Genomic DNA, 144179 nt, shown 5'->3' with positions numbered 1-144179 from the left:
AGATGGCATAGGATGCTACGTAGCCCAAGTCTCGGAGACGACGGACGAACACGGCAGCTTGTATACTCGGCGGTTACTAGGGGCTGTACACGCCTCGCCGCGCTAAAGAGAACTGTCCGCCATAGTCCGGTATTTAACGAGGAATCGACCAATCGCTGTCTACACACGTGATGCCCATGGGTTCGCAACTGCGGCCGTTGCCGGGTATAGTTCGTACTGCCAACTCATACAGCTGACGAGGCAGGCCGGGGTGGCCGTGCGGTTCTAGGCGCTACAGTCTGGAACCGTGCGACCGCTACGGTTGCAGGTTCGCATCCTGCCTCGGGCATGGATGTGTGTGATGTCCTTAGGTTAGTTAGGTTTAAGTGGTTCTAAGTCCTAGGGGACTGATGACCTCAGCAGTTAAGTCCCATAGTGCTCAGAGCCATTTGAACCATTTTAACAGCTGACGACTGTTTCAAGCGCGGCTTATCGATCGTGGTGTGGTACTCTCTGAAGTCGTGAGTACCGTCACCGCAGTGTGTATAATTGAGTTCTCTGTTTTTTTGAATTTTCTACTCTTCATTTTCTTTCGGTGGTCCGTATATTTTTCTCAGTGTTTTATTATCAGTTTTGGTTTGATGATAGTCTGATATATTCTTATTCGTGCCTGCCTGGATCTTACGGTATGTGTAGCTCGTAGACGAGTTCCTCCGGCTTGAATTCTCGTTACCATCTCTTGTTCGTTGATTGATGTTGACACAGACGTATGTGGTTCAAATGGCCCCTAGAACTTAGAACTACTTAAAAGTAACTAACCTAAGGACATCACACACATCCATGCCCGAGGCAGGATTCGAACCTGCGATCGAAGTGGTCACGCGGCTCCAGACTGAAGCGCCTAGAACCGCACGGCCACACCGGCCGGTTCAGACGTACGTGAATATGTCTGTCTTCATATTGTTAGTTTTCTTATTGTTAGATGGTTTGATCCTAACTGAGCTCTTCTTTCTATTACCATGAACTATTTTTACTGAACCATTATTTTTACTTTCGTTTATACTTAGCTCTACTTTCTTAGCTTGTTCCATCAGTGCCGTTCCCATTTTCTCCAGGTCTACCACATTCTTTACTATCACCGCAATATAATCCACGAAAACCAGAACATTTATCTTTTCTCTATAGTCACACTTGCACATTCTGGTGTTACTCTCCTCAGGGCATTTTTCAGTGCCAAATTGAAAAGAGTTGGTGGTATAATATCTCTATTTCTCACTCCTGTTTTTGCCTCAACTGTTTCTGAGAATTCTCGGTGTACTACACTTTGATTCCATGACGCACGTTTTAGTTAGCGGTATCCCACACATTGTCATTATCCTCCACATCTCCTCTCTCACTGTGCTGCCATAGGCGTTTTTGAAGTCCATATACAAGCTGAAGGATTACTGATTCTGCTCCGTATTCTTACCTACTATTTGTCTTAGTGTGAACATTTGGTCAGTTGTTGACTTAAAAAAATGGTTCAAATGGTTCTGAGCACTATGGGACTTAAGGGGAGTTGGAATGCCCTATCTCGCCAATGTTAAATTTGCTAACTTTGTGTACCTTTTTCTTTGGAACTATTATCTTCAGAACTTTGAAATTCTGGCAGAGGTTTTCAGCATATATTGTGAGCCCACTGAACTAGAACCAATGTTTTCTTTTTGTTGGTATAGTATTTATGAATTTTTTACCATTAAGCCATTTTTTATTGGAAAAAGTATAACATAAACTTCCCTAGTTCAGAGAATAAGCCAGTTCTTGTCATGATTCTAGTTCAGTGGCCTCTTTGAACTGTTTTGCAGCATTTCTGAAAATTTGAATGTTGTTGGTTGAGTGGTTTATGAGATAAAGGTACATGTAACACTAAAAATGTCAAATGCCAGAAAATGCGATTAAAGTAATTTATTATGAAAATTCACAAATACCTTTTATTCTATTATCAAAAGTGTCCAGCAGAGTAATCAGGGTCATCTTCTAGTTCTTCTTCTTCACCTAGAAGCTTTCTTCTCCTTGCTGCCCTTGCTTTTTTTGTATTAAATTCAGCTGCATACTGAGCCTTCCTTACTCGCACGCTGTCCAGAAGCTGAAGACCTCTGATGGTGTTGATACCAGGAGCAATGCCGAGCCTTGCCATGACCTTTAGCCTACCCATATGACCATCATTGAATGAAATAACAGCATCACTGACTCCCCATTTCAATGTTTTTATCCCAACAAATACATTCTTAGGTACACGAGTCCAAATGAGGTTGTTGAACGACTCGTTTTGATTCTGGGTACAACCATGAAGACATTTTCGCAGAAGATCAGGATGCCCCAAGTCTCTATATATTGGTTTAATTACTTCCATAACAGCCAATGGAATATAATTTTTATGGTGATAAGGATCCCCAGTAGCTTGAGATTTTCTATAATTGCACCATGACTGAGGACCATCTGGACAAGCAAAATGTTGAGGATTATCATCAGTTGATGATCGATGTAAATATGTGGCCCATACAGCTTGTCTCATTTCCTGCAAATTATTTGCATTATTTCTTATTGCCATACCATAGTATTGTTGTAATTCATTTATAATTTTATCTGACAGGCGACCTCTAATGGTTTTACCATCTGACAAAATTTTGTCCTTCAGATTCTGTTTCAGTTTCCTTAGACGAGTGCCCATTCGTTTCTGAACATGACCGACACATTCTAGTTTAGTTATTGTCTTATTGACATATGGCATGGATTCTGTAACACTTTTGTATGCCTTGGAGTCCCCATCTCCAAGGAATTTTGTGTAAAATACTCCCCGTTCTTTTTCTGATCTGCTAAACATTTTCACAGCAGCGGCAGCCTCCATGCCTCCACTCGTACCTTCATAATTCTTGCTACATATGTGAGCTGCTTCTTTCTTACCAGATGCACAATGGTAACAATGTTTAGTGAGCACTTCATAGTCCAAAACTTTACCGCTGTCCACACTAGTAACAGTAGCAACAGCATTTTTGGATGTGTGACCCCTTTTCTGCCAGGTTCCATCAAAAGCAACAGGGATATCTGGGTTTCCTTCATTTATATATTTTGCTTCACTGGCAGCAGCTTTCATTGATAAATCTGCTACAGACTGAACAGCATCTCCTATCACTTCAGTGTAATTGTCAATTTTAGCAGGTGGAGGTGGAAGATTCATTATGGCACAAAATGTTTGAGCAGCAGTATGTCCTTTACCAATTGCTCTCATTGCATACATTAGCCTGATATTACTCTCAAACAAATTGCTACTGCATGTTTTAGAGCTCCAAAAACAGGTCTCATTTTCACAACTGGCACAAACTATAGCAATTTTGCAGGAAAGTCCTATAGAGTTTGTTATGTTCATATCAAAAGAACCTCCACAAAGATTACAACACAAACATTTCTTCATAAACTCAGTAAAAACAGGAAAGTCGACTAAAACATATTGTTCATTAGAAGCTTCATCTGTAATTTCACTTGCACAGTTTGATAACTTCTTTTTTGATGCACTGGTGGGCGTGTCTCCTTCACACATCTCAGCTGTACAAACGTCAGAACTTTCACCAGCATCAACAGGTGCTGAAGCAGAATCACTTGAACAAACGTTATTTGTAAATCTATTACCGCGAAACTTTCGCTTTTTAAATAATGATGCACTCCTAGGCATCGTAGAAACTACGCACTCACCACTGAAAGTCAAAACAAGACAGATAACAAACTCCAAATGAGCGACAAACTAAACTCGAGGCTCAAAACAAACACTCACAGATCAAAAACTGAACAATAAACACAGCTAGTCGTAAAAACAATGGTACCTATGGAAGGATCAAAGATTCTACAACTGAAGAGTGAAATCCACAGCCTTCTATATGTAATGTTTTCGGAAATGCGAAGATTTAAATGTGTACAAATCACAAGATGGGTAACTTTGCTGGGCGCACATGTAATTTTGAAAAATTAAATAAAAATACTTCCAATTGGAATTTCTTAACAAATTTTGCACCATTTTAAGCAGAAAATTTCAAATTAAGTTATAAGGTTAAAAACTGAAAATGTGAATTTTTTCCATTTTCCGGCATTCCAACTCCCCTTAACATCTGTGGTCATCAGTCCCCTAGACTTAGAACTACTTAAACCTAAGGACATCACACACATCCATGCCCGAGGCAGGATTCGAACCTGCGACCGTAGTGGTCGCGCGGTTCCGGACTGAAGCGCCTAGAGCCGCTCGGCCACCGTGGCCGGCTTGTTGACTTACCATCTCTGAACTTCGCATGTGCTGTGTCTAATATTTCTTCAGCGTATGAGTTGAGCCTGTTCGGTACAATCATTTATGTTATTTTACAGCACTATAGAGATCCCTCTATAGTTCTGTGCCAACCGGCTGGTCCCGGCGGAGGTTCGAGTCGTCCCTCGGGCATGGGTGTGTGTTTGTCCTTAGGATAATTTAGGCTAAGTAGTGTGTAAGCTTAGGGACTGATGACCTTAGCAGTTAAGTCCCATAAGATTTCAAACACATTTTTGTCTCCCTTCTAGTATATGGGACATACAGTAGCAGTTTTTCATTCCTCCGGCATTCCGTCTTTCCTCCACACCTCTTTTGTCAGTTCGGCTAAACATTCACATATCCTGTCTCCCCATTGTTTGACGAGCTCTAACGATATCTTGTCTATGCTTGGGGCCTTCCCATTTTTCAGTCTTTTTTGTTGTCTCCTCCACCTCCATCAGAGTTGGTTCTTCGACTAATGGTTGTACATTCTGGTTGTTTTCTGCCCTGTTTTCGTTGTCGTGGGTGTCTACTGGGTTGTTCAGCAGTTCTCTGAAGAATCTCCTCCAGTTCTCTAGATTCCCTTCATTTGTAGTGATCAGTTTTCCATTCTTATCCTTCATTATTACAGGCTTTGCCCTGTACTTCTCTGTACAGCTTCTCATTGCTCTGTAAAACTGTTTACTATTGTTCTGGCTATAGTCCCCCTCTGTCTTCTCTACCTGTTTGCTTATGAATGATTTTTTCTCTTGCTTGGTTGTTCATTTGTGTCGTGACTGTTCTGCATTTTATCTGGTTTTCATATCTGTTATTGGTCACCATGACCTATCTTTCTGTCTTCCTAACCTAAACTACATGTTTCATTGAACCATGGTCTGCGCTTGATGTTGCTATAATTGTTATCTCCTAGTAGTTCCTGTGTTGTCTTCCTTATAACTATTGTTATTTTGTTCCATTTTGTATTGATCTCTTCACAAACTTTCGATTGCTTTCCTTCTCTGATTCTGTGGATATATTTCTAAGTTTAATTTTAAACTGTTTATTCACCTCCTCTTCTGTTAGCCCACTCACATCTACTGTATGGGTTCTTTTGCCGCTGTTACTCTTACTTGGTTCTTTTGGTAACGATTGTTCCATCTTTATTACCACAAAATGAAGGTCTGATCCTACCTCAGCGCCTCTCATTGTCGTAATATCTGTTATTGCCTTTTTATGTTTTCTTTCTGTCAGCACATGGTCTATTTGGTTCCTAGTAAGCCGATCTGGTGATGTCCTTGTTGATTTATGTATGCCCTTATGGGGATATGATATACTGACTATTTTCATGATTCTAACTGAGCCGTGCTGCGGCTCGTGTTGGTGCTGTTTGTAGATTTCCCCCCTCTGTAGCAGGTCAGACGGTATTGTTTAGTTGGCATGGTTGCTGTTGTTTGTCTTCTTCTCGTGTTCACTGACGCCGCTTGGTTTCTCAAGTGTTGCCTGTCCGCTAGTGGCAGCAGTGGCAGTTATCCATATATACACTCCTGGAAATGGAAAAAAGAACACATTGACACCGGTGTGTCAGACCCACCATACTTGCTCCGGACACTGCGAGAGGGCTGTACAAGCAATGATCACATGCACGGCACAGCGGACACACCAGGAACCGCGGTGTTGGCCGTCGAATGGCGCTAGCTGCGCAGCATTTGTGCACCGCCGCCGTCAGTGTCAGCCAGTTTACCGTGGCATACGGAGCTCCATCGCAGTCTTTAACACTGGTAGCATGCCGCGACAGTGTGGACGTGAACCGTATGTGCAGTTGACGGACTTTGAGCGAGGGCGCATAGTGGGCATGCGGGAGGCCGAGTGGACGTACCGCCGAATTGCTCAACACGTGGGGCGTGAGGTCTCCACAGTACATCGATGTTGTCGCCAGTGGTCGGCGGAAGGTGCACGTGGCCGTCGACCTGGGACCGGACCGCAGCGACGCACGGATGCACGCCAAGACCGTAGGATCCTACGCAGTGCCGTAGGGGACCGCACCGCCACTTCCCAGCAAATTAGGGACACTGTTGCTCCTGGGGTATCGGTGAGGACCATTCGCAACCGTCTCCATGAAGCTGGGCTACGGTCCCGCACACCGTTAGGCCGTCTTCCGCTCACGCCCCAACATCGTGCAGCCCGCCTCCAGTGGTGTCGCGACAGGCGTGAATGGAGGGACGAATGGAGACGTGTCGTCTTCAGCGATGAGAGTCGCTTCTGCCTTGGTGCCAATGATGGTCGTATGCGTGTTTGGCGCCGTGCAGGTGAGCGCCACAATCAGGACTGCATACGACCGAGGCACACAGGGCCAACACCCGGCATCATGGTGTGGGGAGCGATCTCCTACACTGGCCGTACACCACTGGTGATCGTCGAGGGGACACTGAATAGTGCACGGTACATCCAAACCGTCATCGAACCCATCGTTCTACCATTCGTAGACCGGCAAGGGAACTTGCTGTTCCAACAGGACAATGCACGTCCGCATGTATCCCGTGCCACCCAACGTGCTCTAGAAGGTGTAAGTCAACTACCCTGGCCAGCAAGATCTCCGGATCTGTCCCCCATTGAGCATGTTTGGGACTGGATGAAGCGTCGTCTCACGCGGTCTGCACGTCCAGCACGAACGCTGGTCCAACTGAGGCGCCAGGTGGAAATGGCATGGCAAGCCGTTCCACAGGACTACATCCAGCATCTCTACGATCGTCTCCATGGGAGAATAGCAGCCTGCATTGCTGCGAAAGGTGGATATACACTGTACTAGTGCCGACATTGTGCATGCTCTGTTGCCTGTGTCTATGTGCCTGTGGTTCTGTCAGTGTGATCATGTGATGTATCTGACCCCAGGAATGTGTCAATAAAGTTACCCCTTCCTGGGACAATGAATTAACGGTGTTCTTATTTCAATTTCCAGGAGTGTAGTATCCGTTGCCGTATCTTTGGAGCGACGTCGTCGTTTTTCCGGGTCGTGTGAGTGGGCAGTTCGGTTCGGGGACTCAGGGGGGATCCAGGTCCGCGCAGTGCGAGAACACACCGGGACCGCTGGCGGCATGCATTGACTGCTAGATGGAAGGGCTGTGGTCACGAGGGTGCACGACCTCGTCGTGAACCAGATCCAGCAAGTTTTAAGATGAGTGCATTTCAGTCCAAGTAGAGTCAGTCACCCGTGTGGGCCCTGTAGGACGAATGTGATGTGACAGATTATCATCGAGCCGTCATGTGCAGTTTGGTAGATCTGTGTACCCCTTAATACTTGAAGACCCTACTGTGTTAAAAGCACTTGGCTCAGTGATTAGACGGTGTGGTTACTCAGCTGTGAATTAATAAAGCATTTAAGAGGTTTGTTTCATTCTGCCAACTGTCATCAGAGTTGTCACAGTGAGTTCAGTGTTCGTTTGTGTGCCTAATGAATTTGATGTCACTCGTTTGGCACTTGGTTTTGGCTCGCTTTGCGATTGTTCCCGCAATCACGTGTGGTTGCTGGTTCTGGTTGGTTACATTTCGGTTTTGCCTCGCACGAAGATCGAGTGGGGTTTTAGTTACTGTTAGTTTGTCTAGTGTTTTGTACTGTGACTTGTTCAGATTTTCGGGTTTGTGGAATCGGACGGAAATCTGGTAGTGGTTCCTTTCTCTTTCTGGGCGCTCTAAACACAGTATTCTGGGGATGTAGTGCAGACCGCCGGTTCCGGCTTTAGCGTATTGTTCAATAGTTGCATTTCTGTTATCGGATGTCAGGTAGCTTCAGCAAGATTATCATTACTCATTCATTAGACTGCCACTAGTCTGAGTCACTATCTTGTGAAGTGAATGCAACTCTTGGCTGCCTATCTCATCGCTTGTGAGAGTGTTTGTTGCAGGACGTTCTCAGAGATCGATTCCTGGAGCACCGTCTGGATCAGTTGCTTGTTTTGAGGTCGATTCCTGGAGCACCGTCTGGATCAGTTGCTTGTTTTTTCAATTAACTTTTGCTATTGTATAGCTATTGTGATAGCGTTACGGAGATGTTTAGCAAACTCAAGTGGCAGACTCTGCAAGAGAGGCGCTCTGCATCGCGGTGTAGCTTGCTCGCCAGGTTTCGAGAGGGTGTGTTTCTGGATGAGGTATCGAATATATTGCTTCCCTCTACTTATACCTCCCGAGGAGATCACGAATGTAAAATTAGAGAGATTCGAGCGCGCACGGAGCCTTTCAGACAGTCGTTCTTCCCGCGAACCATACGCGACTGGAACAGAAAAGGGAGGTAATGACAGTGGCACGTAAAGTGCCCTCCGCCACACACCATTGGGTGGCTTGCGGAGTATAAATGTAGATGTAGATGTAGATGTAGATGTGCTTCTGTCTCCTTGACCGTGGCAGCAGCGGAAATAGAACGTGCGACAGGCCATTGTCATACGCAGTGGGACGAGATTCGAATGCAACGGGTGGACTGCACGGCGCTCTTACCAAAGCAGCATCAGTGTGTAGTGCGCCGGCAGGGGTGGTCGAGCGGTTCTAGGCACTACAGTCTGGAACCGCGCGCCACCGCTACGGTCGCAGGTTCGAATCCTGCCTCGGGCGTGAATGTGTGTGATGTCCTTAGGTTAGTTAGGTTTAAGTAGTTCTAAGGTCTAGGGGACTGATGACCTCAGAAGTTAAGTCCCATAGCGCTCAGAGCCATTTGAACCATTTTTTTTTGTGTAGTGCGTGCCGCCAGCTCAGCGAGAAAAGTGCGGGTGCATGAGATTGCGACGATCGAGTGCAACTGTCGCCGCGCTCCTTCATTCTTACCCATGGGAGTCTAAATGTGATTTAGTATGTGGTGTCTGTTCTTACGAACATATGGTATAAGTTGAGAATTTGGGTCTGCCGGGGGTGTGCTGGGGTAGTGTGCGCAGTTGCCGTGACCACTGTGTCCGGATGGCGTAGTGGTCGGTGAATCTGCCTATTTACCCAGAGACCGAAGTTCGAATCCCAGTACGGAAAAAATTTTCAATTTGCCCCTTGATAAAAATCACTACCAACTGGCAGGTAACGTCTTTAATTCCTTTGTGTCTTAAATGCAGCTGAGTCCAAAGTAATGAACGACAGTACATGCTGAGCAGAGATGGCCGCAACGTCCATGCTAATTCTCATGAGCGATATCAAAACTACTGCAGAGTGGGATGCAGAGCGTGTGTCCATCCATTTTACTGCCTCGCTGGACACATGGCAGGGTGTCTCCATGGAGGCTGTGGCGTTCTTATGTCGTAAATACGGCGCGCACCACCAGGCAGCACCACAGGCGTCGACATGTCCACTCCAGAGAGAGCGTATAGCTCAGCGATTGCTACTCCAAGAAGTTGCAGCGGTGCCGTCGCCTGAGAAGTGGTATGAACCGGCGCCACAGCAGAGTGGGCAGTCCCAAATCAGCTCGACTACCGAGGAGACCGCCTTCTACTTGTGTACTTCGCGCCGCATCGTCTGCTTCTGGTAAGTCCACGCCAGCCCATATTCAGTCAGCATCCTAGTGACAAGAACTGCTGGTAACCCAGCCATAGATTCTGAAATAGTAGTTGAGCTTCAGGATCTGCTGTCTAAGCCGATCTGTGCAAAGTTGAATATTCTTTAATGGAAGAGTGTATTCTTGTCACAAATCATTATCAGTGTTTCTGTTTCTCCTCGTTCTCCTCTCACAGTGTTTCTCTAGGACACTGCAAATAGTTGAGAGTGGTGACAAATAAAATCTCCTTCTGTTGTTACATCAAAAGCACAATACAACAGAGTCTATACTGAAACATCCCACGACTTTTCAGGCGGTAGAGTGGGACAAACTATCCATCTCTTAGGTTGGTTATTTTGTAATGGCGCCTCACGCATAAACCCATGGAAGAAAGGTCTTCCTCTGTGACAGAGTGGCTGTGAAGCCAGTTTCAATGAAATGGCTCTTTTCTTCAACTAATCACGCCATCCTCGTGTGCAACAGTATTCCGACAGCCCGGGGGCAAACGGCAAAGCCACCACCGGTAACAACCCACATCTCCCCCGTCGAAGAAATATAAAGCTGTTCACACAAGTTCCGGTAAGATAGTGACGATCTCATACTTAGACTGCGGAGGCCCTCTGCTCGTAGACTTTCCTCGAGCGTGGAACCACAATCAATGTGCAGCGCTAAGAAGACACTCGACAGAAGTTGCGACGCGCCAGGAAGTCAAAACACCCAGGAATGCTGTCGGACGGAATCATCGTGTTGCACGGTAAAGCCCGTCTTCGCACAGACTATCAGACGAAGGCAACGCTTCAGCGATTTGGTTGGAAAACACTGCAGTACCCTCCGTAAAGCCCAGATGTCTCACCGTGTGATTTTCGCATCTTTGGCGAACTGAAGAAAGATATGAATTAAAGTCGGTTTCAGTCAGACGAGGAAGTACAAGAGTGGGTGCGGTTGTGGATCCGCCAACCGCTGACCACATTTTACGAAACAGGAATCGATCGTCTAGCCTCCCAGTGGGATAAATGTCTTGATGTGTGTGGCGATTACTTTACAGTGGTAGCATTCCATGATCCCATCTTGACTTGTGTTAGGTTTTCATTTAACTGCCTCTTTTATAAACCAAGAAATTCGGAATCCCCGCCAATTCAAAAGGAAACTTAAAAAATAATTACCTCATCAGTTACTGCTACTGCTATTTATCTGATTATTTTCTACGAATGAAAGTTACGTTACTTTTATTCATATGTAGTTACACAACAAATAATAGGGTTTGTAAGGAAGCCTCTCCTTGTATCGTTGTAACTAGTTCCTTCGAAAACTGTCATCATGTAAATATTAAGGTGCCAATATGAGATAAACAATATCCATTTAAAGCAAGTGTGAAAGACGGAGAATTTTTGAAAGGAGCTACACTCCGCTGATTTACTAGCTGTATGTAGCTGGCATAGGCGCAAAAAGTATTAAGAAGTACGGCAATGTTTGTTACTTACTTAGTTAAGTTCATGTTCCATGAAACATTTTGTTCGATTAATCGCAATGGAAAATGGAAATGAGGGTTTGGTGTCATTCATTGGCTGGGAGGTCCCTTACGAGGCAGGGCCGGCCGCCTTGGTGCAGGTCTTATTGCATTCGACGCCACATTGGGCGACCTGCGCGCCGGATGGGGATGAAATGGTGATGATGACAACACAACGCAACACCCAGTCCCTGAGAGGAGAAAATCCCCGACCCAGCCGGGAATCGAACCGGGGCCGGTAGGACGGCAATCTGTCAAGCTGACCACTCAGCTATCGGGGTGGCCATTAATCGTAATGAAGTGGAACGAGTCATTTTACATTCACATCGCCAATTAATTTGCAAGTTAGTAATTCCCACTCACCCACTTTTTCGATCTGTTTTCAAATTTTACTTAGATTACTGTCAGGTATTTTGTATCACTGGGTACGTGATCAAAGATTTTAGTTGCAGCATTGTGCACCCTTTTTGTGGTAAAGACAACCTTCATGTGAAGTGATGAACGTCATTTTTCCTTCTGGTATTGCAATTATTCCATTTGAACTGTTGTGGATCTTAAACAACAAACTTCATGAGGCAATAAATACACTGCGAAGCAGCAGTGAGAATGTCTAACTCTTGAAAAGGATGTGTACAAGAAGGTCGTGGTAGTGTACCACGTATTATTTTTACAGCAGGATTTTGAGCAACGACGACTTTCGTTCTTAAAGATGAATTATCGCTGAAAATCGTTCGATATGGCATTATTGAAATAATATGAACGCCTGAGAATATTGAAGTTTCTACCATATTTATTATTTTCTCATTATGTGTCACATCTACTATTGAAGCAGTACTCCAATGTAGAGAACTGAATATGTTGTGCCTTTTTAAAATTGAGGGTGAGACCATTCGCACAAAACAAGTCATTGGTATGCCAACAGTGGACCTAATACTGAGCCTTGGGGAACCCTGTATGTAATCTCACCCCCCCCCCCCCCCAGTCAGAATTACATTCTTTTGGTGAAAACCAGGTTATCCACTGGTTGGCTATACCATCAAACCCCAAAACTTCAATTTCTCTAGGAGAATAATGTGATCCACACAGTCAAACACCTTAATGGGTATTAGCTTTCTAACAAATAAAAGATGTTATTTTTTTTATTATTTCACTTTCGACATCCCTGAAGGTGTTTTTTCTTGATGGAAACTTTGGAACACAATGAATAAATGTATGAACTGACAGTGCATTCTAACACACGTGTTAGCGGTAGATGGTGTAACTTGGCAGACAGTGGAATGCAGTAAATCGTTCTTTCTCAGCTGTTGTGTTTAGCTTTTATCTCCAGATTTCAAGGATCCGAAAGAAGTAATTTCAAATAATTTACGAGTCTGCTTTCCTATATAATAACTAGCTTTCCATATTCAGATATGATTGTTGTTTACAGCCACTTACTGCTATGATGCATTATAAACCCTTATATCCGAAGTATGCACTGAAGGTAGTTTAATTTTAGACCAGCTATTAATATCTCACAACTGAGAGAATTTTTACTAAAATGAGGATGATTTTTATAGCCATAACCTGAATTGTATATATATGTGAATTCCACACTTCCTAACTTTCACTACATACAAACACAGTAAACACACTTGGCTATAGCCTAGGCACTATTGTACACACTTTCGTACGCATTTTTATTGTTAATGTCTTCCAGTTTGAGTTATTGTACGTCTTTGAGGATCTTTTCTCTCGTGATACATAGAATGAGCATTAAACATAAGTGCATAAATTGCCGTGAAGAACAGACATTTTATATTTATTTTTTCTACGATGCGCAACATGCATGAGCGTTGGGTTTGTGTAAAGAGCAGTGCTTGTCTTAATATAGGAACCACATTCGTTCTCTTTACTTCAAAGTATACGATCTTGAAATTCAGTTCACAATTCGTATTTACATATCTTAAATTTTACTTAGCATAGTTCGCTGACTTCAGCGATTTTAAGATACAGTGTACAGTTGTATAAACTCTTTCAGGAAAATAAATGTCAAGTAATTTTTAACTCTCTATTTCGACGAGTTCCTTTCCAATGTTCCTGTCAGAATGCCACTCACTTCAGACGATTTTGCAGCTTTTTCTATAATGTAAGCTTTGCTTATTCAATTCTCCACCCTACATGTTTCTTAGGGATGCTATGTTCTGAATTGAATTGTGTAGAATGAAAAGGTATGGAGTGTTAATTACAGCAATTTTTCTTCGTTATGGAAAGAATTCCTGAATGTTTTGTATTTTCTTAACAATGACAAATGTTTGACCACGAAGATTTTCTTAAAGAAAAAGAGGTGAAAATAAGGACTCTGAAAGTGCAGATCTCGTTTTTATAAGATATTTTGAATCTAGACTAACTACACTTATGATTTGAATGGTTTTATTCACATATAACATTTGCACAACGAATCATTCAAAAAATATTTACAAAACATACGATACATATATGTCTTTACTCACACAGTAACACCTGCACACAATTTTATACTCTTATTTCACATATTATACACAACAGAAAGTGTTTCACACAGGTTTGTACAATGTCAGTTATAGTCTCCGATACTCAGGACTTTCACAGTTCAGCAGTACAGTACAGTACAGAACATTTTGATTCGTTCTGAAACTGTTGCCAAACCCTACAAATAATATGAATAGGTAATTTGGGCTCAGAAACACAAACATTCAATTGAGCCTTAGTTCTCGCGACAACAAAGCAACAGACAAAGTTATTAAAACTACAGTCAGATCAGTGGTATGGAAAACATTTCACTACTTCTTACATGTCTGGCAAAAACTATTAACAAACAAAACTGCCAACGGCGGCACAGAAGCGAATACAAGTATTAAACGACAGATATTTCTATTAATGTCTGAGATCACCATAAATTGCTACGTAAACATCATAGTTAGAGATCTTCAATTGGCAAATTGTTCACGTGACACATTAGCTTCACATAGGTAAATGTCTTTTAAGTCGCACTGCTTTAGGTAAGGGAAAATAGGTACAAGTTGAAGCAAGTTCCTTAGAATAATTTCTAACAGTTATGTGGACACATAACTGAATGCTTTACATTCTGTACTGTTACATGGCAGAGTATCAGTACATTGCACACTTAAAAATAATTTCTGTGGAGCAGAGCATTTCAGAGATAGGATTACAAAACATTTGAAATAAAACACAGTGGATAGTATACATTTTAATAACCTCCACTGCCGTGGCATGATCAGACACTGACACTGGTTGTGAAAAACTCGTGAAATAACCGTTACACTGTCAGATTTGTAGTTTACACTATGTTGTGTACTTTGAGGAAAGGTCCAATCGCGTGTACGTTTACTTCTCGGTGCTACGATGTATGTTGACAAAGTGTATTGTGTCAAATTTCATTTATCGTGCAAAGTGAAACACAGAATAATGAACATCTCCAGTCAAAAAAAGCATGTAGGTTTACGTCGTAAATTTGTTGCAGCAACGAAAAATAACGTATGTCTATGTGGCTGCATTTCTGAAAATGTCATAGGCAGACGCATATTCATGAAAGGGCAGTGTATTATTTAAAGGAAAGTTCTGGATGAATGATTCATAACAGTCGGAACAAAAGCGCAGCGCCAGTGCCATATGACGTCAAATCAACAGAAAGATTTTCATATTTAGTGTGGCTGTTTAGCAACACTTGCTGTAAATTCAAAACAAAAGAGGGAACAGGGTTACTGCTGTAATTACAATTGTAGTTGATTGTGCTGTAACTAATAATGTCATTATTTATTTCGTTAATAAAGGTTGCTTGCGAACATGAAAAATGTAACAAAGAAAGCTGACAATACGTTAAGAAAGTTTAAGTATATTTTATAATTATTTTCTGATGGCTTGCTTCAGGTTACCGAAAAATGGAGAATCAGAGGAAAGAACATTTACGTGAGGAGAAGTAATATAGCACGAGGTAACAGCCAGGAGAAATTTTACTTGAACACCGTGCAGCAACGCGATGTTGATAAGGAAAGCAAATGGGGCGAAACAGATGTGTGTGAAGCAATGAATAAAAGTTTGTATCGATGTTCTTGAAGAAAAGTATTCCTGCCACCTTGCTTTTCGGAATCATCCCAGAGGAATGATGCTGTAGCACTTTCAGTGAAACTCCAAGTGTGCTGAAGTTAGCTAATGCTCGACTTCAATAGTCCTAACGTCAAGGCAACGTAAAATAGTAAATGACGAGAAAAGTCTTGAAAGCATCACATCATTACGCAGTCAGTTTTACACTACAGTCATTTGCGTTTTGGCTGCTGAGTTCGACAAAGCCGTTAGCGAAATAAGACTGGCAGTACTGCCAAGAAAAAAAAATGCTAAGCAAGCGATGTGTCATAGTAGAAACATAGTCCTTACTTCTAGGCTGTACGCATGTTTTAGTTGGTTTGTTTTACACTTCACCGACTGAGCAATAGACTGAATTCCAACCTCTGCTTCATTTAGTGTGTTAATTCTCCGTAGATTCTGTTCTCCTAGTGAATTTGTTACATTCTGCGAAGCGTGTGACAAGATTGGGAATGAGTGCCCTATTCCTTCGTAAAACCCTCCAGGCGAAAGTTAAACAGCTAGCGATCGAGATGGACTGTAAAACAGATATGCTGATTGCAGTCTGCAACCTGTAAAGATCACCGCGACAGCCAAGACAGTTTCAAATTGCCCATACCGTAAACGTTGACTTCGTTAAAGGTGGAGCAGTAGCTCAATTTAAACAACAACGGTAGACGAAACTGCCCATGGCCATGCGTTCGTCCTCAACTAACTTCCACTCTAATTTTGAATCGGAATACCGAAATAGAATGTTGTTTGTCGTAAGTACCACATTGTCTCGCTCTGTCACACGCTGCTGAACATTAGCGGCGTACAAAGGGACTCAAACATTGAGAAAGGGCAAAAAATAAGAAAATGAGAGAGGCAAACTTGTATTACTGTTATGCGAAACTACATTTCACTTATAGGACAGTTACTTGCAATAATAAGAAAATTAATGGGGTTACGTTATTTGGAGTGTCAACAATTAAGAACGAGAGAGCAATATATTGAAACTTCGTTGTAAAAATGTCGAACAACTAAGTAATTGTTAAATAAATTAACAATGTAGTTGGCTGAGTAACAGAGAAGGTAGAAGTTAAATGTACAGGGTGTTTTCATGATTATAAAAGTTTCCGGGATAATGGAGGAGGATAAGTCCACTAATTGAGCTAAGGGACCCCGGTTCGGAAACTACCGAGACGAAAGTTATAAGCGAAAATCGTTCTGATACCTCTGACGGTGCAATACACGTACGAGTACTGATATTGCTAAAGATTGCAGGGTAGGCAATTTTCAGAGGTGGTAGTACGCAGAAAAACAAGGCAAAAAATCCCTGGTAAACATGAGCTCTAAAATACATACATTAAGAGCTATGGGCACTTCTTCATCTTAGTTTCTGTGAAACACCTTTCTTCTGCTCAACGAGTGCCTATAACACTTAAGGTGTGCGTTTTAGAGCTCGTATTTCTTGGGAATTTTTTTTTCTTGTTTTGGTCCACACTACCTCCTGAAAAATATGGAAATCAAAGGCCTTGCTGTAGAAGAGATTTGTTTCGCAGTATCGGAGGTGAACAAGTGCCCATAGCTCTTAAAGTACGTATTTTAGAGCCCATGTTTAGAGGACTTTTTTTGCTTGTTCTGATCCATACTAACGTCTCTGAAAGTTACCTACCCTACAAGTCTTAGCAACAACAGTACCGGTACATAAATTCCACTGTCAGAGGTGTCATAACGATTTTCACTTATGAGACTCGACTTGGTCGTTACCGGACCAAGGTCCCTTACCTAAAATCGAAACATTTACCATTCCCCATCATCCCTGGAAGTTTGTAAGACCATCACAGAATCACCCTCTATATTATTTAAAAAAGATATGAAACTATTTCTACAGCAACAGACAGGATAGCGAAGTGTTGTCTGTACTCCCACAAGACAATATGCGGTTTAATGCAATCATTACGTAATGGCTGTTTTTACCCCGCGTTTCGCTACGGAACAGATTGGCTGGGCTGGGCAAACTGCAGAACTTGCCACTCCACGGCAGACATTAACATTCAAGGGCCGTTTCCCGGCCGGCTTTGATGAATTGCGCTTACGTTAATCGTCCATCAAGCCATTAAACGATCCTGGGCAGCTAATAGCAGGTACAGGGCGTTCCGGCAGTCGTGCGACTGTCCAGTTGGCCGAGGTACTGCGCGGGATCTCCGTACTCCCAGCTGGCCAACGGAAACACGACGGCACACCCGTTGAAACAAAAGGCTGTGGTGAGTTGCTGCATAGCGCTAGTAATTACTCACCGGATAATCGTGTCTGTGATTAATTAGTCTTGGCTGGACCCCGAAAGAAGGGAGGTTGTTGTCGACAAAGAGGGAGCACTCCGCTTGTTTCACCTACCCCTCCCCCCCCCCCCCCCCAAAAAAAAAACCTCTAACTTACCATAGAGAAACCTGGTATTCAATGGCGTGTATACAAGTGTACTGAACCATTAGCAGTCTCTTATAACAAGTTGTTGAATTTGGCGTTAACCTACTCCCAGTTTGGAAAACAGTGGACAGTATTTTACCCATCTTCAGCAACTATAGTGGTGTGTATCGAAATAATCACCAACCAGTTGCATAACAGAAATTTTATTTCCTTAAATGGTTTCAGGTACTTCAGCGCACTTCTTCAGAAGCGTCTGAAACCGTTTAAGGTAATAAAATTTATTTATGCTGCTGGTTGCTGATTATTTTGATATAGTTAATGGTCAGTCTGAAAACTTGTGATAAATTCTGTGGACGCTCTTGAGTGAGAATGTTAAATCTCTATAATGTATCCAGTCACGCACCCAACTTCCTACACGGAGAGCTCCCTGAAATTTCATACATAGTCAGTCAGTGTAACTTTTTACCAGTCAGAGTATCTCTGTACCAGTTATTAGTCTTGTTTCAGATGGCTACTGCGCCACAAACGTGCATTATTTTGTGCTAAGGGTAACAGTTTTGTTACTTCGGTGATTTCCACGCAGTATTTCAGTTGTCTTTCCACCTTCCAGTAAGCTCTTAGGCTTTTGATGGTTGTTCAGTTGCGTTGGCTGTGGAGAGAGCTTCTGTCGGCAGTGATTTGTGTTGAATAATGCCAGATCGAGAGAAATATCATGATATTTCAAAGTAAACTTGCAATACTGAATTAACACTGATTTTAACTTCTGGTATGATCTAAAACTACCAGAAAATTAGACGTTAGAAAAAATACTGTGTTTTTTTAAGACTTTCTAAAGTTGCCCTAAATGACAGTCTAACTTCGTACCAGCACTAAAATTGAAATTTTACTTTAATGGTGCATGTTAGTACACATTTTCACCTTTCCAAACATCCAGTAACTATAGACGTAAAATGTTACAATGCCTGTCTGATGTGTAATTTATTATGTGTCCAGTATTAACAAAAAATGGAAAAAGTGATAAGTCGCCTCGATTGACTAATTTGTTCAATATGATTTTTACTCCTTAGCATCGAATGAACCAGTTTCAAAATAAAATCCCACCAATGATACACCATGGCACCGGTAAGAGATGCCAAAAAATCTTGGTCGATCTCTCTTTTAATGCAAACTTTTTGATAAACGATGTGTATTAGAACAGCTTTAAGAGAATGACGCATGACTGCGGTGTTTGTGATCCATATTCTACTCTGTCTATTTCGCTATTGATATCGAAGTCCTATAAAAACCACAATACAATATTGACCAAATACGTATTGCAATAACTAAAGTTCATTACAGTTTGACACTTACTGTATATATTTTGTACTGATTTGATACTTCCACAGCTTGACGCAACACAGACTGGCTTGATTTGAAAACTGGGTAAAAAATAAAGCGGCATTCTACAACTGACAGCTGCGAATATTACTGTCGAAATATTTTGTTTCAGCATCTTCAAAATATCGCAAGGTATATGTGAGTCACTTCTAAACACAGACACGACCTGACCCTAAAACTGAACAGGAATTTATGGGAATGGAGCTTGTATCGCGAATTCTATTGATGGAATCTTTTCAGATTATCAGCCGACTCGTAGTTCCGTGTTGTCCTAACGTCTGGACAAGTTACCTATTCGTCATCGTCAGGCGAAGACTTTCCTGAAGATGACGAGCAGAGAAATCGTCGAAACATTGAGATAACACTACGCCACAGGGCTCAGCTGATAATGCGAGAAGATTCCTTGACGAACGGGAATGTTTCTCTCTGAAATATTCTGAAGTAACTGCCCCCTTTTTGCCTCCAAACAAACTATCGACACTGAGAAAATGTCTACAGTGGTTGTCTGGCTACGACGTCAGTCTTAGATGTCAATCTCTTGTCGGGGTCCGAATAGTGGTGCTCCTGAATCAATATTTCATTCTGTACAGAAATTTGTGCGCTTACTAAATTGAATAAGTGCTGGCTAGGATTTGAACCCGGTTTTTTTCCAGCTCATCCATCAGAAAGTTTCATAACGGCGTACACTCTGGCACGAAGCAAAAGATTCATAGTGGAAACGACTCCCTAGGCTGTGGTTTAGCGATTCTCCACCGAGAGCCAGTACAAGGAGCTATGCACGAGAGCTTCTACGCGTTTTCGGGAAGAGGGTTCGGGGCTGGTAGAGCGTACCCATTGTGGTCTTTGATTCGCTCCTGGATGGCTCCGACGACATGAACACTGCCCGGCAAACGCAAGTGAGCAGTTTCAAATCCCGGTCTGGCTAACAGCTGCAGGATTCGGAGGTGCTTCGCTGCTTCAAGCTGGCGTTTCGGTGCCTGAACTAGCAGCCGTCGTCTGGGACAAAAACTGCGGCCAGAGGCCACAGAGAAAGAGTCGGCAGGTGGCGCAGATGCGGCTGCGGGAGGTCGTGTGAAGAGCCGGGACGCTCCACCGAGCAGCTCCGCACCTGTATCGCGCTCCGGTACGCGTTTCGGACACCGCTCCGAACGGCGTCTTCAGGACTACACAGGCGGCCGACGACCGACACAGGGGCTGTGTTGGATCGATCCCACTTTACGCAGCTTCTTGTGAAACTAAATCTGGAACGGTACAACTTCTGCAAGTTAGTAGGCTTTCGCGGCTGGAGTCAATATCCGTAAAATTATTCACTGTGAAATATGCCAACGTTCCAGCCGGTATTGCAAACTGCTTCCATCTTTACACCACTTGCCATAGTGGCTGAAACTGTGGTACATTTTACATGACGCAGTCTCATAATTGAAAACTTATATGTCATGCTGAGACCTAATATGTAACCATTACGAAACTCAGTCCGTCAGCAGGGCGAAGATTCAGGGAATTTTGCCACTCTGACTACATGCGATTCGCAGTAATCAGATGTCTAGATCTGAGGATGACCAGTAGCAATTGTCTAAATCGATCACCCTACTGAAGTGACCTTGACACCATCGTTCTTCATTATCATGTAGTATGAAACCCTGAATAATTTTATGGAGATAGAGCTTCTTATCATCCGTTATGTATTCCAATTCTGTAACTGCGCTGATACCTAAAATTTATCGTTTACTTTGGCATCTCAGTATCTCATTTATTTTTATGAAATGATTGGTTTGGGTCAAAGTTAATCATCTGCAGATCTATGTAGTTACATAATCAACCTGTCATGTCCATTACGAACTAAACTCCAGAATAACGTATTCTCTTCACATGGCTACGACAGGTTGCTTATGCAACTTACATAGGTCTGAAGATCATCAACTTTGATTGAAAAAAGTCGCATCAAGAAAGTAAAGGTGCAACTGAGACGGCAAAACAAACGATATGTTGTAAGCATCACGTGTTCACTTAACATGTTTCCTTCAGAGATGTAGATGGACAAATAGAGTTACCCAAAAGTCAATAATTTAAAACTTCTAAAGAAATTACAAGTTTGTTTGTTTGCTCATCATCCGTAGAGTTACACAAACATTAGTCTTATGAACTTAAACCCCTTTATCTTTCTCCAGTGTAGTTTATTTGCTGCAGACGTATTTCGCTTTTACTGAAGATGCGTTCTGTAAAAGGCAAAACGCGTATGGAGCAAATAAAAAGCTTTGCAGCGAGATAATGGCGTTTAAATTCATAAGAAGATGCTTTAAAAATTGATGTCAGAGAGGGCCCTTCCAGGTTCCGCTCCTACGTCCACTGGTGATAATGGGTATGCATCAAGATACCTGCAAAAATGTCATAATAACCAAATTAGCAACAGAAGTGTGTAATTGGTGGCATCGGTCATACCAGGGAATAGTGATACGCGTTCGTTTCCTTCACGGTCTTGTAGTACCATCAGACGAAATTTTAAACGACATTTCATTGTGTTTCGTCTTTCCACCAGAAGGATGGGAGCAGGAACAGTCGCAACAGGACAGAAGTTGCTTTGTTGGTAATCCGAAAACATTTTGTTGTTGCAATTTGCCGAGATAGACTGCATTCACATAATTTGCCTGCGTGAAAATTATGGCCACTTGTAAAAATGCCTGTAATACACATAATGAACAAATATCACAATTGGCACCTAATGTGTGTTACTTCAGAGAAGGGGTGCTTCATATGGAAGGTTGGGGTTTACACTGCTTTTTGGGATTAAAGGACACGATAACGAGAAGAAATGAAAATAGTACCAATTGAATTCAAAAGAAAACATAGCGTTTAACTACTTTCAGAGAACTTAATAAGGCATTATATTTTAAAATCACTAAAAACTATTGAAAACTTAATGAGATAATAATATCTTTTTTGTAATCACCTGAAAGCAACGTAAGTGGAGAGTGTTGGAATTATATGAATTAATAGAATTCTGTCGGAGGTCTACCAGTGTGTTTTAGAGTTCCTGAACAGTAAACCACTTGACAAGGGTAGAAATCCAAGAACGTTGTATTATTCGCGCTGGTATGTACAGTCTGTTCCCAACTGCCAAACATTGCTGCAGGAAAATCCAAGACCTTACCACGGTATTGCCCTGCTCCCCTGGAGACCTCGTAATACCGATTCATTGTATTAGTCTTACGTGGCTGACTTTATGACATATGTTTTGTAGGGTGGAAAAGCCTTTCTGTACTTTACGCTCTGATTCTCCATATGTGGGTTTTCCTGTTAAATGTTGTAGGTAAAATGAAGTCAGCAAGACATTTAAACTCAATTTCATCCGACAGCTATGTATGCAGACGAGGAAAAATTAATTCTTGGTGGAGAGTTTCCTTATTCTGTGTTTCAGATTAGTACAAAACTAGGTTCATTCGTTCCATTGTTTTCCAATTGCAGATCAAGTGAGCAACAATTGGTCACGTATACTACTTCAAATACGACATCACAGCTATGAAAAGAAAACTGGTCATTTTCAGATTTACAGTTTACTGCAGTGATTCAGTGGTCAATAAAAATGTATCAGTTAACTTAACGTCATTACATTACGTTATGTTAAAATAATTTGGAAAGAAACAGTCGCAGGTTAAGTAGACATGTGACAGCAACAATAATTTATAATGTTAATGCGGGTGCATACTGTTTGACATTCAGCAACATTAAACACTTGTAAGCAATTGTTAGAATAGTCACCAACACTAAATGCAGCAGTATGAAGGAAAATATAGTTAGAAACATGACGTTGCAATTTTGACACACAACTTTTGATATCTGATCCACTTCTCGTGTTGCAACTGGTGACGTATGGTACTGTAACAACCACGAAGCCCTCATTACGATTTGTGCAGTCCAGTTCAAGACAAGAGACTGGCAAAAGCTTTGTCACATTTGAAAATGAGCAAAATATGTTACGACGTTCCACAATTCGCTTACACCTGGACATTATTTAACTCTTTTTTTAGTACACAAGTGATATTTAAGATGTTCAACAGGCATATGCTTGTACGCTTATAGCCTCGATTCTGGTTGAAACACCTGTACACATAGCCTAATGTTGCTGACGCTAGCTGTAGGCAAGAGGCGTGTAACGGAGTAGCTTGACACGGTACAACTCATTAAGAGCTGCAGAATAATTTTAAGTTTATTCTTCTACGAGATCCTTCTGAGACACATTGCACTCCTATAGCTTCACGTCTTCATTACTCGAAGACTAGCTAACTTATTTTCGTGTTTTACTCGACGTAAACCTCTTCTTGCTGTATTTAGTGAAGTTTTCTATTAGGTATTGTAGAGATAAAAAAATTTAGTATTCCAGTTCTAAAGCTTTTTCCGACGTACATGTTCTTCAAAAGATTCGTTTGTTTCGCCGGAGAGTTTCCATTGCTTTGCATGATCAATCAGCTGTGGATGTTTAGTTCAATGCTGGCGAGTGCATGGCTTGGCCATGTCTTGATGACGACGTCAAATGAGGTTGCATTACACAATAAGTTCCACTTCACACTTCTAGCATCTACACAGTCTAAATGAACCATACAATACTGAACATCTACGCTGTTGTGCGTATTTTCGCGAAGATAGAAAACATAGTGATTGCCTTCACCTTTTACGGTCACTGTACACTACACAACATCCCTAATCGCAAAGGCACACCGGGACGAACAGGTTCACGCATTGTTCAGTGACCTCTGTGAGTCACAAAATGTTCAAAGAAAGACAAGAAGAAGGCTCCTCAAATGACTGTTCATTCAGTATGAGGACGACATCAGTTCATCAGGAGAGCGCAGGTAGTGTGCTGGAGGTCGTTGGTGGTTGGTGAACAGTGGACCATCTGTACGAAATCCAGATGGCTCATCAGTCACAATGATGGAGGCAACAACCAGTGTCTGGCAGGGTTGGTGGGCCAACAGGTGGTTTGGAGCCCCACCATACGATGATCTCTTTGTCACTTGAGATACTGGGACACTCACCATAAGATGATCTCTTTGTCACTTGAGATACTGGGTCACGGATGGCACAGGCAAGTTTGTAGGGCAAATAGGTGCTGTTGGAGGCCAACCATGAGAGGACCTCTTTGTAGCATTAGACATCGGGTCAAGGATGGCACAGCAAAGTTTGAGATCGTTGATGGCAGCTGGACATCATCCAATGAAAATTGTAGAGATGTCTAGATGGTACTATCCAGCTTGAGGTCGTCGATGGCGGCTGGACGTCGTCCAGCACCTGAGGAAGATGCTGGGGACGGGACTGTCAGTAGAGATCTCCTGAGGACTGGAGTCTGAGCCGCGGCGATCACAGCGAAGGCGGGCGCACCTCGACCAGAGGGAGTCTGGGCTGGTGGTCGAGTAGGTGCTGGCGCAGGCCCAGCACGAGCGGGTCGTGCGCCGCGAAGCTCTCCTCCTCGACCAGGAAGCGCAGCGCCTCGCGCATGCAGTCGGTGTAGCCTGCCAGCAGCAGCGCCTCCTCGAAGCCCGCGGCGGACGCATCGGCCGCCGCCAGCGTGTGCGACGCCACCTCGCGGCCCTCCTCGCTGTCTGAGTCGCTGTCGGAGTCGCTGCAGCCGCCGTCGCCGCCGCTGCTGCTGCTGATGCTGCTGGTGCTCAGGCTGATCGCCATCGCGTCGCTGCCCGTCGTGCTCGAGACCACGTCCTCGTCCTCGTCGATGTCATCGGGGAGTCCGTGGGACAGCAAGGACGCTATCCTGTCTGCGACATCTGCCAACACGTAGAGTAGCACAATGGTAAGGAGAGATATTTCACAGGTGCGGGTGCAGGTAGTCAGACTTCGAAGTGTAAGACCTACACTACTGGCCATTAACATTGCTACACCAAAAAGAAGTGCACTAGATAAACGGGTATTCATTGGACGAACATATTGTACTTGAACTGACATGTGATTACATTTTCACGCAATTTGGGTTCATAGATCCTGAGAAATCAGTACCCAGAACAACCACCTCTGGCCGTAATAACGGCCTTGATACGCCTGGACATTGAGTCAAACAGAGCTTGGATGCCGTGTACAGGTACAGCTGCCCATGCAGCTTCAACGCAATACCACAGTTCATCAAGAGTAGTGACTGGCGTATTATGACGAGCCACTTGCTCGGCCACTAATGACCAGACGTTTTCAATTGGTGAGAGATCTGGAGAATTTGCTGGCCAGGTCAGCAGTCGAACATTTTCTGTATCCAGAAAGGCCCGTACAGGACCTGCAACATGCGGTCGTGCATTAGCCTGCTGAAATGTAGGGTTTCACAGGGATCGAATGAAGGATAGAGCCACGGGTTGTAACACATCTGAAATGTAACGTCCACTGTTCAAAGTCCCGTCAATGCGAACCAGAGATGAACGAGACGTGTAACCAGTGGCACCCCATACCATCACGCCGGGTGATACGCCAGTATGGCGATGACGAATACAAGCTTCCAATTTGCGTTCACCGCGATGTCGCCAAACACGGATGCGACCATCATGATGCTGTAAACAGAACCCGGATTCATCCGAAAAAATTACTTTTTGCCATTCGTGCGCCCGGGTTCGTCGTTGAATACACAATCGCTGGCGCTCGTGTCTGTGATGCAGCGTCAGTGTAACCGCAGCCATGGTCTCCGAGCTGATAGTCCATGCTGCTGCAAACGTCGTCGAACTGTTCGTGCAGATGGTTGTTGTCTTGCAAACGTCCCCATCTGTAAACTCAGGGATCGAGACGTGGCTGCACGATCCGTTACAGCCATGCGGGTAAGATGTCTGTCATCTCGACTGCCACTGATACGAGGCCGTTGGGATCCAGCACGGCGTTCCGTATTACCGTCCTGAACCCACCGATTCCATATTCTGCTAACAGTCATTGAATCTCGGCCAACGCGAGCAGCAATGTCGCGATACGATAAACCGCAATCGCGATAGGCTACAATCCGACCTTTATCAAAGTCGGAAACGTGATGGTACTCATTTCTCCTCCTTTCACGAGGCATCACAACAACGTTTCACCGGGCAACGCCGGTCAATTGCTGTTTGTGTATGAGAAATCGGTTGTAAACTTTGGTCATGTTAGCACGTTGTAGGTGTCGCCACCGGCGCCAACCTTGTGTGAATGCTCTGAAAAGCTAATCATTTGTATATCACAGCATCTTCTTCCTGTCGGTTAAATTTCGCGTCTGTAGCACGTCATCTTCGTGGTGTAGCAATTTTAATGGCCAGTAGTGTATTACAGCGCACTGCAAAGCTTAAGGCAGAGATACACTGAAGCGCCACAGAAAGTGGTACAGGCATGCGTATTCAAATACAGAGATATGTAAACAGGCAGAATACGGCGCTGCGCTCGGCATCGTCTCTGTACAACAACAAGTGTCTGGCGCAGTTGTTAGATCGGTTACTGCTCCTAAAATGGCATGTCATCAAGATTTAAGTGAGTTTATAGTCGGCGCCCGAGTGATAGGACACAGCATCTTCGAAGCAGCGATGAAGTGGAGATTTTCCCGTACGAGTGTACCAGGAATATCAGGAATCCGGTGAAACATCAAATCTCCGTCATCGCCGCTGCCGGGAAAATATCCTGCAAGAACGGCACCAACAACTACTGAAGGATCGTTCAACCTGACAGAAATGCAACCCTACTGCAACTTTCTGCAGATTTCAATGCTGGGCCATCAACAAGTGTCAGCGTGCGAACCATTCAACGAAACATCATCGATATAGGCTTTCGGAAGTGGAGGCCCACTTGTTTACCCTTGATGACTGTACGACGCAAAGCTTTACGCCTTGCATGGGCCCGTCAACACTGACATTGGACTGTTGATGACTGGAAACATGTTGCCTGGTCGAACGAGTCTCGTTTCAAATTGTTTTGTCATGTACGGATATGGAGACAACCTCTTGAGTCCATGGATCCTGTATGTCAGTAGGGGACTGCTCAAGCTGGTGGAGACTCTATAATGGTGTGGGGCATCTGCATTTGGAGCGATATGGGACCCCTGATAGGTCCAGATACGACTCTGACATGTTACACGCACGTAAGCATCCTGTCTGATCACCTGCAACTATTCATGTCCATTGTGCATTCCGCTGGACTTAGGCAATTTCAGCAGGGCAGTGCGACACCCCACACGTCCAGAATTTCTGCAGAGTGGCTTCAGGAACATTCTTCTGGTTTTAAACACTTTCGCTGGCCACCAAACTCCCCAGACATGACCATTATTGAGTACATCTAGGATCCCTTGCAACGTGCTGTTCAGAAGAGGTCTCCACCCCCACGTACTCTTACGGATTCACTGTGTCAATTCCCTCCAGCACTACTTCAGACATTAGTCGAGTCCACGCCACGTCGTGTTGCGGCGCTTCTGCGTGCTCAGTGGAGCCCTACACGATATTAGGCAGGTGTACCAATTGCTTTGGCTCTTCGGTGTACGTAAAATAAAATAACATATTTAACAACTCGTTGGGAATGAATTAAAATGTGGGAGCACCTGTCGTGCACAATAAGCTAGACGTTACATGGTATGAGGTCAGCGTGCCTGTAGCGCCAGATAGGACTGGACGCACAACGCGAGGCTATGAAGGAACGGGAAAAGACAGTCTGTGTCAATTAGCGAGCAGTTACGCTGCACTGCGCTTGTGTTCTTCAATATAACAGCCTAAAAATCAGCCGAAATAGCAGGTTCCAGTATCGGCCGAGAATACGGTTTTAATGTGTCACGAAGTTTCATTTTGATGTAACTTTTCATCGCATTTGGGCACAATTCAACGTCGAAAAACGGTCTCGCAATAACACACCACGCCAAACAGTCCTTTAGCAAAGTGAGCAGTTTTTTTTTTTTTTGTCCGACTGTTCCTACTGGCAGTCACTGTGCATATAACTTAAAGATTCCATCAACATGAACGAATTACTTCAGTGACTGGTAAGCACCTTTACACGATGCATGGGAACGATCTAAAAACTATGGCGCATACATACCTTTAACTCCACACGTAGCAAGCGTTTTCCAACTCTATACATTCACTGACTATGAATGCTGCCCTTCTTACTGAACAATCCCGTTACATTACAATAGGGACTTAGCCGCTCAATGGTGCCATATTTGGAGCAATTAATAACATTCATCTGCATCAAAGGCGAGATAAGTACGCGTCGAGTGCTACCAGGAGATTAATGGCAGTGGACCGAGATGGTAATGGGTTTCCGAACTGGTTTACAGCTCGTGGCGGTACGTCATTCATTTGTTTCGTCCAGCGACGTTCTGCGCGCCCGAGCTTAACGCTCTGGTCCCTCCTTTTACGGTCTCCGTGAACGACGCTGCTCACAAATAACTCTCGTCATGTGCTGCTGCTGTTGTCATTTTACACGCTACCTACCAGAACAGCCGAAGAGCGCGCAACTATTCGTCAATATGTAATGAGGTGTCACACTGCAAACAAATGGTCCGCACCTAAAACGTGTGTCCGCCCAGCATGCGCCGTGCCATTACAAAAGCTCCTATTTTCCGTCGGTGTTATTAAATGAGCCGCCATCTTTCACTCGTGGTTGCCTGTTGCTGATCAGATATTTTACATACAGGTTCGCTATTGCTGCTCTAAGTCTTCATCATTTGCCCCATAAAGAAAACACCAACGCTATACATCTAGTAATTCGTACAAGATTAGCTGTAATTAGGGGAAAAATGACTATAGATGTTGGGAAGATTTATGTCTGGCAAATGCGCATTCATTATTAGGCTCTCAATTACTCGTTCCTCGTTGATTTTATTAATGTTTAAGACCCTGTAGAAGGTCAGGTCATTCTAGTGGGCGGAATGGCCGAGTTTCTACAAGAATTGCAGACGGTATAAGCTCTTGAAAGGTTGAAGGATGCACCTCAGAGACAAAAAGGCGAAGTAGGTCTTCCATTCCCCAAAGATTCGGCGCCGTGCTTCAGTGTTTATGGTCGATGTACACTCAGGCTCATAAATTAAGGATAATGCTGATACATGGTGAAACAACGCTCTTGTGGGCGGTTTGCAGGTTTAAATCACCTCGGGGTATAACCATGCGGTGGATTTGACCTGCGGTCGTCGCATGGAGGCGCTGGCAGCAGTCCACATATGCAGAGGTGTGTTGGTGCATGTCGGAGTACGGTGCAGCGAGTAAGTGTGCAGACGTTACCAGTCGTGCTAATGGTGACTGTGTGCTGAAAATGGCTCAAAGAACACATATTGATGACGTTATGAGAGGTAGAATACTAGGGCGACTGGAGGCTGGGCAAACACAGCAGGTCGTAGCACGGGCCCTCCGTGTGCCACAAAGTGTGATCTCAAGATTATGGCAACGATTCCAGCAGACAGGAAACGTGTCCAGGCGCTACAGTAAGGGACGTCCACTGTTACAACACCACAATAAGGCCGATATCTCATCATCAGTGCCCTCAGACGGCCACGGAGTACTGCAGGTGGCCTTTCTCGGGACCTTACCGGAGCCACTGGAACAGTTGTCTCCAGACACACAGACTACAGACGACTGAATAGACATGGTTTATTCGTCCGGAGACCTGCAAGGTGCATTCCACTGACCCCTGGTCACAGGAGAGCCCGTAAAGCCTGTTGTCAAGAGCACAGTACATGGTCATTGGAACAGTGGTCCCAGGTTATAACCACGGACGAGTTCAGGTATAGTCTGAACAGTGATTCTCGCTGGGTTTTCATGTGGCGTGGACCAGGAACCAGATACCAACCCCTTAATGTCCTTGAAAGGGACCTATATGGAGGTCGTGGTTTGATGGTGTGGGGTGGGATTATGATTGGTGCACGTATACCCCTGCATGTCTTCGACAGAGGAACTTTAACAGGTCAGGTGTATCGAGACGTCATTTTGCACCAGTATGTCCGCCTTTTCAGGGGTGCAGTTGGTCCCACCTTTCTCCTGGTGGATGATAACGCACGGCCCCACCGAGCTGCCGTCGTGGAGGAGTACCTTAAAACAGAAGATATCATGCGAATGGAGTGGCCTGCCTGTTCTCCAGACCTAAACCCAATCGAGCACGTCTGGGATGCTCTCGGTCGACGTATCGCTGCCGTCTTCAAACCCCTAAGACACTTCAGGAGCTCAGACAGGCACTGGTGGAAGAATGGGAGGCTATACCCCGGCAGCTGCTCGACTACCTGATCCAGAGTATGCCAACCCGTTGTGCGGCTTGTGTACATGTGCGTGGTGTTCATATCCCATATTGATGTCAGGGTACATGCGCAGGAAACAGTGGCGTTTTGTAGCACGTGTTTCCGGACGGTTTTCTCTACTTATCACCAATAGTGTGGACTTACAGATCTGTGTCGTGTGTGTTCCCTATGTGCATATGCTATTAGCGCCAGTTTTGTGAAGTGCCACGTTGTGTGGCACCACATTCTGCAATTATCCCTAATTTATGAGCGTGAGTGTATTTAGCGACTGCGTAAGGCTGCTAACGAATTGGATTACAAACTCGTATTGGCTCCTTAAAATATTTCATCCCTCCACTCTCGAGTGCTATACTCAAAGTGTAACGAGTCACGGAATATGTGCGAAATTTACATTGCTGTGCAAACCTTAAGGACGAAATTAACTTTCGAATGATACGTCCCTGCTAGCAACATACCTCGATTAAACTTTGACCATACATATTAAAATAACTTTTGCAATATAGGACAGAAGATAAATGAAAGAAATACGCAATGAGACGAACAGAATGATACTTTCATGCAAAGGTGATAATTACACTGGAATCCCCGTGATTCGTGATGGTCCCCGGAACATTACAAATGTGGGACATAGGATATGCGTTCAACATCGACGGTCGAGCATGCTCTGCAACTTCCTCCGATGCTGACCACGATGTAAGTAAAGAGTTGTCAATCGCCAGCGTGGTTAACAATTGCTAGATGGTCGTTGGTACAGGTGGAAGTGTTGGAATACGTCTTGCAATTCACGCCAAACGTTCCCCATAGCATTCAGGTCGAGGGAATTGGCAGGCCAGTCTATTCGCCGAATATCCTCTCGTTCGAAGAGTTCCTCCATCTGCGGAGTTCGACGCGGTCGCGCATTATCGTCTACAAATATCAATCCAGGGCCGAATGCATCCCTAAGGAGTCGCACATGCTGAAGGAATACAGTATCACACTAAAGTTGACCAGTGAGCCTTCCATGTTCAAATACTTGGTGGTCAATATCCCCCCCCCCCCCCCCCCATGCAACATTATGCTGTTATGCCATAGCCGGCCGCGGTGGTCTCGCGGTTCTAGGCGCGCAGTCCGGAACCGTGCGACTGCTACGGTCGCAGGTTCGAATCCTGCCTCGGGCATGGACGTGTGTGATGTCCTTAGGTTAGTTAGGTTTAAGTAGTTCTAAGTTCTAGGGGACTAATGACCACAGCAGTTGAGTCCCATAGTGCTCAGAGCCAGTTGTTATGCCATAACACCTCGACCACCGAAACAATTATATTCGACAATGCTGGACGCAGCCTCATATGGCGAGAGGTGGGAACACGTGTTGCACCCAGGAACATCGTCGAACACTATCATTTCACATGCTGATTTACGTTCGTCTCGCCGGCCGCGGTGGTCTAGCGGTTATAGGCGCTGCAGTTCGGAACCGCGGGACTGCTACGGTCGCAGGTTCGAATCCTGCCTCGGGCATGGATGTGTGTGATGTCCTTAGGTTAGTTAGGTTTAAGTAATTCTAAGTTCTAGGGGACTGATGACCTACGATGTTAAGTCCCATAGTGCTCAGAGCCATTTGAACGTTCGTCTCCTTGTGTAGTTCTTTAGCTACCTTCTGTGCTATACTGTACCAGTTCTTTTTATGTGTGGTGGAAGTTTCACCGAGCCGTTCCACATAATGCAAAAGGTACTTTCGTCCTTACGTTTTGCACACCAGTGTATACAGTTAATGAGTTTATGAGATCTTATATCCACTTGGAAACTTGTGTGTTGGACATGAATAGAGGCTTAAGAAAATTTAACATACTTTATGCACACTGTGCCGCAGCGGTAACAGCGGTTCCCATCAGATCATCGAAGTTAAGCGCTGTCGAGCTTGGCTAGCACTTGGATGGGTGACTGTCCGGATCTAGCGATCGCCGTTGGCAAGCGGGCTGCGTTTAGCTATTGTGAGGCCAACTGAGGAGCCACTTGATTGAGAAGTAGCGGCTCCGGTCACGAAAACTGACAAGGGTCGGGAGAGCGGTGTGCTAACCCCTCCAGATCCGCATCCAGTGACGACTAAGAGCAGAGGATGGCACGGCGGCCGGTCAGTGCCGTTGGGCTTTCAAGGCCTGTTCGGACCGTCGTCTAAACAAGTCACGCGATGTCCTGTACAAAAAGTTCTTCCTTTAGCAACGCTGAATTGAACAATTCCAGATATCATGGTAATATAATGTCGCCGAAGATAGCATCGGCCGCGAGCATGACGACCTCTGGCCGGGTGAACACGATACGTAACACTACTGAATTCTATTCAAGTGTTTGCGATACACAGAACACTCCATATCTGAAGCCGTACGCTGCGCTGCACCAGCAGTTTCGAAAGGACCTCAAATCGCTGAAAACGATCGCCACCAAATGTCAATGGGTGAGAACCTATTGATGACAGCGGTCAGCGTTGTCAGCACAACGACCAGTGAGCAGCCATATTTTGTAGAACCTCACCACGTTTGGCAATGGTCACTTCGTGTCACGAGGCGTGGAGTGAAGAAATACCGCTTTTCGATGCAATATCAGCTTTCAGTTATGTTAGCCTTTGACCAGATAGTGCAGCTCATCGAAGGCTTTGGTGTCAACTTTGATGCAACTTATATACAAATTTATATATATTTTGCTCTTTCCTTGTGGTGCACTTTGATGCAACTTATATACAAATTTATATATATTTTGCTCTTTCCTTGTGGTGCACTGAGCACAGTAGGGTATAGGTTTCGTTGAGGGAGGCATAGGGTCAAGCGCCTCCTCCCCCCCCCCCTCCCCCCGCGGCACTTCCATCCCTCAGATTTCCACATATCTTCAAGTGAACCTCAGTTGGTTTAGTGAATGAACCTCCAGCCACAAATTTAAAAATAATAATAATTATTATCATTAATATTAATTCGTGTGGCTCAACAGCCTGTTGCTAGTCTCTCAGTTGGAACCACGTGTTGTTTCAGCCGTATCTTGACATAATGAAGAGGTGAACGCTGAAATATTTCGTGGTACGGCCTGGATTCGATCCGGAGAACTTTCGGTTTCTAATCACGTATTTCACTGCGGGACCACCAAGTCCTAAACAGTCTATTTCTGCTTATCTTACTATTGCACAGACGTGAAAATTAATAAAACTAACAAATCAAACAATATTTGGAGAGAAAAAAAATATTTAATGCAGGAAAGCTGTAAACACTATTTTCAGAACTTGCATTCTTCGGATTCCTTTGACTCTTTTATTTATTAGTTAATGAGGAAATAAATAAGAACTGCACTTATTAACAACAACAATTGCCATTTCGGGTAAGTTTTTTTGTAGCAAATGTATTGAGTATTTAGTAAGCTGACACTTGGGATAAGAATAACTATAGAGTGATTGTGTTAATAAATTTGGCGACCGTGTCAGGATACTGAAGATTGCGTTCATCTCTTAACGAATACTGTGCATGAGTGGCACACACTACCCCAAACAGAGGTGCTACTCGCAGGCTTGGACGTGTACTGTTTACAACGCTAGCAAGGTACCACCAAGCAAGTGTGCTTCCTACATCTACAGTTCCCAGACCTGATCGTCCCAGTTCGATGCATCTCTTTCCAAAGCCGTTACCCGGCGGTCGCTTCCAAACAGGAGGGCGTTTAAGACAATGCGACCGTGACTCGGCGCCTGTTGGTCGACACGATCTGCCTGGCGCGAGAAGACAGCCGGCCTTCAGATACGCATCGGGAAGCCGCTCCGGAGTACCGCGTTGAATCGGGAGGGACGAGGGGTCAGGCTCCATTACCGGGTCGAGTCAACACGTCCCTTTTTTTCGCGCAGCGCGCCGCCTCTGCCGGTTTACTTACCGAGGCGCGGGACGTGAGCCGAGCGCCTCGGACGGACCATTACTCTGCCCGCCCGTGTGGAACATCTCCCGACAAGTGGCCGTCTCCCATTAGCTGCCTGACCCTCCCTGGCGCGTGATATCTGCCAACCGTGACCGCGGCGAACAGTAAACGCTCGGTCCGTAGCGCCAGACCTTAGTGGAACGAATGGAAACCATACCCTTAGACTACTTACGGACATTCGACAGCATTAATATAGGTAATTATCTTGAAGTGTCTGGAAATAACGGTAGGTGAGGATAGAGAGATTAGTTACCGTTCTGTATCGGCACTGGCCCGAGGCGAATGAGAGCTAGTGCTGAAGAGATTATCCAACTGCCTTCTACATCAATCTGCCACTTAACTGAGCACGCTTATGCTGCCTGTTGCTCCTTGACATACGCCTATACCCTGTTCAAAACTAGGACTGACAGCGACGAAGGAAGTAGTGGGATGAGGGCCGTGGGAGAGGCACGTCACGCATTCACCAAGATGTATGGTTACCATGACCATCAACACTTTCCAAACCTTCACTCCACAGCAATACAACATTTCCAGCATGTTTTAAGCGTCAGTTTCAAGCAACTTGCTGCCCTTCAGCTGTATCTACATACGTAGCCCATGACCCACCATACGGTGCATGTGAGACAGTACTTTGTGCCACTTCTTGTCATTCCCTTTCCCGTTCCATTTGCAAACAAGGAAAAATCAGCTGTCTATATGCTTACGCACGTATAAAAGCAAACACCAGCTGCAAATATGAATTAGAAAATGCCTTCACTCACAAATTTTAGTGTTTTATTAAATACACGAAGCATTTCACAACCTGTGGGTCCGTCATCCTCCTTCCCAACTGGATCTTCATATTTTTCCAGTATTACTAGCTGGTGCAGTTTACTGAAATTTCCTTTCCCCAGAACATCTATTTTGTACCCCTAAAAATTTTTATAACTGCCGCTGTCGTTATCATTACCATTATTATTATTATTATTACTATTAGTGGCAGCAGAAGTAGTAGTAGAAGTACTTTATTAGTTCATAGTCAGTATTATTTATTCACATTGCCACTTCAGACACGCAGTTCATTTTAATACTATTTGTCATATTAAAATCGTTATTTATTAGGAAACTGTGATGTAAAAAATGTACTGTATGTTTGAAATCCTGGTCCGATGTAAGAGGCAGCGTGATGCCCCTAATCAGATCGGGCAAAATAAACAAATAAAAATAAAATTCGCGAAGGAAACCGGGAAGAGGAAAAAAACTGTGCTGCCAGAAGCATGCTCCTTCACACACCATAAAGGGGCTTGAGGTGTGTCGTTTTAGATCACCACTTCGAGGGGACGTTAAACGTTAACCTTCCTTCCTTCTTTCAATCTCCATGCGAGAGTAATTTTCTGCTGACCACCGTATCCTCTGCGAACGCGTCGAGACTGCAACGGAAGTTGGCCGGCAGGTAGTTAATATTCATTTGTTGCAGATGATGCGGAGCAGTTCCTCAGGGGCGCGCGACGCCCCTGCCGGGAGCACAGTGGAACCTGCGTGCAGACGCGGGGGAACTTCGCAACGGCCTTGTTCCCACCGCACCGGACAGCCCTGGACGTCTGCGGAGGGGTCTGGAGAAGGGGCTGGAGGCCAGCCGCACCCGTGGGAATTCCGGCGGACCGCGCCTCTGCAGTCGCATCGCAACCGCGACCGTCACCGGAAGTGACCCTTGACTGCACGCAAAGAGTCCGTCTTGGGGGAGGTGAGACGCTCGCAGGGAAAGCGTGGAGTTTCGCACTGCGTGCGTAAAACGGAGTCGGTAGGCCATGGAAATCTGATACAGCAGCGCCCCCTCCCCCCCCCCTACCCACCACCCTTCTCCCCAGAGCTATCCTTTCACGCGATGAGGACCTGCCAAGGCCAAACTGGGGGTTGGGAGAGCTGCAGACCGGATGGCAGAGCGCAAGACTCTGCAACCGACCAGGTAGCTCCGTAGGGGAGGGGGGGGGGAGGCGGCATTCAGTCAATGTCTCGCTAACTATTGCATCTGTGGCACCTGATGCGACCTGTCGCTCAGTGGCGGACAATACTGGATGCCAATAAAAGCCGCCAAGGGTCTCACGTTCACCAGTCTCGTCTCGGTTATTCCACTGTGTTCTACTCTCCTGCTGAACACAAAGACACTGGGAATGAAGTATAGAACTTAATGCAACAGTGCCGGTGGGTAAGGGGGGGGGGGGGGGAGACGGTTTTGTATTGTTCCCAGATAAATTATCCCAGGCTCTTCGTCAATGCCCAAAGTAGAAAGCTGGTGGGCCTTACAACTGCACATCAATTCTTGACATTTCAGTGTCAACGTTCTTAGCGCGTCACCAGTGGAGACTGAAGAATGTGACATATTTTTAATACATCAGACTATTTGCAGCAGGAGAGGCAGTGGCACAACTGCAACTATACGGACACGCCTGAACAGCTCGGTTGATAAAAGTGTTGCTCTCAAAAACTTAAGTTGCAGGTTTTAGGTTCGAGATTCGAATGCTGGCGTGGCACAGAGCTGTAATCTGCCAGGAAGTGTTTATAAAGTTTAATGTAATTTTACGAATTCTGATGAAGCTCTACATAGTTTTTATGACACTGCCTCCTCCGAGGACCAAATAGTTTCGTTTTCATTTGTTACGTAGAAGTGTTTTGGCAACATGAGCCACCTTCAATGGGTCCCACTTCATTCCTTCAAGTGCATCATAATAAAGCAAAATCCATATAAGGTACCACATACGAACTGATGCATGAAATTCAAATGCGAATTTCTAACATGACATCCTGAAAGCCACGGATCAAGACTTTGAAGTGGATGCAGTATTTGTTGACTTCTGAAAAGGACGTCAATTAGTACCACACATAGGCTCATTATCGAAACCACGATCGTATGGTGTATCTACCGAACTTTGAGACTGTATTGAGGATTTCGTGGTAGGGAGAACGCAGCATCAAAAGATTTAGAGTAGCTTCGGGAATGCCCCAGGGAACTGTACTGGGACCTTTGCTGTTCATGTACTATATTAATTACCTTGAAGACAATTTTTTCATTCTTTCTTTCTTTTTCTTTTTAAGTCATCAGTCTTCAAACTGGTTTGATGCAGCCAGCCACGAATTCCTCTCCTGCGCCAACCTTTCCATCTCAGAGTAGCACTCGCAACCTACTTCCTCTATAATTTGCTGCATGTATTCCAATCTCTGTTTTCCTCTATAGCTTCCTCTAATACTACAGGAGTTATTCCGCAATAACAGATGTCCAACCATCCTGACCCTTCTTGTTGTAATTTTTTCTCACATATTCCTTTCCTAAACGATTCTCTGGAGAATCTCCTCATTCCTCACCTTATTAGTCCACCTAATTTTCAACATTCTTCTGTAGCAGCATGTCGTAAATGTTACGATTCCCTTATTTTCCGCTTTTCCCACAGTCCATGTTTCATTACCATGCAGTGCTGTGCTCTAAACGTACGTTCTCACAAACTTCTTCCTCAAACAAATGTCTATGTTTGATGCTAGTAGACTTCTCTTAGCCACTACTTATAATGAAGAAATGTCTGGAAATAGTTGCACAAATATTCAGTCGAATCCTGACAAGATTTCACACTGGTGTAAAGATTGGACTGAGCGAGGTGGCCCAGTGGCTAACACACTGGACCCGCATTCGAGAGAACGACGGTTAAAAGCCGCGCCCAGTCATCCTGATTTAGGTTTTCCGTGATTTCCCTAAATCGCTTCAGAAAAATACCGGGGTGGCTCCTCTGAAAGAGCACGGCCGACTTTCTTCCCCATCCTACCCTGATGCGGATGACCTCGCTGTTTGGCCCCATCCCCCAGCTCAACCAGCCAAGCAAACATTGGCAGTTCGTTTCAAATGTTCACGAATGTGTACTTGTAAACTTATATGTCTTTCAGTATTTCTTTACAATAAGTAAAAGGTGTAAACGACGACTGTTTACTCCATAGCAAAGTGATGTAGTGTAAGTCGAGACAAACAAGGACACCCGGAGGCCTATCAACCCGGGCAACAACTTCGAATTGGTGTATGCGCGCCACGCGATATTTTGAATGTTCTCTCGCTCTCTTGGACCATCGGTTTAGTCTGCTGTTTCATTGCCGTAATTAACTTCGACTTCCCCATCAGGGTATATATATATATCGCGTCAGTGGCCAGTGTAACTGGGTACGCAGATTATCTGAAAACTTAGATGTCATTACTCTAACCATCAACTTCCACTACAGCCTGAAGATGGCGCATTGAAGCGCCAAACTGGTTGCAACAAAATAAATAAAATCATAAAGACGGCTGTAGGAGTTTTATTTTCTCACAACAGTAAACGGCCGTCGTCCCAAAGACCTCATGTCAAAACGATGGACGTACAAAAAGTAATTACGTTAACATTTCGAGCTAAACTCAACTCTTACGAGCACCGCATTTTCGCAGTAAGAAAGCCAGACAAATAAAACCATTTGTTAATTTTATGCTGTTAAAATTGGTAATGTTTTGAGTCTAAAAGTAGACAAACGTCAATTTTTACTTTTTGTTAGTGCAAGAACAAATGATTTTTAATATTCAAGGACGATTTCAGCGAAAATCTCGTAAGCGCGAGGGTGTTGTAATTTGGGTGGCTTTTCTAGGCCAATTTCGGGCTGTTTCCTGGATTGACAGAGCACAACTGTCCTGTTTCAATTTGTTCTTCTCGATTTCCCCTGCATCATCGTTTACGCCGTATATCTACAAAACGATGGTTGTTTACGCTGTAGCACAGTGATGCAGGGGAAATGTGTGTGTATGTGTGTGTGTGTGTGTGTGTGTGTGTGTGTGTGTGAAAATAATATTGGCCCTAGAACTGATCCCTGAGGGACTGTCAATATTTTTGTCTCTGTTTTTCATTCCGTTTCCGTCCCTCCCACTTAACTGTAGCTGAGAAGTTCGCTGTCAACCGAGCGTTAAAGCCCACAGAGAGGAGAGTGTTTAACGTAAAACCGAAAGCAGTAGGTTGTAATAATATTCATGGCCCTTAATTTATGCCTCTTTTTCAGCATCTTTTTTTTGTGTCTTGTGCTGACACGGTTAGTTTTTCGCGGCGCAGTACATTATTAGCATCGAGGGTGCAGAGGGGGTGGGAGAGCAGCGGCTGAAACAAGTTTGCGACAACAAAGGGCGCGGGCCGTGGATGTGGAGCAGCAGCAGCAGCAGCGAGCAGGGTGAGGGTCGCGCACCGCAGTACCTGCCCGGCCTGGGAGAGGCCTGATTACCGCAGTCTCAGGCCAGGGGCCCGGGGACCGAGCTCTCGCGCGCTGTGTCTGCCGCGGCGTGGCGTGGCCGTTGGGCGGCGCATCTCGCCAGGACAAAAACGAAAGGAAGAAAAAAAAACTGGTACAAAAAAGAGTGCAGAAAGGCGGATCTGCAGCACGGCTGATGGACTGCGTGTCCTGCGTGTGGAAAAGAGACCGAGAATTAGGGATGGGAAAAACCGACCGGTTAAAACCGATACCGGTATTTTAGTTATGAATAACCGATGTTTTTAGGTACTTGTTTGTCTCAGTTATAACAAGTATTTTTTTTTTACAAATATCCGAATAAAGAACCGAAATATCACTGCCATCATAGCAACAGTGTTAAAATTTTTTGTGTTTCAATAATTTTTTTTAAGATAAGTGTAATTTTTATTCATAAAATTTACATTCGTTTGAAAGACGGAAAATGGGAAAAGCGAACCGGCTGTGATGGCCGAGCGGTTCTAGGCACTTCAGTCTGGAACCGCGCGACTGCTACGGTCGCACTTTCGAATCCAGCCTCGGACATGGATGTGTGTGATTTCCTTAGGTTAGTTAGGTTTAAGTAGTTCTAAGTTCTGATGACCTCAGAAGTTAAGTCCCATAGTGCTCAGAGCCATTTGAACCATTATGCTGCCCACCCAAAGTACTTCCTGCTCATGGAATATAAGTGTCTGTCAGTCTGTCGTAAAGTTACCTTCACGTCTACCACAAACTGTAATTAGGAGGCAATAATGCAATGGATGTTCTCTAAGACAGGAATGACATGCAGAAACCGACGAAAGCAGCGGAACATTGATAATGGGGTAGCTCAGGTATAAAATACGGCTTGCGAAAAGCGGTGAAGGATTCATAATTTTCAACATGACAGAGAAAAGCCCAATTACATTCTCAATGTCTCGCCAACTTCGCTATAAATCTGTGAATTGTTTACCTTCAGCAGTAATTTTTTTTTCTCCCTATGGCGATATTTGTTCGCCGTTACCTGTAAGCAAGGAGGCGTCTACCCCACTCCGAGTTCCCATGCAAATTCTGTTGTGTCCCGGACACAGCGGTGGCGGCTGTTTCACATGTGTTGTCCCGAGTAATAGCTCCCTATTAGCATCTAAAGTGGCGAACAGCCACATTTGGAAGAGTAATTTTCCTCCACATCTGCGTAATCGGCAAATATCTTTCGCCACACAGCAAGTGCCAAATAACATAATGAAATATGCGTACATCCCGGAAATACGTGCATTGCCGTTTTGCTGTGTTTGAAGGACACTCCCTCGTGAGGCATACAGCCATACACATAAGAAATTAGTAAACTTACTTGGCCATAAGCGTAACTGCACCATGTTGTTATACTTTCCCTAATTATTGGTTTGTCAGAGTGAAACCGGGGTAAGGATGACACGTACAAAAAGAATTTGAAAAGACGAATTAAAGAAGTTGCCGTAGAAAGAAATGATGTCCAGCCAACGTGCTGGAGTCACGCCCCTGAGAGGTGCTCTGCGAGACACCATAGTTTCATATATTTGAACTACGGACGGCGATACAATTCCCAGAAAAAGAAAATCGGACGAGAACACGTATTCTAAATATGTACACGTTTTACGGACGTACTAACTATGGATGACATCATGAAATGATCCAGCTACGGCACACATAAATTACGAAGCTATCCAAATTTATCAAATATTCACTAATGAATATGCAGGTTAACAAGAGTTGTTTTTGATCTGTCAGTGGTAAAATTAGTCTCTTCTGTTACTCTCGCTTTGGTGTAATGATGAGCAACTTCCGAATTTGCGCTTCTGATCTACCTTCAAGAACAATTAAAACGCAATAAAGGAAATTCCTGTTTTATATTAGAAACGATGAATTACAAGCTAACCTTAATGTTAAATATTTATGTCATTTAAAGAATTAGTCTACACCAAAATATTTTCTCGATTAATATTTTCGAGACTGTTGTCAACTCGCGTCACATCGCGAAAACCTGACAAAATTGAACACCAGGACAGCTACTATATTCTGCCAAGCTCGTATAGCAAGGTTCATGGTTATTTAACGCAAAAACATAACACGACACGCAGTTAACACATGTAGACTAATCATTAATGAAATCTGTTGACAGAACAAAACATAAGAAATCGTAGTCGCTATGCATGTTTTATCTTTGTTTGCGTAGCTGTCTTCCGCAGTTACTCACTACTGCGGTGAAAATCAAGCCGTCCGTTTTTCCTTGACAGTCATCCGACAACTTCAAGTTTTTTTTCTAAAGTATGTTCGTTGATAGTGTAGAATATACAACGTGCGAAAAATTGAACTGGCCCGAAAAATATATCACGCACCTTAAGACAAGCATGACATATTTTTCGTGCCAGTTTTACAGGAGGTGGACAAAATATGGGAAGACCACAAACACAACACAAGGCTGGTGAAGGCGGACAGTCATCACGCACTTATCTCTCAGCACGAAGGCTCAGTAATATTGAGATCTGGTGATTACGGCGGACAGACTAGATGTGACAATTCGTCCTCACAAACAAGTCCCAGACGACGGGAGCTATGGCAACTGAGGCCCTAGCGTCTTGAAGAGGCGACATAACCCTTAGCAGTCATGCTATTTTGCAGAGCGCACATGGAATAGCACGCTGTGGCTGCTCAAATAATCACCGAACACCCGCCATGTTTCACTCTGGGGACGTAAACTCGGCCAGAAGTTGGACACAGTGTGCAACAAGACTCACGGGGGCAACATGACACTCTCCCATTCCAGAATGAGATTTTCACTCTGCAGCGGAGTGTGCGCTGATATGAAACTTCCTGGCAGATTAAAACTGTGTGCCCGACCGAGACTCGAACTCGGGACCTTTGCCTTTCGCGGGCAAGTGCTCTACCAACTGAGCTACCGAAGCACGACTGTGGGGACCGGGCGTGAGTCGTGCTTCGGTAGCTCAGTTGGTAGAGCACTTGCCCGCGAAAGGCAAAGGTCCCGAGTTCGAGTCTCGGTCGGGCACACAGTTGTAATCTGCCAGGAAGTTTCATATCAGCGCACACTCCGCTGCAGAGTGAAAATCTCATTCTGGAAACATCCCCCAGACTGTGGCTAAGCCATGTCTCCGCAATATCCTTTCTTTCAGGAGTGCTAGTTCTGCAAGGTTCGCAGGAGAGCTTCTGTAAAGTTTGGAGGGTAGGAGACGAGATACTGGCAGAAGTAAAACTGTGGGGACCGGGCGTGAGTCGTGCTTCGGTAGCTCAGTTGGTAGAACACTTGCCCGCGAAAGGCAAAGGTCCCGAGTTCGAGTCTCGGTCGGGCACGCAGTTGTAATCTGCCAGGAAGTTTCATATCAGCGCACACTCCGCTGCAGAGTGAAATTCTCGTTCTGGAAACATCCCCCAGGCTGTGGCTAAGCCATGTCTCCGCAATATCCTTTCTTTCAGGAGTGCTAGTTCTGCAAGGTTCGCAGGAGAGCTTCTGTAAAGTTTGGAAGCTAGGAGACGAGATACTGGCAGAAGTAAAACTGTGGGGACCGGGCGTGAGTCGTGCTTCGGTAGCTCAGTTGGTAGAGCACTTGCCCGCGAAAGGCAAAGGTCCCGAGTTCGAGTCTCGGTCGGGCACACAGTTTTAATCTGCCTGGAAGTTTCACTCTCCCATTGCTCCACAATCCATGTTCTACGGCTTCGGCACCACGTTTTCATGTTATGGGCATTCCATCACTGATGAGTGGTTTTGGAATTCCAGCTTTCTCTGCCATTCCCTGCTTGTGGACCTCTCTGACCTTTTTTGGTCGTGACAGCGTCCGCGAGCGCGACATTCAGTTCTGCAGTGACTCTTGCAGATGTCGTTCTCTTATTTTTCATCAGAATAAACGATCGTCCATAAAGGTCACTGAAAACAAACTTTCGTGCGCCTTGTGACTTAGCGGATGATGTTTTCCACTTTCCCTGTATGCGGTATAAATCTTCGATATTGTGCCCCTTGAAACACCAAACACTTTGGCTACCTTGGTTCCGGAAGCACCTATTATACGGGCACCAACAATTTTCCCCTGTTCGAGTTCACTTAGTTCCAACATAAGGCTCTCACAACTACACAGAACACTGTTCGGATCACGATTGACACTTGCAACGTATTGAGGTTGGTTGGTTGGTTTATTTGTGGGTGGCAGGGGGGGGGGGGGGCGGGAGGAGGGAAGGGGCCAAACAGCGATGTCATAGGTCCTATCGGATTAGAGAAGGATGGGAAGGAAGTCTCGGCCGTGCCCTTTCAGAGGAACCATCCCGGCATTTGCCTGAAGCGATTTAAGGAAATCACGGGAAACCTACATCAGGATGGCCGGGTGCGAGTTTGAACGGACGTCCTGCCGACAGCGAGTCCAGTGTGTTAAAACACTGCGCCATCTTCCTCTGTCGTATTGAGGACAGTGGACAGGGCCGCTCATGGCCAAATACGCAGAACAACCTAAATCTTAGCTAGCGTCTGCATTCATATTCAAGCGTGAATTTCTCGTTGTGTTTGCATGTTTTTGTCCAACCCCTGCATTTGGACCATTCTGTATTTTCAACATACCACAAGAGGCTCTAATGATTTTTATGCTAATAGCGAAACGAAATTAATCGTGGTTTTAATCCTGCTACGCCACTGACGATGCTGTGGTACAAAATTAAGAGCCTTCTGGCCTGCATAGCGTCGTGGCAGCGTTCCTGCCTTGTAAGATGCGAGTCATGCGTTCTGCGCTCGCAGTGGACGTGGCGACGAGTTTTAAATACTGGACTCCCTTTCGGAAGGACGGCGACTGTTATCTTCATACAGCCATCCAGATTTACGTTTCCCTAGTTTCCCTAAATTGCGCCGGCCGCGGTGACCGAGCGGTTCTAGGCGCTTCAGTCTGGAACCGCGCGACCGCTGCGGCCGCAGGATCGAATCCTGCCTCGGGCATGGATGTGTGTGATATCCTTAGGTTAGTCAGGTTTAAGTAGTTATAAGTTCAAGGGGAATATGACCTCCGATGTTAAGTCCCATAGTGCGAAGAGCCACTTGAACCATTTGAACCTAAAGACTGGAAAACTGCTCAAGTCACACTAATACGCAAAAAGGGAAATAGGAGTAATCCTCTGAATTGCAGGCCCATATCGCTAACGCACATTTGCAGTAGGGTTTTGGAACCGTATACTGTGTTCGAACATTATGAGTTACCTCGAAGAAAAAAAAAATATTGACACACAGTCAGTACAGATCAGAAAATATCGTTATTGTGAAACACAACTAGCTCTTTATACTCTTGAAGTAATGAGTGCTATCGACAAATTGATTCGTTATCTCCTGTCAGAAAGGTGACAGTTCGTAGTAGTAGATGGAAAGTCATCGAGAAAACAGAAGTAATATCCGACGTTCCCCAAGAAAGTGTCACAGGCCCTCTATTGTCCCTGATCTATATTAACGACATAGCAGACAATCTGAGTAGCCCTATCAGATTGTTAGCAGATGGTGCTGTCATTTATCGTCTTGTAAAGTCATCAGATGACCTAAACGAATTGCAAAATTATTTAGATTCGATATCTGTATGGTGCGAAAAGTGGCAATTGACCCCGAATAAAGAAAAGTGTGAAGTTATTCACATGAGTACTAGAAGAAATCCACTAAATTTCGAATATGCTATAAGTCACACAAACCTAAAGGTTGTAAATTCTACTAAATACTTAGGGATTACAATTACAAATAATCTGGATTAGAACGATTACATAGTTAGTGTCGTGGGTAGAGCAAATCAAAGACTGCGATTGATTGCCAGAACACTTAGAAGGTGCAACAGGTCTACTAAAGAGAGCGCTTACACCACGCTTGTCCGCCCTATTCTGGAGTATTGCTGTGCGGTGTGAGAACCGCATCAGGTGGGACTGACGGATCACATCGAAAAAGGTCAAAGAATGGCACCTCGTTTTGAATTATCGCGAAACAGGAGAGATAGTGCCACAGACATGATACGTGAATTGGAGAGACAATCATTAAAACAAAGGCGTTTTTCATTGCGACGGTATCTTCTCGCGAAATTTCAATCACCAGTTTTCTCCTCCAATTGCGAAAACATTCTGTTGGCACACACCTACGTAGGGAGAAATGATCATCACGATAAAATAAGAGAAATCAGGGCTCGCACTAAAAAATTTAAGTGCTCGTTTTTTCCGCTTGCCGTTCGAGAGTGGAACGATAAGGAGACAGCTTGAAGGTGGTTCATTGAACCCTCTTCCAGGCACTTTATTATGAATAGTAGAGTGATCGTGTAGATGTAGATGTAAAATTGTGTCATCTTCTGCCGTGAACTTTTACGTATTACGAGAAAAGTTTACCAATGTATCTGGAAGCTACAGTGACATCTCTACTTTCTTACAGACGGCTAGATGTGTCGAAGATCAGACTACGTCATTCCCACGCTCGCGCGCTGGGTCTGGGCAAGTGGCCGACCTCTCGTACGGTCTCGGGTCGGCGACGGCGGGCAGTCACGCTCGGTGACCGCAAGAAGCGGAACGAGTCCTTCTGGGAAGAGGACACACAGGAGCAGCAGCAGCAGCTCCAGGGGCGGGACAGGCGTCTCCGTGCCCCTTTGTGGTTCCGCTCTGCGCTGACGACGCAAACGCACCGCGACGGCGGCCAGAGCAAACAGGCAGATGTCCGCAGCCGGCCGGCTGCAGTGGCGTACCGCCTACAGTGGCGTACCGCCCTGTTCTCTGGTACAGCCAGGTAATCGATCCCTGTTCACAGGTCCGTTGCGAGTACTAGTTTTGAGATCTCGGAAGTTGAGAAACACTGTACTCTGTTTGCACTACTTCCCAAGTAAAGCAAGCAGGTTTTGCAAGTTGCGATGTAACTCTATCCAACTCACCGCACTTTTAAGTAAACCCGAAATCGACTGCGACCAGTCGATCTATTCCAAATGGACTTCGTCAGATGAAAACTGTTTTTTTTTTCATAAAAACCAAAATTCTACATAATAAAAGGTGCTTTTGATGTATCGGGTTGGTGCGTAACTTCGTAGAGTTTTTCCATAAGTTCAACAAATGCACGTAACAGAGACTTTAATCATCAGCAGTATATTCTCCTTCTCTATTTACAACAGTCTGACAACGCTGGGGTAACCTTTCGCTTCCGCGACTGTATAAATCACGTGGTTTCTGGCGAAGAACTCGTCGAGCTATGTTCGGAGCGCATTTTCAGCCGGAAAGGAAATTCCTTGAAAATTGTTCGACAGGGAGCGGAACAGGTGAAAATCTGAGGGCGCGAGATAAGGTGATCAGGGTGGCTGCGGAATAATTTCCCAACCCAACACATGTACATTGTCAGTCTAGCGGAATGCGGGCGGGCGTTATCTTGGAGTAGCATCACTTCAAGCAGTCTTCCTGCTCGCTGTTCTTGGATTTCGTCTGCAAGACGTGCCAGTTGTTGACCTGTAGTAAATAATATATAAGTGATCCGGAAAAATCATGCACACCAAGTCTAAGGATATTAACAAAAAGACACGATCTATTGCTTGAACTAAACATTCACATAATTTTGTAATCATTTACTAAAAATGTTCACATTACCGACTAGATAAAACGGAAACCCACTGATGATGGCACAGCGGTGCTGGAACATGTTTGAGTACTGAGAAGAAACGATGTTTTGCATATCTGGTGGACCTCACATCCTACTATGTTAGCAGTGACGGTTACACCTCGGGGAAGCAATTCGTAGCCGGCCGGAGTGGCTGAGCAGTTCTAGGCGCTTCAGTCTGGAACCGCGCGACCGCAACGGTCGCATGTTCGAATCCTGCCTCAGGCATGGATGTGTGTGATGTCCTTACGTTAGTTAGGTTTAAGTAGTTCTAAGTTCTAGGGGACAGATGGCCTCGGATGTTAAGTCCCATAGTGCTCAGAGCCATTTGAACCACGTACGAGGGCTTTGTGAGAGATGTCGCCAGATGTCATGCAGCCCACATAACATAACTGTCACATGTTTCTTTCTTCACAACAATTCGTGGCCATACTCTGCAGGGCAATTAAGATGCTCCTGTAGCGTTTTCGATGGGAAGTTAATTTTAACGAATAGATGATTCAGCCAAATGGTTCAAATGGCCCTGTGCACTATGGGACTTAACTTCTGAGGTCATCAGTCCCCTAGAACTTAGAACTACTAACCAAGGGACATCACACACATCCATGCCCGAGTCAGGATTCGAACCTGCGACCGTAGCGGTCGCGCGGTTCCAGACTGTAGCGCCTAGAACCACTCGGCCACTCCGGCCGGCGATTCAGTCAAGGAAGCTGCCAGTTTTGCTGTGTTATCCCGTAGGTGCAGCATGCTCATGAAACATGCGAATACCCGCATTAAGCGGCACTATAGGAACCGGCGTTGCAAATCAATAGTGGCATTCAAGCGATGAGCCGTCGGTGTTGCCACACACCCGCATAGGGTGGTGAAGGCACCCGCTTGGCACGTGAACGGCAGGTGAACAGCCAATGAAAAACACGGAGCCGTGCTGAACCTGACACTTGTTGGCCGTCCTTTCAACTGAGCATTCCTTTTTACGCGACAAGTCGATGTGATTTTCTCTCTTCTTTCGCGCAAGCCTGCATCTGAGTGACTTTTCTTGGGCGCCCTTTGCTGCTGCTGATTTGGCGAGCCTAATTGATTAAGGCCTTTTTTTTGTCCTGGCAGCAAATGGATCCTGTAATTATGTTTTTAAGTGTGGATGCATTTTGCATGTCAACCATTCATCTCACGACACCAACGAATCGAAGTTCCTTCTTATGGATTGTACTTTTCGTGCTTCTCTTTTATCGAAAAGGAACTACTCGTCTACTTGCTTCCTACTACTTTTTCATTCTTCTGTAGTTTATTTTCTTCTTCTCAGAGAATATTATTTAATGTTTTTTCGTTCTCTCTTCTGGAAGCATTAACTATGCTCTGCTTCTGTAGTTTTTCTGCGGTCTAGATGTCTTCTCCTTCTCCTCCTCTTCTTCCTCGTGCTCATTTCGGCTTTTCTCTTTTCAGCTAGCGATTCGGCATTGTTATAGGGGTTGGGGCAAAGTTATTCGTAGCTATTGGCCGGTTGCCTTTCCTGATGGCACCACGCCACCTAGGACGGAATCTGTGTACCCCACGTGTCTGCTCGAGTAAATCTATGTTCAAACCCGTGAGCGTTTTCGAAATGTTTTCATAGCGTTTATCTGAGACGGGACGTGGGTATCAGACCAGTATTCACCTTGGTGGATGTGGAAAACTGTCTAAACACCCCACCTAGGCTGCACGGCTCACCAGGACATAGACGTTATTCCGTGAGGCGTATTCGCCCCTGAAGATTTGTTCAGTCTATCGATACATCGATCTGTAAATATTTGTACAATATGTCTTCTGTAAACAGGGCCAGTGATGAGGATCACTAGGCCATTACCTGTTCAACAATGGAATAAACTGTTTTGTACAGCAAACTTAGTCGATGGATGGCTCAGTGAGAATCATATCCTAGGAACAAATCAAGTTCTTTTGTTCGTGGACGTGTCTTTTTTAAAGCGACTTTTAAGCAATTTACACACATTTTGTAGGGGAAATTTCTTTTCCTTCTATCGTGGATTTTTTTTTTTTTTTTTTTTTGTGGTGACTTTGGATGTCCGCGCCAGATGTCGTTGGTGTAGTGCTAATACCTTAACTATCTTCTTTCATTTGCAGGTGGTACGTTATACTGCGGTAGTTGGCGCCAGCAGTGTGTTCCAAAATGGAATCTGGTATGGACGCGCCGACTGAAATCCATCTACGCTTGCTAAAGGTGTATGGGGACTTCGCAGTAGATGTGAGCAACGTGAGGCGATTTGTACGGCCTTTTCAAGGTGATGAAACGGGTGTGCATGACAAGCCACGGCTCGGTCGACCCTGCACAGCTGCCATCCCTCGCAATGAAGAGCGTCTTAATCAACTTACCCGTGCTGATCGGCGGATAACGAACAGAGAATTGTGTGCAAAGCTGAATGTCGGCTGTAATGCTTTAGATACAATGTTGGAACATCTTGGTTATCTCAAAGTCTGTGCGAGATGGGTCCCGCGGATGTATACAGGGCAACAAAAAACTTATTGAATGGAAATTAGTAGGGACCTGCTGGACCAAAATGAAGCTGAAGGTGACAATTTTCTGAACAGCATCTTCACCGGAGATGAGACGTGGCGTCACCACTATGAGCCGGAATCCACAAGACAGTTCTTGCAATGGCGACATGTGAATTCTGAGTCAAAGAAGAAATTCAAGACACAACCGTCTGCAGGCAAACTGATATGCACAGTCTTCTGAGACAGCTAGGGTGAGGTTCTCGTGGATATCCTGGAGCCTGCAGAAACTGTCAATTCAGCAAGCTACAAGACGACACTGCCCAAGCTGAAAGCCCGGCCAGAGAAAAAGACGAACTTTTACCTGCAACATGATAACGCCAGGTCTTACACCAGTTTTGCGACCGCGTAACTGATTGCAAAATTCGGCTGGACTGTCTTACAACATCCACCGCACAACCCTGTTTTATCGGCTTCAGATTTCCATCTCTTAGGGCCTCTGAAAGATGAACTACTTGTCGAATATTTTCAAGACCCGGAAGCTCTTGTCAAAGCTATAAGGAAGTGGTTAGCCTCAGCTGGTTCCGATTTTTACAAGCGTGACATACAGGCTTTGGTTCATCTTTGGCAAAAGTGCATAGCGAATGGTGGTGACTATGTGGAGAAATGACTGTCTCTGACTGAAATATTGCTCTGTTCAGCTGTGGTGTTATGATTTATGTATCTCCTGTAGCTTCCAGGAATAAAAATAGGAGGCATTACTTTCGGAACGACCCTCGTATGTACAATGGTGGCGTTGGGAAATAGCGTCTCTCTGTCCAACTGAAGTATGCGATTCATATGCACTAACGAGGACACTTTATGTATTTGCCTGCATAGTCTACTCTTAAAACTTCTTTTCATGGCGAAGTGCATTACTTACACTTACGCTGCATTTACATGCACCACTAGAATTTATCTTTTTCTATTTTAAACAGTCGCTGACGCAGTTTTCCGAGGCATCCTGCCGCTGAGAAGATGTAATTGCCGTTCACCGCATACACCACGCAAGCTCATTGTTTTCCGGTTATTAGGCAATGTAGGTAGCAGAAGACAAAAACATCTGTCCTTTCACAGATCGCACCTATATGGTGCGGTGTACTACACTCCGAGGCCGTATAGCATGTGGTTTGCGTTTCATGTACGCGTTCAGTATTCACCTGCGTCACTTCACGCCTTTTCGCTACGCTTTGCGTAAGCTTGCCATTACCAATTGCTATTCAAGTCAGATCACAGTATCAGTGGGTCATGTTCACTGTCTGGTGGCATAGTTCATAATGTCGTATGACCACGCTTACTTTCAAAACGAGTAGGAGCTTACAGTCTGTTCATCTTAATTATGCGATACATATGCAACAGTTAACAAACGTAGTTCATGGTAGATTGAATTAATAGCAAGTTCGTTTATTAAAAGGAGGCGAGAATTAGAGGTACAAGGTTAGTTAGGAAACGCAACTCGTAAATATACACATAGAGAGAGAGCCACCCGGTGTAAGTACCGAGTGATACCTTGTCAAAGCCGTATCGCCATGAGATCGGTTGGGAAACTCTGGTTTACCCAGGGTCATCCCATTAGTGCCGGCGAGAGCGAGTTCAATCAACGTCCGCTTCGCGAGGCCTCTACACGGGTGCAGAGCCGGAGCGAAGAACAGGGAGGGTCATGTCCGAGCAGTATTAAGTGGGAACGCGCCAGTCGACCAATTAAACGCAGAGCGCGGCCATGTAATGAATTCCGCCCATTAGCATGGCGGACGGGGGCCCCAGGTATCTCTGCCTTCACTCGCCACGCGAGAACACAATGCGCCAGTACTGCTGCCACCTGACGGAAATCCATTAGGTTCCACGCGCAGCAACCGGTGGGGCCACCCGTCCACTTAGCAACTGTTACCCGCAGACAACGGATCGATCGTGAGCAGTTGAAAGACTGCCCGATCACTGTAGCTCTTGGGAAGAGTAGCAGTTATTCAAGCAAACTATAAAAACTTCAGTAACAGGGCTCCAATGATACTGCGTGGGAGGTGTTACGGCGAAATGTTGTTTCATATATCGCCAATTGCTTTGTGTAAAATGTAAATTACTTATTATTTGTAATTTAGTTTTTGAGACTCTTTTCACAGGGGATATAACAAGTAACGGTTGGATACCAAGAAGTTAATTGGAATCATCTTTTGGATCTTCTTATTTTCCGTGGGCGCTAAGAAAAAGTTGAAAAATGAATTCCGCCTTATACAAGAGCCAATTATATAGTTCTGTTATGAACAAATTACGGTCCAGAACTTCATGTGATACCCTCAGTGAGAATTTTTGTTCATCTTATTTCTCACATGATATTGTCAACAAAGCACAAAGCTTCTGCCTTGTACTTTGCTAGTGAATTACATATGCGTATTAACAGCTATAAATGACAGCAATAAAGGAAATGAGTACTTGAACACGTTATAAATAAGGAAACGAAGACCACAGCATAAAAAGATACGTAATAGGCTGTGGAATTTGTGGTAGATTTAAAGCTACCATCATAAAACAACTAATAGCCTCATGTGAGGAAGAAAAGAAGCAAAAAACCACACATAAAGTGCTGAAACATGTTGGAGTAATAACTATGCAACGGTGTCTTGTATAGTGCAAAAGGGCTCTTACTGGAAAACAGCGAAGCTGTCTTATGAAACAAGTTCACTGTACCAATCACTGTTTGTTTATATTCAAAAGACATTTCGAAGATTTACGCCTCCATCATCAGGTTGATTTATGTGTGTCATTATGATATATGTGTCTTGTGTTACGACTTTCAGGTAAAGCACAGCACTGTCTAGTAGAGAAATAAAACTACAAGTAAATGTGAAAATAAAACAACTAAATTAGGAAACCTCCGGTGGACGCAGGCTCATACATCACATATAAACTGTCACACCTTATAACAAAGACGGTGTCTTGAAATTACTAGGTGCAAAAAACACATAGCAAAAGCATAAACACTATTTCAAAGTACAAAAAAGAAATAGCAAAACAAAACTGTTATTTCGGAGTATGTATTAAGGCACTGTGCAAATCTTTGAGTAGATGGATAGATGCGTTACATATATTTCAAGTGCGTAGTGTTTAAACTTTGTACTCATTTATGTAAACAGGTAAAATTAAATGCAATAATTACGTTGCCAACAGTGGCAAAATTATACATAAATAACAATTTAGGCTGGGATTGATGGAGGATGAAAGGAGTGAGAGAAACAGAGCGAAGCTTTGGCTATGCCACAGCCGTTATTCTGCGAAGTATGCAAGATATTAATGAAGTGTTAATGTAATCTATGTAATCTCTGTAGCATTGTGACTCTCTGAGTCTGCAGCAGGGTGTTCACTGTGGTGAAACGTCTTAGTACACACTAATTGTGTGCCGGAGCGGGAATGGAACCCAGAGAGACGCAGAGTGAGAAATAAAGCTATGATGGCGGATCACGAGTCAAGTGTGGTTAAAAGACTAAATCAAATCGTTATATCTCTCCAGAAGAAAACTCGTGGTTTCTTGTTTAGGAATATGAAAGACTACGCAATCATCAACGGTAGTTTCGGAGGCTATTCAGTTATGTTCTCAGAGAGTTTTGGTACATTATAGGCCCTAAGGGCTCTTTACAGAGTAATAATGTACGAGGTCTATTCCAAAAGTAAGGTGCGATCGGTCGCGAAATGGAAACCAGTGTGAGAATCAAAACTGTTTAATTTGCTACACTTACCTACACATTCCAGCTGCCTCTCGACATAATCGCTGCTCCGACTTACACATTTGTCCTGGCGTTGTACCACCTTTCCAGTACCCTAGTCATAGAAGGCAGCTGCCTGTGCTTTTCGCCAATTCTCTACGCTGATCTACAGCACGTTGGCTGTGCCAAAAAGTTCTCTTCAAACCCAGCGGTTTATGCGAGCAGAGCTGAAATTCAGGGACATATAGTTACCGGCTGTATTGGGAGTGATCAAAGACTTTCCTTCGCAAACGCTGCAGGAGCATCTTCATTGCCCCTGCAGAGTGCGGCCGAGAATTGTCATGAAGAAGGAACCGCATGACAGTTGTGTTATGTGGGATGCTTGACATCAGGCGAAATCTCTTACTTGGTCCTCATACTTTGCGGGAGACACTGTTTACCTAGGCATCTTTATGTGCTCACTGTGCGCTCAGAACTGAAAAGAGAGACGGGACGCGATCAACGGGCATACTAGAGACACTGCCCAACACATATGTACAAAGCTTTATCGAATTTTCACTGTGGTTTCCATTTCGCGCCGGTCGGATCTTATTTTCCGGATAGCCCTCGTAAGTAGGACTCACTCGGATTGTTACCACATCACATTTGTTTTTATGAACAACCTTCACAATACTGAATACACATATTGTTGTTGTGGTCTTCAGTCCTGAGACTGGTTTTATGCAGCTCTCCATGTTACTCTATCCTGTGCAAGCTTCTTCATCTCCCAGTACTTACTGCAACCTACATCCTTCTGAATCTGCTTAGTGTATTCATCTCTTGGTCTCCCCCTACGATTTTTACCCTCCACGCTGCCCTCCAATACTAAATTGGTAATCCCTTGATGCCTCAGAACATGTCCTACCAACCGATCCCTTCTTCTGGTCAAGTTGTGCCACAAACTCCTCTTCTCCCCAATCCTATTCAGTACCTCCTCATTAGTTATGTGATCTACCCATCTAATCTTCAGCATTCTTCTGTAGCACCACATTTCGAAAGCTTCTATTCTCTTCTTGTCCAAACTATTTACCGTCCATGTTTCACTTCCATACATGGCTACACTCCATACAAATACTTTCAGAAATGACTTCCTGACACTTAAATCTATACTCGATGTTAACAAATTTCTCTTCTTCAGAAACGCTTTCCTTGCCATTGCCAGTCTACATTTTATATCCTCTCTACTTCGACCATCATCAGTTATTTTGCTCCCCAAATAGCAAAACTCCTTTACTACTTTAAGTGTCTCATTTCCTAATCTAATTCCCTCAACATCACCCGACTTAATTCGACTACATTCCATTATCCTCGTTTTGCTTTTGTTGATGTTCATCTTATATCCTCTCTTCAAGACACCATCCATTCCGTTCAACTGCTCTTCCAAGTCCTCTGCTGTCTCTGACAGAATTACAATGTCATCGGCAAACCTCAAAGTTTTTATTTTTTCTCCATGGATTTTAATACCTACTCCGAATTTTTCTTTTGTTTCCTTTATTGCTTGCTCAATATACAGATTGAATAACATCGGGGAGAGGCTACAACACTGTCTTACTCCCTTTCCAACCACTGCTTCCCTTTCATGTCCCTCGACTCTTATAACTGCCATCTGGTTTCTGTACAAATTGTAAATAGCCCTTCGCTCCCTGTATTTTACCCCTGCCACCTTTAGAATTCTAAAGGTGAATACACATATACAGTCACGAAAAAGTACACAAAACCAAGTGATGGATCAACTCCCAGATGCAAAAGTGTTTGTGAGTAGCAAGCACCGTGAGTGAATGGATCAAGTTGTTTTCAATCCAGACACACAACACATAACCGTCGACTTTTGCGTTGTTTGTTCAGAATTTCAGTGCCATAGAAATACGAAGGTAAATGGCTTAAGGAATAAAACGATCCACCGCAGACCACTTGTTTCTTACACCAAAACCCTGAACAACCGACATTTTGTTGCTAAAATTCGGGTTCTCCCCGTGTTTCGTCACATTCGAATTCTTGGAAATCTTTACTGTACTTCTGAGACGTAAACGGTTACATTAAAAAAAAATTGACAGTGTGATGTCTGTCGACAACATTAGAAAACTTGAATAATTAATTTAGTGGTAGTTCGAAGTAAGTCGATTCCGTTGGAAAACAGTAAAACGTTATGTGTCCTGCAGTACTGCATTTTGTTCTGGTGCCACGTGAACGTTTTCAATCCCGCCCACCTGTGAAATCACGAGACCTCTGCCCGTGTTTAAGAAAACAGAATGTAATGTTTCTTGTATAGGTAAGTTTGATAACTGAAAATTACAAGAAACAGAACTGGATGTGGTAACGAAGGAAATAAGTAAAACCATTGAAATTTAACGTCTCGCCGACAACTGCGTCATTAAGTACGTAGCAGTAGGTCAGGTATAAAGGGACAACAGAAGGAACTATTTGGATTTACTTTGAACTCATTTAATGAAACCACAGAATATATATTTGAAGATCCCCCCAAAGCAGAACTAGTACGTCAACTAGACTCGTATGGCCACAGGTTTGACAGACGGAAAATAAACTTAAAGGAGACAAAACGAGGACGAGGCAAGACTACCGATGTATGAAACAAAGTGACAAAGTAGGACAAGTATCTAAGAAAATTTTTTGGACACTATCAAGGAAATTTCTGGCAATAAGGGACTCTGGAAAGAATGAACAAAAGAGGACGAACAACTACCATATATGAAAACGAAAAAAGACGCAGAGATAGAGGAGGTGACAGTCAGTTAAAATGTTTTTAGTAAGACACTTATTTTAATTAAAGTGGGAGAAGCAATGAAATGTTTAATCAGAACTAGTTAATTGTATTTTAACGTCTGAATCAATACTAGGGTATTCGGAGCTTTATTTATTCTTATTAAATAACTGTGCTCCTCCCGCTGCTTTGCTTCCAGTTCTTATCTCTAGAAATTCCTAACTTCATAAAAAAAAGATCCTCCCGAGCTATCGAGGAACAATGTTGCAAGTTCTTATCGCAATAAAGTTAGGAAACTCATTCGACTGGACGCGGAGTAGGTTTAAATCCCAACGCGGCACAATTAGCGCCTGCGGAAAGTTACTAATTAAATTGGAGATCTCTGCGACAAATTAGGCCCCGCTCTGGATTCTGGCTCTTCGCGGTTCGTCGCTAATTGAAGAGGCTCTCACCGTACACGCTTGCAGAGTAATCCGAGCACTCAGCGAAACGAACGAGAGCTGCCCTCCACGGCAGGGCGTGTTACGTGAAAAAATTGCTTTCCACACTGCTCTTATTTGACTCTATACTTCGCTTACTTTAAACTTGTCATTTTCGCAGTAGCTGTATATAAATTGCAGTAGTGCGAAAGAAAACACGTTTTTCATGCTGCACATTGAGATCTTTCATTTAATTTGTGCACCCAAGCGCGTTTCATCTTAGTTACAAGGCATCTTCAGTGAACGTCCTGAAATATTACAGGAGTTTTTTCGTTTCCAAATATATATTATAAATTTCTAATAGTTCTTTGTAGTATTTATAATAAACTGGAAAAGTACTTACTGATCGAATTTTCTCATTACGCGAGTACCGAAGGGCAATCGGTTTCAATTGTTAAAAGCCATTCAAGATCCAAGATCGTACAAAATATTTTTTGTTTAAGGCAAGCGGCTTCAACAGTCTTATCTGTCATCTTCGGGTCTCAAGCACATTTTTTTGCAGTAAAACATGTTCATTTTACAATGAACCTCATACCCGAGATGTCAAGTGGCTAAAACCCAGCACCTTATAAACGTCTGTTACCGCTAAAATTTTTAAAAACACACAACACCTTGTCAAAAAATCCATGTATATGGACATAGTGCTCTGACTTTTTAAATATTTTAGTGGTGACAGACGTTTATAAGGTGCTGAGTTTTATCCACTTGACATCTTGGGCATGATGCTCAGCCTAAAATGAAAACGTTTTACTGCAAAAAAAAAATGTTTAAGATCTGAAGATGACAGTTAAGACTGTTGAAACTTGTTGCCTTGATTGTTTTTTTATTTTTTATTTATTTTTTGCGAACCTGGCTTTTGAATGGTTTTTAATACTTGCGGATCAGAGTCTAATTCATTATTCGCATGCCAAACAAACAGCTTTCTCTCATGTGGCAAACTGTTTGATTGCAGTTTTCTTTGTGGTCACTCCTTTATACACAGGACGATTCCGTGGTGATCTTACAAACTTTCGGGGGTGAAGGAGAAGGATAAATGAATCAGAATGAGGTGTTCACTCTGCAGCGGAGTGTGCGCTGATATGAAACTTCCTGGCAGATTAAAACTGTGTGCCCGACCGAGACTCGAACTCGGGACCTTTGCCTTTCGCGGGCAAGTGCTCTACCAACTGAGCTACCGAAGCACGACTCACGTCCGGTACTCCTTTCTTTCAGGAGTGCTAGTTCTGCAAGGTTCGCAAGAGAGCTTCTGTAAAGTTTGGAAGGTAGGAGACGAGATACTGGCAGAAGTAAAGCTGTGAGCACCGGGCGTGAGTCGTGCTTCGGTAGCCCAAACAAAGGTCCCGAGTTCGAGTCTTGGTCGGGCACACAGTTTTAATCTGCCAGGAAGTTTCATAAATGAATCAGTTTCTGATAAGAGACCCTGGTACGCAAAAGCCGGAGTTGAAAGTTATAAGCTCAAATTGTTCTGCCAGCGGAATGCATGTACCAGTACTGTTGTTGCTAAGATTGTAGGTTAGATGGAGGTGGAGGTGATACTAGGGAACAAAAGAAGACAAAGATATGTAGTAAACATAGGCTCTATAATGCGTACTGCACGATCTATGAGCACTTTTTCATCTTTGCTATTGTGGGACACATGTCTTCTGTTGAACAAGTGCTCGTAGTTAGTAAGGTATGCATCTTAGAGGTCATATTACCAGACGGTGTTTTCTTGTTTCGGTCCATACTCCCCCACCTGAAGATTTTTTTCAAGTCATCAGTCTTCTGATTGGTTTCATATGGCCCGCCACGAATTCTTCTCCTGTGCCAACCTCCACACTTCAGAGCAGCACTTGCAACCTAGGTCCTCAGTTACTCGTTGGGTATATTCAAATCTCTGTCTTCCTCTACAGGATTTGCCCTCTACAGCTGCCTCTAGTACCATGTAAGCCATTACCTGATGACTTAACAGTTGTCCTGTCATCCTGTCCCTTCTCCTTGCCAGCGTTTCTCACATATTCCTTCCCTCTCCGATTCTGCGCAGAACCTCCTCAAAAATGGTTCAAATGGTTCTGAACACTATGGGACTTAACTTCGGAGGTCATCAGTTCCCTAGAACATAGAACTACTTAAACCTAACTAACCAAAGGACATCACACACATCCATGCCCGAGGCAGGATTCGAACCTGCGAACGTAGCAGTCGCGTGGTTCCAGACTGTAGCGCCTAGAACCGCTCGGCCACTCCGGCCGGCAGAACCTCCTCGTTCCTTACCTTATGTCCAGCTACTTTTCAACATTCGTCAACTGCAACACATCTCAAATGCTTCGATTCTCTTCTGTTCAGGTTTTTCGAAATATGGAATGCAAAAAGCTTGCAGTAGAAGAGGTCCACTGTCAGAGTATCAGGACGACGGTCCAGAGTCCCTTACCTCAGATTCGTACATTTACCCTTCTGCATCATCCATGATAGTTTATAATATCATCACGGAATCACCCTGTATGTATAAATAATTTTAAGTTTAAATTTATATATTACCATACCACAATAATTTTCAGGTAGAGCAAGGATAATGCAATGATCGTAGACCATTATTGGCCAGGAGAGCTGTCTGAAATTGTAAGGCCGCCAGGTGCAAGTCTTTCTATCTGACGCCTTTTCGGCGACTTGAGCGTCTTTGTGATGAGGAAGAGATGAAATGATGTGGACAACACAAACACCCAAACTCCAAGAAAAGAAAATCACCACGAAAAGAGCTCAAACACAAAACACGTTCGAGCAGAGAAAAACTTAACACTGTCGTACATAAGGCGGAATATCTCTCCAGTAAGGCGGACTCGTTCGATCTTCTCGTCCCAATCAGGAGCGAAGTTTGCGCAAAGGCAGGTGCCGCCTGACGGGGGAACTGTCCGTCACAGGACGATCCCGGCTGTTGCCGCCGCTCGTAATAACACGGCGGGACCCCTCGGGAGCGCTATTATTCCACTGTCGCGGGCATCCAGGGAGAGGCCAGACCAGAGAGACAAAAACCTCGCCGCCGGCCGTCCGCCACCTGCCGCGATGCGCCGCTGTCTCCCGGAGCGATTGTTGCTGCTCCAGCGCCTCCGCTGGACAACCCCTCCCTCCCACAAACAGAGCTTATCTGTGAGAACACGGCAGATTTGTCAGGAACGGAGCAGCTTGACGCCGGACCCCTCCGGGCGTTCGCTCCCCTCCCACTCTAGCTCCCGGTCTGTGTGTTCTTGACACACCGCGCTTCCTCCGGAGGTGGTTTTTTTTTCTTCTTTTGCTCGCGCAAGACGCGCGGCGCGTCCGTTTTGTTTTTAAGACGGAGTCCGCGTGAATGGCGAGTCCGGGCAACCAGGTGCGCACACAATGAGCCCAGAGCGAACGCCGGAAGCCGTTGGCCCCTCAGGGCGCAATCTCAGCCGCCGAGGGCAGCGCAGGACCATCGGCCAGACTGTTTAGGCACGACATACTCTTGCAACGTTCATGATTGTTGATGGTGTTAGGACAGCAACCAGCCACAAATTTACTTTCAGTTCCTTTATTCAAAGGATACCGTTACCGGTTTCGAATCGTTGTGATTCATCCTCAGACTGTTTACATGCTTTCTTTATGGCATGTGGTGTGTTTTTTACAGATTAATTGTCCTAAAATATAAATAATACATAATTATAAACACGCCACACACAGATGGTTGCGTTACAGATTTTCGTTGCATGTGACTTACGTGAAACGTCGGTTTCGAGTGTTTGTTTTCATAAAATTCGTCCAGCAGATTTAATGAAAACAAACACTCGAAACCGACGTTTCACGTAAGTCACATGCAACGAAAATCTGTAACGCAACCATCTGTGTGTGGCGTGTTTATAATTATATATTATTTATATTTTAGGACAATTAATCTGTAAAAAACGCACCACATGTCATAAAGAAAGCATGTAAACAGTCTGAGGATGAATCACGATTCGAAACCGGTAACGATATCCTTTGAAAAAAGGAACTGAAAGTAAATTTGTGGCTGGTTGCTGTCCTAACACCATCAACATTTGTCTTCAAACAACAGCCACGGTCTCCATCATGTCATCATATGACAAAATTGCACGTTCATGATTTCTCGCATCTGGGAAAATGGAACAGATCGAGGAAGAGGACAAGGAGGAGGAGGGGGAGGAGTGTGAGGGGTGGGGGAGGGGGGAGGTGGAGCACGGGGCGCCTTCATGACGCCCCTCCCCCCTCATCATTTTAGAGCGTTTATATTTTTAAGATAACCCTCAAGTATTATTCAGTCTCAGTTGTACACTTTTAATTAGATCGTACGTTTCGATAACTCAGGATCATCTTCAGATCTAACAAGTTGCGTCAGCAATGCGTTTTGTTCCTTCAGGAACGTCTATCACATTACTGGCAGTGCTCACCTGGTGAGGGCGGAGAAACTTTCAGGACCACAGATCAATTATTGCCCATAATTGGCAAGATGACGAAATCTTGTAGGAGTTCTGGTCCTTTACTTTGAATTTCAGGCTTCGGTACCTCGATGGTTATGTATACAAGTTATGTATACAAGCACTTCCTGCCTTCGCAGAATTGGCTCCACTTCTGCTCCCGAACGCCAGAGCTGGGAGGCCAGGGTGTCACCGAACAGAGCACATTGTACACGCTACCCCCTCCCTGCTAGTCTGGCTACAGGACTCAGAGTGTGGTGAGGCGTCCGAATCAACGAGGTGTGCTCAGAAAGCAATGCACCGCATTTTTTTCTGGGTCTAAAACAATGTCACGGAAGCGAGACGTTACGTATGTATTATTTGAAGTCTTCTGAGTTAGCCGGCCGGAGTGGCCAAGCGGTTCTAGGCGCTACAGTCTGGAACCGCGCCACCGCTACGGTCGCAGGTTCGAATCCTGCCTCGGGCATTGATGTGTGTGATGTCCTTAGGTTAGTTAGGTTGAAGTGGTTCTAAGTTGTAGGGGACTGATGACCTCAGCAGTTAAGTCCCATAGTGCTCAGAGCCATTTGAACCAATCTTCTGAGTTAGCGCGCCAAGTTTCTGTCACTCCGACAGATAGCTCAGCTGCAGGACAGTTTCAAAAAGGCGTATGTAGGTGATGTACGTTACAAGCAACGACCCGTCATTGAATTTCTCACCGCAGAAAAAGAAACCTTGGGGAATATTCATAAACGCTTGTGCAAATTCTATAGAGCATCTGCTGTCGACAGAAGGACAGTTAGTCGCTGGACACGGAGGGTGAGGTCATCAGAAGGCGATTCGGCCGAGTTCCACGATTCGCAGCGGTCGGGGAGACCATAGCGGCTGTCACACTTGATATGTTGAGCGAGCTGATGATGTCATTCGCGAGGACAGACGCGTTACGACTCGGCAGTCGGCGCTGCATCTGTCAGTCAGCAAACGAAATGATGAGACAACCACTCGCACTCTTGGATATTCAAAAGTGTGTGCAAGATGGATCCCGCGGTGTCTAACGGTGGATCACAAATCAAACAGAGAAAACATTTGTCTTGAATTTGTTGCAACGCTTTGAAACTAAGCGGAAGACCTCCTTGCCCCGGATTGTGATAGGTGATGAAACCTGGGTTCACCATTTTGAGCCCGAAACAAAACGACGGTCGATGGAATGGCGCCATTCCCACTGCCCACAGAAGTAAAAATTCAAAGCAACTGCTTCCGCCGGTAAGGTCACGATCACAAAATGATTTCGCATTCGGAGGAGAAAAACATTCCAAATCCTGTATCATTTCAGTGACACTCTCTCCCCTGTTTCGCGGTAATACAAAACGTGCTGCCCTTCTTTGAAATTTCTCGACGTACTCTGTCAATCCTGTCTGGTGAGTATCCCACACCGCGCAGCATTATTACTCGTATAAAAGAGCACGGACAACCGTACTGTAGGCAGTCTCTTTAGTACATGTGTTACATTTTCTAAGTAGCCCGGCAATAAAACGCATTCTTTGGTTAGGCTTGCGCACAACATTTTGTACGTGTTCCTTCCAATTTAAACTGTTCGTAACTGTAATTCGTAGGTATTTAGTTGAATTTATGCTCTTTAGATTTGAATGATTTATCGTGTAATCGAGGATGAACGGATTCCTTTTAGCTCTCATGTGATTGACTTCACACTTTTCGTTATTTAGGGTCCATTATCAACTTTCGCACTGTACAGAAATCTTTTCTAAATCGTATTGCAGTTTGTTTTGATAATGTGATGACTTTACTGGTCGATAAACGACAGTGTCATCTGCAAACAACCTAAGATAGCCACACATATTGTCTCGTAAATCGTTTATTTAGATGAGGAACAGCTGAGGGCCTGTAATACCACCTCGGGGAACGCCACAAATCACATCTGTTTTACTCGATGGCTTTCCCTCAACTACTATGAACTGTGACCTCTCTGACAGGATATCACGAGTCCAGTCATATAACTAAGATGATATTCCATAAGCACCCAAGCTCACTGCATGCCGCTTGTGTGGTACAGTGTCAAAAGGCTTCTGGAAATCTATAAATATGGAATCAATTTGAAATCCCTTGTCAATAGCACTCAACACTTCGTGTGAGTAAAGAGCTAGTTGTGTTTCACAAGAACGATGTTTTCTAATTCCCTTCTGATTGAGTATCAACAGACCGTTTCCATCGAGCTAATTCATAATGCTCAAACACAGTTTGTGTTCCACAATCCTGCTGCAAATCGACGTTGATGATATGGGCCTGTAATTTAGTGGATTACTCCTACTGCCTTTCTTGAATATTGGTGTGACCTGTACAGTGTACCAGCTTTGGGTGCGGATCTTTCCTCGACCGAACAGTTGTGTATGATTGTTAAGCATGGAGCTATTGTATCAGCATTCTCTGAAAGGAATCTAATTGGTATACAGTCTGGACCAAAAGACTTGCTTTTATTAAGTGATGTAGGTTGCTTCACTACTGCGAGGATATTTCCTTCTACGTTACTTACTTTGGCAGCTGCTTTTGATTTGAATTCTGGAATATTTACTTCGTCTTCTTTGGTGAAGGAATTTCGGAAGGCTGTGTTTAGTAACTCTGCTTTGCCAGCACTGTCCGACGACAGTATTTCCATTGCAATCGCGCAGAGAAGGCATTGATTGTGTCTTACCGCTAGCATAATTCACATACGACCAGAATCTCTTCGGATTTTGTGCCTGGTTTCGAGACAAAGTTTCGATGTGAAAACTATTACAAGCATCTCACATTGAAATCAGCGCTAAATTTCGAACTTCTGTAAGAGATCGCCAATCTTGGAGATTTGGCGCCCGTTTAAATTTGCCATGGTTTTTTTTCATTTTTTTTTTCATTGTTTCTGCAACAGTGTTCTGATCCGTTTTGTGTACCAAGGAGTATCCGCTCAGTCGTTTGTTAATTTGCTTGGTGTAAATCTCTCGATTGCAGCCAATACTATTTCTTTGAATTCGAGCTACAACTGGTCTACTCTTACATTGTTAGTTTGGAAGGAGTGGAGATTGTCTCTCGAGAAGTCGTCAAGTGAATGTTTATCTGCTTTTTTGAATAGGTATATTACACTTGATGATAGACAGAAAGAAAATATTTGTTGTGGTGGCCTATTTAGCTTGTACGACGTCTTTGTACATTGAAGTAAAGTATAAAGTTTTTGTAGTTGATGTTCGATAACTTTTGACCGGCAGTGTATCTATATACAGATGAACGGTTCAGATTGTCACTGGTCATCTTCAGATGACATAAGCAGCATGTTGCAGTTGTTTGAGACTATTCACTTGAACAAATTTTATGGAAAAAATTGTCTTTTAGATATTTCGTCTTAAGGTAAATGTTGCAGTTAGAAATTACTCTCTCTGCCAAAGCCGGTTCCTCTCATAATGAGAAGTTTCTTTTATTTCTCTCCCTGTGGACGAGGAGCTCAATAGTTTTTCTATGTTTAGTGGTGCGGTGATTTATCTTGGCGATGAAAGCGGTTTCGCGTAAATTAAATGCTCTACCAGACCAAATTAAGTTGTTAAATTAACCAAGCACTTATCGTTAAATCGTTCAGATTTTATTAATTGAGTCCTTAACAAATAGAGGTGGACTCATAAATGTGAGACGTTCCGAATTTCACTTTATTTTCAGTGGACGGTTCGACAGATTAACAGCGTAAGAGATGCCGATACTTAAACTGTCTCTAAAAATCTTAATTTTTCTTTCAGCTCCCAGGTAGTGGAAGAGGCTAATAACGAGGTAACTTGAATATTTCGATAGTGATATAAAGGCGTCAATAAAGTGAGGTTCCTCTCACGCAACCTGACCGTAACGCCGGAATGAGAGTCCGTAAGGAAGTGCACTGACCGCAGCCACGGTTTGTGGAGAGCAACGAAGAACTAATGGTCTGCAAATCACTTCGCTCTGGGAGGAGCAGTCGGCGGCTTATTTACATTCTTATTGGAGGTATCAACTCTGGGCTGCCTCAGAGAGGCGACTAATTGAAGGACTAAAGACGTCCCTAATGAGTTAATTACTTTGGATAGGAGGAGCAGGAGCGTTTGCTGCGCGCTTAATTGAGAATTCTGTGGACGCTGACACGCCTGTCTCCAGCGGGGCTGTTCGGTCCCCACGAGAGTCCATCCAGCGCCTCGCCCAGCGTGCTTATTAAGGGCGTCCGGGTGGGCAGAGGGTTCATGACCTGCCCTTCAGCCTTTTTTTTTTAATTAGGGAGTGTTCCTCGGATGTACAGGTGTGGGGGCTGGGGTGTTAGTATACTCGCACGACGCGTGCCTGATGATGAAATCGACCACCATCCTAGGAGGTGATAGAGTGGAGGGTGGTCTGGTGAGTGGTCACGGTTCACTGGATATTACGTGTGGTACACCGAGGTACTTCTACCAATATAGTGCGTTGTACCAGTCACTTACAGCGTTGAAACCAACAGGCGGCTCGGAGACTGTCCTACGTGACTGTAGGAAAATGTGCCTTTTTTTCAGTGATCATATTGAGGAGACCATTTTGTGTAAGACATTATGGGTTTGGAAGTTTCGTGATGTGCGACTGTGTTTAGGAATAATGCGAAATTGCTTTCAAATGCATCTCATGAAATGGTGGGTGATCCAGTGGTTCCACAGTGAAACCACCTCCTTAAAACGGCTGATTATTCAATTTTTGCCAGTTTATTCTTGTATTTGTTAATTACTCTGATATTAAACGTCAATTTTGGAAAAAATTTGAAATTATATTCCAAAGTGAAACCACCTCTTTAAAACAATTGATGGTTTAGTTTTTATCAATTTCTTCTTGAATTCTTTGCTAGCTAATCTTGAGAAAGATCAATTTTGCGTTGTTTTTTTACATAATTGGGGCTGAAAGGGAAAATCCCTCCGTATGCAGATGTGACTCCTTCCAGTGAAAGTTCTACAACCGACCATGAAATAACGGGTCTTTCTATCTATTCATGTCCGCCTGTGTAGCTGAGCGGTCAGGGCAGCTGACTGCCATGCGGTGAATCCGGGTTCGATTCCTGTTATTGCAAAGATTTTTACTCGTTCGGAAGACTAGAACGCTATGCACCCAGTCTCAAGATGCCAATTGAGGAGCTACCTGGCCGAGTAGTCGCTGCTTCTCGTCCACTATCTCGACAACAGCCGGGAGAACGGAGTGCTGGTCCTCCGTCCGTCCATTTGTGGAGCATTCGGACGTGACAGCGGCCCGACTGTGGACTGCATGGGAACGTGAGGGCAGACATATTCGTCACCAAGGCTCCGGACGACCACCTCTGACCACAAGAAGAGAGGACCACCGTATTGTGAACGGAAGAGAGCACTGCGTTGTTAAGTACCACGCACATCACAACGCCTTCTTACTGTCGAAAGGACTGAGTCAGCATATAGAAAAGACAAAATAACATTCGGTGAAATTAAAAGAAAACGAGTTAATATTAAGACTGCAATGGAAACTCCACGGTTAAATGCCGAACAGAGAGCGAATAGGGGAAAATAGTATGCTGAAGAACTCTTTGAGGGTGATGGTTTGTCTGATGTGATAGAAGAAGAAACAGGTTACGATATACAAGAGATAGGGGTCCAGTATTAGAATCGGAATTTAGAAGACTTAAGATCAAATAAGGCAGAAGAGATAGATCACATTCCACCAGAATTTCTAAGCTCATTGGGGGATGTGGCAATAGAACGACTATTCCCGTTGGTGTGTAGAATGTATCAGTCTGGCGATATACCGACAGTCTTAATATCATCAACACAGTTCCCGAGACTGCAAGAGCTGACAAGTGCGAAAATTGTAGCAAAATCACCTCAACACCTCATGCAAACAAAGTAATGAAAAGAAAAAAAATATACAGAAGGAGTGAAAAGAAAATTGAAGTTGAATTAGATGTCGATCAGTTTGGCTTTAGGAAAGAAAAAGGGACCACAGAGGCAATTCTGGCGTTGCGGTTGACAGTGGAAGCAAGACTAAAGAGAAATCCAGAAACGTTCATAGGATTTGTAGGGCTGGAAAAAGCGATCGACAATGTCAAATGTTGCAAAATGTTCGAAATTCTGAGGAAAATAGGGGTAAGCTACAACGAGAGCGGGTAGTATAGATTATCAACAAGAACCCAGAGGAAATAATAACGGTTGAAGACCAAATACGAAGTGCACGAATGAAAAAGGGCGTAAGACTGGGATGTGTCTTTCGCTCCTGGTGTTCAATCTATACATCGAAGAAGACATGACGTAAATGGCAGAAAATTTCAAGAGTGGGATTAAAATTCAAGGTGAAAGGATATCAGCGATAAGATTCGCTGATGATATTGCTATACTCAGTGAAAGTGGAGAAAAATTACACATTGTGATGGTGACAATTAACAGTCTAATGAGTATGGAATAGGACTGAGAGTAAATTGAAGAAAGACGAAGGTAATGAGAAGTAGAAGAAATGAGAACTGCGGGAAACTTAACATCATGATTGATGGTCCCGAAGTAGATGAACTTAAGGAATTCTGCTACCTTAGCAGCAGTATAGCCAATGACGGACGGAGCAAGGAGGCCATCAAAAGCAGACTAGTACTGGCAAAAAGGGCATTCCTGAGCAAGAGAAGTCTACTAATATCAAATACCGGCCTTAATCTGAGGAAGAAATTTCTGAGAGTTTACGTTTGGAGCACAGAATTGTACGGTAGAGAAACGTGGACTGTGGGGAAACCGGAACAGAAATGAACAGAAGCATTTGAGATGTGGTGCAATAGACGAATGGTGGGAATTAGGTGGATTGAAAAGGTAAGGAATGAGGAGGTTCTGCCCAGTGTCGGAGAGGAAAGGTGTTCATGGGAAAACACTGACAAGGAGAAGGAACAGGATGATAGGACGTTTCTTAGGACATTGTTCTAGAGGGAGCTGTAGAGGGCAAAAACTGTAGAGGAAGACAAAGATTGGAATACATCCAGCGTATAATTGAGTAAGTAGGTTACAAGTGCTACTCTGGGGTGAAGATGTTGGCACAGGAGAGGAATTTGTGGCGGGTCGCATCAAACCAGTCAAACAACTTATGACTCAAAATAAATAAATAAGTACTCTGTGTCTTCCATACGTGGACAAACAATGGAATACCTTCCCATGCCAAGGCTGCCGCTAGCACCGCTACGACGTGTGGAATGGTGCCGTGACCTTGAAGTATTGACTGCTGTTGAATGGCGTCGGACTGTGTTTAGCGATGAACCCGGTTTTGTACTCCCCAGATAACATTGCGGATATGTCCCATTCTTCCAATATTGGTAGAGGCCCAGCGATGTTACTCCTGGCATCATGGTGTGAGGAGCCATAGGGTGTGACTTCCAAGTCATGGGTGATAGTGAAAAAGAGAACTGTGGGAGCGCAACGGTATGTCACGGACATCTCGTCTCCTCATGTGTTACCTCTCATGATGTGAAAAGATAGTTGTGTCATTTTTCAACAGGACAATGCTCATCCACGAATGGCACGAACCTCTACAACCTGTCTGCGCGATATTAAGGTACTCCCGTGCAAGCAAGAGCCCCAGGTGTGTCCCCAATAGAACATTTGAGGGGCTGTCTCCGACGTCAACTCGTTCTAGTGCCAATATCCACGCCATTGATGCCAGGTTGCTCGGGAGATGATACAATGCCTTTCTAACCGAATCAGTTCACACATCCAAGACAGAGGTGGTGCAATGTCATACTGATAAGTGGGGCCATACTATCAAGTTTCGAGAGGGTGCGTTTCTGGATGAGGTATCGAGTATATTGCTTCCCCCTACTCATACCTCCCGAGGAGATCACGAATGTAAAATTAGAGAGATTCGAGCGCGCACGGAGGCTTTCAGACAGTCGTTCTTCCCGCGAACCATACGCGACTGGAACAGGAAAGGGAGGTAATGACAGTGGCACGTAAAGTGCCCTCCGCCACACACCGTTGGGTGGCTTGCGGAGTATGAATGTAGATGTAGATGTAGACCTCTAGTTCTGTAGCTACTCACGCTAACCACGGTACCACGGCGCTCCTGAACTCAACATGTCCTTGATGTTACCTATCTAGCGCATGGACTACTCAGTTTGTATATTTTACTAATTTTTTTCACGGTTCCACGCAACTTCTTCCTGTTTTCTCGATTGATCTGTGTTCAGTTTTTCAAGGCCTATCCACTGTGCCAACGTATACCTAAATCTGAGGGGGATGCGATGGGGAGGTTCCCTTGTAAGTTACCACACCTTACTGACGCTAGACGGGAGTCAGGACTAATATTTGAATCTCATTGTAGACAAGTGTAATGTGCTGCGAATACATAGAAAGATAGATCCCTTATCATTTAGCTACAAAATAGCAGGTCAGCAACTGGAAGCAGTTAATTACACAAATTATCTGGGAGTACGCATTAGGAGTGATTTAAAATGGAACGATCATATAAAGTTGATCGTCGGTAAAGCAGATGCCAGACTGAGATTCATTGGAAGAATCCTAAGGAAATGCAATCCGAAAACAAAGGAAGTAGGTTACAGTACGCTTGTTCGCCCAATGCTTGAATACTGCTCAGCAGTGTGGGATCCGTACCAGATAGGGTTGATAGAAGAGATAGAGAAGATCCAACGGAGAGCAGCGCGCTTCGTTTCAGGATCATTTAGTAATCGCGAAAGCGTTACGGAGATGATAGATAAACTCCAGTGGAAAACTCTGCAGGAGAGACGCTCAGTAGCTCGGTACGGGCTTTTGTTAAAGTTTCGAGAACATACCTTCACCGAAGAGTCAAGCAGTATATTGCTCCCTCCTACGTATATCTCGCGAAGAGACCATGAGGATAAAATCAGAGAGATTAGAGCCCACACAGAAGCATACCGACAATCCTTCTTTCCATGAACAATACGAGACTGGAATAGAAGGGAGAACCGATAGAGGTACTCAGGGTACCCTCCGCCACACACCGTCAGGTGGCTTGCGGAGTATGGATGTAGATGTAGATGTAGATGAAGTTCTTTATGAATTCGACTAGATTTTGTAATCACAGAAATAATACAACATATCTTTTAGATCTATGAAGTTTTATTTCTTTTTCTCCTCCCATTCCGGGTGCTTTACTTTTCTTCTCTTACAGTATACATGGTACAGGGAAACAACATAAAACCTAATTTGAGGTGAGAAGATTACGGGATAGCTGCCAATATAGTTTCGGACCCCCATTTTCCAGGCTTGGTACAGCAACTCGACGTGGCGCGGTTTCAACAAATCGTTGGAAGTCCCCTGCAGGAATATTGAGCAATCTTGCCTCTATAGCCACCCATTATTGCGACAATGCCGGTGCAGGGCTTTGTGAACGAACTGACCTCCCGGTTATATCCCATAAATGTTCGGTGTGATTCATGTTAGGCGATCCGTTTGGTCTAACCACCCTCTCTAATCGTTCGGAATATTCTTCAAACCAATCGCGATCTACTGTGGCTCGGTGACATAGCACACTGTCATCAATAAAATTTTAATCGTTATTTGGGAACATGAGTGCATGAATGGCTGCAGATAGTCTCCTGGAAGTCGAAGATCCAGAGAACCCAGTCCAGTCCATGTGTACTTAGTCCACAGCATTATGGAGCCCCACCCGCTTGCACAACAACGTGGGTCCAAGGACTCGGGTGTCTGAGCACCATTCAGACCGTACCATCGGCTCTTACCAACTGAAATCGTGTCTCATCTGACGAAGCCACGGCTTTCAGTAGTCTGGGGTCCAACCGATATGGTGACGAGCCCAGGAGAGGCGCTGCAGGCGATGTCGTGCTGTCAGCAAAGGTACTTGCGTCGGTCTTGGGCTGACATAGACCAATAACACCAAATTTCGAGGCAGTAAAGGATTCGTTCGTCGCTCGTCCCACGTTCCTGCGGCTATTTCACACAGTGTTGCTTCTCTGTTAGCACTGACAGCTCTATGCAGTCCCCACTGCTCTAGGTCGTTAAGTGGAGGCCGTCGGCCACTGCGTTGCCTGTGGTGAGAGGTTGCCTGAAATCTGGTATTCTCGGCACACTCTTGACACTGTGGATCTCGGAATATTGAATTGCCTTTCGATATCCGAAATGGAATGCCCCAAGCATCTACTTCCAAGTACCATTCCGCGTTCAGAGTCTGTTAATATCCTTCTTGCGGCCATAATCTCGTCGGAAATCTTTTCACATGAATCAATTCAACACAAATAGAGCTCCACCAATTCACTGCCTTTTTATACTTGTGTACGCGTTGTGTCGGAAGTTCCATGCTGCTTTTCGCGGATGATGCTGTAGTACACAGAGAAGTTGCAGCATTAGAAAATTGCAGCGAAATGCAGAAAGATCTGCAGCGGATAGGCACTTGGTGCAGGGAGTGCCAGCTGACCCTTAACACACACAAATGTAATATAGCGAATACATAGAAAGAATGATCCTTTAGTGTATGATTATATGATAGCGGAACAAACACTGGTAGCAGTTACTTCTGTATAATATCTGGGAGTATCCGTACGGAACGATTTGAAGTGGAATGATCATATAAAATTAGTTGTTGGTAAGGCGGGTGCCACGTTGAGATTCATTGGGAGAGTCCTTAGAAAATGTAGTCCATCAACAAAGGAGGTGGCTTACAAGACACTCCTTCGACCTATACTTGAGTATTGCTCTTCAGTGTGGGACCCATAAGAGGTCAGGTTGACAGAGGAGATAGAGAAGATCCAAAGAAGAGCGGCGCGTTTCGTCACAGGGTTATTTGGTAAGCGTGATAGCGTTATGGAGATGTTTAGCAAACTCAAGTGGCAGACTCTGCAACAGAGGCGCTCTGCATCGTCGTGTAGCTTGCTGTCCAGGTTTCGAGAGGGTGTGTTTCTGGATGATGTATCGAATATATTGCTTCCCCCTGCTTATACCTCCCGAAGAGATCACGAATGTAAAATTAGAGGGATTCGAGCGCGCATGGATGCTTCCCGCGAACCATACGCGACTGGAACAGGAAAGGGAGGTAATGACAGTGGCACGTAAAGTGCCCTCCGACACAAACTGTTGTGTGGCTTGCAGAGTATACATGTAGATGTAGATACTACAAGCATCTGTATATGTGCATATCGCTATCCCATGGTTTTTGTCGCCCAATTTAATGTTGACTACATACATACCGCAGTAACAAGAGTCCCAAGTCACGTCACTGCAATTTAATGCTGACTCCGTACGGTTCAGCGTCGCTCACCGTGGAACGTCTTCACCGCCTCAAAGGACGAGAGTGGCGCCGGAGGAGGAGAAGGGGTCGGGGAGGGGAGTAGGAGTCTGCAAAAAACCGCCGATGAAAACCGCCGCGATTTGAGTTGCTCCGTCATACGACCGCGCCACCAGACATACTCGTTAGCCATGTATTAAGACAGCTCAGCCCGGCTCGGCTCGAGGGCTGACGGCCGCGGGCCGCGAGCTGTCCGCCCCAGCCATTAAAAGACGAAAAATCCCATTAAGGACAGTCTCTTTTATTTTTTTCACTATACCTCTGCAGCAGCTTCTTCGTAATTTGGGCAAAGTAGGGCGACTAGTTGCTTTGATCTTGTCTCAACCTAAATCATTGTATGCAGAGCAAAGGCAGGAGAGGGGAAAAGAGAAGCAGTGAACGTTAATTGCGCTGCTTGCTCTCCGCAGCTCGGTTATTAACGCGCAGAAAAACACGCGGCGGCGGTTGGCCCGGTCGGTCCGCAGACGGGAGGCGCGCAGTCGCTACCTGCTGAACTGCTGACACAGCTGCTGGCCCGTCAGCAAATGAGCTGTCAGCCAGAGCAACGCCTCGTGTTTCATCATCGCTCGTATTCCGCGTCAGCGAATTACTTTGGTCTGAGTACCGCCAGGTACAGCGGCCGGAGAAGTAATCTGCTAGTCTCTAAACCCCAGCGCCAGCTCCCTCCCCCGGCACAGTGCTAAGCTTTGGGGACAGGGCAGGAATATCCCGCAATGTTTTCTTGCAACCGTGGTTTGTCTGTGGCTTTGGCCAACACGCCAGGAAGGCGTCGAGTGTACATTTGTACCATGTGGCTGACGTACCCCATTATTTGACCATCTTTGTTGAATCACGGAATAACAGAGCAAAATATGCATTTGGACTAACCACTTGTTAAGAGAGAGACCTCACTGGGATGAAACCGTCCAAATCGTCGGTAACATACAGTGTGTCTCGGTAGTAGATAAGCTTTCCCTAACACACAAACCGACCGGAGTGGCCGTGCGGTTCTAGGCGCTACAGTCTGGAACCGAGCGACCGCTACGGTCGCAGGTTAGTTAGGTTTAATTAGTTCTAAGTTCTAGGCGACTGATGACCTCAGGAGTTAAGTCGCATAGTGCTCCGAGCCATTTGAACCATTTGAACCTAACACACAAAACAGTCGTCACTTCTCAGCGTGTTTATTCGTTTGTTCAGATAAACACGACAATGAGATGAAACGTACACATATCGATAATTCTTCCTTGTGCGATACAATTCAAAACATATACAGGGTGTTCGGAAATTCCCGTTAAAAACCTCTAGGACTTGTAGTGCAGAATGAGTACATAATATTTTGAATTGGAACCCATGCCCGGCAACTGCAGTTTCCGTTCCACAGGTACTATGGTTTCAGTTCAAACGTTTTACTCATCCACTTCTACTTGAGGAATGGATTTAGGCGTGACGCAGTACAGTTATTAGGTAACAATTCGAAAGGAAATATAAGAAAACACTGATTTATCATTTAAGCATATTTTTTATGTTAACACTTAAAAATTATGTATTTACATTAATGATGGATCATAACAGCAGCCCGATGTGGCGACCACCAGCTTGTTACAGACATTGTAGCTACGATACATGTTTTAGTAAACACTCTCCATCTCACCTGGCGTCTGTTCAATTTCAAGTGCAGCGGCCAGAAGTGCCAGCAGATTTTCCTCTGTCTCTGCAGGAGTCGCGTAAATTAAACTTTGCATAAACTCTGATGAGAGTTGGTACTAGAAGGGGCAAAAAGGAATCGCTTTTGCCGTATGGTACAAAAGTCACAAGCGCATCATTTCCCCGCGAGATGATGCTGTCATTTACCATCTTGTAAAGTCAACGGTGACCAAAGCCAATTGCAAAATGATTTAGATAAGATATCTGTATGGCGCGAAAAGTGGCAATTGACCCTGAATAAGGAAAAGTGTGAAGTTATTCACGTGAGTACTAAAAGAAATCAGCTAAATTTCGACTACGCGATAAGTCACACAAATCTGAAGGCTGTGAATTCAACTAAATAGCCCGCATCTCGTGGTCGTGCGGTAGCGTTCTCGCTTCCCACGCCCGGGTTCCCGGGTTCGATTCCCGGCGGGGTCAGGGATTTTCTCTGCCTCGTGTTGGCTGGGTGTTGTGTGCTGTCATTAGGTTAGTTAGGTTTAAGTAGTTCTAAGTTCTAGGGGACTTATGACCACAGCAGTTGAGTCCCATAGTGCTCAGAACCATTTTCAACTAAATACTTAGGGATTACAGTTAGAAATAACCTAGAATGAGATTTTCACTCTGCAGCGAAGTGTGCGCTGATATGAAACTTCCTGGGCGTGAGTCGTGCTTCGGTAGCTCAGATGGTAGACAACTTGCCCGCGAAAGGCAAAGGTCCCGAGGTCGAGTCTTGGTCGGGCACACAGTTTTAATCTGCCAAGAAGTTTCAGAAATAATCTAAATTGGAACGATCACATAGATAATATTGTGGGTAGAGCAAACCAAAGACTGCGATTCGTTGGCAGAACACTTAGAAGGTGCAACAGGTCTACTAAAGAGACTGCTTACACCATGCTTGTCCACCCTATTCTGGAGTATTGCTGTGCGGTGTGGGAACCGCATCAGGTGGGACTGGCGGATAACATGGAAAAAGTTTAAAGAAGGGCGGCTCGTTTTGTACTATCGCGAAATAAGGGAGATAGTGCCACAAACATCATACGTGAATTGGAGTGGCAATCATTAAAACAAAAGCGTTTTTCGTTGCGACGGGACCTTCTCATGATATTTCAATCTCCAGTTTTCTCCTCCGATTGCGAAAACATTCTATTGGCACCCACCTACATAGGGAGAAATGATCAACGGGATAAAATACGAGTAATCAGGCCTCGCACAGATAAATTTAAGTGCTCGTTTTTCCCGTGTGCCGTTCGAGACTGGAACGGTAGAGAGACAGCTTGAAGGTTGTTCATTGAACCCTCTGCCAGGCAATTTATTGTGAATAGCAGAGTAATCATGTAGATGTAGATGTAGATGTTGTTACTTTTTAGTAAAACAAGAAGGTCGTTCCTAATAGATCAAAGCTTCTATTCAGTTGCAAAATTTTTAGAGCATGTGAAATGGAAGACTTTAAACAAGAAAGTGCAAGATATCCTACTGCCAGTAGTGCGAACTCCCTTATAGATAAATCACACCAGAAAATCATTTATGTGAAGCGATATTACTGTTACATTTCCTGTACTTCATCTAAGCTAAATCGTGGTGTGTGTGTGTGTGTGTGTGTGTGTGTGTGTGTGTGTGAGCGAGTGAGTGTTTGTGCACACAGTCATAAATAGTACTTATAAAGGAATTATATTTCAAAGTTCACTGTCACACGACACAACTCGACCTGCTCCTAGTCCAAGAACACTTGTCTAGAACTGCATCTTTAGCTCTTAATGAAACATGCCGCATAGTCACAGACTGTCTTCGCCCCACACCTTCGAAGAAGACATGTTGCCTTACTGGAGTGGTACTCCCTGACAGACGAAGACTTTCGGCAGCCAGAAATCAGGTGACCAAAGCAATAATATGTGCGGACCCCCCCCCCCCCCCTGTTCAGACAGCAACCAGCACAACCAGATTTAAGGGAGAGGCTGCTAAGAACAACGGCGGCGAGTGCAGAATCACTCTAAGGAAGGAAGGATTCAGGTGTGATGGCCCAGGAGCCAGCACATCAAAGACTAGTTGGTTGGTTGGTTGATTTGGGGATGGGACCACACAGCTACGTCATCAGTCCCATCGAATTAGGGAAAGATGGTGAAGGAAGTCGGCCGTGCCCTTTCAAAGGCACTATACCGGCATTGGCCTGAAGCGATTTAAGGAAATCACGGAAAACCTAAATCAGGACGGCCGGACATGTGTTTGAACCGTCGTCCTCCAGAATGCTAGAACAGTGTCCTAAGCATTGCGCCACCTCGCTCAGTAGACTAGTTAGTACCAGACGAGAGAACGCCCCCTGGCCTCTTGGAAGACACTTAACCTTCTTCGAACCAGTGTGACGAGGTGCAGATCCAACCTACCCAGATGGGGCTACATACTGGAATCAAAGCTGTGCGAAATGTCGTATTGAATAGACTACAGACCACCCGTTGTAGCGCTGTCTGTGGCCAGCCACGAGTACTACCGAAGATCTGGCCGAGGCCGCAGCCAACACACTCTCTGCGGACAAATATTTTAAAATCATGAACACGACTGGATGCAGCACCTGTAGAATGGAATCTTCGTGAAGATAAAGTTAAGTACAGCAGTCAGTTGGAGAAATGTACGGTTTATTCAAACCTCTTGACCTAGGTTTCGATGTTTTTAATTATGTGTTTTTCAGAAGGATCAATGGGTACACGGGTTGCATAACGTTGTGGAGGTACGTTGGAACTGTAGCAATAGGGCACCAATGGAACATGTAGTTCACCTTCCTTCTGAAGAGCACGTTTGGAAAGAAGTCGCAGCCTAGGTCAATGGGTTTGACAAACAGCTCATTTCTGCAGCTGATTACCTTTATTTCACTTTATCCTTACGAAGACACCTGTAGTAGCTACTTCTGATTTAATAATAATTACACATACACGCAACTCATTGTATATTTCTGTTTCTATTATTATGGGACATGTAACTAAGTTGCCGAGTAGCTCTTCGATGTAAGAATGCTTATGAAATAAATAAATAAGCACGGATTGGGCGAGAATAAGCTGCCTGCGTGCAAGTGGCGCCCGCTGCCGTGCGTACAGAGCGGTTGCAGACGGCTGTCCTACTTTCTGGGCCGCTTCTGCAGCGGAGACGCGTGTGCTGCGACACGCATCTACGCACGGCGGCAGCAGGTGTCCGCAGGGCCGCACGCAGCGCCCGTTAAGGCAACCACACCTGTCTGTGTCCCCCCCCCCCTCCTCTAACCTCCTCCCCCCTACTCTTACCCGGCTCTGGTGCCCCACATTCTGTCCCCCCAACCGTCGCTCTCATTATTATAAAGACGTTAACACGTAAGTCACTATCAAACAGGCATCATGACCAGCACCGTAAAAGAAGTGTATTAAATCAAAGGCTGTACGGCGCCCTCAAGAGCCGCATCGGCGCACTTCAAGCGGAACCAGTACCTTACGCTGTAACAGGTTAATATGGAACATCATTGCAGAGGATGGGCACAGTGAGAGTAGTCTTCCCTTGCATACTAATTCAAAAATAACATTCAGACCTCGGCATGAAAAATATTCTGAGGTAAAACACAGTAGCACAGAAGATAAAATCTTGCATAAAAAATAGCATGAAATTCAAAAATATCGATCGTGTGAAACACATCCAGCTCTCGGTATCTGCCATACGCTGAGAGCCATGGATTGAGGCACACTACCGTGCTCCGTCATACTGTTTCTACAGTTTGCGATTCAGTGTCATGCGAAAGGTGTAACCACAACAGAGGTCGGTATCGCACGGCTGTACAATGGCGCTCGATTCGGAAGTAGCTGGCTCAAGACCTGGTGGTAGGAGAAATGTTCCCCGCCAGAATTTGACGAGCGGAAAATATTAATGATTCAACGTTTGTTGACCATTTCAGAAGATATGACAAACAGACGGAAAGATAGATAGATTGAGAGAGAGAAGGAGAGAGAATTATTACATTGATACTCATGAGCTTAAGGTGTCCTCGCACAGAACCTGGAAACGTTCGAGGACGAGGAGCTTGTCGATTTTTGTGACGTCATAACGTGAAATTTCATATTCCAGAGCATTACAAAGTGTGAAATTCAATGACACAAGTTATAATTTTACTTCGTGGAGGGAACGTGGCCAAAATGAGATGCAAGGCCGCTATGCCACGAGCAGGACCTGAGATAAGCCACACTGGGTATCTTCGTTTTCAGCTGAAGCCCATATTTGGTGAGTTTTATATTACAGCTCACGTCCCATGAATTTAGCCAACAGTGCATTCATGATTTATCAAAACTTGTCGTTTTTGGCAGGACTTGTAATAAAACGACGGAAAACATCGTATTTGTGGTTAAAGAATGTTGGTACGAGGGGTATTCGGAATGTAAGGTCCGATTAGGCGCGAAATTGAAACCACTGTGAAAATGCTATGGAACTTTACACAGATGTGTTTAGTGTGCCTGTCGATAGCTTTACGTCGTCCTTTTCAGTTCATAGCGCAAAGTGGTCACGTAGAGAAAAGTGATCATGTACAAATGCCTAAAATAAGAGTTTCCCCTGGATCTGGTGAGAGATTTCGCCTGATGCTATGCTGCCCACATAACATTGCATTTCTTTCTCCAAGACAATTTTCAGCCGCATTCTGCAGGGGCAATGAAGATGGGAAGTGTTAGATCGCCCCTCCCAATATAGCCTTTAATTGACTCCTTCCGTTGTTCATCTCTGCTCACATGATCAGTTGGCTACGACGACAAAATTTTGGCACAAACAGTGAAAGACAGACTGTTGTGTTGGCAGAAGAGCCAACACAGTGTTACGAATGGAGGCCGAAATGCACGCGTTTTAGCTCACGCAGGCTGGCGTGAGGAGGGAAGGACTATACTGACGTGAGGTCTGGAACATGACAAGGAACTAGAATTCAGAAAGCGGACGTAATTAGTTTGATAGTTAACTTTAATCCATTAATGATTAACGTCCCTCTTGACGGTACATGATTCACAATATTATCTGCTCAGAATACATTCAGTAACTCAATATGGCCCCTTGCTAGGTCGTAGCAAATGACGTAGCGGAAGGCTATCCTAAACTTCGTCTCTGCAGATGAGAGCGTATGTAGTCAGTGAACCATCGCTAGCAAAGTCGGCTGTACAACTGGGGCGAGTGCTAGGGAGTCTCTCTAGACTAGATCTGCCGTGTGGCGCCGCTCGTTCTGCAATCACTGATAGTGGCAACACGCGGGTCCGACGTATACTAACGGACCGCGGCCGATTTAAAGGCTACCACCTAGCAAGTGTGGTGTCTGGCGATGACACCACACACACCAGCATAATTGGCAGAAAGCACAAGCGGCTACTTTATCTGACGAGAGTACTGGAAAGTTTGTACAACGACATGACAAATGTCGAAGTCGGAGCAGCGACTATTCGGAGAGACAGGTGGAAGGTGTCGCTAACTGTTGCGAACAAAAAGTTTTTGATTTTCGCTGCGGTTTTCATTTCGCGACCAATCGGACCTTACTTTCCGAAAGGCCCTCACATTTGGTTGTTTTCGTATTAAAAGTTAAGTGTTACGAAACTATGCCGTTTCAAGGCATTAATATTTATTAAATACGCCTCGTTCTTGTACGGTTTGTTATAATTACTTGTCAGTTACTGACATAGCGGCGGTTAAAGGCTTCAGAACACGGCAACATCGAAGACATAGTCCAACATAATACCTGTTCACTGCAGGACGTAGCTAGCGTTGCAGTTTTTTGCGTGTCATTTTACGTAAATAGCGTAATTTGTGAACGAGATACAGCCGGCATCTGCCATTGGAGGTCACCGTGGTCGCACAGCACGATAACGAGCACGTTATGTTCCGTGTCATGCTGCAGTTCATTTCTAAGAGTGCACAACCACTGTAAGAACCACGTCACGACGAAAAACCGGTCCGTATGATGACGGATTTAGTACTGTGAAGGCAATCGGGAAATCTTTTTTCCAGATTGCTTCACTTCACTTTTCCGCACACCTACACTACTGGCCATTAAAATTGCTACACCACGAAGATGACGTGCTACTGGCCTCGTATCACTAGCATTCGAGATGACAGGCATCTTATCCGCATGGCTGTAACGGATCGTGCAGCCACGTCTCAATCACTGAGTAAACAGATGGGGACGTTTCCAAGACAATAACAACCTGCATGAACAGTTCGACGACGTTTGCAGCTGCATGGACTATCAGCTCGGAGACCACAGCTGCGGTTACCCATGACGCTGCATCACAGACAGGAGCAGCTGCGATTGTGTACTCAACGACGAACCTGGGTGCACGAATGGCAAAACGTCAGTTTTTCAGATGAATCCAGGTTCTGTTTACAGCATCATGATGGTCGCATCCGTGTTTGGCGACATCGCGGAGAACGCACATTGGAAGCGTGTATTCGTCATCGCCATACTGGTGTATCTCCCGGAGTGATGGTATGGGGTGCCATTGGTTACACTTCTCGGTCACCTCTTGTTCGTATTGACGGCACTTTGAACAGTGGACGTTACGTTTCAGATGTGTTACGACCCGTGACTCTACCCTCCATTGGATCCCTGCGAAACCCTACATTTTAGCAGGATAATGCACGACCGCATGTTGCAGGTCCTGTACGGGCCTTTCTGGATACAGAAAATGTTCGACTGCTGCCCTGGCCAGCACATTCCCCAGATCTCTCAGCAACTGAAAACGTCTGGTCAATGGTGGCCGAGCAACTGGCTCGTCACAATACGCCAGCCACTACTCTTGATGAACTGTGGTATCGTGTTGAAGCTGCAGGGGTAGCTGTACCTGTACACGCCGTCCAAGCTCTGTCTGACTCAATGCCCAGGCGTATCAAGGCCGTTATTCCGGCCAGAGTTGGTTGTTCTGGGTACTGATTTCTCAGGATCTATGCACCCAAATTGCGTGAAAATGTAATCACATGTCAGTTATAGTATAATATATTTGTCCAATGGATACCCGTTTATCATCTGCATTCCTTCTTGGTGTAGCAATTTTAATGACCAGTAGTGTACATTATCGCTGACAAGGTTCAGAAGAGGAATCCGAAGTCCTCACGGCCAACTTGCTATCAGCCAGTATGTCTTTTTGGTCTAGTTCGATTTGATTCTGTGTCACCGTATCCTCAGCATGTGGTGTCAACTGCTTATCGTGCTCGTATGAGCGCTGCTAGTGACAGTGGCTGGACAGGTGTGGCAGGATGGTTTGCCACAGGGAGGGAGACTCGCGGTGGGGAGCGGCCGGTGCGTGTGATGCGGGCAGATAGCCGTCGCCGGCACCTGCCGGGACCCTCGGCTGATGTGGCGGACGATACAGCGCAGTGGGCGCACGGCGTTACCGGCGCGGCGCGGCCGAAGCGCTGCCCTGTCGCTCCACCTTACTCAGTGGCCAGTTACCCGAGTGACAGGCCGTGCCTGGCCCTGCAGGGGTGTGCTGCGCCTGATAGAGTAGGTGGCACACAGGAAATTTCACCCTTCAACGGCTACATTTCACCTTGGTGGATCTTTCGACACATCTGTTACTGTCGATAGCACAAGTGCCGTAACACGATGCGGCATGGACTCGACTAATGTCTGAAGTAGTGCTGGAGGTAATTGACACCATGAATCGTGTAGGGCTGTCCATAAATCCGAGGGGGTAGTGATCTCTTCTGAACACCATGTTGCGAGGCATCCCAGATAAGCTCAGTGATGTTCATGTCGGGGAGTTTGATCCAGCGGAAGTGTTTAAACTCAGAAGAATGTTCCTGAAGCCAATCTGTAGCAATTATGGACGAATGGGGTGTCGCGTTGCCCTGCTAGAATTGCCCAAGCCCGTCGGAATGCACAATGGACATGAATGGATGAAGATAAGACAGAGTCGTATCTAGACTTAACAGGGGTCCCATAGCACTCCAACTGCACACGCCCCACACCATTACAGAGCCTCGACCAGCTTGAACAGTCCCCTACTGACATGCAGGGTCTATGGATTCATGAGGTTGTCTCCAAACCCGTACACGTCCATCCACTCGAAACAATTTGAAACGAGACTCGTCCAACCGGTAACATGTTTCCAGTCATCAACAGTCCAATGTCGATAATGACGGGCCCACGCTTTGTGTCGTCCAGTCAAAAGTGTACACGGGTGGGCCTTCGGCTCCGAAAGCCCACATAGATGATATTTCGTCGAATGGTTCACACGCTGACACTTGTCGATGGCCCAGCATTGAAATCTGCAGCAGTTTGCGGAAGGGTTGCACTTCTGTCACGTTGAACGACTCTCTTCAATCGTCGTTGGTCCAGTTCTTGCAGGATCTGTTTCGGCCGCAGCGATGTCGGAGATTTGATGTTTTACCGGATGCCTAATGTTAACGGTACACTCGTGCAATGGGCGTACGCAAAAACCCTCATTTCATCGCTACCTCGGAGATGTTCCATCGCTCGTGAGCCGACTATAACACCACGTTCAAACTCACTTATATCTTGGTAACCTGCCATTGTACCAGCAGTAACCGCTCTAACAACTGCGCCAGGCACTTGTTGTCTTAATAGGCGTTGTCGACCGCATCGCAGTATTCGTGCTGTTTACATATCTCTGTATTTGAATACGCATCCTTGTACGAGTTTCTTTGGCGCTTCAGTGTACGTGTGATGTCCGCTCTTCCGGACATGTCACAAAGTATACAGTGGGTGGCCAATAAGTAATGCAACACTTTTTTTCTCGGCCAGTTACGGTTGAAAAAATTGAAATTATTGTGTAGCTACGAGTTTTCAGGCCTTAGTTGATGCTGAAGGGGTTATCACGATCCATATGTACGCTGTATCACTTGTCAACGTAACTGGTTTACGCAGGTTGCCTGTAACTGCAACTGTAATCAACCATCAACTGCCAACTACCCTATGTAAGCCAGCACGCTTCCGTGCTCGTTGTCATCAAAGATAAAATTTTCTGGGTTGTTACGCCACATTACGTCCCTCGCCAGTTTTCTTTACACGATCGACATTTCGATATCTCTGCTGAGACCTTCTCCAGAGTCTTCTGGTGTTCCCCCCTGAACCGTAGCTCGTATAAATGGGGTGCTCGATCCAACTCAGATGAAAATAAGCCAAAGTTTCATAGAATACATCGTGAGGTATCAAGGGCCGTTAAATTATATTGACTGGGACAAATATCTGACGAAATAAGCATCAAACGAAAAAACTACAAAGAACGAAACTCGTCTACCTTGAAGGGGGAAACCAGATGGCGCTATGGTTGGCCCGCTAGATGGCGCTGCCATAGGTCAAACGGATATCAACTGCGTTTTTTAAAATAGGAACCCCCATTTTTATTACATATTCATGTAGTACGTAAGGAAATATGAATGTTTTAGTTGGACCACTTTTTTCGCTTTGTGATAGATGGCGCTGTAATAGTCGCAAACATATAAGTACGTGGTATCACGTAACATTCCGCCAGTGCGGACGGTATTTGCTTTGTGATACATCACCCGCGTTAAAATGGACCGTTTACCAATTGCGGAAAAGGTCGATATCGTGTTGATATATGGCTATTGTGATCAAAATGCCCAACGGGCGTGTGCTATGTATGCTGCTCGGTATCCTGGACGACATCATCCAGGTGTCCGGACCGTTTGCCGGATAGTTACGTTATTGAAAGGAAACAGGAAGTGTTCAGCCACATTGAAACGTCAACCACGACCTGCAACAAATGATGATACCCTAGTAGGTGTTTTACCTGCTGTCGCGGCTAATCCGCACATCAGTAGCGGACAAATTGCTCGAGAATCGGGAATCTCAAAAACGTCGATGTTGAGAATGCTACATCAACATCGATTGCACCCGTACCATATTTCTCTGCACCAGGAATTGCATGGTGACGATTTTGATCGTCGTGTACAGTTCTGCCACTGGGCACAAGGGCAATTATGGGATGAATGCAGATTTTTTGCACGTGTTCTATTTAGCGACGAAGCGTCATTCACCAACAGCGGTAACGTAAACCGACATAATATGCACTATTGGGCAACGGAAAATCCACGATGGGTGCAACAAGTGGAACATCAGCGACCTAGACGGGTTAATGTATGGTGCGGCATTGTGGGAGGAAGGATAATTGGCCGCCATTTTATCGATGGCAATCGAAATGGTGCATGTATGCTGATTTCCTACGTAAAGTTCTACCGATGTTACTACAAGATGTTTCACAGTATGACAGACTGGCGATGTACTTCCAACTTGATGGATGTCACATAGCTCGCGTGCGGTTGAAACGGTATTGAATAGCATATTTCTTGACAGGTGGATTGGTCGTCGAAGCACCGTATGGTCCGCACGTGCACCGGATATGACGTCCCTGGATTTCTTTCTGTGGGGAAAGGTGAAGGATATTTGCCATCGTGATCCAGCGACAACGCCAGTGTGTGTGTGTGTGTGTGTGTGTGTGTAGCAATAATGGCTTAGCTAGCACACGGCATCCATTGCTTACAAAGACAGTCGCGGATGCTGCAGGTGTTTCGTTTCCGCAACGGATAAAATGGTTCAAATGGCTCTGAACACTATGGGACTTAACATCTGAGGTCATCAGTCCCCTAGAACTCAGAACTACTTAAACCTAATTAACCTAAGGACATCACACACATCCATGCCCGAGGCAGGATTCGAACCTGCGACCGTAGCGGTCGCGCGGTTCCAGATTGAAGCGCCTAGAACCGCTCGGCCACACCGGCCGGCCGCAACGGATAAAATGGAGTTGTACCGAACGATTGCCTTTAACCCACCGAGTGGAGCGCGGCGCTGGTACATGGGCGAGGTGCGGCAGCGCTGTTTGGAGTAGAGTTCTGGAGAGTGCGGTAATTACCGGCCGGCGCAGACCACAAGGCCCCGCGCTACAGTTAGGCTGACCCGCGGTCCATCCAGCCGCCCGCTCGTCCGCGTTGTCTCTGGTCGCTGCCATCTCGGACCTGTAATTCCGCATTAGCGCGGGGCCAAAACGAGAACTGGGATCCCCTAATTACACGTGTTACTGATCACCGCGGCCGCAGGAATGCGCGGCAGCTATCTGTCGCGGCCGCCATGGGATCTGGAGCAGCCGACCGTGGAAAAGTGGAGTAATGCCGTACACACAGCCGCACACTGGCGTTCTCTTCTGTCTCGAGTTTAGACACGTGTCTGTTGTAATTGCAGTCTGTTCTCTTGTCGGTTTAGTCTCGTGTTTCTTTAATTACTGCGTTTACAAAGCGAGATTTTCTTACTTTCCACGATACAGAGGCCACAGCATGCAGGTATCACGACAGACTCTACATGCCACATGTATACATTGTAAGAAATCAAAAGAGATACGAAGAAATTATGCGCATGGAACCGAAGTGATGTACGAGGTGCGGCTAGAAAAAAACCGGACTGATGCTGGAAAAAACATTTATTTACAATTATTTACAATTTCATGTTATCTCCTTCAATGTACTCTCCTCCTCGGTCTCTACACCGCTCCATACGAATCTTCCACTGTTCATAGCAATGCTGCAGATCATTTTCGGTAAGTCCATACATTACTTCCGTCGCTTTTTCTTTTACTGCTTCAACAGTCTCAAATCTAGTTCCTTTCAAAGCTGACTTGACTTTAGGGAAAAGAAAAAAGTCACAGGGGGCCAAATCAGGTGAGTAGGGTGGATGATCTAAGATGGGAATGTTGTGTTTTGCCAAAAACGTCTTCACTGACAACGCACTGTGAGCTGGGGCATTGTCTTGGTGAAGGATCCATGACTTTTTTCTCCACAAATCGTTCCGTTTTCTCCGTACTCGCTCACGTAGGGTAGCCAGGACGCTAATGTAGTAATGCTGATTCACTGTTTGTCCCTCTGGTACCCAATCAATGTGCACAATCCCTCTGATGTAAAAAAAAAACAATCATCATTGCCTTGAATTTCGATTTTGACATTCGTGCTTTTTTTTGTCGTGGAGAACCAGGAGTTTACCAATGCATCGATTGGCGTTTAGTTTCGGGATCGTAAGTAAAAAACCACGATTCATCGCAAGTAATAACATTTTGTAATAAGGTGGGATCACTTTCAATGTTTTCCAGGATGTCAGAACAAATCATTCTTCGGCGTTCCTTCTGTTCAATTGTGAGACACTTTGGAACCATTTTTGAACACACTTTGTTCATGTTGAAACTTTCATGAAGAATCTGCCCAACACTTTCCTTGTCAACTCCTGTTAACTCAGACACTGCTCTGATTGTTAAACGGCGATCTTGTCGAACAAGTTTACCGATTTTTTCAATGTTTGCATCAGTTTTTGCTGACAATGGTCTGCCAGTGCGAGTGTCATCACTGGTGTCTTCGCGGCCATCTTTAAATCGTTTAAACCACTCAAACACTTGTGTTCGCGATAAACAATCATCGCCGTACACTTGTTGTAACATTACAAACGTTTCACTTGCAGATTTTCCTAGTTTGAAACAAAATTTGATGTTAACACGCTGTTCTTTCTGTACACTCAACATTTTCCGACGCACAGACAAAACGTCAACTACTTAAAACAGACGCCACGGGCAGACTGAGTGCAGGAGGCAGATGAAACTCGAGCAGTAGGCGGAGCGAGAGTCACGTGACAGGCCACGCGACTTTCAGCCTTATTTCATTAGTTTTATTGTTTCACCAGTACTAGTCCGGTTTTTTTCTAGCCACACCTCGTATATGTCCGTTGATCGTGACCGGGCCAAATATGTCACGAAATAAGCGTCAAAAAAAAAAAAAAACTACAGAGAACGAAACTTGTTTAGCTTGAATGGGAAACCAGATGGCGATATTTGCTATCGTGATCCACCGACAACGCCTGACAACATGCGTCAGCGCATTGTCAATGCATGTGCGAACATTACGGAAGGCGAACTACTCGCTGTTGAAAGGAATGTCGTTACACGTATTACTAAATGCACTGAGGTTGACGGACATCATTTTGAGCATTTATTGCATTAATGTGGTATTTGCAGGCAATCACGCTGTAACAGCATGCGTTCTCAAAAATGATAAGTTCATAAAGGTACATGTATCACATTGGAACAACCGAAATAAAATGTTCAAACGTACCTACGTTCTGTATTTTAATTGAAAGTACCTACCTGTTACCAACTGTTCGTCTAAAATAGTGTACCATATGTTTGTGACTATTACAGCGCCATCTCTCACACAGCGAAAAAAGTGGTCCAACTAAAACATTCATATTTCTTTACGTACTACATGAATATGTAATAAAAAAATGGGTGGTCCGATTTTAAAAAAACCAGTTGATATCCGTTTGACCTATGGCAGCGCCATCTAGCGGGCCAACCATAGCGCCATTTGGTTTCCCCCCTTCAAGCTAGACGAGTTTCGTTCTTTGTAGTTTTTTCGTCTGATGCTTATTTCGTGAGATATTTGGCCCGGTCACGATCAATGGACCACCCTGTATACAGTCGAACAACCGATTACAGTTTCACAAAATTTGGATGAGCTTCACAAATTGAGCAATTCATTATCGCACTCGTCCGCCTGTGGCCCTTATACAAGCAGTTATTGGGCTTGGCATTGATTGAAAGAGTTCTTGGATGTCTTCCTGAGGGATATAATGCCAAATTCTGCTAACTGGCGCGTTAGATCGTCAAAATCCCGAGATCGTTGGAGGCCCCTGCCCATAACGGTCCAAATGTTCTGAGTTGGGAAGAGATCCTGCGATATTGCTGGTCAAGATAGGGTTTGGCAAACACGAAGACAAGCTGTAGAAACGCTCGCCGTGTGCGGGCGGGCATTACTTTGCTGAAGTGTAAGACTAGGGTCTCTCGCCATGAATGGCAACAAAACGAGGCGTAGAATACCGTCGACGTATCGCTGTTGCGCTGTACCATGGACAACAAACAAAGGGGTCCTGTTATGAAGAAGAAAACTTAGAGAGGCATAATGTTGCATGGATGTACTGACCAAATCTTTGAAAATGGTCGACTCACCGATCAACGTTATCCTGACACTGTACTTCTTCCGAGCGCGCGTCTTTTAACGGATGAATTTCGCCCTGACTTTATCTTTACGGAAGAGACCGCATCGAACAACGTAGGTGGATGAGCTGTTGGAACCAGAATGGGCTGACTTGGCAGTTCCTCAGATTTAAATCACGTTGAGCTCTAATGTGATGCGTCTGGGGCATATGGCAGCACGTCCACATGCACCAACGACCATCCAGATAGTGTCAACCGGCCTGGGGGGAATTGGAACGCCCTACCACAATAAATCCTTGTCAACCTTGTGGCCAACATGGGAGCATGTTGCAGAGAAGACGTTACTGCCAGTGGTCATCACACACGCCATTATGAACCATGTCTCGCCTTTTGTAACATACAAGGGACCTTCATAAATCACGGTAACTTCTGTGTAACGATTGTCTTTGAACTGAAGCGTCATTTGTGTACGTCTCTTGGCGCACTTCTTTCAATTACCCTCTGTACTATACTGTAGCAGTCCTGGTGCAAGATTCATCCAAGTACAGGGTGATCAGAAAGTCAGTATACATTTGAAAACTTAATAAACAACGGAAGAATGTAGATAGAGAGGTAAACATTGACTCACATGCTTGGAATGTCATGGGGTTTTATTAGAACAAAAAAACCGAAGTTCACAAAATGTCCGACGGATGGCGCTGGACAGCAAAACTGCTACCGTGACGGGTGAGAGGAACGCCGATATGTTACAGAATCGCATCACCCCTAGCCTGGCTGATAAACACCTGCTGGAACGTACGATGTTTATGCAGGATGGCGCTCCACCCCATATTGTTAGACTCGTGAAAGATCTCTTTCGCGCGTCGTTAGGTGATGATCGTGTGCTCAGCCGCCACTTTCGTCATGCTTGGCCTCCCAGATCCCCAGACCTCAGTCCGTGCGGTTATTGGCTTTGGAGTTACCTGAAGTCGCAAGTGCAATGTGATCGACCGACATCTCTAGGGATGCTGAAAGACAACATCCGACGCCAATGCCTCACCATAACTCCGGACATGCTTCACAACATAAATTTCTCGACTACAGCTATTGTTGACGAATGATGGTGGATATATTGAGCATTTCCTGTAAAGAACATCATCTTTGCTTTGTCTTACTTTGTTATGCTAATTATTGTTATTCTGATCAGATGAAGCGCCATCTGTCGGAAATTTTTTGAACGTTTGTATTTTTTTGGTTCTAATAGAACCCCATGTCATTCCAAGAATATGTGTCAATTTGTACCTCTCTATCTACATTATTCCGTGATTTATTCAGTTTTCAAATTTATCCTGACTTTTGGATCACCCGGTAGATTACTTGGCAGTGAACTATCATGCGAAAGCTACTTTCGTCCTTAAGTTTCGCACACGGATGTACAAGGAGTATTTGAAGTACTGAGCAGTAATTCTGAAAGCACCTTTTACACTGAAGACCCAAAGAAACTGGTACACCTGCCCAGTATCGTGTAGTGCCCCGGTGAGCACACAGAAGTGCCGCAACACGACGTGTCACCGACTAGTCTAACCTCTGAAGTAGTGCTGGAGGGATTTGACGCAATGAATCCTGCGGTACTGTCCATAAATCCGTAAGAGGACGAGGGGTGGAGATCTCTTCTGAACAGTACGTTGCAAGGCATCCCAAAGATGCTCAATAATGTTCTTGTCTGGGAGTTTAGTGGCCATCGGAAGTGTTTAAACTTAGAAGAGTATTCCTGGAGCGACTCTGTAATGGGGTGTCGCATTGTCCTGCTGGAATTACCCAAGCCCGTCAGAATGCACTATGGGCATGAATGGATGCGTGTGATCCGATAGGATGCTTACGTACATGCCATCTGTCACACTCGTATCTAGACGTAACAGGGGTCCCATATTTCTCCAACTGCACCACGCCCCACACCGTTAGAGAGCTTCGAGGTTGTCTCCATACACGTACGCGCCCATCCGTTCTATACAATTTGAAACGAGAACCGTCCGACCAGGCAATGTGTTTCCAGACATCAACAGTCTAATGTTGGAGTTGACGGGCAAAGGCGAGGAGTAAAGCTTTGGGTCGTGCAGTCATCAACGATACACGAGTGGGCTTTAGGTTCCGAAAGCCTATCGACGATGTTTCGATGAATGGTTCGCACGCTAACACTTATTGATGGCCCAACACTGAAAGCAGCAGCAATTTGCGGAAGGGTTGCTTGCACTTCTGTCACGTTGAACGATTCTCTTCAGTCGTCGTTGGTCCCGTTCTTGTAGGATCTCATTCCGGGCGCAGCGATGTCGGAAATATGATGTTTCACCGGATGCCTGATATTCACGGTACACTCGTGCAAAGGTCGTACGAGAAAAAACTCACTTCATCGTCACCTCGGAGATGCTGTGTCGCATCCCTCGTGCGCCGACTATAGCACCACGTCCAAACTCACTTAAATCTTGGTAACCTGCCATTGTAGCAGCAGTAAACGCTCTAACAACGGCGCCAGACACTTGTCGTCTTATCTAGGAGTTGCCCACCAGAGCGACGTATTCTGCCTGTTTACATATCTCTCTATTTGAATACTGCATGACTATAGCAATTTCTCTGGCGCTTCAGTGTATAATTGCAACTCGTATACCTGGGTAAACACTAGCGGACACAAATATCACAGCTGTGCAGTAACGCGCCAGAGGATGGTACTCACCGTGGATGCGGACGTGTCCGTGCGCCAGCTGCTCGCCCAGGTCCACGAGCTCCCGCAGGCCTTCCCTGCTGATCATCTGGTCGGCGGTGAACTGCAACAAGAGGAAAAACGCGGTCTGCCTCAGTCGGTTCTGGTCTGGTCCCCGCACGATGGCGGTTTCACGCTCGGCAGCACCACAAGATTTCTTAATAACTCGGCCGCAGAAGGGCCGCCTCAGTTCCTTCCGATGAAGAAGACGGCACTACTACGAATTAATTAATACGGCCACGCCCCTCTGACAGTGTTTTGCGGCGTCTGGACGCTGGTAAGGATGACAGATGATGCACTCCGGGTGGGCGTGGCCACTCTCGTTCGCCTAAAGACGACACGAGCCCGACGTCTCGTTCGCTGAACACGCCTGGTTTGCTTGTCGTGTTGTAGAGGCGTACAAGAACCCTCCCGTGCCGTAACACGACTCATTACAAGGGGCAGTTGAGACGTGATCGGTACAGATATGCCGTGCTCTGCCGAACGGCAAGGGATTCGGGGACGATGTTGCCCTCGCTGTACAAGCAACTTCAACACAGAACCCGACTGATTAAATCAACTTCCCTGTCATCATCTACACTGCTATCAAGTAAATAGTAACAAATCCGTTTTTTATATCTGAATGTTAATCCGTTTTTAAGCGACTATTATTCTCCTATTCATTACTCTATAAAATAAAATAAAAAACTGAAGTATACATAGTTGGTTAGGAAATCTGTAGTGTTCCCTGGTAACATATTACATTATCTATTATCTACTAGCTGAGTATTTATTTTAATCTTCTAATCTTCTCCTACCCTCTCTCGTTTCATCTCCTCCTTCATCCCCTCTCTATCCGTCTCTTCTCTTACACCCCCACCTCTCTCTCTTCTCCACACCCCCACTCTCTGTCCAACTCCTCCAGCCCCTCACTCTCTCCTCCTACCCTCCCGTCAATTTGCTTCTCTGCTCTCTGTCCATCTGGTCCTTCACCCTCTGTTCATCATCTCCTCTGTTAGTTCTTCTCCTCCTCTCCTCCTCTCTGTATATCTCCTCCTCCCTCCCCCCCACCCTATCTGCCCGCTTTCTTTCTAACCCCCCACCTACTCTCTCCAACGATCACTACAATAGGATGCTGGTGCTTCTTACCCCCATAATACCTCTTTTAAAACTGTAGCTAATATCCAGAGTGAAATTTTCACTCTTGAGCGGAGAGTCTGCTGATATTAATCTTCCTAGCGGATTAAGACTGTGTGACGGACCAAGACTCGAACTCGGAGTTCACAGTTTTAATCTGCCAGGAAGTACCACTGTAGCTAATGTGTGTACCAAATTTGGTTGAAATCTTTCCAGATGTTTAGGACAAGTTTTTACCCATATCTTTGCCCGTGTACACATATTTTAAATACATTAGTGTCGAGGTCGGGTGTGCCGGCCAGCCTGTGGACGGTTTTTAAGGCGGGTTTCCATCTACCTCGGCGAAAGCGAACTGGGCCCCCTTATTCCGCCTCAGTTACACTATGTCGGTGATTGCTGCGCAAACACTGTCTCCACATACGCGTACACCATAATTATTCTACCAAGCAAACATTTGGGGTTACACTTGTCTGGCATGAGACGTTCCTGGGGGGAGGGGGGGGGGGGGGCTCGACTGGGGGGCCGAACTGCACAATAACCCTGGGTTCGGTGTGGAGTGGCGGTGGGGTGCGTTGTCTGCTGTGGCCTGTTGTGGTATTGTGGGCCACTGAGGGCTACGGCGGGATGAAGCCTCTCCGTCGTTTCTAGGTCCCTGGTTTCAATATTCAAAAAATGGTTCAAATGGCTCTGAGCACTATGGAACTTAACTTCTGAGGCCATCAGTCCCCGAGAACTTAGAACTACTTAAATCTAACTGACCTAAGGACATCACACACATCCATGCCAGAGGCAGGACTCGAACCTGCGACCTTAACGGTCTCGCGGTTCCAGACTGTAGCGCCTAGAACCGCTCGGCCACTTCGGCCGGCTTTCAATACTCAATGTAGCACAAAAATGTTCCACAGGCTACATAACCCTTCATATATCGTCAGTTTCTAGAGGCTTCCGATCCCTAGCGGAAGCTAGTAAGACACCGGAATAGAAGTGAGGTAACACCCAATAGGTATGTAGCTCATCAAACGTACATGTAACGCGGTTACGATCTTAACCGACCAAGGTTACCAGAAAAACTACCGTAGTTATGCTTACTTATGATAATCTACTGTACCCTACGGTAGTTTTACAATTGTATGAAGATCCTTTCGCGCAATACAATACTCGGACTGGGGCCAGTCGGGGTTGCTTGTATTAACTGGCGGGTAGTATATCACAAAGAGGTGCCGTGCGCTACCAGTAGCGTGACTTACGGGAGCGCTAGACGCCGCAGCGTAGATCGTATAAGCCGCTCTGGAGGGCCAGTAGTGATACCACGGGAGCCACCGGGGGCCCCGATAAAAACAGCCAATTACGGGCCCGGCGGACGGCGTGGCTACGCTATAGGCAGAGAGAGGTAAGAGCAGGAGCAGGAGCAGAGGCACGCAACACTGGCAACCCGTCTTGCCGGCAACGGCTCCAGTCGGTCAGGCCCACACCTCTGTGTGGCTCTCCAAGAGGGCAGGCCACTCGTAACTGTACGCTAACCTACAGTTCACAAGACTTCGTGCAAGCGTACCGTCATTTTGACGTCGTACGCTGCATGCAAAACGGTAAGGGTTCTCTATCGACTTTCGTGATGGTTCGGTCCGCAACACGCGAAACGAACATGACGTTCAAAACAATAACATTCACCTCATGCGCAGGGAGAACTGGACGTTAGTCTTTTTCTTTACTGCAGGGTACGTGAACTTCGAAGTTACGCGGTTTATAAATGTACAAAGGTCTACATTCATGTGGACTGGGCGGTGGAAAAGGGAGAAATTAAAATATTAGCAATAATTAACTCCGAAACTCACTGAAAAAGTTACACTATTATTCGCAATAAGTCTTCATCAACTTTTTTTAAAAAAAAAAGAAAAATTCGGGATCCAGCCAGCATCGAATCCAGTAACGTATACATTCAACAGTGCTTATTAAAGTACCTCAACAAAATCGGCTTATTTTTAGGAACAAGTTTCAGGAATCAGGATTTTGTCTTTGATTAGGAGGGACCAACTAAAGCAACCATTCATTTAACTGATGTTCTATGAATAAATGCTTTTCAAAACATTGAGGATCTCGAAGCTCGACGCTTCAGTCCGTAGCCGCGCTGCTGCTACGGTCGCAGATTCGAATCCTGCCTCGGGCATGGATGTATGTGATGCCCTAAGGTTAGTTAGGTTTAAGTAGTTCTAAGTCTAGGGGACTGATGTTAAGCCCCATAGTGCTTAGACCAGTTTGGACCATTTGGAACGGAAACTCAACAAGTCGCTGGGGGGCCCTTGCAGAAATACTGACCCTTGCTACTGACCCATGCTGCCTCTATAGCCGTATATAACTGCGAAAGTGTTGCCGGAGCAGCGTTTTGTGCACAGGCTGACCTCTCGATTACGTTCCGTGAGTATTCAATGGGATTCATGTCAGGCTATCTGGTTGGCCAAATCATTCGCTCGAACTGCCCTGAATGTTCTCCAAACCAATCGCGAACGAACTGTGCCCCAGTGACCTGGTGCATTGTCGTCCACACAAATTCCATCGTTTTTTTGGGAATATCAAGTCTATGAATGGCAGCAAATCGTCTCCAAGTACCCGAACATAACCAGAGGATCCAGTCGATTGCATGTAAACACAACCCACAGCTTGCACAGTGCCTTTTGACAACCTGGATCCATTGCTTTGTGGGGTTTGCGCCACGTTCGAACCTTGCCATCAGCTCCAACCAACTGAAATGGAGACTCATCTGACCAGGGCGCAGTTTTCCAGTCGTCTGCGATCTAACAGATATAGTAACGAACGCATGAGAGCCACTGTAGGTGATGTCGTGCTGTTAACAAAGGCACTCGCGTCGGTCGTCTGCTGCCATACTCCATTAACGCCATATTTCGCCGCACTGGCCTAATGAATACGTTCGTCGCTCGTCCCACTTTGATTTCTGCGGTTACTTCATGCAGTACTACTTGTCTGTTAGCACTGACAACTCTACGCAAATGTAGCTGCGGTCGGTCGTTAAGTGGAGGCCGCCGGCCACCACGTTTTCAATTATTGAGAGGCAAGTCTGTATTGTAGTGCTGTTGGCACACTCTTGATACTGTGGATCCCGGAATACTAAATCTCCTAACCATTTCCGAAATGGAACGTCTCATGCTTCAAGCTCCAAATACCATTCCATGTTCAGAGTCTCTAAATTCCCTGTGCACTGCCGTAATCACGACGGAAACCTTTTCACGCGAATCACCTTGGTCGAGATGACAGCTCCGCGACCGCACTGCTCTTTATTACCTCGTGCATGCGATACTAACTTCGTTTGTAAATGTGCTTATCGCTATCCCAAGACTTTTGTCATCTCTACATCTCAATAAACTAAATCTCAAAAAACTCTGGACAGAACTGTAACATACAAAAAACACCTTTCCAACTTGGCCAAGAAGATAGAAACACAAATGAACCTTGTGGGGCTGCCGGAGTGGCCGAGCGGTTCTAGGCACTTCAGTCTGGAACCGCGCGACCGCTACGGCCTCAGGTTCGAATCCTGCCTTGGGCATGGATGTGTGTGATGTTCTTAGGTTAGTTAGGTTTAAGTAGTTCTAAGTTCTAGGGGACTGATGACCTCAGATGTTAAGTCCCAAAGTGCTCAGAGCCATTTGAACGATTTTTTTTAACCTTGTGAGGAAGCTGGCAGGCAGTACATGGAGAGCAACAACATCAGTCCTCCGAGTAGCATCCCTTGCACTGGCATACTCTGTAGCAGAACACTGTGCACCAGTTTGGCTCCGAATCGCCCACATGGTGAAAGTAGACGTTCAACTGAACTCAGTTACAGGGTGTTTCAAAAATGACCGGTATATTTGAAACGGCAATAAAAACTAAACGAGCAGCGATAGAAATACACCGTTTGTTGCAATATGCTTGGGACAACTGTACATTTTCAGGCGGACAAACTTTCGAAATTACAGTAGTTACAATTTTCAACAACAGATGGCGCTGCAAGTGATGTGAAAGATATAGAAGACAACGCAGTCCGTGGGTGCGCCATTCTGTACGTCGTCTTTCTGCTGTAAGCGTGTGCTGTTCACAACGTGCAAGTGTGCTGTAGGCAACATGGTTTATTCCTTAGAACAGAGGATTTTTCTGGTGTTGGAATTCCACCGCCTAGAACACAGTGTTGTTGCAACAAGACGAAGTTTTCAACGGAGGTTTAATGTGACCAAAGGACCGAAAAGCGATACAATAAAGGATCTGTTTGAAAAATTTCAACGGACTGGGAACGTGACGGATGAACGTGCTGGAAAGGTAGGGCGACCGCGTACGGCAACCACAGAGGGCAACGCGCAGCTAGTGCAGCAGGTGATCCAACAGCGGCCTCGGGTTTCCGTTCGCCGTGTTGCAGCTGCGGTCCAAATGACGCCAACGTCCACGTATCGTCTCATGCGCCAGAGTTTACACCTCTATCCATACAAAATTCAAACGCGGCAACCCCTCAGCGCCGCTACCATTGCTGCACGAGAGACATTCGCTAACGATATAGTGCACAGGATTGATGACGGCGATATGCATGTGGGCAGCATTTGGTTTACTGACGAAGCTTATTTTTACCTGGACGGCTTCGTCAATAAACAGAACTGGCGCATATGGGGAACCGAAAAGCCCCATGTTGCAGTCCCATCGTCCCTGCATCCTCAAAAAGTACTGGTCTGGGCCGCCATGTCATCCAAAGGAATCATTGGCCCATTTTTCAGATCCGAAACGATTACTGCATCACGCTATCTGGACATTCTCCGTGAATTTGTGGCGGTACAAACTGCCTTAGACGACACTGCGAACACCTCGTGGTTTATGCAAGATGGTGCCCGGCCACATCGCACGGCCGACGTCTTTAATTTCCTGAATGAATATTTCGATGATCGTGTGATTGCTTTGGGCTATCCGAAACATACAGGAGGCGGCGTGGATTGGCCTCCCTATTCGCCAGACATGAACCCCTGTGACTTCTTTCTGTGGGGACACTTGAAAGACCAGGTGTACCGCCAGAATCCAGAAACAATTGAACAGCTGAAGCAGTACATCTCATCTGCATGTGAAGCCATTCCGCCAGACACGTTGTCAAAGGTTTCGGGTAATTTCATTCAGAGACTACGCCATATTATTGCTACGCATGGTGGATATGTGGAAAATATCGTACTATAGAGTTTCCCAGACCGCAGCGCCATCTGTTGTTGAAAATTGTAACTACTGTAATTTCGAAAGTTTGTCTGCCTGAAAATGTACTGTTGTCCCAAGCATATTGCAACAAACGGTGTATTTCTATCGCTGCTCGTTTAGTTTTTATTGCCGTTTCAAATATACCGGTCATTTTTGAAACACCCTGTATGAGAGTAATTAGTGGTACAGTCCGGTTTACACCTAGTTGCTGGCTACCAGTGCTCTCAAACATCTCTCCACCAGACGTCCGTCGAAAGGCTGCTCTTTACAACCTCTGTCAGCAAGTTTCTGAAATAACTCGATCCCTCTTCATGACGATTTGCTATCACTGCCCAGGAAACGCCTCAAATCCAGGAGACCAGCATATGAAATGGGAGTCCAAATGCAATCCACAGGATTCGACCAGGACGCAGAGTGGAAACGTGAGTGGCAAGCTAGAAGAACCCGAAACCACGAACTTGTAGACAGTCCAACAGTTCCAGTCCCAGGCTTCCACCAACCAAGCGAGGTGTGGGTGCAGTTAAACAGATATCGGACTGAAGAGGGTAGGTGCAAATACAACATGCTCAAGTGGGGCTTTTCAAGTGACAGTGTGTGTGACTGTGGTGACACCCAAACAATGAGCCACATTGTGAATGCATGTTCAATCAGACGCTTCCCTGGTGGCATCGAGAAGCTACATCAAGCATCCCACGAGGCACTCCGCTGGATCGAGTCCGTCAATATCCGAGTGTAGTCTGAGCCGTTTTAAAACTTATGTACTGTATATAATTTCACAAGTTCATTTTTACATAGGGTGTTACAAAAAGGTACGGCCAAACTTTCAGGAAACATTCCTCACACACAAAGAAAGAAAATATGTTATGTGGACATGTGTCCGGAAACGCTTACTTTCCATGTTAGAGCTCATTTTATTACTTCTCTTCAAATCACATTAATCATGGAACATTTGCACTGAAATGAGGTATCCGTGGAGGCCAATCAGCTGCTGATAGTGCCTGCACACGCTGTACATGGTACGGAAACAACTGGTTCTCCCGTAGCACTCTCCATACAGTGACGTGGTCAACGTTACCTTGTACAGCAGCAACTTCTCTGACGCTGGCATTAGGGTTATCGTCAACTGCACGAAGAATTGCCTCGCCCATTGCAGGTGTCCTCGTCGTTCTAGGTCTTCCCCAGTCGCGAGTCATAGGCTGGAATGTTCCGTGCTCCCTAAGACACCGATCAATTGCTTCGAACGTCTTCCTGTCGGGACACATTCGTTCTGGAAATCTGTCTCGATATAAACGTACCGCGCCACGGCTATTGCCCCGTGCTAACCCATACATCAAATGGGCATCTGCCAACTCCGCATTTGTAAACATTGCACTGACTGCAAAACCACGTTCGTGATGAACACTAACCTGTTGATGCTACGTACTGATGTGCTTGATGCTAGTACTGTAGAGCAATGAGTCGCATGTCAACACAAGCACCGAAGTCATCATTACCTTCCTTCAATTGGGCCAACTGGCGGTGAATCGAGGAAGTACAGTACATACTGACGAAACTAAAATGAGCTCTAACATGGAAATTAAGCGTTTCCGGACACATGTCCACATAACATCTTTTCTTTATTGGTGTGTGAGGAATGTTTCCTGAAAGTTTGGCCGTACCTTTTTGTAACACCCTGTATATATATTTATTTGTTTTGCTAAATGTGTATTACTGTAATTGATGCATACGATAATAATAATAATAATAATAATCTCAATAAATTTTGTGGCGAAACTTGAGACATATTGCTGCGTCCGTATTAAGCCGCGTCTTGGCCATGCTGACCTGCGGAACGATGGCTCCCTCTCCGCTTCAGGCATCGCGAAACACTTAACGCCACCGACCGGGCCTGCCACGCTTCCAAATAATAACAGCAAACCGAATGGAAGGTTAACCAAGCGTGGCGCGAGAACAATTGAATCAAATGGTACGTCCTGGAGGATGCCCGGGTATCAGTGGCGGGTAACTCGTTCCGCCGGCACGCGGTACCCCGGCTGGCTACTGGCGGACACCGTGTTTCGGCGCCACTGATGGACAGACGGGTAATAACAGAGCTGGGTAATAGCAGGTGGGGCCCGCCCACGAGCCGAGGCGATGCGCTGGTACTGGCGCGCCAGCTCTAGCCTGCTGGAGGAATGCCGCTGATTGATAAAAACTGGCCCCGTCCTGTTATTGAGTTCTCGCCGGGCGGGCAGCGGCCCCGGTTTTAATTGAACCGCGACGCTTGTTGAGCCTGCCACGGCCGCGTCGGGACGAAAACGCGTTACTGCCCGAAATATTTCATCCTGGCCGGACAATTTACAGCCTCGCGCGCTCGCCACTTTACGCCCTCCCCTGAAACGGGCTGTCTCAGCGACACAGAGACAGAAAGAGAGAGAGAGAGAGAGAGAGAGAGACAGAGACTGCTAACAGGTCCGGTCTCGACTCTCTGACATCAAAACCTCCTACCGCTCGTTTGCAGTTGCATTTCTGTAATTACTTCATTAATATACAGCGAGATAGCCTATGCCAACTCTTTCATTAGGTAGCTTATACGGTAGAAAAAGCTTCTGCAAAATGAACGTAAAAGAAACCGTCTGAAATGGGGCAATAAATTGTCAGACGTTGCCTGGAACTGCGAGAGGGTACCTGATAATGAAGTTATAAGTACCGCACTGAGTGAAAAACTGTTATGGGACCACTGCGTGGACGACGGAAAACTGTGTCCTATTATTACAAGCAACTGGCTGCTCATTTCATATACAGCTTTACTGTGCGCACTTGACGTAATTATACTTCCATGCCTCGTCTAAATAGCCGAGCAGAAAGAGAAGTTTAAGGAGTATCGGACGATGAGCGTGGTACTAAAGGTACCGGTTATTATGAGATCTTGTAAATGGAAATAAAGATTTCAAGAAGAACCGTTCTTACTTCTCAGAAAGTGAAAGGGCTTACTTATATGAAACAAAATAGGGTATTTGAAACCATGAAAGAAAAAAAAGCAGGTACAGAGAAAGAAAAGTAGTGCCCAACGTCACCTGTGCACAAGTTCAGATGGAGCAAGGATGCGAAAGTCAGTGTTTGTTTTTCCATCTCAGCACTTCCCTTAAATTAGGGAAAACACGGACAATATAAAGTTGTGCGCCGACTGGAAGTCCAGTTTGCTAACCACTGTACTACTCCGCTGGACTGATACTACGAGATACAGAAGTAATATTTGTAACTTGCAGCATTTCTAATACTTGTAGCTTAAAACATCTACAGAAAACATACCGGAAGACTTAAATCGTAGCCAGAGAAACAGGCCTCCGAAAAAAATATGGCACAAAACATCACTGCAGTCGTGTTGAATTTGTGCATCGATATGGGGAATAGAGACGAGTGTCCAGGCTCTGCGATGAATTTGCCTTTCCGTCTGGAAGTAAAAAACACTAATAATCATTCTTTAGCGTAATGGAAACGTTGCTTGACACGTAATACGAGTTCTGAGTTAAGAAAATGAAGATCAAATGTATTTAGAATAGCTATAACGAAATTGTAGAAGTATTTAAATATCAGAAACGCGGAACATGAACTTTTGCAGTCATTGGAGTAACTTAAGGGGACATCTTTCAAAGCAGGACTGCGAACAAGACTTAAGATGCATGTAATCAACGTACCAAAAAGAGTACAAATTAGCTATGAAATTATAGAAGCAATTGCAGATCTTTTTCGCTTTGTTGCAGACAAAGACTGGTTGGGAAAAAAACCACTGGCGTGTTTCTGGTAAACTAGATAGGGGTTTCAAAACGAAGCTTTCCATAAGTCGAAAAGGAAAGACATATTGGTAACAGTGACTGTTTCTTGGAATCGAGTTTGGACTATCATAACTCCATTCACGTGGCAACACGTAGCTCCGACTTACATTTAGTTTCCATCACAGTCTGTTATGTGATCCTTTCTTTTTCCTTTGCCTTCCTGTCCCTCCCAACATCCATTTCTTCATTGCTAGCTAACAAGGGGATCATAAGAACTGTCCCCTCACCATTTTGATTCATATTCATTTTTTCAATTTACTGGGTTCAGACCATGCCCATTCAGGCGTCTGAGTAGTGTAATTCCAACGAAGACGATACCAATTGAGGCGTTGCGCCTTATATCGCTCCTGTACAGAGCCTGTGTGTGGCAAGAATGACTCATGCGTGCACAGTGACAGATGGTCTGAAGCGGGTTCAGTCGAGTACGTAGTTCTAATTTTATCTGCTAGAGGGCAGTAGCGGACAGGCCTAAACAGAAAGAACTATAATGCAGTTAAGAATTTTGACCACCAGAGCCTAGTAGTGCACAGACACATTCAAGAAGCAGGTCAAAAGAATGTTTTTGTGAATTGTTCTGTTTATTTCTTGAAGGATTTTTTGTTTACTTATGTTTGTAGAGTTTTGTTTATGCTTTTAGTAGTGTGCATGATGCGTGAATCTGTAAATATGTACATCACTGTTCTACTGATGAACGCTGTACGAACTAGTGTGAGGAAGTTTTAAGACAGTGTGAATGCCGACGAAGGGGAATTTTGTATCATAATATGGTAAAAAGAAACTTAATTCGAGTGCAAATGAAAATAGTTAATAACGTAAAGTATAAACAAAATATCAGAATGTTAAATATTTACTTCGGGAAAAAGTACAGTTCGAAAGTGTGTTATGTGTTTATTGGTTAGTCATGAAAAGCGGCCGGCCGAAGTGGCCGTGCGGTTAAAGGCGCTGCAGTCTGGAGCCGCAAGACCGCTACGGTCGCAGATTCGAATCCTGCCTCGGGCATGGATGTTTGTGATGTCCTTAGGTTAGTTAGGTTTAAGTAGTTCTAAGTTCTAGGGGACTAATGACCTCAGCAGTTGAGTCCCATAGTGCTCAGAACCATTTGAATAATGAAAAGCGCGGACCAACACGAGAGAATAATGTTTTTCTATTGGCCTTACAGAAAACTGACCAATCAGAACGGAGTATTCTTCGCGTGTATTTTCTCTTCGAGATATAGAATGGTTACAGCAGTCTAAGGGTGCCGGAGCCCAGCCTTTCAATGGAACGGTCGTATGTAGTATGAGTTCCGAAGTAAGTTATAGTTTGCCAGTTTTAGTTGTGCTCCATGTTTCAAAATTGTTTTGAAGTGAAGGCATATTTATTCCGGTGTGTTTTTTTTTTTTTTTAGAAAGTACGGATTTTAAGTAATTTTGTGTATGAGAAAAGACAGTAATTCCACGTGGCATAGTGAGCAGATCGGTGACTAAAAACTTGAGTGCATTAGACACCGATAAACTTAATAGTATGGCGAGCATTATCATCTAAGAACAGTCCGTGCTTAGTAACTGTTCAGAATTCGGGAAATACATTACCATAAACTTACTAACGTGAATGAAAGGCTTTGTGCATGACTGTGTTAAGATCAGCACGGGTTTGGCAGTGAACGTGTACATTATCAAGGTTCAGAATATACGGACGTTTTGCCAGTATTTTCACCTGTCATTCAAAATTAAGACCTATTCCCGATTCTTCGAATAGTTACGTTGTATGCAGCCTGATGCGAGTTGCAGTGCGGTAGGTTTCTGCTCGGCTTTCCTACCGGCGATCTGCTGCAACGAGTTCAAAGGTAGGTGCAGGTAAAGGACGAGAGAAACCGCGCCACCGCACAACTAAGGACAACACAACACCCAGTCTCCGAGCGGAGAAAATCTCCGACTCAGACGGTACTCGATCCAGGGTCCTTCGCTTAACAATCCGCCGCGCTGACCGAGGTTAACTTGATTCGGACTGATAAGGTATGTGGGGCACAGCTAGGACTTCAACATATCCAAACACGAAGACGCAACTCTCAACCGTTTCCAAGAAAATCTAGTCGGAAAATTTTAGACGTGTTTATATACTTCGTATGGTCACTAGTATTTAAGAGTTACGCAGCCGAGCCAGTAAACGCTTAGTTTCGTAATCACGTGGTCTCTAGACTGAATCTTGCTGCCGGTACTTTTTTTTATTCCCAGGTAATTCTACCAACAGATTTATTATGACTCTGCAAATTATGAATGTTTAATGTTTCATGTATTATTTTCATAACCTTTATCCTAAAAAGAAGAAAAAATCTTTTTGATTAGGGGATTAGAAATAAAAAAGGATACATTACAACTTTCAAATAAATCATTGTAATCATTTTATTTGTATTACTGTATCTACATCCGTGACAACTACAATGTGTAACCTATGGAACACTGCACGAATCAGTAAGACACAGGACGTAAAATCAGAGAAAACAATAATTACTGCAACATATTGCCGAAATTTTGCATGCGCTTGGTTTTTCTAATTGCAAAACAAATTTGGTTTACGGTTATAAACGGTTCTCGGTCATGAAGCATTTCACGGTGTAACATGCCTTAATGAAACATATCGTGGCCGTGCGGTTAAAGGCGCTGCAGTCTGGAACCGCAAGACCGCTACGGTCGCACGTTCGAATCCTGCCTCGGGCATGGATGTTTGTGATGTCCTTAGGTTAGTTAGGTTTAACTAGTTCTAAGTTCTAGGGGACTAATGACCTCAGCAGTTGAGTCCCATAGTGCTCAAAGCCATTTTTTTGAAACATATCACCGGATATTGGTGCTGACAGCTAGTGATGTACGACTGACTGAAATGTTATGCAATCTTTTCTAGTAACTGTCTATTCTGGTTGATGATGCATGCACAATTTTGTAATCGTTTTGTAAGGTTTCTTCATCTGCCTGTAAAAACAGACGTTGCAAATCTGGGCCAGTGAAATACACTTCTGGAAAAAATTAGTTTGATACTGCATGTTGGCAGACTCAAAAGTTTCTTCGTACAAAGCATTTCGTTTGCCCTCCAAATAAATTGAGGAGCAAAAGAAATTCACGTATGGCTTCAAGGCGTTGCTTACAAGGGAACCTCCCCATCGCACCCCCCTCAGATTTAGTTATAAGTTGTCACAGTGGATAGGCCTTGAAAAACTGAACACAGAGCAATCGAGAAAACAGGAAGAAATTGTGTGGAACTATGAAAATAATAAGCAAAATATACAAGCTGAGTAATCCATGCGCAAGATAAGCAACATCAAGGAGAATGTGAGCTCAGGAGCGCCGTGGTCCCGTGGTTAGCATGAGCAGCTGCGGAACAAGAGGTGCTTGGTTTAAGTCTCCCTTGAGTGAAAAGTTTACTTTCTTTATTTTCGCAAAGTTATGATCTGTCCGTTCGTTCATTGACGTCTCTGTTCACTGTAATAAGTTTAGTGTGTGTGTTTTGCGACCGTAACGCAAAACCACACGGAATACATCTCACGTATTTAATGCACTCTCGTCCAAAGTAGCGTACGGTCAACTGCCAGCCAGGGAGTCTCGTAAGCAGGAATACTCTCTCTTCTGACGTCGTGTGTTTCGATGTTTGTTTAGGTGTAGTGTCCCCATAGTACGGCGCAGTTACCTCCCATCTGACGGACGGACGGACGGACAGATAATAATTGTCTGAAAATAAAAAAAACTAAACTTTTCACTTGAACCAAGGACCTCTCCTTTCGCAGCTGCTCACGCTAACCACGAGACCACGGCGCTCCTGAGTTCAAATTAACCTTGATGTTGCTTATCTTGGACATGGACTACTCAGTTTGCATATTTTGCTCATTTTTTTCATAGTTCCACACAACTTCTTCCTGTTTTCTCGATTAATCTGCGTTCAGTTTCTCAAGGCCTATCCACTGTGCCAACTTATAACTAAATCTAAGGTGGGGGGGGGGGGTGCGATGGGGAGGTTCCCTTGCTAGAAAATTCTTATATAAGGCTGTTGTGAGTTTGGCGGACTTCGAAAATGTTATCATAACTTTTTTTTATCATTAAATGTTGAAGATTTGCGGTCATAATAAATCTGTTGTTAGAATTACGTGGGCATAAAAAAAGGTACCTGCAGTGAGATTCGATCCAGAGACCTCGCACTTACAGAACTAAGTGCTTAACCGCTCTGTTGGGACCCCTTAAATGCTTGCGGCCGAATGAAATATACAAGGCTGTCTAAAATTTTCAATCTTGGTTTTCTCCAAAACGGATTACAGTCTCGTCTTCCTGCTTTGAAGTACTAGTCGTGTCCTACAAACCTTGTCAGTACCAATCAGATCTGTCAGCAGAAGTTCGTGTGGCCCCTTTGTCAGCGATCCCCAGGTTTTTAATTGTTTTTCACATTAGAAGACTATCTCTCGCTACCAGTAGGTAATATTAGTAACATTTACTGAAGTCATCGGTGATAGTTACCAATACTGACTTACGACAGTAAAGCAAGAACAAAAACGAAAAAAAAAAAAAAATTGCAGGGCATGTAGCCAGGCTAATGGAGGATACATGAACAAGAGACGTTCTTTGCTCGATTTGCAGAAAGAGCGAGACATAGTTTGGCAGATGACATTAGGGCCGGCCGCTGGTGGCCGAGCGGTTCTGGCGCTACAGTCTGGAACCGCGCGACCGCTACGGTCGCAGGTTCGAATCCTGCCTCGGGCATGGATGTTCGTGTTGTCCTTAGGTTGGTTACGTTTAAGTGGTTCTAAGTTCTAGGGGACTTATGACCTCAGCAGTTGAGTCCCATAGTGCTCAGAACCATTTGAACCATTTGAACCATTGACATTAGGAAATGTGTTCAATCAACATGGATGCATATAGCAGAGTACTGCAATGTCTGTAAAAGTCTAGAGGAGACATTCTCCAGTTATTGGTGTCAAATGCCTGACCATGATGCTAACAGGAACTGTGAGAAAAGTCTCACCTGAGGACATCGGTTTGGACCGGATCTGCACCTGCCTGCGGAGTGTAGGTTCGGAACACAAAACGCGCCGCTTGCAGCCTCCACGCCTCGTAAAATCCCGGCAGCGAACCGCGGACTCCAGTCTCAGCGCCGACAGCTCCCGACACGCTCTGATTGCGACTTTACGGTCCGCTGAGTAACGTGAAAAGATTCACGGGCCACGCGTATTTTCTTATTCGCGTCTATCGAACTCCGATAATCGCAAAGTAATATCCCGGGAACATTTTACGGCCGCGTTTTGCGCAGTTGGGTGCTGGCTCTTCTCATTTCGCTTCTTATGGATTAATTTGGGTGCCACGCCTGTGTACTAATTCGTTGCAGTACAGTGGCGGATTTGGGAGAATCCCAAGGGTCGTTTGCCCTTCTCTGAGTCAAGACAGGTGAACGACTCGTTGTGAAACTGCAACTCATTTGTTGAGGGTTGCTGCCTGTGTCGCTACTCGTTGTAAATCCGTGAACTGCGTTTCAGAAACAAGACAAGAGAAACGGATTCATCATAACAGTCAGGTAGGAGCACGTCTACATGTGCAAGTTTAGCTTGCGACAAAGAACTTCGCAACAAGCACTGAACACGTCCTTTTCAACGCTTTACGACACAATAACAAAAGTCCACGTGGTGTTAAACTTTTTGATTGACACGTTTCAGCCATGGCTCGCCATCAGAGACCGGAATTTTTCAGCAGTGATCCTTTCCCTTTCCTTTCTTCCCTCTCCACCTTCAATTTACATACACCGAAGAGCCATACAAACTGGTACACCTGCATAGTATGTGTAGGGCTTCCGCAAGCACGCAGAAGTGCCGCAACACGACATGGCACGGACTCGACTAATGTCTGAAGAAGTGCTGGAGGGACCTGACACCATGAATCCTTCAGGGCTGTCCATAAATCCGTAAGAGTACGAGGGTATGGAGATCTCTTCTGGACAGCACGTTGCAAGGCATCCCATATATGCTCAATAATGTTCATGTCTGGGGAGTTTGGTGGCCAGCAGAGGTGTTTAAACTCATAAGAGTGTCCCTGGAGCCAATCTGTAGCAATTCTGGACGTGTTGGGGTGTCGCATTGACCCGATGGAATTGCCTAAGTCCGCCATAATGCACAATGGACATGAATGGATGAAGGCGATCAGACAGCATGCCTACGTACGTGTCACCTGTCAGAGTCGTACCTAGACGTGTCAGGGGTCCCATATCACTCCAACTGCACACGCCCCACTTCATTATAGAGCCTTCACCTGCTTGAACAGATTCCTGCTGACATGCAGAGACCATGGATTCATGAGACTGTTTCCATACTCGTACACGTCCATCCGCTCGATACAATTTGAAACGAGACTCGTCCGACCAGACAACATGTTGCCGGTCCTCAACAGTTCAAAGTCGGGCCCAGGCAAGGAGTAAAGATTTGTGTCGTCCACTCATCAAGAGTACTCGAGTGGGCCTTCGGATCCGAAAGCCCATATCTGTTCAAAATGGTTCAAATGGCTCTGAGCACTATGAGACTCAACTGCTGAGGTCATTAGTCCCCTAGAACTTAGAACTAGTTAAACCTAACTAACCTAAGGACATCACAAACATCCATGCCCGAGGCAGGATTCGAACCTGCGACCGTAGCGGTCTTGCGGTTCCAGACTGCAACGCCTTTAACCGCACGGCCACTTCGGCCGGCCCCATATCTGTGACGTTTCGTTGAATGGTCTGCACGCTGACACTTACCCAACATTGAAATCTGCAGCAGTTTGCGGAAGCACTGCACTTCTGTCACGTTGCACGATTCTCTTCAGTCGTCGTTCGTCCCTTCTTGCAGGATCTTTCCCCGGCCGCAGCGATGTCGCAGATATGATGTTTTACCGGATTCCTGATATTCACGGCACAGTCGTGAAATCGTCGTACAGGAAATTCCCCACTTCATCACTATCTCGGAGATGCTGGGTTCCATCGCTTGTGGGTCGACTGTAACACCACTTTCAAACTCACTTAAATCTCAATAACCTCCCAGCAGTAACCGATGTAACAACTGCGCCAGTCACTTGTTGTCCTGTATAGGGTTGCCGACCTCAGCGCAGAATTCTGCCTGTTTACAATCTCTCTATTTGAATACGAATGCCTATACCGGTTTGTTTGGCGCTTCAGTATATAATGGATAACAGTTTCCGAAAGAACAGACACCAATCATTCATATAATTTTCAGTCTGCTTTTACGCTATTATTGACGGCTCAGTGACAAGTTTGCTAAGAACGATAAGTAGCTCGGATTCCATGTTCAACTGTAGATGTCCTCTTCTCGGTAGCATAACTGGGATAGGTTAAGAGTTCGCTAGTCACCGAAGTGGTGTCCTGTTGCAAGGACCTGGAAACGGGGAGATGAAGATCCTCCTTGAAGGGCTCCCAGCCAATCATGGCGAACCGTGAGCTGCTACGATCACAGTTGGAATGTGTGAAATGAAATGGCTCTGAGCACTATGGGACTTAACAGCTATGGTCATCAGTCCCCTAGAACTTAGAACTACTTAAACCTAACTAACGTAAGGACATCACACAACACCCAGTCATCACGAGGCAGAGAAAATCCCTGACCCCGCCGGGAATCGAACCCGGGACCCCGTGCTCGGGAAGCGAGAACGCTACCGCGAGACCACGAGCTGCGGACTTTGGAATGTGTGGTTTACTCTCTTTGCCCTTGTACCTAAGCAACCGCTTTCTTCGCGTCCCGACAGAGGGCATCCGCGCTCTCCACCGCACCAACATAAAGGTGTTTCGCGAAATTTCGTGCTCTGTCGTTACCACCGACTGGTGCAGGAAGCCATCCAAGAACAGGAACTGTCACTCGTATGGCACGTAGATTCTATGAGCATTTGCCGAAGATTAATTTGTTTCTGGTCGGGTGTGTGATTCTATATTCTACCATTCTACATGCCGGAGAAGCACGTCCCTCGGATTTGAGGGAAGACGGCCTTGGAACGTTCTCTGCTATCTTTGTCCACAGAAATCACACGCAAAATAAGGGTTGTGAGGAGCAGTCCTCGGCGCCTGTTAGACTTACTTGGTGAGCACCTTAATGTGTAGACAGTACGAACGTTAGTCGAAGCTATCCACTGTGCTGCAGTTTTTTATTGAACAATGTCAACAATTTTAGGTTTGAGTTAACCCTATTTTATTTACAGAGTTTACCAGTTCCAACTGGACTACGTTACATCGCTAATATTGTTTACGTCGCAGTTATTTTGATGAACTGTCTGATTCCTGTCTATCGGGTTTGAGCGCCTGTTGGTAATTTATGAATGTAATATGAGCTGGTTACATGTAGTTTGTTTTGCACTCTGGATTAAGGCAAGTTCAGTTTTACTACTTGCAGTTTTACTCAAAGCTACGCGGGCGCTGTTGTTAAAATTTTATTTATAATTCTTTTATAGAAATAGGCAGATTTATCACAACTTAAAAGTAAACTTGCGTACATCTGTAAATTCTCTCCTGGCTGAGGTTCGCAGCCTACCTAAATTTTCGGCTAATTGTTCCTAACACAACCTTCACCTGCTTATGGAAGTTTAATTAACGTTCATCTGATGTATGCAAAGGTTGTATTTTATCTTCTGTTTATATGTGCTCATTGCCTGTTGTGAACTTACGTGCTTGCAGGAGTTAACTGATGTGTTAACTAAATGTTTATTCCTGCTTGTTGTATTATTACGGAAATTTTGACAGTGAAAATGTTTTTTCTGTCTGTTCTAGTAGCACCTGAATTGAAATTGTGCTTTATTGAGTTTATTTTGAGACAAGACTTCCTGGATGAGGTCAAGCTCTATTAGAGGTCATAATTTAAAATCTAAAATTAAACATTGATATTGATCAAATTTGAAATTCTGAATGTTTATTATTGTTTTTATTGGATTCCGTTAATCTGAGTCAAATTTCACATGTAATAAAAAAATCATAAATGCTGTTTGCGCAACTTCTTAAGTGAAATCAAGTTTTCTTCTCTGGGAGAAGTGCTATGTTTCTTGTGGCCTGGCACATTACCAATCCAAGCTCCCCGCTTGCTAACGTTTCACAACCCATACGACTTTAGTTTTATCAGAATATCGGAGAAACTCTTTACACAGAGTATCGTTTCAAGTGATAGATATCGTAACATTGGTGTCCACGATTGGGCGAGGGGCTGTAGACGGTGTCTCGAGGAAGGAAGTCCACGGAAGCGTTGAAGTTTCAGAAGTAACGCCTGCTGCTAGATCACATCTTCGGCAGCAAGTATGGGCTTGTACCACTGTGCTTACCCGCTCCGCCTCCTTACATCACTGCGAGAACTGTTGGCGAAACGTCAGTGTACAATCTCACATTAGCTGTTCTAACAGTAGATGCTGGTCCCTAAAACTTCGAGACTCTGTAGCGGCGTTGAACGACGTTTCCGATGTGGTTTTCTATTCATAATTTGTCCATATATATATATATATATATATATATATATATATATATATATATATATATATATATATAAACAAAGATGATGTGACATACCAAACGAAAGCGCTGGCACGTCGATAGACACACAAACAAACACAAACATACACACAAAATTCAAGCTTTCGCAACAAACTGTTGCCTCATCAGGAAAGAGGGAAGGATAGGGAAAGACGAAAGGATGTGGGTTTTAAGAGAGAGGGTAAGGAGTCATTCCAATCCCGGGAGCGGAAAGACTTACCTTAGGGGGAAAAAAGGACGGGTATACACTCGCACACACACACATATCCATCCACACATATAAACACACAAGCAGACATCTCACAAGCGTGTATATATGCGTTTTAAGTGCCCTTAAAAGATTGTCGCTTACCATTTTTTTTACACCATGATATGCAGGGAGTTTCTTCTAAAAGTCGTCAGGCGTATTTCCTCTGGTGTTTCGGTAAATATCCTTGATTTTGCTTTTCATTGTGTAGCTGGACTCAGCCCAAGCAAACCGGTAAGAGAATTAAATTTCTTTTACGTGACTGGTTGCTTATTGTTTCATTATTTATATCAAAAAAATACTGGTGCGATGCACAGTGTCGGCAGTAAGCGTTGGTTTGTTTCCCGTGGCAACCAAACCGGATTTATACGTCCCCTTTTGATAGAGCAGTCCCAAATCACTGTAATGCGCTTAATCGATACGTATTAACAGGGACAGAATAACCAATACTCCAGCAGCAACTGAACAGCTCTGATGCGTGATGGTACCACTCAACACTTACCAAAGCGAGTTTATTCATCATTCTTAATGTTCCCGTTAATGCCTGTCGGTAAAACAGATATCGTACTAGACTAATCTGGGACCGCTAAATGGAACGGGCACGTAAAATTCCTCTTTAAAAATAATTTTCTTTGTAACGCTTTCCGTTGGCAATGGGCATCGCAAGACGCGATGAACAGAGTTTGTTTGGGCTGACTTCAGTTACACGCAGCAAAAACGAAATTGCACGGAAAATATGCCCGCGAATCTTAGGAGGGACAGCCTGTGTACTGCAAATTTTTCGCTTTTCAATAATCCTCGCCGACAGTCATGCCGAGGTCTGTAAAAATAACGAAATTGTTGGTTTCGATGCATTCGTATTGCTGAGACACATACTTGTTACAAAGTACTCGTTACTTTCGTTACTGAACGGCATTACGTATAAAAGACGAGGGAGGATCGGAAAGTAACTCACAATAATTTCTTTCTCTCTGATATTGGAGGGGAATTTTGAAACTTCCCGAAGATTTAATTTGAAGTTTGAGCTACACAGGATATTTTATTTTCATGTGCAGCTCTAGCGAGAGAAGCCTGAACAACGAAACGAACTTAGTGCGTTTGTTACTGTCGTCAACTTGCGAAGAGCAGCGACTAGACGTTCGATATTTGTGGGCCAAAGGGCATATGTCTACACCGAGTGAAATTCACAGCGACATGCGTGGTGTGTATGGGAACGACTCTATGGACCGTAACCACGTCTCCAGGCAGAGGGCCGTGTGAACCTTAACGATTCGCCACGCTCCGAGCGGCCTATTACAGCTGCAACCCCGCAAAATTTCGGAGTCACTGAGGCAGTAATTTCGAAGGACCGGCGTGTGCAGCTGCGAATCTTATTGCAGGTGTACGAAATTGTTCATGACACGATGAAATTTCGTGAAGTTTGTGCTCGCTGGGCGCCTAAGAACCTGGCAGATAACCACAAGGGCAAGCGATTGATGACAAGCTTGTATCACTTAACGCCGCAGAGGGGCGTGAATTTCTGAAAGGAATCGCCACTGGTGATGAGAAGTGAGCGTAGCACTACACGCCCGAAACACAGCAGGTCTCTTTGGGGTGGAAAAATGCCGGTTCCCCAATACGACAAAAATTCATTGTGAGTCTGCTAGGAAAGTGGTTGCGACAGAGTTACGGCATATGAATGGCGTGTTATTGGTGGACTTTGCTGAACACGGAACCATATTGAATGCTGCAGTCTACTTTAACACTGTGGCTAAGTTGCGTCCTGTTATTCGTAACAAACGCCACAACATTAATGCTGACGATGTCAGACTTTTTCATGTCAATGCTCGCCCCAATGTTGCTACTCCCGCTCGTGAGAAAGTCGCCAAATTTGGGTGGAAGGTGCTCCAGCATCTAGTATATTGGCTAAAATGGCTCTGAGCACTATGGACTTAACATCTGAGGTCATCAGTCCCCTAGAACTTAGAACTACTTAAACCTAACTAACCTAAGGACATCACACACATCCACGTCCGAGGCAGGATTCGAACCTGCGACCGTAGCGGGCACGCGGTTCCAGACTGAAGCGCCTAGAACCGCTCGGCCACACCGGCCGGCATCTAGTATACAGTTCGTACATTGCACCGTCGGGCTATCATCTGTTTGGTTCCAAGAAGAAATTCTTGGCCGCCCAACCCTTTGCGACAGATGCAGAAGTGATATCAGCAGCACCCAGATGACTATACTCCAACCAAACGGACTTCTACGAACAGGGCATATTGAAACTGGTACCACGTAGAGTGAAATGTGTTGAGAACGTTGGCGCTATGTAAAAAAGTAGCTAAAAGATGTAAATTCGTTTGGGTTTTCTTGTTTTGTTACCTATTAAACTGTTTGGTAACAGAATTATTTTTGCGTTACTTTCCGATTTTCCCTCGAACTCGTTACCGCTGAGGAATAAGCTTGGTGGCGTTTGTTGGCAAAACACACCTCTGCAGGTGTCCACCGCAGCTCTGGATGAAAAGTTAGGAACGAAAGCTATTCAGGGACCACGACCATACAACCAGGAAAATTTATCAGCAGCTAAGACGTCCGGTCATGGAAGTCTTAATTGAATGAACCAGTTAAGTACTTACACGAGAAAATCCGATCTTGCGAGCAATATGAAGAGCTCGCCATCGTGCTCTAGTTGTCACTGAGTCAGTAGACCGGCATGCCGGGTGAACTGGCTGCCCGTGAGGTGCCCGTTAATGCGACTTCGACGACGTCCGTTCCGCAGGCCAGTCCCGAGCTGTTTAAAGCGCTAGGACGTTGCGAACAGCGACAACACACTGCGGACTGAAGAGTTGCCGCGGGGCGACTGACTGCAGAGTCCACGTTCCGGAAGGCCGCCAGCTGCAGGCCTGGAGGGCTGGCGGTTTAAAAGGCTCAAGGGAGGTTTCCGGCGCAGCTGGACTCCAGAACACGCTCCAGTGGCCGGCACCTGCCGACGACTGCGCAAACGGCCGAGGCGCGCCGTGCATCCAGACACCGCGACAGGCCTATAGGCCCGTAGATCCTGGCAGCTGCAGGCGGCAGCATACACTGGCTTCTCAGGGAGGCGCATGCACTGGGTTCATGCGTCACTACTCGAGCGCGTCACGAAGCCCTCTTTAGTCGGAGAGAGCTAGTTCCTTCCTCTCTCATACCATGCGAAGTGCACATAGCGCGATCTTACGGATACTTCACGAGTTTTAAGGTCATCATTAGTTAGCTAAAACATTAATTACAAAGACTCTCCAAGACGAAAAAACGACACGCCATGAGGAATTATCCCAACAGGACGGAAGTCAGTTGATGTGACGCACATGACATGCCAAATGATTACAGTTTCAGGAAAGAGCCCAACAAACTGAGCATGACAATAATGCGTTGGTACACAAAAATGGTTCAAATGGCTCTGAGCACTGTGGGACTTAACATCTGAGGTCATCAGTCCCCTAGAACTTAGAACTACTTAAACCTAACTAACCTAATGACATCACATACATCCATGCCCGAGGCAGGATTCGAACCTGCGAACGTAGCGGTCGCGCGGTTCCAGACTGTAGCGCCTAGAACCGCTCGGCCTCAACGGCCGGCTTGGGGTGATAGTCAGGTTAGTGTCCTAACGGTGTATCTCGAGACAAGTCCGGACACCTCGTATAAAGATTATAATAATTACAATACCTGTACTAATGAACATATGGAATATGAGAAAATCAGCCCTGTTAACATAATTTCCTCATTGTTGTCGAATGTGGGTATAGTAACGGCATCTACGTGACAACAGTACAAAATAAATCAATGTGGAGATGTAGAGTGGTAACAGGAGGAGTGACAATTAAAGGGAAGGAATAAGATGACATGGAAGGAAGAAAACACCAACCGTAGGGGACGAGAAAGGTGTAACTGTATCACAATGTGACGGACATACTGATTCCCAGTATTTTTTTACTAAAAAAAAAAGCTGGAATCTTCCGAGCGGAAAGCTAAGCCGATGATGAAAGCTAAAGTTATAATCTCCTCTTGAAGGCAGAGTTGTTTTGAATAAGATGTAGGTTATGTATTAATTTGTACAGCTGAAATGGAGAAGAAGAAATACGTGTTTAGTTACGTAAAGGTAAAGCCAAGATTCTAGTCGTACGCGACCTGGTATTTTAGTTACGGAATGATGACAGGTGTGACTGCGAAACCAATGAAGTAAAAAGACAGTTTGAAAATCGTGTTGCATGTTTGGTTGCATTCAACCGAAAAGAGTACAGGAAGGACCGACGCGATGAAAGAACCGAATGTTACTCAAGCATTTATAGTTAGCTCGAGTCGTCTTGAGCTAAACTACCTAACAGTAGTAAAGATTTTCCAGGACTAAAGGTTGAACTAATTTTTAATTAGTTTGAGATGGAAGTGATTTTCTAAATTTTTGGATTGAATGTAGGCAGAAGAGAGATTTCCTGCGTTCTTTAACACTTTCTTCTTCGCAATGTAGACGCTCCTCCAAGATTGCGCCAACGTCTTTTACCATTTTTTTTGTGGTAACCGTCTACCGCTAAGACGCATTGGAGAACCTGTTTCACGAAAAGGACTGCTGATCAACTTTCGATGTGGTTTGAGAATGACCTGTCGCTTGTTAAGGTTACTAGAGCTCCTCGTATGTGATTGTCTACAGCTGTTAAATAATTTGGAGAAAACATATTTGTGTCAGCAGATGTGCAACGGTTTAGTTTAAGACCATGCTCTGTGCCCAGTACGATACAGAGCAAAAATCGTCATTCACGCTTCATACTGTAGCTGCAGTGTCCCTAGGGGTGGCGTTTAGGCACAACTGGATGTTGTGAGAATGTAAGTGGTAGTTAGAAGAGTGAAGCACTGGTGAAACATCCTTGGTACACTGCGAGGAAAAGCAATGAGCCAAGGACTCAACCCTGGGAGACACTAGGGAGCACGATTTTTGCATCATGGCATCACAGACCTATAGACGACTCGTTGAAATCCGATTTTGAGTTTATTGTTGTTGTTGCGGTTGTTGTGGTCTTCAGTCCAAAACTGGTCTGATGCTCCTCTATCTTGTGCGAGCCTTTTCATCTCCAAGTAACTACTGCAACCTACATCCTTCAGAATCTGTTTACTGTATTATCTTTACGTATTATCTCTGCTGTACTACGACTACGATTTTTACCCCCCCCCTCCTCCCCCCTCTCTCACATTTTCCTCCAATACTAAACTGCCGATCCCTTGATGACTCAGAATGCGTCCCATCAACCGACTCCTTCTTTTGGTCAGGTTGTGCCACAAATTTCTTGTCTCCCCAGTTCTATTCCGTACCTCCTCATTAGTTAGGCGAACTATCTTTAACATCCTTCTGTAGCACCACATTTCGAAACCTTCTATTCTCTTTTTCTCGAAACTGTTTATCGTCCATGTTTCACTTCCATTCATGGCTACGCTCCCGAGACATACCTTCAGAAAAAAACTTAAAACTTTCGAGGTAGGTGCACAGTATTCGATTAGGTGTACTGAAGCACGCTACGTGCATAATAATAAACTAATGGAGTTCCTAAGCTAGATTAACGCCCCTTCCAGACCATTCAGTATGTTACTTTCGTGAGCTATTAACGTCAATGTCACATGTCTCCCAGTAACGCCCACTACGTCGGTAATATCTTTGTCTAGTATTAGGTGAGTAATGAGATCAGAGAAGCAGGTCTGCGTGGTCCGGTACTATCTCGGGCGATGATCATCGGCGCACGTAAGATTAGGAAGAGCGCCCGGACCAGTTCGTGTCGGGCCGTTCTGCAGCGCGCTGGCCGGGATCCCCGACTGCCAGCAGCGCCGGAAGTGGCCGCCAGGTGGCAGCACCTGTCGATGGGAGACCCCCTCCCTCCCTCCACCCAACGACTGCGGCCTGAACCCCACCATAGCGGCTGCCAAGGCGTGACGTGTGAGGCCTCGCTAGAGACGCAGCCAGACTGCTGATAGAGTAGGCAGCGTCTGCTCTCGCTCAAAGAGCTTCCAGCGTCAGAGTTTGCGGCAGTGAAGCAAGAGGCGAGGAAAAACTTGTATATGAATGATGTGCCCTCTGGTATTACCAGTAACTGTAAAATATTTCTGTTTGCTGATGACACTAGCTTGGTAGTAAGGGATGTTGTGTGCAATATTGGCTCGGTTTCGAATAGTGCAGTTCATGACCTACGTTCATGGCTTGTAGAAAATAAACTAACGCTAAATCACAATAACACTCAAGTTTTACAGTTTCTAACGCACGATTCTACAAAAACTGACGTTTTAATTTCACAGAATGGGCATATAATTAGTGAAACTGAACATTTCAAATTTCTAGGTGTTCAGATGGATAGTAAACTGTCGTGGAAAGCCCGCGTTCAGAATCTTGTTCCAAGACCTAATGCTGCCATTTTTACTATTCGATCGGTACCTGAAGTGAGTGATCCTTCGAAACGAAAATTAGTCTACTTTGCTTATTTTCATTCGCTTACGTCGTATGGTACTATATTTTGGGGTAACTGCTCCCATTCTAAAAGGATATCTTCGACTCAGAATCGGTCGATTCGGGCAATAAGTGGTGTAAGTTCACGAACCTCTTGTCGACTCCTGTTCACGAGTCTGGGTATTTTGACATTAGCCTGTCAATATATATATTCCTTACTGTCATTTCTTGGTAACAATATTAAATTATTCCCAAAAATAAGCAGCTTTCACTCAGTTAATACTCTGTAGAAATCAAACCTGCATTTGGATCGGATTTCCTTAACTCTTGTGCAGAAAGGTGTGCAGTATACTGCTGCATCCATTTTCAATAAGCTACCACTCGAATTCAAAAATAACGTCAGTGATCCACGCGCTTTCAAATCGAAGCTGAAGAGTTTCCTCGTGGGTCACTAGTTCTATTCTGTCGAGGAGTTTCTTGAAACATTAAGCTGATTCTAGTTGTATTGTTGATTGCGTCTACTTAATCTTATCGATTGACTTTTTTCGGGTTCATAAACATTTTATTTTTGTCTGTTATTACTGTTATGTTGTAATTTCATGTGCTGACACGTTCCATGACCTTGGAGATTTGCTCCTCAATTTGGGCGAACGGAACTTGACGTGTAAATAAAAGACACGTACGTAAAGGGAGTACAGAGACACATTTAGAGGGTGATCATACCTTATTCTGCAGAGTAGTCAGTTGGTTGAGCTCTGGTCTTCCTCTGGTATTCTAAGTACCAGAAGCATTAGATCAGCAGCGCAGCGAGCTACATCTTCATAATGCCGCTGTTCACCAGCTCGTACACTAGCTTATACATGATGTGATAAAAAGTATCCGGGCACCCCCAAAAACATATGTTTTTCGTATTACGTGCAGTGTGCTGCCATCTACTGTCAGGTACTCCATATCAGCGACCTCAGTAGCCATTATACATCGTGACAGAACAAATGGGGTGCTCCGCGGAACTCATGGACTTCGAACGTGGTCAGGTGATTGGGTGTCACTTGTGTCATACGTCTGTACGCGAGATTTCCACACACCTAAACATCCCTAGGTCCACTGTTTCCGATGTGACAGCGAAGTGGAAAATTGAAGGGACACGTACAGCACAAAAGCTTACAGGTCGACCTCGTCTGTTGACTGACAGAGACCGCCGACAGTTGGAGAGAGTCGTAATGTGTAATAGGCACACATCTATCCAGACCATCACACAGGAATTCCAAACTGCATTAGCATCCACTGCAATTATTATGAGAGTTAGGCGGGAGGTGAGAAAACTTGGATTTCATGTTCGAGCGGCTGCTCATAAGCCACATATCACGCCGGTAAATGCCAAACGACACCTATCTTGGTGTAAGAAATTGAAACATTGGACGACTGAACAGTGGAGAAACGTTGTTTGGAGCGACGAATTACGGTACACAGCGTGGCGATCCGATGACAGGGTGTGGGTATGGTGAATGCCCGGTGAACGTCATCTGCCAGCGTGTGTAGTGACAACAGTAAAATTCGGAGGCGGTGGTGTTATGGTGTGGTCATGTTTTCCACGGAGGGGGCTTGCAGCCCTTGTGGATTTGCGTGGCACTATCACAGCACAGGCCTACACTGATGCTTTAAGCACCTTCTTGCTTCCCACTGTTGAACACTAGTTCGGGGATGGCGATTGCATCTTTTTTCAAAACGATCGAGCACCTGTCCATAATGCACGGCCTATGGCGGAGTGGTTACACGACAATAACAACCCTGTAATGGACTGGACTTCAGAGAGTCTGACCTGAAACCTATAGAACATTTTTGGAATGGTTTGGAACGCCGACTTTGTGCCAGGCCCCACCGACAACATCGATACCTCTCCCTTGTGCAGCATTCCGTGAAGAATGGGCTGCCATTCCCTAAGAAGCGTTCCAGCACCTGACTGAACGTATGCCTGCGAGAGTGGAAGCTGTCATCAAGGCTAAGGCTGGGTCAAACCCATATCGAATTCCAGCATTACTGAAGGAGGGCGCCACGAACTTGTATTCGTAAGTCATTTTCAGCTGGGTAACCGGATACTTTGGGTTACATAGTGTATGTTGCTACACCGTTTAATGCTAGAAAGGTCTGAGGCTGCGTAAGAACTGATGACCAAGAGCCCGAAGATTACTTGCCAGGAGGTTTATGTGGTACGTGTACCGAGGACATTGTAGAAATATGTGGTTTGGATATTCTTCCTCTCCCCAAACTCACAGAGGGATGGTGCTTAGATTGAGCCGATCGAGATGTTTTTTGAACTTACGATTAAATTTCTTCCCGTGGAATAACTGTCGCCCAGCCCCTTGATGTTCGTGTCTTATTATACCACGGTGTTCTTGAAATCGTGGGATGAACTAACGGACAGTGAATGTCTTTGATTTTAGATGCTCGCTACCATTCTCTTACCAGACGGAGGACAACCGCTTCCTGAGCAAGGGTACCATGTCTGCGAGATATTTGTGGCTGTACAGGTACGAGCAGTCCATAGCTCGTTTTCACGCATTCCTTTTTATATATCTGGTGACTAAAGCCCTTCTGGCCTGTAAGTTATTTTATATGTGACACGTAAGTATTGCCGACGTCTTTTATTGTTAGTGTCTCTAGTAGTTCAGCCGTGAGCTTAGTCACTAGACGCAAATACACTGTCGCACGGTACTACTAATCATGTGGCACAGATACCCAGTTTTACAACTCGTACTCAGGGTACCGGTTTACAAGAAAACTGCAGACCGGGGGAGTACATCGTATTCTGCCTGGCCCCTACCAATCATTCAACAGCGAATGTTGTGAAGTACAAAGAATTAGCCGGCCGGAGTGGCCGTGCGGTTATAGGCGCTACAGTCTGGAGCCGAGCGACCGCTACGGTCGCAGGTTCGAATCCTGCCTCGGGCATGGATGTGTGTGATGTCCTTAGGTTAGTTAGGTTTAATTAGTTCTAAGTTCTAGGCGACTGATGACCTCAGAAGTTCAGTCGCATAGTGCTCAGAGCCATTTTGCAAAGAAATAACCCAATCAAAACTGTACCTAGGCTACAAATTTCAACAGCATGCGTAGTATATCAAGAGAAAGATTCGAGCGAGAGATACCCCTAAACAAGCAACAACCTACGTATGGCAGAATTTAAGCGGGTTTGTCTTCTAAACTAGCGGACACACCAATGAACTGAGTTTGCGGTAACCTTGTCTACTCGCCTCGATCACCAGAGGCTCTTTCCATATGGCAGCGTTACCGATCGGCGTCACCAGTTCGATGGCTACCAGCATGGTTGGTTTGGCGACCTTCGGTGCCACGACATTAACGGCAGGCGTGGATACGAAACCCAAGTCAAACACCGTCTCACTGTAGTGTGTCTCAAATGATTCCGTCTGTTTAGACGATTAAGAAAGTTAATTTTTTATCTAGGAAAAGTGTAATGAAAGTTACCAAAGTATTTTTATCGATGTTGTAATTAATCAACAGTAATTAAAAGATGGTATTTTAACTAAAACTAATTATTAGATTCGAAGTATACGTGAACTGCTTCACAAAGTTTTTCTAAAATAGTATCGAAATTAAAAGGAGGAAGTTTCTCATAACATGCTGTGCAGGATTAGTGCTGAGGGGAACCACCCCTCACAAAATGTCTCCCGCCACTGCGAAGAGAAAAGGAAGGAAGGAAGATCCGTGTTTAACGCTTCGTCGACAGCGAGGTCATTAGAGACTGAGCACAAGTTCGGATTACGGAAGGATGGAGAAAGAAATTGGCCATTTCAAAAGAAGCATCCCGGCGTTTGCATTAAGCGATTTAGGGAAATTGCGGGAAATCTAAATCTAGACGTCCGTGGATTTGAACCGTCGTCCTTCCGAACTAGAGTACAGTATATTAATCGCTGCGCCAAGTCGCTCGGTGCCACTGTAAATAAGAGGTGGTTTTTACTTCCAATACGTGTTAGTAACGAAGAGGTGCCCAGGAGCAGTTATCGGCTGAGATCTCTATTTAGGAACGACGAAGAGCAGGATGAATTTTAAGAGACTAGTTAGGAAGAATCTATGTGCGAAGAAGTGAGATATCAAAATTCGAAGGAATGAATAGGCGTGCTTGAAGTTCTCTGAGGCTGTAGATACTTCAGTAATGTACAGCTCAAGAGGAAGTTCAGCTGAAGAGGAATACTCAACTCTGAAAAGGGTAATCACAGAAGCTGGAAAGAAAAAGGTATGTACTCGTACAAGTAAGGTAACTGCGGGGAAACCATGAGTAGCGGAAGAAATACTTCAGATGATCGATGAAACAAGGTATGTAAAAATGTTCAGGGAAACTTAGGAATATAAGACATTTAGGAATGAAATAAATTGGAAATACAAGGATGCTAAGGCGAAATGGCTGCACGAAAAATTTTGAAGAAATCGAAGAAAAACATTGTCAGGAGGACTGACTCAGAGAATAGAAAAGTCAAAATAATATTTGGTGAAATTAAAAGTAAGGGCGTTAAAATTAAGAATGCAATGGGAATTCCAATGTTAAATCCAGAGAAAAGAATGGATAGGTGGAGAGAGTACATTTAAGGCCTCTACGAGGGGTGGGTCTAATGACGTGATGGAAGAAGAAACAACAGTCCACGGGGAATAGATAATGGATCATCTATTAGAATCAGAATTTAAAAGACTTAAAATCAAGTAGGGCAGAAGGGAATTCCGCCGGAATTTCTAAAATTATTGGGGGGGAGTTGCAAGAAAAAGATTATTCACCATGGTGTGTAGAATGTACGAGACTGGCGATATACCACCAGACTTTCGGAAAAACATCATCCACACAATTCCTAAGAAAGCAGGAGCTGACAGATGCGAGAATTATCGCACACTCAGCTTAACAGCTCATGCATCCAAGTTGATGACAAGAATAATAAACAGAAGAATGGAAACGAAAATTGACGGTCTGTTAGACGACGACCAGTTTGACTTGAGTAAAGATAAACACACCAAAAAATAGTCCTGACGTTGCGTTTGATAATGGAAGCAATGCTGAAGAAAAATCAAGGTATGTACGTAGGATTTATCGACGTGGACCGAGCGAGGTGGCGCAGTGGTTAGCACACTGGACTCGCATTCGGGAGGACGACGATTCAATCCCGCGTCCGGCCTTCCTGAATTAGGTTTTCCATGATTCTCCTAAATCGCTTCAGGCAAATGCCGGGATGGTTCCTTTGAAAGGGCACGGCCGACTTCCTTTCCCATCCTTCCCTAATCCGATGAGACCGATGACCTCGCTGTTTGGTCTCTTCCCCCCAAACAACCCAACCCTCGACGTGGAAAAAACGTTTGACAATGTAAAATGGTGCTAGGTGTTCGAAATTCTGAGCAAAGCGGGGTAAGCTATAAGGAAAGCCGGGTAATATACAGCACGCACAAGAAGCAGGATGGAACAATAAGAGTAAAGACCAAGAACGAAGTGCTCGGATTAAAAAAGTGTGTGACAGGGATGTGTCTTTCGCTCCGACTGTTCGATCTATACATCGAGAAGGCAATGACGGAAATAAAACAAAGGTTTCAGAGTGGGATTAAAATACAAGGTGAAAGGTTATAAGTGATAAGATTCCCATAGGACATTGCGTGCTCAGTGAAGGTGAAGAAGAATTACAGGATCTTTGAATGAAATGAACCGGCTAGTGAGTACGGAATGTGGACTGAGACTAAAGTAATGAGAAGTGGCAGAAAAGAGTATAACGAGAAGCTTAACATTGTAATTGGTGACCATGAAGTAGATGTAGTTAAGGAAGCCTGGTACCTTGGCAGCAGAATAACCAGTGGCGGACGAAGCATGGAGGACATAAAAAGAAGATTGGCACGGGCGAAGAAGGCATTCCTGGCCAATAGAAGTCTACTGGTATCAAACGTAGGCCTAAATTAGAGGAAGCAATTTCTTCGAAGGTTCGTTTGGTATTGTATGGTAGTGAGACATGAACTGTGGGAAAACCGGAACAGAAAAGAATCGAAGCGCTTGATATGTGGTGCTACAGAAGAATGTTGAAAATTAGGTGGACTGGTAAGATGGGAAATGAGGAGATTCTTCGCGGAATCTGCGAGGGTGGGAATATATGGAAAACACTGACAAGAAGAAGGGACATGACGATAGGAGATTTGTCAAGACATCAGGGAATAACTACAACGCCGGCCGCGGTGGTCTCGCGGTTCTAGGCGCGCAGTCCGGAACCATGCGACTGCTACGGTCGCACGTTCGAATCCTGCCTCGGGCATGGATGTGTGTGATGTCCTTCGGTTAGTTAGGTTTAAGTAGTTCTAAGTTCTAGGGGACTGATGACCACAGCAGTTGAGTCCCATAGTGCTCAGAGCCATTTGAACCAATAACTGCAACGGCACAAGAGGCAGCTGTAGAGGGTAGAAAAAGGAGAGGAAGTCAGAGACTGGAAAAGATCCAATAAATAATTGAAGGCATAGGTTGCAAGTAGAGAGATTAGTGCAGGAGAGGAATTCGTGGCGGCCTGCATCAAATCAGTCAAAAGACTAAAACAACAAAAACAAAATCACTTTGGTTCCACCAAGAAAGCTGGTTATTTTTTATATTGTTTACAAAGTTGTTCTCATCTGAAGCAGCTTGTTTAGGATAGGATCCCGGATTTCTGAAGAAAGCAACGAGTTGATTAGAATTATATCACAGTTCAATACAAGTGACTCAAATACAGAGAAACGCGACTTTTGAACACATTGTAGTGAAGTTTTATTACCATAGCACTTCTGAAAAAAAATTTAGAGGAATGGGTATTGCTTCTTGAGAAGCGTGTTTACACACTAACTGCAACAGCATAAAAATGAAGATCGTTAAAGGCAGCAATCGCGAAAAGGGAGGCACTAAGTGGCAATACGCAGAGCACGCACTGTGCTTGTCGCTGGTCGTTAACTGGACCAGCTCAGCTTTGGTGCTGTAAAAAGCATCGGCCGTCGCCAGAGGGCTAGTAGCTGGCCGAGTCTCGTTGCGTGGCCTGGCCGGCAAGTAATTATTCTTTACTCTGCACCGCTGATGACCGCCGGCAGGTCCGCACGTCATCAAAGTCACGCATCACACACGCGTAAAGAAGTTATCGACACGCCCCCTAGCGCTGCGCCGCACTAATATCCAGAAGAAAGCCATTACCGGCCATCTAAAACAAATTATTGCGACGCAGTAATCCGGGCGGGCTCATTTTTTTTTTCCCGGGACGCACTATCTCCCGAGGAATGTAATTCCCAGAAGCGGCATTTAAGACGAGAGCTCCCGTAATTTATTTGTACAGAGGACGCTAAAGCGCGCGCGGGCCCGGGTCGACGCTCTAGCGGTACGTTTTTACCGGCTTAGGCCGCTCCGAAGGTGGCCTCGGAAGGGGACGCCCGACACAAAGTCATTAGGGTGGGAGTCTGGAGGCAACCGCCGGGTATCGAACCCAGGTCTCCACGCTCAAACTGACGCGTCGTTACTACAGTCGACCTGTCCCGTCTGCAGACTACTTCTTTCTAGGGCCGTAGGGGCCAGAAGTATTCAATACGCTGAGTAATATGAGCGCTCAGATTTTTTACGAGTGTGCCGTATTATATACGTTTATGCTGATACTGGCTCGCTTTTGCGTCATACTTCGTCTGGCAATACAACTTCGAGCACCTGATGATGGCATAATGGAATGCTGAAACCCTTTGCCCTTTACGTCTACATACATACTCCGCAAGCCGCCATACGCTGCGTAACGGAGGGTCCCTCTACCGCTACTGGTCATTTTCTTCTCTCGCAGACTGAGTGAGACGAAAACGACTTCCCTAGTTTCACGAAGTTTATCTTCATGGTTCTTCCCTAAATGTACGTTGACGGCACTAGAATTTGTTGGATCCTGCCTACTCGTCGAATGTGGGGTGCTTTGAAAACCTGCCTTCTCGGATCGCTAGACAACAATTTTTATTACAGCAAGATAAATGACAGTACTTAACTTTGAGAAGTTGTAATTATTTGTCGCAAGCAGTGGGCGACAGACAAATAAGAAGTGTCTTCTGTATGTATAATTCTAATACAAGTGAAATTATACAGTTCCTAAGTCGCTGTTATAGAGCAGCTAGTCTTCAACTGGGCTGCGGCAAGGCAGCGCGGCGCTTATGTCGTCTTCGCGTAGATGCCGCTGCCGCTGCGTTGTCGTCCTGGAGAGGGGTCGGTCAGCGTGCTATTGGCTGACGTCTTCTTCACAGCCCTTTCTCCTTTGATGTTCGTGGCCGGCGTGCCGGCGCTTGAATCCTACGCCGAAACGTTCTCCAGTCAGCCTCAAATGCCAATTCTCTAAATTTTTTTCAATAATGTTTCTTGAAAAGAACGTCGGCTTCCCTCCAGTGATTGCCATTTGTGTTCCCGAAGCATCTCCGAAACACTTGAGAGTTGTTCGAAACTACCTGTAACAAATGTAGCTGCCCACCTCTCAATTGCTTCGACGTCTTTCTTTAATCCGACCTGGTACAGATCCCAAACAACCGAACAGGACTCAACAATTGGTCGCACTTACAGTCTCCGTTACAGATGAACCACAGCTCCCTAAAATTCTCCCAACAAACTGAAGTCGACCATTCACCTTCCGTTCTACAGTCCATATCTCCTCATTCCATTTCATACTGATTCGAAAATACAGCTGTTTGTTTATTTATTGCTGGTTATGGAGGGGAATTTTTTTCTGACCGGCACGTATTAACATCGTTTCGCTGAAGGCTATTTCCTGGGATTTTTCCCCTCTTTCGCTCTCCTTAGTGCTTGTGCTAGACTTGTCAGGGTAACCTTGAAACGCAGTGCAACAGATCTCGAAATGTTCTTCAATTAAATGAAGGAAACTGTGCAAACAACTCGATGCAGCAGCTAGTGTTCATCAGGCAAAGGAGAAAGTGACGACACACAAACATTTTACCCCTAACCACGTCAAGTATTAAATTCAATCACCTCAGTAACATTGTGACATGGCCGGCCGGGGTGGCCGAGCGGATCTAGGCGCTACAGTCTGGAACCGCGTGATCGCAACGGTCGCAGGTTCGAATCCTGCCTCGGGCATGGATGTGTGTGCTGTCCTTAAGTTAGTTATGTTTAAGTAGTTCTAAGTTCTAGGGGACTGATGACCTCAGAAGTTAAGTCCCATAGTGCTCAGAGCAAAAGCTCGATAAGGGCGAGGGTGGAAAGTTCCTGAGACGGCCAACCTCATCTTTGAAATCGCGCTAACTTCAACATGCGCTACACGCCATACGGGTGGTCTGACGAAGAAAGACACTGAGATCTCGTTATGGGAAATTTTATCCTGTCTGCTTTCACAAATAACTTCGCCGTTTCCGAGTTATAAGGGAAAAACATAAAAAAGCCCATTTCTTCATAGTTTTGCCATTTTTTGTCCCATTTCTGGGCCAACATTTTGGTGGCTTTTTGAAAATTCGAGTTCAGCACCCTCAAAAACATAGAGCACCCTTGCAAAAAAAAAAAAACTGCTACAAAACTTTCCGTTATTTGACCATTTTGAGCATCATTTGATTGGGCTATAACAGGTCTACATCCCGACAATGACGATAGGTGACCCGTTTCTTTATATGTAGTAGGGATATCACATTCAGCTGTATTTATAGGTTTTATTTCAGTTGCAATCACTTTCGATTTACACTACTCCATCTTCAGGCCCCTGAATGCAGCGAAGTATCTTTTGACATAAATTTACAATATCATATATGAAGCTATCTATAGTTACTTTTAAGACTTATCAGATGGTAGCTCCATTACACTTAAAAAAAAAAAAGAAAAAAAAAAGAGTGGCATCGCTCAAATGGTCTCAGAGTCCGGTACGCTGTACGATGAATCGTTTAGTGCGGAGGGCAGATGCTAGACTATAAATCGATGTGACAGTTCTTGGGAGGTGTAGTTTCTCTGGCAAGAAACAGCCTACAAGACTCTTGGGAGACCTTCCCTCTACAACCGCTCTACTGACAGGTATCATCTGCCAGGCGGAATGCCTGGAGAAACCTGACAGACAACTTCGAAGAAGAACTTCGCGACTGACCGTCCGGGACGAAGCAGAGATGCCGAACAGGCTCCAACGGAAGGCAGAACTAGAAAGCCATTGTACGCACTCCGAGAACTGGTCTTCATATAGGTTTCTAAGAACGCCCCCATGTATACTTCATGTAGGGATCAGGAGTACCCACATTTAGAGGTATTAGAAGTGAATTGCCGATCTCTCTTAATGCAATATCCGTTTGGAATGGAAGAAGGGTGTACCATCTTAGATATTAAGGTCGTTAGAGATATAGCAGTAATTCAGTTTGGACGCTACGGGATACAAAAAGTTGGCAGTAGCCTTTATTGAAGGCAGCAGTCCGACTTTTACTGAAGTGTTTAATGAGGCAAAATCTATGCCTAAAGTCCGCAAGCCACTTTACAGTGTGTAGCGGAGAGTACTTCTGGCCCCACTAATTGATCTCCCATGCCTGTTCTATTCACGAATGACATGAATTACATGTGGAAAGAACGATTGTCGGTAAAGATCGTATTACTTCTGATTTCTCACACTGTCTCATCGTGATCATTTCGCTACATCTATATCTGCATGAATACTCTACAACTCACACTCTGAAGTGCCCGGCAGAGGGTTTTCCATACCACCTTCAGACTATTTCTCTATCGTCCCACTCTAAAATCACGAGCACGTGGGAAAAGCGAACACTTAAATCTTTCTGTACGAGCTCTGATTTTTCTTATTTTATTACGAGATCATTTCTCGCTGTGTACGTTGATGAGAATAAAATATTTTTGCTTTCAGAGGAGAAAGTTGGTGGCTGAAATTTCATGAAAAGATCTGTAGCGAAAAATGCCTTTTCTTAATGATTGCCACCCCAACTTGCTTATCATATTCGTGACATTCTCAACTATTTTGAGATAATACAAAACGAGCTGCCCTTCTTTAAAGTTTTTCGATGTCCAAAGTCAAACCATATCTGATGTGGATCCCATACCGCTCAGCAATACTCTGGCAGATGACGAACAAGCGTAGTGTAGGCAGTCTCTTTAGTGCATTTCTCGCATTTTCTAAGTCTGCCAATAAAACGTTGTCTTTGGTTCACCTCCCCCACAACATTATCTATCCGATCGTCCCAGTTTAAGTTATTCATAACGGTAATTCCTAGATATTAAATTGAATTTGCAGCATTTAGATTTGTGTTATTTGTTTTAAGAGATTTCTTTTTATACTCATATGGATGACCTCACACTTTTCCGCATCTAGAGACAATTGCCACTTTTGGTACCATACAGATATTGTCTCTAAGTCACTTTGCAGTTCGTTTTGATCTTCTGAGGACTTTACTAATCGCTACATGATAGCATCAACCGTAAATAATGTAAGAGAACTGCTGAAATTATTCCCTTAATCATTTATATAGATTAGGAACAGCAAAGGGGCCTACAACACTTCTTTGGGTAACGCCCACTATTACGGACTGTGAAATTTCTGGCAGGAACTGAAACGACACTCCATAGGCATGCAATTTGATTAGAATCATCTTGTGAGGAACAGCGTCAAAAGCCTTCTGGAAACCTATAAATACGAAATCAATTTGAGGTCCCCTGTCGATAGCACCCATTACTTCTTGCGAGTAAAGTACTAGTTGTGTTCACAAGAACGATATTTTCTGGATCCATGCTGACCATGTGGCAATAGACCGTTATCTTCGAGGTATTTCGCAACGTTCGAATGCAGTTTATGTTTCTAAATACTACTGCAAACAGAGATCAGTGATACGGGTCTGCAATTAATCGGCTTACTCCTATTTTCTTTCATGAGTACTGGTGTGACCAGAGAAACTTTAAAATGGTTCAAATGGCTCCGAGCACTATGGGACTTAACATCTGAGGTCATCAGTCCCCTAGAACTTAGAACTACTTAAACCTAACCAACCTAAGGACAGCGCACATATCCATGCCCAAGACATGATTCAAACCTGCGACCGTAGCAGTCGCGCGGTTCCAGACTGAAGAGCCTAGAGCCGCTCGGCCACAGCGGCCGGCCCAGAGCAACTTTTCATTCTTTCGGCATGAATCTTTCGTCGAGCGAACGGTAGAATAGGAATGTTGAGTAAGGGCCCACTGTACCGGCATACACTGAAAGGGATCAAATTGGTACCCTGCCTAGATCGGAAGACTTGCCTTTATTAAGTGATTTAAATTGCTTCGTTTCACCGAGAATATCTGCTTCCAAGTTATATATGTTGGCAGCTTTTCTTGATTCGAATTCTGGAATACCTAGTTAATCTTTTGGTGAACCAATTTGAGAAAACTGTTTTCAATAATGCCGCTTTAGTGCCGCTGTCATCGGTAAGATTAACATTGCTGTCTCGCGGTGAAGGTATTGTGTTCAGCCACTGATCTACTTTACATACGACCAGAATCTCTTTGGATTTTCTGAGACAGATTTTCATTGTGGAAGCTGTTAAAAAGCATCTCACATTGAACAGTTCTCATTCATTCTTCACTCTTAGTTTACTGAAGTTTCGAGTTTCAGCAAAAAATTGCCAATCTTGCAGCTTTTGTGCTTTTTAAAATTTTCGTTGTTTCTGCAACAGTGGTATGACTTGTTTTGTGTACAATGCGGGATCAGTGCCATATTTTATTAATTTATTTGGCATATATCTCTCAATTGCGATTATGCCTGGTGTGTGCTCGAGGTAGTAACATGTTTCCCGACACTTCTAGAAACGCGTACTCTCGAAGTTTCACGAGTAAACCTGTCCGTCATACACAACGCCTCTCTTGTACCTTCTGCAACTGGAGTCTGTTGAGCATCTTCGTAACGCTCTCGCGCCGTGTAAACGATCCCTTGACGAAACGTGCAACTCTTCGTTGGACATTCTCTATCCCTTGTATTAATACAACTTTCCGATGGTTTCCTGAGACACACCTGCTTCAGAATCAACCGAACAAATGTTTCCAGTAACACCTTCTTTCGTGGATGAATTGCATTTCGTTCAGATTCTCCCAATATTAGTCTCGTATCTGATTTTTCAGCTATTTGTAGTACGTCTCATACCACTTTAGACCGCTTCCAGATATTTACGTTAGTTACTGTTTTCACTGATTTGTCTCCAGTAGTGTAATCAAAATGGTCCTCTTGTCACGAGTACGCGTTCAGTACCGTAACTATTGCATCACCCAACGCTGTTACGTTAGTAGAACGGTGTAATCAGTGCTGAAGGCACCACAAATGTCATGCGCAGCTTAAACAATTACTCACCCAGGAATCTGAGTGTGGTACACAACATTAGCGTGCGTCAGAAAACCTATAACTGCAATACCTTTTAGCCACTGTTACACATCTTTCTTTCTTACCTTTCCGACAGCTTGAATTTGAACCATTTCATCCACCTAGGAAGCTTGAAGTAGTCGGCTCTTATTTGGTCTCTTTCGGTTCTCTAATACCGTAAGGATTTAAATTTAAGGTCGCCCATACCAGAAATATTACTTAGTCTTCACCATTTTTACTATTCGTAACGATTTTCGCAGTTCGACGCTCATACAGCATTCGCCTTAACAAGTTGAGATTCGTAATATAATTACGTAAAGTGCATACGTCTGCATTCCCCGTCGAAAGACAAGTATCTCACTGACATTCGACTGCCTTCATTGCCCTATTAATGTGACTTTTGTGCTAGAGATAACGAGTCAAGTTCACTTTCCAATAGATTGGATAGAAGTAAAAGGAATTGGCAACAAAAATAAAAACAATGTATTGTGTGGTGCATGAGCTCGTAGCGTTTTTTTGTAAGTTTAATAAACACAACATATAAAGAGGGACTTTGGTCGTCAGTAATACATTCTCCTTCACTATTTACAACAGTCTGTCAACACTAGACTAACTTCTCGATTTCGCAACCGTAGAAATCACGTGGTTTTTGAGGTGAAGAACTCGGTTGTTCGATAAATAACAGAAAAGGTGAAAAACTGACGGCGCAAGATCAAGTGAATAAGGTGGGTGCGGAATGACTTCCCAACCCATCTCCTGTACAGTATTTTTTGTCAGTCTAGAAGAACGCGGGTGGATGTTATCGTGGTGTACGATCACTTCACGCAGTCTTCATGATCGCTGTTCTTGGACTGCGTCCGCGAGACGTTTCATTTGTTGACAATAAATGCCAGCAACAGTAATGGTTACATCTCGAGGAAGCCATTCGTAGTACACCACACCGTCGCTGCTTCACCAGATGCATAACATTTTCATTTGGTGGATGCGAACAGGTCTTGTATTGGGAGTTGCTGTTTGTTTGGGCTCAACCATCCCTTTTTTGTCCTTACGTTAGTATAAAGACACTGTTTCTTGTCACCAGTAACGATATAGGAAAGGAATGGTCGGTGTTTCTCAAGAGCCAACTGATTACTATCAATCGGATATGCACATATGACCATCCGCTGATATTTCTGATTTTGACTTAGTGCATATTGTACCCATACACCCAATTTTTGACCCTCCCCATTGAGGCAATTGTCGCACGATAGTCGAATAATTACAGTTCATCACATGTGCCAGTTCTCGAGTCCACTGATGTGGGTAATTGTGAATTAATGTGTTTAAACGATCTTCATCAAAGCCGGAAGGTCTCTCTGAACGTGGAGAGTCACTAATGTCAAAACGACCCTCCTGAAAACGAGAAAACCATTTTCTTGCCGTGCTCTGTCCAGTGGCATTATCCGCAAAAATAATGGTGCAAATGTTTCTGGCCGCCTCCGCTGCTGTCACCCCTCTACTGAAATCAAACATAAGTATATGTCGGAAACGCCCCGATTTCCCTACTCGCCACTTCATTTTCTAGCGTCCACAGCTCCATTCGCGAGCCTCAAATGACAAAAGATAATATGTAAACTCAAACAACAACAATGAAATACAAATAAAAAATGACCACCGAAATATCAACATGCATAATAAAAAAGTTATAAACTTACGTTCCAACATAAAAAATATCACGTTGCTAAACAGAATGGATTATTATTTTGTGTTTTTTATTTGTGAGACCGTACCCAGCAACTTAAGATTTCTGTAAAATGCCAATGAGCAGAACTGTTAAGGTTACTAGGAGAGGGCTTGCTACCGCGCTGCGGGCATGGAGACGATCTCTGGCAGCATGACGTCCGCCCACCAATGACGAGCCGCGTGTGGGCTGTTAATGGTCACCACAACAGAAGCCACGACAGTAAGTTGTTCCTAGAGAAGTCGACGCAGGAAACCTCTAGATTATACTCAGGGCTGACGCCGTTCGTAAACCGAGAATGTCTTATACACTCGCAATTACTGTCAAAATCGCGTCGTAAATGAGTTCGTAACACTGCAGCGCAATCGTCCGTAAAACTACCTGCCAAGATATGTTGTGAATGAAATTATTACTGTCGTTCGCTCTACCGCAAGAAGACACGGCTCTCGTAAACGTATCCAAAGGGAGCGTGAGCAATGGGATGGCGATGCACAGCCGTGTTAGCAGGTTATACCATCGACAGTTTTTCAGCACAGTATCCTTGTCAACCAATACACGTTAACAGCTGTTTTCATTTCAACTAAGACTGCGCACACAGTACTCAACTGTAAATTGCTGTATGATGGTCTGTGAGCCAGTGTAGTAGTTTCAAAACTCGTTATTGGATCCGTCTGGTTATAAATTCCGGTTGCTTCACAAGAACAGCAACTACCACATTTCTGCAATATTTCACTGAAAGAAATACAGCAAGAGTACACTCGATGTGCTGAGCCAGTAGCACTTTCAAACAGAAGGAAATTTTCTGGTGGCTGAACGCTGAACCACTCTCCTTACTAATTCCTGACAAATTTTGTTAATTGCACTATTTCCACAGCATCAATTAGCATGGTTAAAAACTTTAATTAGCTTTATTAATAGCTTATATTCTACGCTAACCTTGTTTCGCCACTCATCTTTTCTTTTCGTCTCACGGCAAATGCTTTTTTGCTGCATTACATTCCTCCTCTAATACGCGAAAGCCATATTAACTCTTGATGTCCAATTTTAGGATCCCTTTTTTATTACATGAAGCTGTCATTAATTAATGATTCCACTTACTCGGTCCCGGAATATTGTAGATGTGAGGGAAACGCGCTTTTCTCGGCCCCCCCCCCTCCTCCTCCCCACCCTTCGTCAGAAACTGGTTCCCTACGCCCCGAAATATGCCTTAAATTACCTGAAACTTTTTCCGGGTGATTTAGGCGAGCTGTGCCGGTAACCCGAGGCCACATAATCCTCTCCAGCTACAAGGCAGGTGCGGAGATGTGGGCGCGTAGCTCGGGAAAAATGAAATATCGATCTACCTGCGGAGGTTGCGTCAACTTCGTAATTTAGTAGCACTTGGTACGGTCTTAGAATTAAAACACTGCGTACTTTACAACACGTTCTCCGAAGACTGTTATACGGAAATCTTTCGGATGTCCTGTTTTATTACCAATCTATAAAATAGTCGGCAGCAATTGTTATTCTCCAGTTTTCTCCTATCTTCTGCAAGTCTCTCCAGTTCCGAGATCATTGTCAATTTAAGGTCTTCCTCGCGCATTCAACCAGAGCATTTTTCCTTGCCTTACTTCCATAGAGGCCGGCCGAAGTGGCCGTGCGGTTAAAGGCGCTGCAGTCTGGAACCGCAAGACCGCTACGGTCGCAGGTTCGAATCCTGCCTCGGGCATGGATGTTTGTGATGTTCTTAGGTTAGTTAGGTTTAACTAGTTCTAAGTTCTAGGGGACTAATGACCTCAGCAGTTGAGTCCCATAGTGCTCAGAGCCATTTTACTTCCATAGTGAAGGGGCAATATCTGTATGTATCCAACTCATTGGTGTCTCCGTTCCTTTTCTCTGCCTCGTGATGACTAGGTGTTGTGTGATGTCCTTAGGTTAGTTAGGTTTAAGTAGTTCTAAGTTCTAGGGGACTGATGACGATAGATGTTATGTCCCATAGTGCTCAGAGCCATTTGAACCATTTCTCTGTTTCTTGATCTCTACAACGGTCTTTCCTATGAGGCTGAAGACTTCTCCATTACCCATTCTCTCTCTCCATGAAATCCTCAGAATTCTCCTGCAACACCTCAATAGTCTGTAGTATTTTCGTAGTTTCTTGTTGCTGTAGAATGCTGATTTAGGTTGTACAATTTAGCATCATTATGATATACCGTCCTTTGCTGTTCAACGACCCAGCTGCTTCAAGATGGTGACTTCCTTCAAATTTTCTTTGTCCAGATTCTGAGTAAAGTCGTTACAAGGGAAATCTTTCTGAAACGAAACGCAAGAAATGTTCCCCACGATGTTCTGAAAGTCTACGAGCACTGCAGGAAGTATGTAAGTTCGTATGTTTCCGCGGAAGGAAGAAATTTCCATAAATTTTTCTTGGTTGTAAACCGCCTCGAGTTGTTAAAGGTACCAGCACTTCGGCCTCTGGTTCAAATGGTTCACATGGCTCTGAGCACTGTGGGACTCAACATCTGAGGTCATAAGTCCCCTAGAACTTAGAACTACTTAAACCTAACTAACCTAAGGACATCACACAGATTCATGTCCGAGGCAGGATTCGAACCTGCGACCGTAGCGGTCGCGCGGTTCCAGACTGTAGCGCCTAGAACCGCTCGGCCACCCCGGCGGCTACTTCGGCGCCTCTAGCGACATTCATCGCCGTCATTGCCATAATCAGATACCAAACCAAACGCTTTCTTGATGTAATCATCTTTGCCTGTCCCTCTCATCTTTACCATTCGGTTGCAGTTGCTCTAGTTCATTCAACTAGTAACACTTGGTAATATGGACGATCTGCTCCTTCCTTTCGTTATTTTTCCCAAAATTTTTCCTTCCAGGACGTGTTTGTGAAGCTGTTATGTCGAGTCAGGCCTCCATTAACTTACTTTTTCTTCTCTGTATGAAGTTAATGAATGTCTTTTCCTCTTTAATTTCTTGTACTAGTTGTGCACTAAGCACTTGTGAGGCCAATTGAAGACCTACTTGATTGAGAAGTAGGATGACACGGCGGTCGGACGATGGATTTGGGCCTTCCGAGGCCTTCTCGTCGGTGCTTAGTTTTAAGTTGTTTATAAGATTTTCTTTCAGGCCAGGATGCTTTTGTGGCTGTTCTGCTTACCCACACCTCTAATGGTTCTAATTTTTTTTCTTTTCTCGTTACTCCAGCGTCCAACTTTTAGAGCCATAACTTCCAATGCCCCAGATAAATACTTCAGGGTGTAGAAAACTTTTAACTGCATGACGCAAGATACAACCTGGAAGAATTATATAGAAACTGCCGAAAGTACTTGATTTGTTAATGCATTCCTTCATTACTTATTCTGTTTGAGAGAGTCAAGTATATTTACTAGAATGGTCACCACTCTCCTACGTGACTACATGTCACGCCTTTATTCCCATCTTCATATTCAACGTTAGACCCTGATAATATAATCAAGATCTCTTCTATAGTCCAAAGCACACCACAGTACGCCTTTATAAGACATTAGCAAGGCCAGCGCTATGGAAGTGAACTCTGGACAATGAAAGCAAAAAACATGCGAAAAAATTAACAGCCTATGAAATGTACTTCTTGAAAGGAACAGCTGCTTACATCAAATGGGATCACAATAGGAATGAAGCTGTTTCGAAGAAACCCGTGACACATTATATAAAGAACTATCAAAACTACTAGAGAAAACATCTACAACCATTGAGTTCAAAGAGGACCCCAGAGTCCATGCTTCACTAGCAGACCAATGAGTGGTCTAAGATCACTGGCTCGACCAGTGAGGAAATGGCAGGAGGACGTCTAGACCTATAGGCCTAACACTTCACAGGAAGCAGAAGAAGACGAAGAAGAAAAAGAACATCATTTCTCGTTTGAGGCGCCTAACAACAACAAAACAACCCTCGTCACCAAGGGCTGCCTGATTTTTCTGTACCTGACGCGTTTCGCAATTCAGATTGCATTTACAAGGAATGATGTTCTTTTCAGTAGATTTAGCAGCAACTATCGCGCTAAAGACGAATCTGTTATCATTCATAACGGAATCTGAAACGTGTCGGACATATTATAAGTGATAAACTTATGGGCTAGAAACAAGGGTGATTTTGTTATCACTAAATACTTAAATGTAAACCATACCGTAGGGCGCTTGTATAGAAATTAAAGTACTAGTTAATAGTGACCATTCCTCGTTTTGTTACGAGCTGCTATCTGAAAAAAAAGCTGACACGGCATCGTGAAACATTCCACGTACATTTTTGTTCAGTCAAAGTTAGCGTTCTTCATCCATTGAAGTCAGCAACGTACTACAAACTGTTAACCAAAAATGTTTCTATAACAGTATTGTAACTCGTAACGTACTGTTGCATGCGTATATTAAGCGAGACCAAACCAATCATATATTGTTCTTTCCTTAATTAAATTGCTATATTCAGTCTAACACAACTCTACAAAGGGATACAGCAGTTTACTCGTTTGGCACACGGCCTTGTGTAATCGTTTCTAGCTAAGTAATGGTGGGAGGCCATACGGTCACATCCAACTGCCATGTAGTTGCCTTTGGTATAAGGTTCAAATGGCTCTGAGCACTGTGGGACTTAACAGCTGAGTTCATCAGTCCCCTAGAACTTAGAACTACTTAAAGCTAACTAACCTAAGGGCATCACACACATCCATGCCCCAGGGAGGATTCGAACCTGCGACCGTAGCGGTCCCACGGTACCAGACTGAAGCGCCTAGAGCCGCTTGGCCACTCCGGCCGGATTTTGGTATAAGGTCACGTTTGTGTCAATGATTATGTTGGTAGAAGAGAGGGATTAATGTTAATAAGAAACAAACACAGACGTATTGATGCACATTTATTGTGTCATTCGAAATAACATCATCAAGCTACCCGGCCAACAGTCTTCATAACAAATGCTCACAGCCTATTGGCAGCGTAACCGGCCGTGACATAATAAACGTGTATGAATACAGCTGTGGTGGTTTCTTATAAATATTAACAAGAATAAGCGGTCGATCTCAAGATGATCACGAGTAGAAGAGAAAGAACTCCTGATCAGGTGTAGCCCATCTAGGAAGGAAGAGGCTACAGGCATCCGTCTGCTCGATGACTTAAGAAGTGCTCGTCACTTTTGATCTCCTATTAAGTTAGGTTAGGTTAGTGTTGTTTAACGTCCCGTCGACAACGAGGTCATTAGAGACGGAGCGCAAGCTCGGGTTAGGGAAGGATGGGGAAGGAAATCGGCCGTGCCCTTTCAAAGGAACCATTTGCCTGAAACGATTTAGGGAATTCACGGAAAACCTAAATCAGGATGGCTGAAGACGGGATTGAACCGTCGTCCTCCCGAATGCGAGTCCAGTGTGCTAACCACTGCGCCACCTCGCTCGGTGATCTCCTATTAAGTCGGAACGACTGAAGAGACATGAAACGAACAGGCAAATAACAGGTGTACTACCCACAGTGGTTTCTCTTGCCTAGCTAGAGACTTCTTCTGGAAAAGCTCAACGAATAGCAGTGGGTGAACAGAAGTCATTCACCACAAGAAGCAATGTTTATAAACCAATTGAGGTGTCACAGTTGTTAAGATCCTAGACTCATAATCAGTATCAGCGCAGTTTGAATTACCGTTCCGTCATCTGGAATGCGGGTGTCTGTGAACTGAATCGATTACGATGAATCTCTCTGCAACGTTTCTCCATGGATTACATGAAATGATTTATTTCACCATCCACGTCCAGTCCGAACTTTACACCCGTATCTGTTGACCTGGTCGTCGACTCGACTCCTTCCAAGCTGCTCTCAAGAAGACGCACGTCCTATTGTCAATGTGGTTGGTTGGTTGAGTTTGGGGGAGGGTACCAAACGGCGAGATCATCGGTCCCATCGGACTAGGGAGGGATGAGGAAGGAAATAGGCAGTGCCCTTTCAAAGGAACCATCCCGGCATTCGCCTGAAGCGATATAGGTAATTCACGAAAAACCTAAATCAGTATGGCGGGACACTTGTTTGAACAGTCGTCCTCCCGAATGCGATTGCCAGTGTGTTGTGATGATAGTAAAGATACCTCTTGATCCAGTGAGGTGATAATAATAAAGATATCTCGTGATCAAGTGATGTAAACAAATATGCTGTACCAGTTTCTAGAAGAAAAAATACCCAGTTTCAGGTACACAGCTCATTAGAGACGATAGTTTAGGAAGAGGAGGTAAATCAGATTTGGAAATCTGTTCGTTGAAATTACACAGTTTCATGATAATGAAAAGCTGTTTATCACGCGTATCCCACGAGCACTAAGGAATAAAACTTTGAATGTTACTGGAAAATCGTTCGATACCGTTTTGTCAAAGGGCATTGTCACAGAGAGAAACCTCCTGTCTCTCCGTATTCGTGACTGGATTGAGAATTTATTGCCGGCCGGTGTGGTCGAGCGGTTCTAGGCGCGTAAGTCTGGACCCGCGCGACCGCTACGGTCGCAGGTTCGAATACTGCCTCGGGCATGAGTGTGTGTGATGTCCTTAAGTTAGCTAGGTTTAAGCAGCTCTAAGTTCTAGTGGACTGATGACCTCAGGAGCTAAGTCCCATAGTGCTCAGAGCCATTTGAACCATTTGAGAATTTATCGACTGGTAGAGTTCAGCATGTTATCATCGACGATGAGTGAAGCACAGATTAGGAATAATTTCAGATTTCCGGGCCGTTAGCATTCACGTTACGTTTTAACGATTTAGAGGACAGTTCACTATTGGCTACAGACTCAGTCCATTTGACGTTGCCGTCTCTGAGAAAATGCCAGAGCCGCCAGAAGCTGTAAGTGTACAAGTATAAAATCCAGTTCTAAGGCTTATGAAATAGCACCAATTGTAGAGACATATAAGTCTCAAAGTCTGGTTTCTTTAAAGAAACTGAACATAATGTAGCACTTCTTAAGTTCAGTGTTTTATGAACTCCAACTGGAACCGTTCGCAACGTAACTATAGTTCACAGCATAAAAATCCCTCGGAGTAACAGTCAGTGCGGATTTTAATTGGGTGTGTCACGTAGAAAGCGATGCACAGGCATGTGTAACACAATAAAGACTTCTATTCATTCATAGCGTACTTGGGAACTACAGTTCTTCAACGAATTATATAGTCTAAGACACATTCGTGTCCTCTGCGTTTCGGTGCAGAGCAAGTGTGTGGACTGCACATTAGATTGGGCTACACACAAGAACACACAGTGGCAGGTAAGCATTACGACGATTATCCATTAAGGATATTGTAGGAAATCGTGACTATGTGCCTTATTAACTGAATATAAATGCAGATAGCAGCGATCATTCACTTACAAAATGTATCTCTATACCCTTGAACTAATTTTCGAGGCTTTTCAGTCTCAAATTCAGATTATTCATGCGGAAGGTTACATATTCATGTTTTTAGCGAGATATTGGGTAGTGGAGGTTGCCTCACTATGACTAAACACTTCAGTTTACGACTTGAATACGCAAACTTGTGCATGTCTCATCTATAAATTAGCCGGAAAAGTCTCGAAACTAGTTCATCCAAATACACATTTCATAAGCGATGGTCGCTGTTATTCGTATTTATAATCGGCGTAAGTATAATTCCAAATTACTAACTGTGAATGGAACTAGCTGAAACATTTATAGACAATACAATGAAAATAGCCATCTGTCACGTATTTTGCTGTGATACGTGAAGTAAAGAGGCTGAAAAACTCTATTTTGCGAACGGTCTCGCTCACCGTACGGGATATTTGAACCAGCTAGAGCTTTGCTAATTATCTGTATTCGAATGCAAATATGTTGAATGCTGTGAACTCGTGTTACGTCCACAGTTTATAACGTTTTAAAAGGAATTAGTGAGTGAATGAAGGTATATGATACTTCTAATGACTGCTTCTAACCCAAGTACGCAATTACCACTTCTGCACTTGATCTATATTCAATTCCAACACTGAATGCGTAAAGACAAAACTGAATTCAATCATCTGAAGATGAGCTTAAGCCCGAAACCGATCGTGTATTAAATAAACCGTGTTCAGTTGTAACTGGTAGGAGATTTTTTTCAAACATCACTCTGTAAAGGAACTGTCACGCATTTCTACAGCATCCATTTTGGAAAAAATTAACTAGAAGTGGAAAATGCGATTTTGTCTTTACTTGTAAATCTGAATTCACACACAAGAAACAATACAGACATATTCCAGAAGCTATACTTGATTTTTTGTCAACAAATCAGTATGATAGAAAAAAATGTTAACACTTTCACTAGGAAAAAGAGTCAAATAACAGGATTTAAGCAAGCAAACAGGTTGTCAGCCTGTGTAGTTTTGCCGGTAAACGACAGCGGCAGGATTACGTATTCTGCAGGAAGAGGATATCCTGGTCGTGTATAACACTGTGTGCTCTACAAGACGGCGCCACTTTGCCGGCTGGCCGGAAGACCGCCTTCCGTTTCCTACCGACGAAAGAAGGCGCGGCCGAGCGTGCATGCAAATTGCGACAGCAATTACCCGGAAAATTTAAAACGCCCAGCCACTCCCACATCAAAACTTTTTAAAGCACCCTCCCCTCTTGTAGGTGGGTGGCGGTTTAACACTACAGGAAGTAAAGTATGCGCCCGCCCGTGCGAGACAAGTGGGTGTGAAATGAATGGGACACTGACGGAACACAATGGACGGTTATGCCCTCCCCCTCTCCCTCTCCCTCCCACTTCCAGAGTTCTGTCGCCGACGCATGGCACGTATAATGGCATTCTGTACTTACGTCAGCCAGACAGCTTTGTTCCTCGATGATACACGGCGTGATCCTGTCCTGCATCGCTGAGTCGGCTTCTGCTCGTCTCGTCGTCGTCGAGTCCGCGATGGCCAACTTTCGCTCCCCGAAGATGCGCTCAGAGTGTCGAAACGGAGTCCCCAGCCCGGGAGAACCTATCACCTGTCACGCGACAGAGGCATCGCGTCGCCTTTGCGATTGTCACTGCGGCAGTTAATAAGAAACTACACTGCGTTTCGGTACACCACAGTCACTTGTTTACGTCGCCAGTGGGGAAGCGATGATGCGCTGTAGGCGATCTTGCACAGTGGTGCACGGGCGGGTGCGGCGCGGCGGCAGCTCGAATCTCGTGTTCACGCACGCACGCACTCCCACGCACTAACCGACTACCGCGCGGGTCTCCGCTTTTGCCGCGACTGCACGCGGTGGACGTCTTGCGCGTTCTGCTCCCGTCCGCTTCAAAATACCTCGGCGCGGTGCCCTTCCCACCACCGCGGCGCCGACCAATAGCGCCGCTCCCGGCCGCTGACGTCACCGTGTACCTGCGCAGAAAAACCTGCGTAGCGAACTCCCCTCACCTCCCTCGCGCTGTCACGCTGCTCTTCTTCTCCTCTCTCTCTCTCTCTCTCTCTCTCTCTCGCCCCATCCCTAAGCCCACCCCTCTTTCCGCCCTCTTTAGCAAATTGTCTCCCTTTTATCTGGTAGAATTCTCTGCGTACACCGAACCCCTGTTATGTGAAACGTCCGCACTCCCCTTTAATTAGATTCCACGGTAATTCCGAAACTTCTGACGGCAGCGTTCCCTTGCCTTTTTACTACACCAACCTCTCCTCGAGGGAGGTCCTTGTAAAGTGCGTTTTTGTACGCTGTCATCCACAAATTACTTGTATTACATTTTCCACGCATCGTACGGAGTTATTACAGCCACGTTTTCTATCAATAGAGTGAAAACTACAACGGCGGCTATTGCCGCGATAGGTTTACAAAGTGGCATTTCTCCGCTGGTAAAAAGGCGGTGGTCAGTTTGGTGTGTATTCAATTTAACACGGCTACGGTTAGACCAGGTGTGATCATCCATCATGGTAACATTACGGCCTTCTCCGTAGCCGCCGTTGTTGGCTCTTCTTGGAGTCTCGACGAACAACACACCAGTTGTTACAACGTATATCTCCCGTAATTTCATTTACCGGCCGTCTAAGAGTCCGTCACGCGTCAACTGCCACGAAAGTAGCATATGAAGAATACCTCTGGAGCACGTTATTAGAAAGCTATTTTGAGCATACAGAGTTTCTCACGGTATGCTTTCTAACATGGGAACAGCGATTTGTCAGCTTTCTACGCTGTCGTCAGCGCCAGTAACAAAACACACATTTTGTATTACAAAATATCATCAGGCGTCTGCACGCCAATACCTTCTCGTGAAGAAGTTACTTCATGTTTAAGAAAATCGATCAAAGAAACACATACATCATTTTTCTGGCATGTTTTAAAATTTCTTTTACATAGAAAGAGCAGATCTGTAAAGGTAATAAACATTGACGAAATGCAAGGAAGAATATGACGACAGTACACTTTTCGAGCCCTATAAGCGCCATAACAGACGAAAGAAAGAAAAGAAAAAGGAAACGACGCACCACGAAGGAAATATCTGATGGCTCTGAACACTATGCGACTTAACTTCTGAGGTCATCAGTCGCCTAGAACTTTAATTAAACCTAACTAACCCAAGGACATCACACACATCCATGCCCGAGGCAGGATTCGAACCTGCGACCGTAGCGGTCGCTCGGTTCCAGACTATAGCGCCTGGAACCATATGGCCACTCCAGCCGGTGGAAATATCTGAATGGGACGGAAATCGGTGGACTTGATACGCATGTACAGACAAACAAATGATTACGGTTTCAGAAAAACAGGTTGTTTTATTCCAGACAAAGAGCTGAAATTGAGCAAGTCAAATACGCATTGGTCCACCTATGTCACTAATGCAAGCTATTGTTCAGTTTAATATTGAGTGATAGAATTTCTGGGTGTCCAATATCGTGCCAAATTCTGTCCAAGCGGCGCAGGAGATGGTCAAAATCTCCAGTTGATTCGATGACCTTGCCCATAATGCTGCAAATGTTCTCAGTTGGGGAGAGTTTCGGAGACCTTGCTGTCCGGAGTAAATTTCAAATGATTCAAATGGCTCTGAGCACTATGGGACTTAACAGCTGAGGTCAACAGTCCCCTAGAACTGAGAACTACTTAAACCTAACTAACCTAAGGACATCACACACATTCATGCCCGAGGCAGGATTCGAACCTGCGACCGTAGCGGTCCCGCGGTTCCAGACTGAAGCGCCTAGAACCGCTCGGCCCAGGAGAAGGTTTGGCAAGCAGGAACACAAGTAGTAGAAACACTGGCCGTGTGCGGGCGGGCATTATCTTGCTGAAATGTAAGTCCAGGAAGGCTTGCCATGTAGGGCAGCAATACGGGTGTAGAACATCGTCGATGTACCACTGGGTCAAGCTATGATATGAAGTGACACTCCAGACCACTACTCCTGGTTGTCGGGCCATACGGCGGACGACAGTCAGTATCCCGCCCCTGTCCGGGGCGTCTCGAGACACGTCTTCGCTGGTCATCGAGGTTGAGTTCGAAGCGGGACTCGTCACTGAAGACGATTCACCTCCAATAAGTGAGATTCGGAACCGAGATCAGAAGAGTTTCTTTTTCCAATTTTGAGGTGAACAGTGGTCATAATGTTCAAGCCCATGAGTGTATATCGCTTTTTTTTTTTTTTTTTTTTTTTTTTTGAGTCACCAGTCTTCTGACTGGTCTGCTGCCGCACACCTTTAATTCCTCTCCTGGGGCAACCTCATTGCTTTATTGCCGCGTTGCCTTTTTGTGCTATACGAAACACATTTTATGCTTCTCTGACTTGTTCCACGATGGAACATATTCCTGCGTGGAACTTTGTCTTCACGTATTACACTGGTCCACAGTAGATTTTTTGCAGAAACCAAAGTAGACGGTCTTTGTAGATTTCGATGCACTGAACACGAATATCACGATTAAAAGTGTAACCTAGCTCAGGGCTACAAATAAATTGGGACTTTACGTCCCACGTATACTGCTACCGTAAGCAGTAGCGTACACACATAAATCGAACATACCTACACTACTGGCCATTAAAATTGCTACACCAAGAAGAAATGCAGATGATAAACGGGTATGCATTGGACAAATATATTATACTAGAACTGACGTATGATTACATTTTCAAGCAATTTGGGTGCATAGATCCCGAGAAATCAGTACACAGAACAACCACCTCTGGCAGTAATGACGGCCTTGATACGCCTGGGCATTGA

General features: G+C 44.8%; 1 protein-coding gene across 1 annotated transcript; it reads right to left on the bottom strand.

Moving 5' to 3' along the window:
• Nucleotides 1–24510: 24510 nt before the first annotated feature.
• On the bottom strand, nt 24511–141153 carry LOC126234949 (uncharacterized). Its single transcript, XM_049943688.1, has 3 exons — nt 140814–141153; nt 90634–90724; nt 24511–24932 (listed from the first exon to the last, which is right to left on the bottom strand). The coding sequence occupies exons 1-3, from the start codon at nt 140865–140867 to the stop codon at nt 24511–24513; spliced, it is 567 nt and encodes a 188-aa protein (XP_049799645.1). The 5' UTR covers nt 140868–141153.
• Between the last annotated feature and the right edge of the window lie 3026 nt (nt 141154–144179).

This window comes from Schistocerca nitens, chromosome 2 (assembly GCF_023898315.1).
Source record: "Schistocerca nitens isolate TAMUIC-IGC-003100 chromosome 2, iqSchNite1.1, whole genome shotgun sequence".
Lineage (NCBI taxonomy): Eukaryota > Metazoa > Arthropoda > Insecta > Orthoptera > Acrididae > Schistocerca > Schistocerca nitens.
The sequence above is the reverse complement of the archived record's forward strand: the minus strand, read 5'-3'. Positions and strand labels throughout refer to the sequence as shown.

Bases quoted from the DNA above. Each gene is read 5' to 3' on its own strand.
- LOC126234949 (XM_049943688.1), bottom strand. From the start codon at position 140,867: ATGCAGGACAGGATCACGCCGTGTATCATCGAGGAACAAAGCTGTCTG. The intron at 90,725-140,813 runs GTAAGTACAGAA...CTCTTGTTGCAG, and splicing joins AACAAAGCTGTCTGGCTGAC to TTCACCGCCGACCAGATGAT. The intron at 24,933-90,633 runs GTGAGTACCATC...ACGTGTTGGCAG, and splicing joins CGGACACGTCCGCATCCACG to ATGTCGCAGACAGGATAGCG.